Raw genomic sequence first — 126,375 nt, 5'->3', positions numbered from 1 at the left:
ACTTTCTTTTTAGCTCTTGTTTAAATATATTTTAAATAAATATGTGGCTCCTCAGCTACCAGGTAGTCGCTAACTTTGTCTATCTGCTGTTTGGTGCTGGGCAGGTAACATAACGTGGGTTTATCAGAGATCTTTTGCAGCTGGCTGTGGCTGAAAGTGACACTATGAGAGTGTAGAGAGTGAACTGAAACATTACATTTGCAGACTAGAAAAACCAAAGCAAAGAAAGCCTGAGAGGCATTATTACGATCTGTGAAGCTAAGTAATTGTTTGTTGATACAAAAATATTGATTAAAGCCACCAATATTAATCAGCACATGAGCCAATAGAAGAATACTGAATGACTAAGACGAAACGTATGAGATTAACAGGTATGTAAACAAGAAAATAAATTACATCTGGCTCAGGCTCTTCCTACTGTCTTAAGATTTAGAAAATTAAAATAAATGTCACTGGAAGAATTCATAAGATATGAGTCAGAATATTTTTGGGCCATTACCCCACTCTGATTTTTTAATGCTTAGCTGCCAGCTCCATCATCGGAGGAATGTTTACATTTTGGGTTTTTAGGCATCAAATTGCTCAGTAACTCACAGCAGGTACAGTGATAGAGAGATAATTTAGACTATCTTCTTGTAGACACTTGTATATCTTGGATGTGCTATGAAGCCGAGTCCAATAAAGAGGTGAAATACGAGTGAGATGCATGTTTATATCAGCCTTTATATGTGCCAGGATGATGGTTTATGGCCTCTCTGTTCCCTGGATGTTTTCCACGCTGCTTGTTTCTGAGGCTCATGTGAGGCTGCCACCTCCGAGAGCACAACCTCTGCCAGCTTCAATAAACAGTCACTACCCATATCAAAATCTCTAAGCCAGACCAACAGCATGATCAAGAGGCACACCTGAGGTGAACCCAGAGGTAATCTACCCTTCAGCCTCCCTCTCTGTGCTGCTCTCTTTCTTTATTTCTGTCTGTCTTTTGTGTTTTACGGGCTTATATTTTCTCCTGGTTTGGAATGGGAAGAATATTTTGCATTGTTACCCTCCTGATTTGACTCCACTGAATCCACAACCATTTCATATCATGATAATCTAACACTCTCACATACCATGGTTTTCCATTTCTCACCTTGGACCCGGTGACCTTCATCCATTTCGTATACTGTCAGCTGTGCACTTTGTCACACTTGTTTTTTCTCCCTCAATTTCACTCTTATTCTGAACTTAGATCCCTGCTTCCCACCACAGTCATTGCTGCGAAGAAAAATATCCGTTTGCTCGGGTCAGTGTTCATATTTATTTCCCCTCATGGGGTGAGTTCACCTGTACTCTACAAGATGAATGACTTGAGGTCTTTCACTGGGAAATGGCTGTAGTTAAACAATACGACCCCCCACCCCCCATTCCATCTCACCCCCTTACTCCAAATGGCTGAATGGACAGGCTCAAAAAAAAAAATGTGAATGGGAGGTGTGAAAAGGCCAACCACCGAAAGTAATTGCTGTTGTGTTCACCAGAGAGAAAGAACACAACTTACAAAGAAGTTGTTTGCAGCACACCATGAGGGCAACATATCAAATTGCCCAGGCAGAAGTGGCACAGGTTCAATCACCCGAAATGAACTAATTCATTTTAAAGCATGAATCCTCTGTTATTTTGACAACAAAACTCTCAACACAAAGACCAGCATTAATCCTGCTGGACCAGGCACCTTCACACATTGGTGGCTTTAAAAGGCAGCAAGAGACACTTGTTTGAAAATTTTATACTCTGATACCCAGACGTTATTTAACGTGGTGTCGATAAACTACATGCAGGTCTACAAACCTGGCTCACCTGTGATGGTGTATACTAAAGGATACCAGAGGGACAAGAAGGGGAAAAGATCCAACAGTTAAGTCCAGCTTTTCCTGGCTAAAGCTCTTGTTGAGGGCCTGTGTTTCACCTTCAAGTGTTTTTCTTTTTCTTTTTTTAATTTGACTTACCATGCTCATTTATGCATATACAATTTTATTATACAATGAACAATTATATGTGACACTCTGGGTGCGGGCCAGACAAAAATAAATAATGGTGATAAATTGAGGATTTGTTTAAACTCTGGTTGTTTGACTGCTTGTGGTGATTATCCTGCAGGCGGAAGGCAAAAGTATGAAAGAAAGATTCAGGTTAAAAAAAAAAAAAGACTCACTGTTCATCCTGAGGGGAAAATGATTGTCTGTATCAATGTCAGTACGATTAATTGTCAGACAACCATGAAGCATGGACATGAAGTCCATGATAACATGATGATGGTGCTAGATGAAAAGTCAAGTCAGTGACATTTATCCTATCCATGGCTATCTGTAAAGAAATTTCTAGCAATCCATCAAATATTTTATCAGATAGTTCAATCTGGACCAAGTGGTGCTAAACAGACCAACACCGCCATCCTTAGAGCTACACCACTAACATGGCTAAAAATAGAATATTCTTCTCATGGAAAAATCCTTTGTTATTTCTGAAGCATCCAGTTACAGTTTAAAACCATTGGCCTCATAACCTGTTCCAACAACTGGATCCACAATCTCCCACATGATGTTTGTACATGTGGCTAAGAAAGATATTATTGCATTGTCGGGTAAGAAATGTGGTGTCCAAGAATGGAGTTGTAGGGTTCAACAACTTGCTGGTGGACGGATGATTTAGAGTCAATACTCCATCCTGTGAAGAAGTGAAGTGCATGCTATCAGCATGACTGCATGGATTCTGGGCCAGTATGAGGTTAAAGGCCCAGAAATTACAGAGCTGGTAATCAACAAGGAAAAATGAACCTTTATTAAGAGGTTTTTGTGGCTTGGTCATTGTGAAGTCACCCCTTTGACTCCAATTAATAAAGTGCCTCCTCAAAGACAGGAACATCTCCAGCACAGAGGCAAGTTCAAGGCCCGGAAATAACATCCTCCACATGTCACGATTTATGTTGTCATGAAAGTGCACCTTTTGACGTTAGTGCTATAGAGTCTTCTCTGACAGGGACCGGATCAACGTGCAGCTCTGCATCTGGCTGGTTTTCTCTCCAACCCTCAACAATATCAGGTTATACTTATGAGCTGGGCCTGTTATAACTACCTTTGACTGTTGTGGCAAAGCACAGGGCCACCTAACACTGTTTGGGGCTGTCTCATCCTTCTCATCTACTGCATGGGAAACATTCACAGATGGTTCCCACAGAAAAGCTTAGGGAAGCTTACTCTACCTGATATTGAACCTGAATTTAAACAACTACCACTCCACACTCTATAAGGCTACTTCTACACAGTGTTCTTGACTGGTGGAAACAAGTACTCTATTACATCTGAGCTTGCAAAGGCAGTGGTTATTTATAGATGACTGTGTCTTTCACAGGATGTATTACCAGCTAAATTAACAATCCAATAAGTAAACCTTTGTTTTAGATTTATTACAGGTGCCATGATACATGAATCCCCCAGGTTCTCGATGATTTAGTTTTCAAACTATCGAGATTTAATGCTGCCAGGCCCTGAAAGCCTGTTAGTGAACCACAATGACCATAATTCATTGCACCTATATGAAACAGAGCATCTGTGCGTCAGGGCATCAGTGCTCCTCTGATTTGCAGTGCGTCTGTGGCAAAACAGGCTGAAGGGAGAGTATATTTGAAATGTAGCCCTGATGCTGAGGTGGAAGCACAAGAGTCAGACTACGTTGCTGTATCATTGGCTCATACAAGTGGACTTTGACTGGACTGCAATTCTTTTTATCATATGCTCTTTTTTAATGTTAGGGTCTAATATGTTCTCATTAGATAGAGAAGGTAAAGGAAATCTGAACTAGTTAAATTTTCAACCAGTGCCTATTAGAAACTGTGAGATGAGTATTTTCACCGGAAAAATGTGGGCTACACTTTCATTGTCAAGTCATTATATTTATCCTTTCAAATGTAGAAAAGTGTTTAAAAGAGTTCAAGTTTTTGCTCGGAATATCTCAGTTTGACCTTGAAAAGTGCCTCAAAACTCCGACTGTCACTTTGTGTTAAGACTTTTCTAATGATGATCTCAGCTCCTTCACACTCTCCATCTCCTTCCCTCCATCTCATTATCTCTCCAAATATCATAACTTATTCAGAGGCCCTTAAAAGGCAGACTATACCCTGACACAGCAATATCCACCAGGAGTCCGCCAGTTCATTAAAAAACCTCATCAAACATGCACAACACAAACACGCACTGACTCACACGCACTGACATACACACGCAAGCTAATTCAGCTTTCTGGGAAGCATCGCCCTGTGGTGCTAACAAGTTTCCCCAAGCTCTCTTATATAGTGTCTTATCAGGGTGCAAGATCTGGATGTTGCCTCCTCTGAAAGGCCTTTGCCAGAACACACACACACACACACACACATACACGCACGCACGCAGACACACTGCATGAAGTGTAGCTTGGCTTTAGGCTGCAGCAAAGTGAAATTTAATGTACATTTGGAAAGGAGCATGCTGTCCACAACCTGTGAGCAACCTGTGCAGCTTTGGTGTGTCACAAGCAGAGCTGCTGACCTGAAAGCGTTTACATTATGTCGTCAACTGTCACATACCCTGATAATTTTCCCTTCTGGCATCCAGCGTTTAAATTACCCGCACCTGGTTGCCATGTTGGTTGCATGTTTTTGATGAAAGTCACTTGCCAAGAAGGAATGCTTTTCAATAGTCTCTCGGTAGAATAGCTTTGGGCTTTATTAGGGACCATACGCCTGTCTGACAACACACTCCTGATGTTGTGTTAAATCCCATATGCAGCTGTGTGTTACTCAGAGCGTCAAGGTATGTGTGTGTGTGTGTGTGTGTGTGTGTGATCTGTGTGTGTGCGTGCTGTTGGGTAAACGGCCCTCTTCAGCTTTATTACCTGGCCATGAATCATGAGCCTTCATTACAGCCTGCTCATTGTGCTCTGAAGGTTAAGCAAACCAATTAGAGTTCCCTACACGCCGTTGGGGTTCTCAGCAACAACTGCATCCCCACGTCTTGCATTTTAAATAGGCAAACGAGGGCTGGGATTAAAGAAAGAAAGGAAGTGAGAGGTAGGAATGAGGATGTTTAGGAGGCTGGGAAGAGTTCACGGTCAGCAGTACAAGAAAGGAGAAAAGCAACTATGGTTGAAGAAGAAGAGAGAGGAGGGAGGAAGCAGACTATGAGAAAAAGAAAAGAGAGAAAGGGAGAGAAAGAAGCCCTATTAAAAGAAATGACACCGTCATGGTTCACTGAGCGCCTGCACTGGGCGGCAGTACCCCTGTGCTTAATGCTCTCTGGCTGTCAGCGCCACAGTCAGCAGCACTGCCTGGCTGCTCCCAGAGGGAAACTGTGTTGGTCTATGCTCTCGATTAACTCTGCCGCTTATTAGAATAGATACCGGGAAAAGGAGTCAGCCAACCAAAGAGCAGATCCGATAGAGTGCAGACGTGGCACTCTGTAATCATAATGTGAAGTGTAATTTTGAGAGTTCCTCAACAAGTCAGATCTGAGGTTTAGATACAGCGGCGGCACCATCAGATTCTTTTATTACACCCACATTTGAGCTCCTGGTGCACTGGTTTTGACCGATACACAGAGGCCTTTCTTAATTGTCATCGCATTCATTTTCCTTGAATGAATGAGTAGTTAGATGTGTCTGTCAGGAGGATAAAAACGCCTGTGTCCTTCCGCATCGAGAAGAAATTGACGCCATTTGTTGCGACGGTGAAAGTAATAGCCTCTCTCATATTCTGGAGTGCAAGCCCTGAGATTCAGGTAGACTGAAAGAACTGTCAAGGGAAGTTTTGAGAAATAGCTGAAATTATAGCTTTCATCTACATGCAAAGCGGATAAAGGTGCCTGAAATTGGTTCCTTTCAGAGCAGTACAAAGAAAGGTCACTGTGTGGGCGAATTGTGACGAGGAGTACAGTGTTTAATAGTATGTGGTTGATGTGTTTTTCCTGTCTCGGAAGATGCAGAATTTACATGACTGCTGACCTTCTCATGAGTTTGTAGATATTTTAAATAAGCCGGAACTAGACTCCACTTTTTTTTGCACATCTAGCAGAGGAGACAGAGGGACAGGACGAGGAGGAGAGAGAGTGATCTCATGCAGGAGATATAAAGATGTGAGGCTGGGAAAGGCTGACGCTGGCGCACTAAGTTGCCATATTAGCATTTCAGAGGGAATAGTAGAGGAATCAGCTAAGAAACAAAAAGGCTGGATCAGCACTGACTGACAGAACCAAGGACTAATGTTCAGTGGAAAAAAAAAAAAAAAAAACCTCCTCCTACTCCTCTTCTTCCTTCTGCTTTTCCTTCCAGATCCAGTCAGCCAGAACACCAGCTAAAGATGAATGACTGTCAGGATTTCATGTGTCTGGTCCTTTCTAGCTGGAATCATTGTTGGTGCAAAGACTTTTCATATTTCCACACATTCATGGCCCTGACTGTTTTGTTTAAGAAAATAACGTGTGCTACGGTTTTGGCAATTTTTGTGAACGCAATATCTCAGTAATGCCTTGAAGGAATTTTTTATTTTTATGCGGTAGAAATGTTCACCTAGACTCAAGGACAAAGTGATTAGAATTTGGTGGATAAAGGTCAAAGTTCAAAGGTCAAGGTCACAGTGGCCTCACAAAACATGATTTTGGCCTTGTGAACGCAATATCTCCAGAACTCCTCGAGGGAATCCTTTCTAATTTGGCACAAACGTCCACTTGGGCTCAAGGGAAAACTGATTAGAATTTGGTGATCAAAGGTCAAAGGTCAAGGACATGGTGACCTCAGAAAACAGGATTTTGGCCTTGTGAACGCAATATCTCCAGAACTCTTAAAGGGAATCCCTTAAAATTTTGCACAAATGTCCACTTGGACTCAAGGATAAACTGATTAGACTTTGGTGTTCAAAGGTCAAAGTCCCGCTGACCTCAGAAAACACTTTTTAGCCCATTACTCAAGACTTCACACAGCAATTATGACAAAATTTCACACAAATGGTTCATATTTTATATGACTCTGGATAAACAGGGATGTAACCTGAATTTAGTCTGAGTGGTGGAGGGATACAAGGCAAGGCAGTAATTCTCGTTTTTCTTTTAATATGTTGCAGTTTTAGGGAATAACATAATGACAACAACATTAAAATGCTTCTTCCATGTTCATGCATCAATGATAGTAATCCATTATTATAATGTATAATAATATAAAACTGAACGGAGTCATTCTGCATAATGAGTACTTTTACTTTTAATACTTTAAAGTAGATTTTGCCACGAGGACTTCCGCAAGATCTGAATACTTCTTCCACCGCTGCCAGTTATAAAATCAAGTTATAGATTTTCAGTTTTTCTTAGATCCTGAAAAGTTTGTAGTTTGTGTTTGAAAATGTTATTTTCATTTTCTGCTGTAACAATATTTTGTGTTGCCATATCAACTGTTTTTGATTTTCTCTTTCTTTTTTGCAAGCACACAAAAAAAGTCATCTCACACCAAAAAGACATACCAGAGAGAGAATGTCACTGTTTATGTTTGTATGTTCAGCTATTTTCTGCAGGTGTTTACATCTCTGTACGGTTAAAACTTGATGTGCATGTTTGCAGATGTATCATTGGCTGAACGTGCTGTTCTGTTTCCTGGTGCGTGTAATGTGGCTCCAGGAGCTGCCCTGGCAGTTTGACAGTCCAGTCGTCCCATCCTTCAGTCAGATTTTCCTCCAAGTGGAGCGGGGCACAGGGGGTCCCGGCTGCTGCCCTATCAGCTTGACCTGCTTTAAAACGCCACCATCATCAGAAGAAAAGCCTTGAAATGCCTGTTAGTGCTGAGCTCCGGCTTCTCATTCACAACCCTCTGAAAGCCCCACTCACCGCAACCTGATAACAGCTCCAGGTGTCTGGGTGGCATCCAAATAGCTGCCTATAGTCTTCACTCAGTCCTAGCGGCCAAGCTTTCACTGTCTCCCTCCTTCACCACTCCACCCCCCACCCCCCTCTCCTCTTTCATTCTCACTCCTACCGCCCCCTACCTTCCACACATCTACTCATTTTCCCTTTGCCTGTCCTCCTGCCTGGGAAATCTTTGTTAATGTCTCCTCTAAAGGACGATTCTGTATTGATAAACACGGGTTCCTTTAGAAAGTCACTTCAGCCTGTGTAGTCTTCAGTTCAGTGCCTTTCAGCACCAGTTAAACCGCATGCTGAGATGGGAGTCATATTTACTGCAGTCAGCAAGTTTATTATGGCTTATATTGCTTTGGTAGCTGCCGTTTCCGTATGATTTCTTTTTTTGTAATGTCACATCTCTTGGGATAGTTTGTATAAGGCGAGGTAAAACCATTAAAGTTCTTTCTTTTTTCTATTTTATGGCCTTGGTACATTATTCATATGCTCGGTCATTCTAGGTAAATTACTTTGGGGCATCCCTGTTCTCATAATGAACCCAAAGGATTTGTATTTCTCCTTTTTTTCTTCCTACGTGAGCACAGCACAAAGTTTTGTTGGAATTGTCAGATTTTGTATTTGATAACCTGCCTTTGAGACACAGGCTTTTGATGCAGGAGTAATTCTTACAACGAGTTCCCCCTTCTTCTGTTCCCGTACCGCGGTTGTATAAGTGGTCAGACACTAACTCCTTCCATATCCTGCTGGAAAACTGCAGTCACCAAAGTTCACTCACTGAATTAAAACTTGCTCTCTTCTTTCGAGCACTCCTGAGTACAATGCAAATGCTCAAAAGTTCTCCCTCCATTCAAATTATGTGACTGGAATGTGAGAGTGCTAGTTTGACCCAGTTTCTCTATTATCACAAAATGTTGAACATGCAAAAAAGGGAAGATGAACCTTAAAATGAGAAGACCCAGTATATCCTTGAGGCATATGGCTGGAATGAAATCTACCCAACCCAGGCAATCTGTTTGCCAGGGAAGGAGACATTCAAGCCTTTTTGATATATTCATGTTCCACTCGTCCACCGAGCACCTGCCTTCATCACGTCCCTGCCTTCACTTGCTTCTTGGCTTGCTCTGTGGATGGCTCCGGTCCCATGGGCCTTCTGGCACTCCAGGTAATGGAATCATGAGGCAGGTATCAGTTAGACATAGAGGGTGTGAGCGTCTCCTCTCAGTGTGACTTAAGAGACCGCTGATATGTGTCCTCGGCTCCCTGTCATATTATAACCCTCACGGTGCCATCACGGAGGACACCTTCATCTGGCGAATAAGCTGATCAGGTAGTGTCATCACTTATCTGATAATGTTCGGACAAAAATAACACATTTTATAAATTTAGCCTAAAGCAGCTGCCAGCTTTTTAATTTAGGACTGTCAGTTCTCACTGCCTGTAGTACAATTAGGAAATGATTTAATAGTGCAATTAAAATACTGTCAAGGGTTTTCAGTTGTGTTTGCATTTTAATTCTATTATTGGCAGCCTAAAGGGCAGTCAGTGCTTATTTTTATGACATTTTGTTGTCACACAACTTGGTGTCAAATCAAAATGTTGGCAAACTGATCATTCACTAAAACCCTCCCCCAATCGCTGATTGTCCAGTCAGAGCTCAGCCGCTGTCTAGGCACTGCAGATCTGTTCAGGTTGGGATTTCTCTACGTTTACCTGGGGTGTGTCGAGCTGTAATGAGAGCAATGCTCGGCATCTTGACTTTGGAGGGAGATGTCTTATTTCTAATCTTTCCAGAACCAAAAACACAAGATCAAAAGTGCAAGGAATGGATTAAACAGTGAGATTATCCACTCAAACATATGAGGAACAAATGTTAGCATATCCGCTAGCTATCTTACCGCAGTAGCCTCAAGATTCAATTTAATTATCATTCAATTATCATTGTGCAGCACAAGATTGTATAACGAAATAACAGATGTTGTCCCCTTATGCTACTCACAAAAAACAAAAGGTAGATAAATTAATTAATACATAATCGAGTCATAAAAATTAAGAGTATTTATTCATTGATAACCCAACACCACTTATGGCTGAGGAGCATTTCGGTAGCTAACTACATGAGGATGCACATTATAAAAAAAAAAAGGGGGGGGGGGCACGGGACTGTTCATAATAGCACATCCACTGTGTAATATTTCCCTCCTGCAAGCTGGTCCTGAATGCTACTCTATCATCATCTAACAATAGAGGCCCTTTAAACAGGGTTATATTAGAATAAAATACCAGTCTGATTATATGATTTTTTTTCTACAATAGTTATAATGCAAGGACAGGTCATAGCTAGTGTATAGCTCTATACTGCAATACAGGAACACATGGTAAGATAGTGATAAAATCTGTGAGCAACAGTTGTAATTTCAGCTGACAAAATGAAATGGGAAACCAGCTTTTTTCGTAATCTTTCTGAAACCAGTTGTTTACAAAATTACTGAGAATTTTGGATCTGCCACTGTTATCATTGGAACGAGAATGGGAAGCATGACAGGCAACGGTAACTAAGGGGGGCAGTCAGTTTATTCAAACAATATTCAAACAAATATTCAAAGTGACAAACTTAAACAGATGTCAAGTTCTACCTGACAAGTGAGATTTTCTCTGGGGGAATTTCCGGTTATTACCTGAAAATCCAACATTTATGCTGAAGTAATGGATGGAGCTTAAGTTGTCAGAAGCAGATGGAAAGTCAATGCAGGCTAATAAAGATGCGCAAAAAAATCTAAAAATAACAAATCTCTGCCTGCACATTTCAGTGCAGACACACACACACACACACACACACACACACACACACACACAAACACGCGTTTTGCTTCCTGTTATGCCAGCTGTAGGTTTCAGTGTGTATTTCCACTGCTGTTTATTCCTTCATCCCTCTCACTTATCTAACGCCTTTCACTGCAGATGGTGCAACAAACAAACTGCAACCGTTTGAGTCATGTTTCATAAAGGCAAGCTAATTATTGAAAACATATTCTTTCACCCATTTGCTGTGAATGACTTAAATTAACGTGTTTTGGAGCCTAATTCACTTTGCGTCATAGAAATTTCTGTCTCAGGGTCCAATTTGCAACTGGGAGTGCCGATGCAAGACTTTTAGGCTTCCTTGCCGCAGTAGGAGGGTGGTATCATGATTAATTTAGGCTTGTTTTGTCAGCGCAGGAAGCCACAAAGAAGCTCATTACAATCAGCTGGGTTTTGTCACAGTCCGGGCTGCCTCTAATCTCCCATAGAGAAGCAGAGCGATGCAGCCACTCTGAATATGCATTGATGATGATTGCATGATTTATGCATGAGTCATGGCACCTTAAGACAATCCCGCCCAATAGAAGCCCTTGACGTTCTGAAATTAGAGCTTTTGTCACTGTTCTCAAAATGTTTGTTTTAGGCACTCGACCACATCACTCACAGGACCATTCTTGAATGTGTCAGAAACACAACTGTATGAGTGTTTAATGTGGAAGCATAAGATAACAGTGGCTTGTTTGTTTGAATATTTACCGAATGCTTGTACAAAGCCATTACGAAAAACATGTTGTCAGCTGTCATGTTTCCTTTCGGACTACACTCACTTTTCAGTTTGTTGCATGTGTCTGTTTGACTTTGGGCTTTCACTGACATTACCTGCAATTAGGCTGTCAGTAATTGCTCGACTTGTCAGTGACAGACTTGAATTAAGACGGTGATTGATGGTTATATGAGAGTCACAGGAGTGATGTGTGCATTGACCTTCCAGTGAGCTCATCTCTTGTGGGTGTTGACCCTGCGATAAACACAGACGAGGCCTCCCAGACAGCCCCGGTGTGTGCGGCTGTTGCAATGTGCATCACAGTTTCCCTGTTAGCTCTGATAGATGATGATGCACTGGTCTGTTTTATCCACATGTTGCTTTTTACAAGGAGAAGGATTCAGACCTTGTATGTAAAGTAGTAATACCACAGTGTCAAAGTTATTACAAAACCAATCTAATATTCAAAATTCTACCTCAATTAAAGCAATGTCACAATAAGCAAAAGCAAAAGTAATAATTTTGTCCACCATAGTAATAAGTAGTCAAGGTGCTATTGTAACAATTTTCTATACATTTGTGAAGTGTAACATATCTTTATTTCCAAAGTAACTATAATAGTGATAATATCTGCCAAATCTGAAGTATAGAAGAGTAGGTACAGTATAGAGGAGCACAAAATGGAAATACTTCAAGTAAAAGTGAAGGATGTGAAAGGCTGTGACATCTCACCAGTCTTCCTATTAGTCTTGTTGCACCTGTTTGGATACAGATAAGTTACACTGCCATCATTCTTGTTGATTCGTTGATTAATCCCAGCTCCACAGCTACTACACCAGGGCAGGGGTGAAGAGGAATCACCTGTGTGAGTGTACAGGTCCTGTAAGTACAGTAGATAAGTAAATGCACTGTTCGTTTGTTAGTTAGTAAGTTACGTTTTTGTCACTATGTGTGTGTGTGTGTGTGTGTGTGTGTGTGTGTGTGTGTGTGTGTGTGTGTGTGTGTGTGTGTGTGCGTGCGCGAGAGAGTGAGAGAGAGAGAGAGAGAAGGAGAGAGAGAGCAACAGAGAGAGAGAGAGAGAGAGAGAGACAGAGCTCTTGGTCTTTGGTCTAAATTGATATGTCTTAAATACTATTGGATTGACTGTCATGACATTTATGTCCCCCCTCAGGATGAATTGAATGACTTTGGTAATGCCTCGACTTTTCATCTAAACTCCTAAAATTTTAATTAGTCCGCAATTTAATTTATCTGCAAAACTAATTAAACTAACATTCACTAACTAAACTTTCACATCAGTCTCAGCTGTTTGTTGTGTTTAGCACTAATTAGCAAATGTTAGCATGCTTAGAATCTAAAGTAAGAGGGTGAACATGGTAAGCATTACACCTGCTAAACATCAGTATGTTAGAATTGCCAGCTTTTAACTCAAAGCCCTGTGCCTACATAGTCATTCAAAAAAAAAGAGGCCTTATAACTAGATGTAGTACAAGCTATGTGGCTTGCAAGGCCTGTGTGTTGCTGTCTTTTTTACCAGAACAAGTCTTTTGCTCTCAAGTCTCAAGTAAGTCAGGTTTCAAGCCTAATTCTCATTCTTATAACTAAAGTCTGACCAAGTTCAAGTCTCACGTGTCAGCTCTACAGCTCTGGTGAGAGTGTACACTTATTGGCTTCTGTCCGCTCTCTGTGGATGATTAAACCAGCAGACTCAGGTGGACAGACATATAAGTCACTGACAAATTACTGAATGTTGACTACGGCAATTGACATCTCACTCACATGTCAGGATGAAAGATGAAGAGAGGCTTTCCTAACATCTTTAAGAAAGTTCTCTGGTAGTTTTCCCTCCATCATGAAGGAGGAGGCTGGTGTGTGCGCCGTTAGCCGATTAGCAGCAACACTATAAAAGTACAAACCAATCTTGAGCCTTTGATGTTCGTTTGCATATAGTTACTCTCACTCGCCTCTCACCGCAGACTTGTATTTTCCCTCTTGCCCGTTTATCCCCTCCCACTCTCACTTTGCTCTCCAACTTTCTTCTCTCCTCACTCTCTCATCTCCCTCTGTTGAGCCAGATCTCTTCCATATTCCTTTTGCTCAGGTCCGCAGACTGATACAGACTTATTTTAACAAGCGCCTGGCAGGCTGGGCGGTGGATGTGGCAGCTGTTGAGAAGAGGCTGATGTGGCCCTCTCTACCACAGGAGAGTGAATCCCAGGCAGGGAGTCTCCAGATGGGCTCGGTTTGAAGCAGTTCACCCTTGGTTCCCCTAGGTGAGCTCCATACGGGATAAAACTGCATATCTGAATACTAAATGCAGATTGACTGTAATTAATTACCTGACTGCATTTAGGTCTTTATTTACATACTGCATCTGATACTTAAAAAAAAAATTTCTTCTTCAGAAAGTGCAGTATTTAAACTACATTTCTCATACTCTATGCAACACCATTGCATAAAGTATGAGTGTGTTTTTTTATATTAATGCACACAAGAAACTGACCTTTGTCACCGTGCATTCACAATGTGTGACAGATGCTTTGATCTATTCCTGCTTCAATGCTTCTCTCTCCTCTGACTTGTACAGGCTGCTGGTATTCTCCCTGCGTGCCTCTGTGCTGACACTGCTTTCCTCTGCATCCCATTGATTCAGGAGCCCTGAGTGATAGATGGGTTTAATAAAGCAAGGTGCAGTCCCCCCAAATAAATGAGCAAACGCAGGATTTATTACCAACATCTGCATTTTAAGGGGAGTAAACAGGGCCTAAGCTGGGAAACACAGTTTCATGATACTCCCACAACCCAAAGTCTGGGCCAGAAACACTCATGCACGTGCACAGCTGTGCACATAGACACAGATATGCTGACATGTCTATTACACACACACACACACACACACACACACATTGATCGCACACTTCCAATCACTGCCTTTTCTCATTCCAACTTTCATGCTCTCTGTCACTTAATTCTCATATCTTTTGCCATTCATCTTTCTCCTTCAACAAAAGGAGACCTTGGTTTGCTGAAGCTCCCTTTGGCATCGCTCTTCTCCTCAGTTACTCATGTTCTTCAGCATTTTCCTTTTTTTTTTTAATTTTGTCTTCTCCACTTGCATTCTGACAGACATTCCTTCTTTTTGGAGCAGCAGAGAGGTTTCTCTTTGACCCAAAGTGCTCGCTAGTTTGTCATCATATACAGTATAATACCCTTTTTGTCATAAACAGCAGCGCATTTTATTTGCCCTCTCTTTTTTCTGCCGTGGCTGTGCTACAGGCTGCTTATTGGTGGTGATTTATCCATGTGCAGTGCCAGTGGAGCTAAATCTCTACTCCCCTTGGCACTGAAACAGTAGTATGCATGGTTTAATTTCAGCTCTGAAAGAATGTCGTGCTGCACTGATAACGCAGGCCTGTTTGCCAGTGATTGGACTAATTAATAGGCTCACAGATGATCCGCGGCTGTCTTACCCAGTCACAGTAGAGGAGTGGAAAAAAAGGAGAGGGTAAAATAAAAAGTAGCTTGACCTGTGAACTTTGGAGCCCCTTTAGAAACATCAAGTTCACTCATTTCATTTGCACAGAAAAAGAGACATAGGCTATAAAAAGCCACAGGACCGCAATGTTTCCAAACAGAGTTTTTTCTTATTAATGACAACATTTTGACAACTCAGTTGATAATTGCAGACACATTTAACGTCTCTTCCACAGGGCTCAAACACTTTTTCATTTTCCCCTGTGTACTCCCCGCTGCTACCTGCAAATCTGACACACTGATAGGTTTGTCTAGGACTTTATCCCCCCTGCTCTCCCTTCTCCATCTCATTGCAGATGACCCACTAAAGCTTTATTCAGTGAGTGCTGTGTAATTACTGACTGAGCTGGGACTAAATGAAAGAAATGGTGTGTTTATCACACATGCATTATTGTTTCACAAGGGAGGAGTGCTATTTGTGCACAGATTGACTACTGACAATGATGAATAACTATATGTTTTGGCAGTTTGTCCCCAAACCTTAAGTCAAGAATTTAAGTGCCAGCATAAATTTAACAGACACACACACACACACACACACACACACACACACACACACACACACACACACTTGAAACCTTTAACAAACACAACACACTTGTCCTTGTTTGTCACACACATGCTCCCTGTCTGTTCTCATATGTGAAGCTCTGTACATCAAGTGCATAATAAAAACACAAATGCATTTACTTCAAAGAATTACTATTTAAACAAAGCCAGCAGTGGGGTGATAGTGTTTTAACAGAGGGCGCCATACTGCAGCGAGAGAGATCCTCAAATTTGTGCTGCAAAGTGCTTCACACTCATTTGATTAACCCGGTTTATCTAGTGTAAAGGCTCAGCATGGTGCCAATGTGCAACAATGCAAGTACAGATGTATTCAATTTAAGCTTGGCTCGTGAGACACGTGTATCTCTGCCGTGCCTGGTGATGGTAGCAGATTTGTGAGGAGCATTTGCAGACTGGCTTTGGTAGTTGTTTTTTTTTTTTTAGCAAGGCAGTGCTCACCTGTCATACTGCACAAATTTAAGGAGGTCCTGGCCTGTATCTCCACAGGTAGAGCCACTGGACTATTAATGAAGCTGTTTGCATAAATCATTACTGACCCCGTTGCCTCTTACTCGCGTTTTACTACTATCTGTATTAGACGGGGCCATCTGTGTTTTAAATGAAATCCTCTCTATCCTGTTAGATCAAAAAAAGCTTCTCTATGTTCACAACTTCCATTGAGGTCAGTCTAAAATCGAAACATTTTATTTTTTGTGAGGGTGAGGTGGGCCATTTTCATGCAATAATAATTTAACATATCTTTCTCATGCCTGAATAAACCCTAAAATCACTTATAGGAAGTCCTGACGGTTAAGTCACCTTAACATCATCAAACTGTTGAACACACTGTGACCAGAATACTTGGCCATGTTGCCTCTTTAACTTCAAAATTTTTCTTCAGCTGCGCTCCACAATAAGTAGCATTTTGTAGCCTTTAGCTGCATATAGCGTTTCTATGTCTGAGCACAGTCACATTATGTTCTCCTTTATTTCTCTGCAGTTTTTCATCTAGTCAGCTGCTAATGTCTTTCAGAAGTCTTTGCAACTAGCGTAGCTCACTAAAAACGGTCATTGAGAGAAATGTCTTGAATAGCAATAACATTTAGAGAAATTTCCCTCTAACCACAGACCACGCTCTGTCTTTTCCAGCATGATGCAGTACATAAACCGCAGCTCTTTACATACCAGTCTTGTCATGTCTGATAAAAGCCATAACAATTACATAAATGTCACTCATGTGTGAATTACAAAAAGCAGTCTCTTTAACAGACAGATGATGATGTTACATATTTCATATATGAAAGGTGTTAATGATAAATTTGAGCTTTCCGTCACGATACACCTTAATTTGGTAAATGTTTAACAAAAGGTAAACTTACAAGCTGGTGATGCTGTGTCATGCAAGTACACATGGGAAATGCAGTTCACAACTGTAAGGTAACTCAAGCTTACTCAAATAAAACATATTAAAAACACTGAAAAATATATCAAACGTAGTGAAAGAGAAGGAAATATTGAACAGGCAAAGCAGATCACTATGAAATTAGTTTCCAGATTTTCCAGTTTTGATACCAATATTAAATTTGTTGAATTAGGATTGTATTTGAATTTTGTCTTCCACAGTATTAGTATGTTCATTTTCTGTCTAACAAAGAAAAACATGGACATTTTTTGGGAGTATTTTTTCAAACAGGATTTTCTCATCTTTGTTTTTACCTCTAACTCTCAAAAGGTCTCAGTCCATTTCCTGGGTTCACAAAGCACATCTGTAACAAGACCACCAAAGAACTTGCCGTGCATCTGTCCCAACCAACCGAGCCTAAGCACCATCAGGAGATGAAGAGTGCAGTCAGCCCCAGCCCAACACTAAGCCCTCCCTATGGGGTGAACAGTGTGTAATGCTGCCTTAACTACATAACATTGCTTCTCTGCATGGACCTCAGGGGTCAAAATCATTGTGTATTCCTGAGCTGCTGGTTCAGGGTTGCTTGGGGGACTCTGAGAGCACAGCGGCGTGTTAGCAAGCTGTTGGAGCAAGGCTGTAAATGATTCATATTGTACAGACAGACACGTTCATGCAAGGGCTGATTTTAAAGCAGCAGCTGAATGATGTCCTCTAACTCAAGGTCTGGGGTCCCTGAGTGGATATTACGCCTCAGGTTAGTCCTAGTAATGAGGAGGAAGTGATTTCCCCCCCTCTCTTTAATGTTGTTCACATATGTTTCGGGAGACTTTTGATGAAATGTGGCATTGGAGGGTCTTTAGCCCAGGCATGCTCAAGTCACTGCAAAGCTGATGGTTATCTGCTCTGGGACAATCTGTGCAGGCACCATTCCCCCAGTGGAAATGTGTCAGTCTACAAGCAGTGAAATTAACACCTCTCATACTTAACACTCCTCTCTTTCTGTCTTCTCTGGGGGCTCATTCTCTTGTCTGCCACTAATCTCAATCTCCCTTTCTTTCTTTCTTTCTTTCTTCTTTCTTTCTTTCTTTCTTTCTTCCGCCTCCTTTCCCTCCATGAGCTTGTATTTTACCTCTGTCAATCCCCAAGAAGATGAAGAGGCACGATAAGGTCGCGGCATCTGTAAAGGCTCTCATTGGGGCATAATGAATACCATTAATTCAATCGGGGGAACTTGTTGGGATGGCCATGGCCTTTGTCCAGTCATGATTAAGCGATGCTATCAGTTATCAATCGTAATGAGCTTTTGTGGCCGTGGGAGACGGGCGCCGGCTGGTGAAATAATAACATCTTGGTTCTGATGATATAGCAAGTAAGGCCAGACACCTATCTCATCCAGACCTAATGATATGATATGATGGCGTGTATGCGGGAAGTGGTATGGCTGTACAGTATCTTATGGCTTGATGGAAACATCAGCTCACTGATGCCTTTTGTAATGAGATAATGATTATGATATTTGATTTGACAGTCTTTCTTGTTGAAATCATCTGTGAATTAATTTCCTTAAGGGGGCCATAATCAGTATTTATATGAAAAGTGGATCAAATGACAATGTGTATGTGAAAGGGAAAGAGAATTAACACCCAGCCTTGCACTTCTCCTCATCTACCGAGCATTAGCGTGTCTTATAGCTCACTGGTTTGGTTTTAGGGCCTGCAGCTGTTTCGGTTTGCTCTCATGGCTCTCATCAGTGTCGCTTAGATACGCAGCAGGTAACAATCTTAAAAGCTCTAAAAACCCACTGAACACTAGTTAGCAGCTAGCTGGTTGCTAACTTTGTTGCTAATGTTGTCTGTCTGAATGTAGTGGAGCATTTGGTAGCTAAAGATCCAGATATTTCCCTCAGGAGTTGGTAGAGATCAAAAACTGAACTAAAAGAGAATGAATATTAGACTTTAGACACAAATGAAAGTCTGTGTCATTTAATATAAGCCAATATAAGGGCAACAAGCTAACTGTTCCTGCTGACTTAGTTGCAACGATCGATACCACTCATGTCTGTATAACTAAATATGAAGTTCCTGCCATAAGCTGGTTAGCTTACCTTAGCACAAAGACTGGAAACGGGGGAAACAGCTAGTATCTTATTTGGTTAATTTATAAAATGAAATGTAAGTGTGCTGATTTTACGGGGGTTTGCATTTAGATAATACATGTAAGTAAGCTTTAGAGGTTCTGGTAGGTGGATTTTGTTACCTTGCTGGATATAAGGCAAACTAAATAGCTTCATATTTACCTTACAGACATGAGAGTGGTATCAGTCTGTCCAAAGGTGTAAAAACTCTACCAGCACACTAATTATAAAAAGCTTACTAATTAACACATTAAATCTCATTTAATAAACTGTACAAGAGACACAGTGTAAAATAGGCCTAATGGAAAATTGTGGCTGGACTCCATCCTTTGTCTTCAAGCTGATTGTCTAATGGCTGGTAAATAGAGGGGTGGTATTGATCTTCTCATCTAACTCTTGGCAAGAAAGCGAATAAGCTTATTTCCCAAAATGTCAAGTAAGTACACAGTGGCATGAAGCATGTCCTAACTATATGTTTGAATTCTGTCTTAACAGTATCCTAGACTTATCCTAGAAAAACAGATTTAGCTCAATTTTAATCCAGATATCCTAAACATCTTTTCACCTTTAAATCACAAAATCTTAACTAGGTTTTGACTGATCATTTCTGTAATTACTGCTTGCTTGTCATGTCAGCAATGATGTTCATGTCCACATATACTCATTGAGAATGCAGCATCTGTATGGTCTTTGGCCTCCAAATTTAAATAATTCACACAAAGCACAATCTCCATTCAGTTTTTATGAGCCCCCAGTGGCAGTTCAAGGCAGTTCCAGCCTGTTTATATCACAGTCTCCCTTATGTGCCCTCAAACCAGCCTTTTTTAATTTTGCATTTGGTTGCAGCCTGTGAAGCCTATAACCTTTATGTTCTCTTCTGGTTTTTAATAACAAACCCCACAACTATTATAAGGATTCTGTTGCCTCTACAAAGAACTACTGTGTTTCTAAACACTCAACACCACAATGATTCATGGCATTGGTTATTTAAGTGCACATATGACTTTAAAGCTAAACCCAAGGGCAAATTCCTGGATGGCTTATGGAAGCCTACCGACAAACAAAAACAAACAACCCATCATGCACAGGCACCAACAGCAATGGGAAGAGCCTATTGTACAGGACGGCAGAGTGTAGCCGCACCAGGCCTAGAGTGATGCACTATTCTCATCTCTCTCATAACGTTATTAAAAGTTTGAGCCTGGAGGCCATGAAGGTTTAGCAGAGGATTATTATTTCAAGCTCCCTGCAAAATAAATCAATCCTTTATCAAAGTCTGCAGTACCCATGAACTGCGTAATCAAATTGAACAGTGTTCTAGGCAAGTATCCCGTTACTGTTCTATTAAATTGAGCTATTGCTGAGGGAGATGGCTCAAATATAGCCTTCCACAAAAGACATGGGTGTTATGCGCAGACAATTGAAAAATCCCCTAAATTTGGCACTGTAAAACATTTTTTCCTAAAGGATTCTTTCTTTGAAGTTTTTCTTCATTACCTCTAGAGTGCAGAAAATGTTTTGTGTTAAGGAAGAGTCCACAAGGATAGCTGTAGTGGCTGTATGCGTTTATAATATGAGAGAGAATATGAATATATTTTACTCCATGTACTAGTGAAATCCTCATCTCTTCAAAACTCTTAACTTTGCATGAGCTAACCAAGAATGCCTTTCTGACATTTACAGAGTTGGAGAGAATATATTGGCCAGACCTGTTCCCATTGTTACATCACATATTCCTGTGATGCAATTTCTGAACAACAATGTCCCTCCCGCTGCTGTAGCTCTCTCTGTCTCTCTCTGTCTCTCTCTCTCTCTCAGCTCTCAGGCTGGTACACCTGTCTGCTCCCTGTGATTGGACGAGGCCTGTCTTGCAGGCTTCTTTCTATTCAGCTGGTCCCTGTTGAATAGCGCCCGTGAAGCGGCGGAGCAGATTAAGTGTTTTTGCTGTTACGTTCAATGAAGGAAATGACAGTGAATTTGAAAATATGCTGATGACTCCACTTGAAATAGCGATTCCTGTGAATTTTGAAGAGGCAGTGTTTCTATCACAGCCCTCACTGTTTCCCTCACATGGTTTCCCATAATTTTGGCAGGGATTTCACCTTGGACATGCGACAATGGATACAATGTCTGTCTGAGACCACACTACAGTAGTGTTTTTCAAACAAGACTGAATTTCAGTTTTTTTTTGTTTGTTCCAGTCAGTCCTCGACACAACAAGAGAATACATAAACATTTGGATATAAATATTTTATGGAACAACAACATAATGTTCTTGTGTCAGCAACTGAACTGTACAGACTGAACCAGTTCTGAGGCTGAAAGAAAACCAAGTCATGCACATTTCCTGGCGAACACTGTCATCCTGACCTTACGGCTCCTTTGAGATATAAAACTATTATGCTTGTTTTTAGAGTTAAGAGCCACTTAACACCTTTTACCTGTTAAAATTTTAGAATAAAACAGCACCTCATTACTTTTCTATTTAAAACGAAACATATTTCAACATTACGCAACATCAGCGTTCACGCACGGCTAAAATATCTCATTATAAAACTACTAGTGTTCTTACAGTGCTGGAATAGTTTTTTAATGGTAGCAAAATAGATTCTTGAAACATATATATGTAGAAATTCTTTGTAAAAGATCTTTTCTTCCATGTGTGTGCTTGCAATGAGATTCATTAGTCACTGCTTTTTATGCAAAACATGCAGCACAGATGGCATTTGCACTTTACATCTCATCCAACCGCAACCTAGTGTGTGTCGTTCAAAGGGAGTGTAGAAAAGCAATTTAAAGTGAAGCTTTGATTGAACTTTTGAAGATTGCTCAAAGGTGTTTTGAGGTACATCCTCACTACATACCTGGACGACAAGAAAGAGCAGCTCTGCCTTTGGAGCTCTAATTAGGTTCTAGAGGAGCGACTGTGACAGGAACATCACTTCCTGTTCAAAGACCTGGACTATGTCGCTCATCCACTGTACATACGCGTTGTCTTTCCAGCAGTAATGAGCCGGGCACATCCTTTCTGTTTGCTTCATGCGGGTTTTGTTTTTACCACTCTCACATTCAGAGGGTACATCTTATTTATTTGCTGAAGGGCTTGTCAAATTTAAAAAGCACTTCTATTATCTTGTAACTGCTGTCAATTATGAAGAGAAACATCAAACAACCAGAATATTACCACATCTTTTCATCTACCTCTTACTCTCACTCGCAGTCACACAAACGCACTCTGTTTTTGTCTTCTGATGCTTCAGTGAATGAATGAAATGACTTCTCTGGCTCTGCTCGTCCTTGTTATTCAAGTAATGTCTCTGGCTGTACCTCATTCGACTTTGTTGCCGGAGTTGTAGTGGAAGTCTGGTATTTTAAAACAATGATGGGACTTCATGCACTGTCAGCTACTGACAAAACCTTTTGCTTTTGATACACTGAGCTCCTAATGGACTGGCCCAACTCTAATACTGAGGAGAGGAGTCTGTATTAATGACGTCTAAGAGTGTGAAAATGTGCTTTGATCTCCTGTTATGGTAATGTTTAGAGTGCTTACTCACTAATTAAAATTCTGTATCAATACTTTCTCCTGCAGGAACCATAATGAAATATTTAAAAAGGGATGTTATGAATAACAAGGATCTCCAGAATTATTATGCTAGCTCAAATCATTCATAAGAAATATAATGGAATTTAATGTAATCTCATTTAAACATAAGACAGAGCAACAGTAAGACTGTTGTCCCTATCTTGGTCAGTCAGACACAGATAAGTCATCAGGAAGTGTAAGAGTATTTCTGCCTGAATGTCTCTCTGAACTTTGAATATGGTCATGCAGAATTTTTCCCTCAATTTACCACAATCTAATCAAATCAGTTATCGATTGAGTATCTTAAAGGAAATGTTTGGCATTTTTGGATATACGCTTATTTGCTTTATTGCATTATGCAATTCTTTTTAACTTTGGAGAAAGCCAAACGACTAGGCTTTATGCTAGGCAAGATTAACAATCTCATCTCTTGGCTCCAGCTTCATACTGAACCCACAAAGAGTGGTGTCAACCTTCTCATTTAAAGGATTTCTATGCAAAGTACTTACATCTACTACCACAATGTCAGTTTAAGTTTAAGTTATCTCAACAGCATTTTGCTCCATGAAACTAAAGTTAAGATTGATGCCACAGAATTTGAATAAGTCTTAGAGCTGTGCCTGTTATTGAAAATATATGCGCCACTGGACAAAGGAGAGCCTAGCCTAGACCTGTTAGGAGGGTTTATAGCCTCTGGTTTGGTGAAGAAGATGAATCTAGTCTACAGTCATAAAATCCACAGAGGCAGTGGCAAACCAACAGCTGTTCGAGTTTTAAATAATATGAATAGTCACAGGGTAGGGTAGGCTACATATGGTAGATACGTACACTTTATGTCAGTGGCATACGGTGACTTTTACAGACAAGCAGAGCCTAACTCCCCACTCCCCCTCCTCACACACTTTGATTAACAGAAAGGAAAAGACGCCGCACGTTTACCAAGGGTGATTAGTAAGACCAGAGCCAGTCCCGACCTCCCAGGGGCCTAAAGCAAAATTCTGCTTAGGGGCCCTCCTACCTGACCTGTGGGCCATGTAAACCATTTGCCATTGCCACAGTCAAACCTGACGCCCCAGTGCTCCCACTACAACCCTCCCTCCTTTAAATTGGTTCCATCTGTTGATCTAGACCTACACAGAATGATATAAACAAACAATATTTACTGAAGAGAATATTTTTTATAGAATGTTAAGATAAGTGAAAATTGTAGAAAACATAATATAGGCTAGAAAAATAATCAAATATAACACTGAGCTTTGGCTCTGCTGCCTGGTCATCAGTCCAGTCCTCACAATATTCTACAATTAGCATTGGCTTTACCATGATACAAACATAGGCCTAAAGGCTATGGCTGCAGCTTTTAAAGTAAAAGCTATACAGATGTGTGATTAGCTTTGACTATACAATGTAAACAAAAATTTCATTTTGTGCATGTGCATATCAATGCATCTTCATGCACGTTGGCATTTATCAAACATAATGACTAGCTGTATTTTACTCCCACTTTTGTCAGGCACGAAGTCATAGAACATCCCTGGTAAGCAAGACACAAACACACCAAGAGATGCTCTGCCCAGCTTGGATAGCGAGACCGACAGACTCAGCCAGAGATGCACATCACATTATTTGCTGACATCAAACTTGGAGGAGAGCTGCCTGGCTCTGGGTAAGAGAAATTATTAATTATTATTATTATTTATTATTTATTTAACTCCCCCCTCCCCTCCTTTCATGCTCTCAGTCAGCAAGTTGTTTTGGAGCACAGTGCAAAAACTAAACACTAAACAAACAATAAGAAGCACAACTGAATGAAGTTACCGTGTACACGAGAACCAAAAAAAACAACCAGTAGCCCACGCTTGCATTGCCATGATATGCTCCACAGCAATGGTGACAGTTAGCCAGCTAGCGATAGCAACATTTGCCGAACAAATTCAAAATTAGGGTAACAGCAAATTAGCTAACATTATCATGCATGCTATAGCTGCACAAATGAAAAAAAAGACATGTAACATTATGTAGCCATCAAGTAACTTACACATGGAGGAGAAGAACAGCTAGTTCTGAGTCAAGCTGGAGCCGTTTAGCAGCTCATTGTCTCCATCTTGGTAAAGCAAGACTAGTATTGGCTCCACAGTTGTACTGGGGAAGAAATTCAGCCTTGGACTTATCTGCTGGGACTGCAGTCATATGAATGACGGAACTGGTAAAGACACTGATGGAGCCAGTAAAGACATTGACAGAGCCGGTAAAAACTTTTTGGTTGTTTTGACAGTCCTCCGGCCAACCGGTGCTCTGGTCATATCTCTTTATTTGTCGGAGGGCTTGTTAGCCAAAAAAGTGGTTTCTTCGGTGGAGGAAATTCTGGAAAGTTGCCTTTGAACGCTGTGTACTCTGTGACATCTCACGTGTGGGTGGTGCCTGGTGGTTTATAAATGTGGGGAGGACCAACGTTTGACAGACTCACATGCATGAACATGCACATGTAGGTGCACTGACATGCACACTGTACCAGACCGGCTACAAAAACAAAGAAGCTCAGATTTTGTTCTCTGGTCGTTACTCCATTATATCTAACATAGAAAATAGTAGTTTGCTGCTATATTATTGTTTTGAATCTTATTTACAGAGCCTTTAACCCTCAGCGTGAAAGCACATAAATGTATCTTCCAAAACACTGAACTGTTCCTTCAAGGCCGAGATAATCTTGGTATAATTGTAAGTCTATGTGCTACCATCATCTAAGCTTCAAGATGCTTTTGGGAAACTCAGATCAGTCTCAAGTATTATTGGATATGACTCACGGATGAGTCAACAAATTATGTATTGACCTTTCTATGGGCTGATCTGTTTATTTATGAAAATGTGAGACGTTATCATTCCCCACAGTTAAGTAAATTCCATTACATAGTGTCCCAACAGGACAAACAGTGTGATTTAGAAAATGCTGCTGTTGAGCAACAATATACAATTGAACTTTCATCAAAAGCCAATCAGTGGTTTCTAAAGGGATGGACCACAGCTGACTCATATTCCCTTTTGCTTTTGTGGGGAGCAATTATAACATCATAGAACTGTTATGATGTTTGGATCACACATTACACTGTAAAATCCAAAGCTGAAGACCAGTGACTGGCACAACCCTTAACAGTTAACAAAGCAATTTCCTTTTGTGAGAAATAAAACAGCTTGCTGCGTGTGACAGCTGATGACTGATGACCATATCTCTTCATAAATGTAGACCGAACTATGCAATATATTTAGGTCAACATGCAGTCAGCATTCAGCTGCATGCCAAATCTTTTTACTGAATAAAAACCTACACATAGCAGAAGAGTAGTGAAGAAGTGCTATGTCCAGATGTGAAATCACACTGAGCTACTTGTCAGTTCTAATGGGCCGTATTAATGAAGCTCTGCAGGAGATTAGCTCCTGCTACTTTTTGTTCATTCCTTTCTGATACAGTATTTCCAACCCTTTCAGCACCATCCTCTGCTCTCCACAGATTAAGTGAAACTACAAAACTGCATAAATGAACAAATCAATGCAATATTCTTGATAGCTCTGGTAAACTTTTACGGTACGTGGTTTTACCATTAGAGCCTCTGAATTCATCAAGATATGTATTCAGCAAGCTGCTAGAAATGCTCCACAGGGATTTTGGTCCATGCTGATTTGCAGCTGTCATGCAGTACCTGCAGATATTTTTCTTTCCCTTGTAAAACCATAACGTTTTCATGCTTTGGTTTTGTGTGTAGCTTATTATAATAGAATTTATTTAAGACCCCCTTCCAATGAAAATCAAATTTTTAACCTTGTTAAAATGTCCATATGACGTATTTTATATAACAGAAGACATATCATGAGCAAAATAAGCAGTCAGCGCCATGACTGTGCATTTCCACCTTGGAACTGCAGTGAACCACTGAGTCTCAAAAAAACTGATTCAGACAGCCAGGGATTCATGAGTCACATATCTAAGGAACCAATTCCATCAACCAGTGGAGAGGGGGCGGGCCAAATCAACCTGAAACTTGTCAGTACAGAGAGCAAGAGTTTGCATTAGCACAACCACAACCATGTTTTCTCAAGACTGGTTAGTAGGAACAGCTGTTAATGCTAACACTGGCTATGTAGCAATAGCAAAACTTACAAATAGCCCCAAATAGCTTAAGGATAAGTGGCAAATTTAGATGATAGGACCTGAAAATACAGCTACAATAGTGTTTAACATAAGCATCATGTTTTAGTGTCTGTCCCTCAGAATCAAAGAATGAAGGCTTCTTATACTCAATATTTTGCACCAGTACCTAGAAATATCATCAGTGTAGAGGAAGAGACACCGATTTCTCCACAAAGCGTCAACAATCAATAATGTAATGCTGCCGCAAGGTATTTTGTGTTTTGAGCAAGGGGTTTAACATCTCCTAGGCCTATAAAGCTTCCCTGAGCATGTTTCCCTTTTCTGGATGGAAATGAGAGAAAAGTAGGAAATCATGACCTGGGGTATCATTTAGGCTTTTTAAAGGACAGTGAAGAGTATTGAATGTGGGCTTTTTGTTTAGTCCACTGATACATTTACGAACATAGAGATACTGTGTGCTTTGTGACAAGGCACTGATTCTGTGTTGTTGTTTTTTTTTTTTTAATACAGTTTTAGAAACACGTCTACACAATGTTCAAGTGTACACAACTGTATGGCAAATTTGAATGCTTTATCCAGCCATTGGCATGTTGCAGCAGGACGCTGTATTTGTTGTACATTCTGAACTGTTACTTGTATACACATGGCCTGCTCTGCCACTCTCACCTTTGAGGTTTTCCTGCTTTCTGAACTGCAGTTGACTGTATGTGTTTTTTATATCACAGCATTCATTCTCTATTAACTCTTAGACCCAGAGTCTGAAGTGCAAAAAAATTCCCATGAGGGCAGCTGTCTCTGCAAATGCTGGAACTGGCGCATCTATTGCCAGCAATCACACTGTGTTCAAAGTCATCATCCTCTTGCTATCTGCATGGTTTCTATGAGTCACACCTGTATCATTCACTGTCTGGAGAAGTGAGATCTTGCATAAACAAAACATGGCAAACGTAAATCTTTTATGTCTCTGTTATCACGATGAACTGTGTAAATCATGATCTCTTACTCAGTGCAGGATGCTAATGGTGTTTCTGTGCTAATATTTGTTTTTTTCATATCTCATTGTTTCAGTCAAGACCCTGCAGGCTTCGCATATGAATTCCATGTGTCATATCTCTGCATCTCTGTTGTCTTTGTATCATTAAAATGCGCTTCAAACAGCACGATCAACAGCTAAACGAGTTTTGAAATGTTCTAAAAAGCAGATGAGGGAAGTATGACAAACAGATTAAATAGCTATAAATGTGAAAAACTGCTTATGACAAAAGTCAGGCCAAAAAAATTGCTTTATTTGTAATAATGCCTTTGAACTATTTTTTTTTCTAATAATAGGATATATGTTTGGGAAGCTGATCAATGTCAACTGAGCTTTAATTCAAGTGCAGGTCTCTTCAAGTGCATTTAAGATAGCTGAAGAGCTAAAGTGGAGAAAAGAGGGAAATGGAACAACTGAGTTGGAATGTGATTTATTCATTGTGTCCTTGGAGAGAGAGAGACAGGGAGAAAGACTGCAGTACACTGCAAAGTGAGGGAGCTAGTGAACCAGAAAGTTTTTTTTTTTTCTCTGTGGCGGTAATCAAAGTATCTTCCCCATGACACGTCCTCCTTCAGCCGTCTGAGTATCCTCTTCTCTCTCTCTTTCTCACACGCACACTCTTTCTCTTCTTCTCTCACGCACACACACATATAACCTCCTTCCCCTCAGTGACAGAGCCCATGTTAGATCAGATTAACTTTCACAGCCACAGGCCCAAAGAGGCAGCAAGCACGAGAAGACAGCCCTATAGTCACACAGCTCAACACATGCAAGAAGTGTGCTGCGACACAGAGGGGGGTGATTAGCTGTCCTCTGCTGGAAAGGAAAATGTGCTCCCCTGCTCCTGTGATTAGACAGTTCTGTTCCCCGTGTCACTGTCTGAATGAAAGGCCTCATCCTAATTGCTTGTTGCCTCTTGTTTTTCTCCCATTCTTTGCAGGACAAACGCTGCCACTGTGACGCCCTCTTTGATAGGTGAGTAAACTAATTCCAGACAATGGTCTCATGAGCATCATGTACTGCAGTGCAGTACAATCCTCGCGCACCACTCCCCCATATTGTCTTGTTCCCGTTTGAAAGTCCAGGCATAACAAAGAATAAAAAAAAAAACAAAGGAGAGGCAGTGAAGCAAAGGAAGAACAAAAAAGCAATATCCTTTCATGCTTTGTCAGAAATGGGTTGTTTGGATCGTACAGTAGCATTTCATACAGACTGAGTCTGTTCCACAGGACTGGCGCAGTGAATAAATCCTGAATCATAGTGTCTGCATCCAAAAATGAAAGAAAAAAAAAAAAAAAAAACCACACTGGTCTTTTGCCATGTTTGTTGGATTTGTTATTTGAGCTGTGGCAGGCTGGATCTCTGGAAGGAGGAATTCATTTAACCACACAATGCAGACCCAGAGACCAGTGAAATGACACAGGCTGTCTGGGCAATCTATTGAGCATTGTGCTGATTTACTGTATATGTGAGAATTTACACTGTGGGAATAGGGTTTAAATGATTAATTGTCTCTTTTATTTGTGCAGATCCTGATGAAAATGTCCTCCCTAAAAAACAGTTTTTTTTAGCTTAAAACCACCGCAAAACAACATCCGTGTGCAGTTTGCTTTGTAAGCAGTTGCTGGTTATAATAATACATTATTGATTGTGTCACAAAGCATCTTATAAAGAGAGAGCGGGAGAAAGATCACATGCCAGATAAAGCTGTCAATGGAGCCCTCAATCAGTGGATGCACAGCAGGAGAGCGAGAGTGAAGCAGATGGTGCTTACTATTGATCCAAAACATGCACACATACTTCCACAGACTAACGGCTCAATATTGGACTATTACAAGGAAAAATTTTCTCTTTGTGCATTTGTCTGCAGGGGGGCTGCTCAGGCTACAGATACTCCATTGGCACCATACTGGAGTTAAAGTATGCAGTGTGTTTAACCTGAGCTGAGATGAGCTCCTGAAATTCCTGCAGGCCACAAAAAAAAAAAACAAAAAAAAAAATCAAATATAGTGGTTTGTTCAACACACAGGTTTAAGTGGTAGAAATGACATTAACACAGACACAGGACCCTTTCTGTACATTTTATTTACAAAATGTATTAAAATTCTCTGTACAGCGCCTCACTAATGAGGTTCAGCAAATTATGCATGCATCTCTTGCTCTTTTGTACCCACTACTATGCCCAGCGATTTTTGTCTTTGCAGAAGGTGAGGTGTACAAAAAAGAAGGAGGTGAAACGGAGTTACAAAAGAAGAACCAGGGCTGGATTTCTAACATTAAACCTAAGGTCAGTTTGTGAGTAGCAGAGCTCGTCAAGCATCACTGATTTCACATGCAATTTCTTAGAAAAAAAACCCAAAACCAAAACCAAAACAAAAACAAACAAAAAAAAAAGAAGAAAAAGGGAAACCAATCTTTCATCATGTAATATAAATAGTTCTCATTTATCTAAATGTACACATTTCTCAAGTTATTCTTTCTTTTTCTTCACATATCAGTTTCTTTTTTCATATAAAACTATCTGCCCATAGTTTCAGGTGATTAGATAAGTATCTTCCTAAATCCTATGGAATCACAGTCTTTTTGAAAGAAAAGAAATTATTACAGCAATATGGAAATGTGCTAAGCTTCAGGTCTTTCCCTGGTATAACCTTGTATAAATCTATTTTCTGTTGTATTCATATATTTTTCATTTTCATTTACTAAGTGAAGTCACCAAACACGGTAATGCTCATTAAAGGAAATCAAATTAAAAGCAAACCACAGCTCATCGTAAAATGTGCAATTGTGAAAGAAAACAGTAAGGTAATCCAAAATACTACAGTTTAAAAGCCATTACTGTTATCCTTTAATTGGATTGCAGTTAATCTACAATTGAATTACCCTTTTTGTTTGGTTTTACTTTCATGTACAGAAGACTTGAATGACTCTAAACTCCAGGGAAAGACTGTTTGGAGCAGCAAACCTTCGCGAGTCAGTGCTCCTTTGATATTTTACAAACTGTAAATCACAAACAGTGTTTTTTTTTCTTTTTTTTCTTTTTTTCTTATTTTTTTTTTAAATCAAGCATGAATTCTTTGCTTTACACACTTTTTGTCATACAAAACACACTCTTGGCAGTATTGGAGGTGCGAATTATGACCTGGTTCTGTAGTGCGTAGGAGCCAAACCAGATCATCTTCTCATCTTCGTGAGTCCCATCAAACGTTCAGAAGACAGTGGCAGCAGCACCAGAGTTTAGAGTACAAACATCACACTCATCATTGTTTTGGGCTGAATGGCATTTTACTCCAATAAGATCAATCTGTCTTTTAAAACAAGTCCAAGGTCACCATAAGTGACTTACAGCAGTATAAAAGCTATTCTCTAATAACCAGTGTCTTACACTGCACAGCGTAGATCTAATAAACTTATTTGAACACATATAACCAGTGAAAACCTGGCAGAAGAAGGATGAAGAGTAATCTGATCATACTGATTACAAGAAAACCAATTAGACACTTGTCATATAAGATTTGTCGTCTGTCTGGCACTTCAAAATGTGCTTAGGGTTGCAAATGATGGCTTTAGTTCTCTCATTCATTGTAACATGTCAAATGTATTATATGTAGAGATATATATATTTTTTTTTTAATCACTGCACCATTCTTCTGTTTTGTATGAGTTTCAAGCAAAAAGCAATATCATTGTGAATGAGTTGCATTGATTGGACTCAGAGTTCCATAAGGCACTGAGAGGAGGGAACCGCATCGGTTCTTCCCATGACCAGTCCAGTTCAGTCGTGTCGTCTTTGCAGATTATCGTGCCGTGTCCGCGCCAGAGGATTTGGCTTGGAGCTCAATCCCCGTGATCCTGTCTTTTCATAGTCACAGTTGTAAGGGACAATGCAAATGTTTCCTAAACCTGTGTCAACATACAGAGCAAAAGCAAACACGGGAAGAATTGAGGTTTATGCGACTGCCAGGAAGAACTCACATCTTCATACTGTGTGATTCATGTCGTGTGAAAATATGCGACTGTGAATTAAAAAAGTCAATGTAAAAACGAATAAAGAACAGTGAATGTGGTGATTCTGTTCGGCTTAAGTTGAGGGACAACATATTTTTACTGTTTTATCTTTTAAAAGCGCCTGAAAGCATGGTTTCAAATCTTGACTTTTTCTAAGTAACACAATTATTCAAGATTAAATTCGCAACAATCAATTTAACGTTCAGTACTGTATTTAATAAGAGTTTAACACGCAAAAACTCAGCTAATCTGCTTCATCAGAACTGTGTGGGTGTGATTTGATTAGATTTGATTTATAGCAACATAAGCAAACAACCAACCCACTGTCATCAGATTCTGACTATTTATGTGACATTACTTTTTTCCAACCGCGCCCCGCCCACTTCAAACCCGTGAGAAGAGCACAAATAACACAAACACAGAAGTCTCTCATGTCAATAATAAAAACTTTTCTACTTTGGCACAAAATCGCGTGTCAGAAGTTAATTGAGAAAATATGTTTTCAGGGCCTTTAAATTCTGTTGCTGTTGTACAGCTGTACTTCTGTAAACAGACTTGTCGCACTTTGAGTTTAACGGGAAGCAGCAGCACAAACATGCAATCAATCCAATCAAACACAAGACTTGCAGTTTATTTATTGATGGTATGCGCCCCTTTGTCTAGTGCAAAGTTGTAGTAAAATTGCTATATAAAGCTATTTTGTGAATTCCCAGTTAACTAGTGGTATTAAGTGGTAAATGAGCTTCCTGTGGAACTACTACAGAATAAATAGTCCCTGGGCTCTGTAGCAATGCTGCGTTTACAGCTTGTTCCGCTGCCACCAAGCGGCCACAAAAAAAAAACAAAAAACAAAATTAATGCTGCTTAAAATGTCACTTTAAATGATGTGAGCACCACTGAATTATTTCTTTTATAATTTGGGAGAGCAGACCCTTTAAAAAGTCATATTTTACACAACATGCTAAATGCTAAATTCTTCCGCTATATAAAATAGCCCTGCACAGCAGTTTGTTGACACTGCACAAAACAAGAGGTTCAAGATCACACGTTCTTGCCCTCATGTAGCCTCAGGCACTATCCATGAAGCCATACCTTGCAAGGCACAAACAACATCTCCTAGTTTTGTGTTTGAGTGGGCATGTGTGTTCTGTTGAGTCCAACATGACAACCATAAACAATTTCACAAGCAACAGCCGCTACACAGCAACACATACAAATGAATAATTTACTCTTTAACTGATATGACAGGAAGCTAAATGATTAATCTCTCGCGGTGCTCGGCGGAATCGTGTGGACAGAAGAAGAGAATCGCCGTACCTCTAGATCTTAACACTCTCGGTTCCGTATACGTTGTAGCCTTCTCTGTATGTGGCAAAGTTCTGGGTGTTGGTCGGGGGAGCCGGCTTAAAATTCTGGGCATTCTTGGCCAATTTCAGCCGTTTGGTTTCTTGTCGTGATTTATAACAGAACTCTATCAGAGCCACCATCATGGCCAGCCCCAGCCCTCCAACCAGAATATAGAAGACACCAGCCACATTGCTTAGGCTGAGAGCACTTGTCTTGTCCTGGGGGAAAGTGAATAACATAGTTAAGAGTTTTGCAGTGGAGGAAGGACAACAGAACAATATGCAGCCTGTATCCTTCAAACTGAGCCTTACATAGCCTTGACGTTCAACAGTATAACTGCTTTAGTAAATCATCATACTCTATCTTACTGATGCTACAGGTTATGGATACTAACAGCTACAAGCAACGAAAACATTTACGATGTCATGAGTTGCTAAGGCTATAATTTTGACTGAACTGATTTTCCTATGGTTGTCACAAAGTTACGAGGAACTTCAGACTGCCATAGTCAAACCATTCTCCACTAAGGAGAAAGAAGCCAACTCTTAATGCTCTATCTGCTGGTGAATGTAGAGGTTAACGCTTCCCTACGCTACATCTATGTCAAATGGCTTCTGCTCTTGACCATGTTAGGAAGCTGGTCAGTATCGCATAGGTCGACAGCTCTGAAAGTCCCTATCTTTTTTCATCCTCTTAGAGACATGTACGTATAACTCTCATGGCAACATTGTCATACAGTACAGTCAAATTCATAGTAGATGAATGATAGCTCCATTAAAGTTAAAAAAAGCACTAAAGATCAAACCATTTTGCTGCTGCTTACCTACCAAACATATTCATTAAAAATTTGTTCATTAGAGTTTTACTATTTGCAGTTTAACCCTATGAGCATGGCGATATCATAAAGCTATCTACGACCCTAACCTGTGATCTGAGGCTTTGACTATATCTCAGAGGGTTAAATAGTGGGTTTATTACATTCCTCAACTTCTTGTAATGTGCAAACAGAGCCTCTAACCTCAACTCCGAGCAGCCACAAGATTTGGAGGACACCCTACGGCGCTCTCGCCGCTTAGAGAAGTTGAATTTGAGTAACTCATCACAATAAGAGGCTTTGCTTGTTCGTCACACCACAGGAGGCCAAAGAATCTAATAGACACATCTCGATGCAAACTAGTAACAACACAAATAAATCAAATTTTCATTAACAGTTTGGTAAATAGAAACAGCAGCATAATGGTCAGAGTATCATGAATGTCAAGAGTGAAAATGAGCAAAAATAGCATTTATCAACAACTGTTAACTGCTGTGATTCAGCTGAAATTGTGTAACTGAAAGGCACTTTGGCAATTTCCCCTCAGCATTATCATTACAGTTGTCACAAAAAAGAGTTTCTACATTTTATATTGCATTAAAAAGTGACTCATTTCTATGGCATAAAAAAAAAAAAAAGAATTTGGGGAAGCAGTGCCATGTGTTAACGCCACATAGAAACTGTGTTACAGTCGGTGGCAGAAAAACTCAAATACTAAAAAAAGAAAAAATATGTGTAGCAAATAAACAAAATGTACACTATAGATGTTAGAGAAGTTTTGTCTTGCATATGAACAGTACGTCAAAATGCAATTTGGAATCAGTACAAAAGACCTGCAGCGACTGACCTTACTTCCAGAGTCCTTGGTTCCACATTCACCCTTATCGTACCACCATTTGTTTTTCAGCTTGTCTAAGATGCCTTGTTCACTGAGTTTCAATACTGCAAGGTTTACAGGAGTTCTTCACGTGGGAAATAACATAAATAACATTATATTATGTTATTTTATGTTATTCAACTTTTAAACTACTACATACTTTACAAAGCGATAAAGCAGGGCTCCTGGCTATGTCAACATCACAGAGAGCAGGCATTCTACCTATTACCTTTATAACCCCTAGTCTAAAGCCAGGGCCTACCCATATCGCTTTGAGTAATCGGCAGACGCTGTTAGCAGGGCGACGAGCAGGTACTCAAAAGTACAATCTGCAAGTCTATCAACACCAAAAGGTACAAGTTACATTGGTTTGGGGGCAGGTACTGGATCACAGGGGCTTTTCCGAACAGCATTTAACAAGTTCAGTCCAACAGGAGCTTCGTCTTAACAAACAGAAAACACTACCTATAAGTTTCCACAATATCAGCTTAATCCTGCGATTGCTAATACTTCTGGCACTACAATGACAACAATGAATTTTGGAGGCATTAGAACCAATTTCATATTTGCCCAAAAGAGAGAGTGTAATTAATTCCTAAGTGTTCTATCCCGACATATTGCTAAGAAAACCTTATCTCCCAATTACGCCAGATTAGTGTCAGATGAGTGTGTCCAAACCAAACTGCACAGAGCTGCAGGACTGAGCTCAAAAGTATCAGCGGAATAATTCCTCTCATATTTGCCCCTAGTTGCACAACCGAGTCTGACACAGCTGTTTCCTTCTGTTTGATATGTGTAAGAGTTATATCACGACCTCCAAATACTGCATGTCAACATAAATTATCATAATATTTTATTGCACTAAATTACTTCAAAAAAGAAAAAAGAAAAAAAAAAGAAACACAATTGTAAAGCTGGACAAAGATGATTCGTAGTCATAATGTAATAGTGGATCATTTGCGGTTCAGGTCAATCTCTCTGTGAAAGTGAAAAGCAAATTGGAAGCAAAGAAAAATAGAGCATCAATAAATGAGTGACCTGACTACTCCCTAGGAACAATGCCCCCCAAGGGGATCCATGCAATGCATAATGCACTGAGAGAAGATTACACCACTGTATATCCCTCATAGCCAATCTGGAGAAACGGACTGTGAAGACCAGACCATTGTCTTGGCTCGGAGAGACATTGATTAACAATGCAATTACCCTGTAACATGCTCTGTGTCTGAAACTCAATCTGGGCTGCACTGTGTTGTGCCTGGGGGCAAGAAAGAGCTGTGTTAACTGTGTGTGAGTGGGTGTGTATGCAGCCATGTGCATGATAATGTGCATCTCCTGTTGTCTGTTGGAGCATGGAGCTGTGAGCCGGACGGGGCCAAGTGATGCACTGTTTGGAACAAGAGCGCTCCAGGCCGCTTTAGTCCACCAAATCGGGCCTTTCCACTGAGTCCTGGAGAGCCAAGACAAGCCAGGAAACAGACAGACAGTACATACCTGTGCGTGATGGCAGCACAAGAGACAGATACTTTCAAATGGCTCCTGAGCATGCTCTGAGTAGCACAGGGAGGCCTCCTGAACTCAGTGTCTACAGAACATGGACAATGTTAGCAATGCAAACAGAAAAAAAATCCTTTTAAGAAATGAACCCCAGGCATTTAGTGGGACATTATTTGGTCTGTGCCTCGTGTAGCCTCTCATGGTGATGCTATTTTAACAAAGTCACTGCAGCTTAACTGTTCACTGTGATCCAGGCCAATCTATGACAAATGACACTAAGGGTGTAATTATATAATCTGCGGTCCACGGGACCTTGCAGCTTGTGTGTAATCTAGCCAGTTATCTGACCTATATCATCACATGTGTGCTGACAGCGTCATTTGTCATTAAACTGACCTGCAATGTAAAGAATATAATGCTATTGCCTTATACGTTCTTTAGTGAAAATAGCACAATGCTTCATGTCACATAATCTAAGTAACATTACACTAAGTTGTCACGGGTGAGTGGGGTTTCACACTCGGAACCATTAGCTCCCATAATGGAAAAATCATTCATCATCTAACCAGAGAAGAAGAGGGAGAGATCTGGTCAAAAGGGTCACAGCAGGGTTATTAATGGGGTAGGAAGTGCATGTAGTGGAATCAAACCACAGGTGGTTTATCAGATGACCCATTATAAATGAATCATGAGTCTTTTGTTTAATTAGAATTCTCACGTTTGCCTGCAATGCTTAGTCCCCTCAAGACGCCGCTGTTCCCCTTGCTTTCCTGTCGGCCTCGGCTGAGCAGCCATTTTGAGGTTATTGCCGTTAAGGAGAATTTATCGTGTTGGCTTTAGAGCTCATGGGTTCTGGGCCAGTGTCATGGATGTGAAGCAGCTGTGCGGCGAAGTACTGCAAAGCCATCTCTTACAGGATTAGCAAACTTCACCTTCATGAGGGACGGCTGGAGGTTTTCGGTCTTTTCCATGCATGAAACATTCTCTGCCAAACTACCGTTGAATCACATGTGTGTGACTTTATTAAGTAATATCTCACACTACAAAAGGTGCCTTACAACTGAGACTAGGTGATCTGCCCTACAGGTGTGTAAGGATGGATAAACAAAGCTCAACCTTTCACAACTGCAGGGCAGCCACATTCCCTTTACCATCAAACACTAAAAAAAACTCCCTTATTAATTCTTATTTGCACTAAATCTACGTCTATGAACATTACAATCTCTATAACCACAAATAATAGTTTTCTGTTGGCTAAGCGAGGGCTCCTTAGTTCGATCTGAGCTGTTAAACCGTCTGGTCGGACTATCAGTTAATTTGGTAATCTGCCTTGAGGCAGCAGCAGGTTGGCTGGGACGGACAGTTGGTTTGGTTATGGTTGGGTTGTTGTAACAGCCTTGCCGATTACTCTGCACTATGGTACCCGATTGTGGTGACATCGAGGCTGACCTTGGAGTCACCTCCCCCGCTGCCGCACTCTCCCTTGTCGTACCACCATTTGTTTTTCAATTTGTCCAAGAGGCCTTGCTCATTCAGTTTTAAAACTGCCAGGTTAACAGCATTTCTTGAAACGATAAAACATAACTTGTAAGAAAATGCACAGGTCCGTGAGAAATCTAATGCAAAGTAATAATTGTACTAAGCATCATAATGATAGGTAATGGTAGTGAGACTACCACTGTCAAAGCAGGGGCTTATGCACAGAATACTATCTGTTAATCAGAATGGTCTAGGAAAGGACAAATTGTTTAAGAATTTAAGGAATATGGAGAGATAAGAAAGGCTCATATAAGGTAAAGACAGTGTTAAATCTTGGAAAAGGTGGCATGAAGGGTTACGTAGTTTAGAACTGAAGTGTGCGGGATGGGGACACTTGTCATTGAGAAGAAAAGTAACAACAACAAACATCATGCAATTAACATTCGTCACAAGTGACAGCGCAGCTTTTAAAGGCTAAATTGAAAAACCATTGAACTGTTAAATTAAAAGTGACAACACAACAGTCAGGTAGGACAGCACACGGGACAGAAGGAGAGATCGAAGGAGAGAGAAAAGCAACAGTAAGAGAGACATAAATATGAAATGATTGTTAGCTTTAGCCTTATTATCTGGATTTGTTTCCTCTACTGTAAAAATAGCAACTCTTAACACATATATAAAAATATTTTTAAAAACATGAACTATCATTATATAACCTTGGTATCCAAGTGCACTGAAAGGCATACTACCGTTACCTCTGTGTCCATTAAAAAAAAACAAGAAGAGGAAGAGAAGAGAATGACAACAGGGGGACATCAGGGTAGGTGGAATACTATAACAACATGGAGGATATTGTTATATTATTCCACCCACCTTAATGCTGAGCCTTTGGGCGTCGCCACACCGTAGCCTTTCGAGTCGAGGTTCCCGCCCACTTTCATGGTGTCGCACGGCTTCCGTTGCTCGATGTACTCGTTCATGGTGGACTCGAGGAGAAAGGCGAACTTGCCCTTTGACTTTCGTACCCGGGCTACGCCATCGGGTGTGGTCTTAACAAACACTGAGGGTTCAGCGGATTTCATGTATGACCACATCTTCTCATATACTGCTATTTTGGATCGCTGTGCAGAGAAGAAAAAGAGAGAAGTAGTTTAGTAACCCAAATGTTATAATTGTTCAATGGAGTCTGTAGGATTTTTGTGCTTAATGATCACTTCATTTAAATTGGCATCATGAAGTATTTATAGACATCTTCGGAAGCAGTACTGCGATATCTTTAAATACTTCCACAAAATATAGCTGGTGGACTTTTATAAGATCATGAAGTACAAGAATTTACAAAATCCATTTCTCTTCATCAGTATAAATGTACACTTTGAATATTATGTTGCAGCTTGAAGCTCAAATTCAGTGTAAATGAGGATCACACATCACCTATACAGCAAGTAATGCCATGCAAACTGGATTTTAGCAGAAATACTGGCATTTGTGGACTTGATTATGCAAAAATATGTTCAATAATTTAACTTCAATGACAGTGAATTGCAGGTAATGGCGTTTACAGGGAAAAAGTTTTGGATCGGTTTGTTGAAAATTCAGTCTCAGTGAATTTGAGCCTTGGTTTATAGTCCTAATTTAACTTGTAGAACTTATTACAGACATTCATTTCAACAACACTGTCCTTAATGTAACATCTCAACTGAGACTCAGAGGCAATGTGCAGAAGAAGCAATAGAAGTGAACAAGAAAGCGGGTTACACATCCACAAGGCGACGCATCACAAAGTGACACAGATGAGCATTTTCCCAGCGCCTGGGGTCAGGCTTAGTCAGCCTGTGAAATCAGGGGGAGTTGAGCCCTATCTATAATAAGCATCAATTAAATTATTCAATGCCGCTGGATTTATTTTGGCATAGGCATTTCATACTCTGAACAGATCCTGGTCCAAGCAGTGATGAGCCAGTTCCTGAGTGGCACTGTGCGGACTACTGAAGACTGGATCCCACATAAAAAAAAAAAAATGCTTCCTTTTAGTAAAGGCCAGAGAAAGACGAAGGGGTTGGATGGTTTTCAAGAACCGGCTGAATCAAAAGATCTACTGTCAGGCAAAGGGTTTGTGAATGGAATATGGACAAGCTGTTGATGTACCAACATCTGTCTGAGATACTTCCCTATGGCTTCTTTTTTTTAATCTCACATGGTCACAAGTCATGTAGCAATAGTGCTGAAATGATTGTTTGATACAACTTTGATGTTCAAATAATTGTTTGAGCCATTTATCAGGCAACAAGACTGTCTACAGCCCTGCTAGTGGCTCTGTAAGGCTTTACTTAGTGGTGCTTTGAGTTAAATGCTGATGGCAGCACGCTAACATAATAATGTTTAGAAGGTATAATGTAATATTTTTTACCATCTTAGAATGTCACTCATTTGGCAGGTATTTGTTCATAACTCAAGTATTGGGAAAAAAATTAAAATTTAATCTGCTTTTTAGTCACACCACTGGTATTTTTAGCTAGCGAGTGTGGCTAAAATTTGGTGCCTTCAGCTTCTCACATGTTTGCTCTGTGATTCTCCATATCATAACAGAGTGCATGTTATGTCTCTGGATTTTGTGGATGTTTGTTGGTTTGTTGGTAGCTTGGCCTCTGGAAAATTGGAATGGTTATTTTTCACCGTGTTCTGACATTTTATAAATTGTGTTCAAGTATAAATATAAATGCCGAGCTCTGTGGCTTTGAATGTCCAAACATACTGATTAGTAAACAGACTCATCACTCCCTTGAATGGGTGAAAGCCCCCCTCAATAAGAACATATCCATCTCTAATGCTTTTCTATTAATATACAAAAGAATTAACCTTGACCTAGTGGAAGTGCTTCACTGGCTTTATGTAATCATATACAATTTGTTGGTAGGCATCTGTCACAGAGCATCAGGCCAAGGGTGAGGATGAGATAAGACAGCTGCATAAAAAAATTAAAAAGTCTGCATGATGAATGTTCCCGGCTCAGATGAAAAATCCTTGAAGTTGGGGCGATGGTTGTTCCATTTTAATGCTAATACAACGGACAGGATGAAGGAAGGGGACAGTTAGAGATAGATGTGATGTTTTTGTTTACAATCTTGTTAAATGTGTTCATCATGGAAAGGACACTAGTTTGGAGGACAATTCCCCTAAAGGCCTGTGGCTCATCTGCGCGGCTGTGGGAAAGCTCTAGACGCCTCCTCAAATGAAGAGAAAAGAATGGATCTGGGCATTGATTACTGACGACAGAGTGTGCTGCCTCAGTGTTTTATGAAGTCAATTGATCAATATCAGAGCGGGGACGAAGTGCGACCAAAACCTAAATAGGCCGATTCTAGTGCAACTAAAGTCACCAGCGAGATGCTTAAAGCAGATTCTGACAAAGAGAGAGAAAAAAAACAAGATACAGTGAGAAAGCCCAGCAGGGGAAAAGAGATATTTGATTATTGACTGCCAGCACATAAATGTGCATACTCACAGAAATACAGACACACACACACGCCTACAGTACACACACACGAACACAGTATATAATGTATTGAAAGTCTACTCTCATCTCTTTTAAAAAGTAATCATTCACATTGTGGTCTGTGGTGGTCATTTATAATTCAATTAGGGAATAATGACTGGGAAAGTCCATCATCAATGAAAAGACAATTTGTTGAGTGATTATATACTGCCATAAACACGACTTCATACATGTGGCTCTCCTTCACACCATATAACGGCCCTGTTAGCACAGGCTGCTGTATTCTAAATGAGCTTCCAGACAATTATCAAGGAGCAGTTTCATTTATAAAAAGGCAAACACGACTTTATGCTGGGGAACTTGAAAACGGCATAGCCCTCCTCCTCTAAGTGTCTTCACATTATACTAAAGCAGTCATAATGTTGCTCTATTCATAATGAAGTACCCAAATAGCTGATCTCAGCCAAGCCTCCTACCTAGGCGACACAGTTACATCATCTGTGTAGGTGTTCCTCCTGCAAATCTGTCTGAAGCAGAGAGCTTCCTGCTGTCTCGTAATAGTCATAAAGACAAACACAGGTCTCTTGTTCCAGCCTGGTGACCTAAGATGAGGAATGAAGAGAACAGGACTTGCCTTCAGCAAGAGGACGACACGCCAGAGGAAAACTGGTGGGGGTTTATTATTCTTCCAGGGAGTTCCAAGTCTTTGAATCACCACATCCAAATCACACGCAGATATGAATAGACGTGCACTCAGGCACACTAATGCGCGAAGATACAGATGAAGGTTCCCTTAGAGCAGGGGTCAGTTGGAGGAACCTGCAACAACTGATTTTCTATTGGCTACTTGGGGCAGCATACCGTAAACTCGCTGTGAACTCAACTCTGACATATTATTTATCACCTTTAAAATTGATGTGGCTAACGTGTTAGCTAACAGTGGGCTATTTAAACATCCACCAGACATGGAGCAGCATTATAGAGTGTATTTTATTATCAATATGAGCTTAATATTGACTCTCTTTTAGCTCTGCTTAAGTCTCCACCAACTCCTCCGCGAAACATTGCGCTCTTTAGCTGTGAAATGAAATGTGTTACCACCCCACCAGCTAGAAGCTAATCTTTTGTTAGAGCTTTTGCCATGAAAACAGCTGGCTGCAGCTGTTGAAAACGACACTATGAGAGTAAAATTTATTTATACAAGTATTAGGATTCTGTGTGCGGGCAGATGTCATCCTTCACAGTAGAATTTAAGCGCCAACGCTCGCGATTTACTTGCTAGCTTACCAAAGACACAATTAGTCGTGGTCTGCTTTAGTTATGATTTTTTTTTTTTGTTAAGCCTTGGAACAAAAAAAACGATCAGCATGTCATTTCTTTTAGACTGACACCTACAGTATTTGTGTTGTGAGGCACAAATCTGTTATCGTCAAATATGCTAAAGAAATGAAATTTAAAGAGTTTGAATTCAGCTACTGCTGCCTTAGCATTTCTCTCTTACAGGCAACCTCTGGCATGCAGGTGATCTATCGGCAATCTAAAGATGAAATGCTCATATTAAAATTATTAATCTTGTGAGACACTAATGGGGATAGAAAGAGATGGACATGAGGGATTTGCTTGTGTATTTTCAAAGATCATTAGTAAATGTATTGTTTGGAGATTTTGTTGTTCCAGTAATCAACAATGCCATTAAAATGTCTGAGAAGGGACAAGTGATTAAAGTCCAAAGTCAAAGAAATTGCCCTCTCCATTCTAAATAACCACTTAATCTGTATTGATTCAGAGTTGCGCAGCATTTCTAGGCCTCTGTCCACTGCCCTTCGAACTGCAGTCTGTTTTTTTTTTTTTTTTTATTCTTCCTTTGGCATCGCGGGCTGCTTTCATTATGGCCGCTCCACTGCTTGTACATCTAAATGCCATCTCCAAACACCCACCACTACATTTCCTTCCTTCCTTTACTTCCCTTGCATTTTGTTTGTGGACATCACCACTCCCCCCCCCCAATATCCTGTATGCCAGGGCTACCTGTATCTCAAGTATGCAGAAATGAAAGTTGAGGCTCTGTGGGTGTACTTTGTCATTGAAGTGTCACATGCTACGCCCTGCATACCAATTGCTCCTCTTTGATGCTTTTGCTGGACTCCAATAGCTCCTCTCGCACCTGCTGTTGCTACTCATCTAAAGTTCGACAAGGCCCTCTGAGGACAGTGCTTTCCCTCAGAGGTTACGCCTATCTCGCACAATTCTATCATCACTTTTGTCAGCTTTCCCTTTTATGCAAACAGGCTCTAATCTTTATAGGAGCCTCCCCTTCGCACAGCACTGTACCGAAACACAAAGTGACAAGAGCTCGGGGAGTTGTGCCACAATGTGTTGCATATGATTGCAGGGCGACCTAAGGATTTCTTGTATAAATTTCCCTGCTGCCCCCTCTTCGTGCTACCCTGGCTAAATGCAGGTCTTCTCCGCATAAAAAAAAAGCTACTTAATAAACCTTGTGCTGGACCATGCCGAAGCTATAGAGTGTCAGAGCCGCAATAGCTGAGACATGAAATTGATTTTCATGCATAGTAAAATGCATTGGTGACTGCACTCAAGCTGTTGTTCCGAGTCTCCACCACACCTGCAGATCACTAAGATGCATGATGTTTGCTGCTGAGGCTCTGGGTAATGTATAATCTTCTGAGGGGAAGAGAAAACAATGCTGTGGTCTCATTTCTCTGCGCAATTATCATTCCTTCATTGTTACGCTGTTAAATGAGGTGCATGAAGGGACAGCAGTGTGGTTGTCTTTGATGGTCTCACCCCAGTCTTTACACGTAATTAAACAGCCACATCAGCCCATTTTATCATCTCAGCCATTATTATGATCCGACTTCTCCTTCGATGTATATTCTAAAATGTAACTGAGCCAAGCCTTTTGATGGAATAAAACCTCATCAAGAGGATAAACATGGCCTCTCTGGTTCAACTCATCATTTTCTAATCATACAAAACACAAATATTCAACTGACTGCATGAAAAGATCCATGACAGGTATTAAAATGATGAAACAAACCACAGTGGTGCAGTGGTGCATGACAGCTGCTATGCCGAGGAAGAGCAACACTAAGCTTGAAGCTATCCCACATTGTCTCAAGGCAAAGCAACAGACAGGCTGGAGACAGAGGAGAGAAGAGGGTGCCCAAACAAGCAGGGTAGTCTGGGGAAGAGGAGCCAAGAGCGGGCAGAGCCGCACTGCCAAGCGCCTAGAGCCATTCAGGCTTCCGCTGGGCACGTCAACGGGCTCCCAGGCCAGCTGTCCTAGTTGGTTGTGAACAGCAGATTCGGGGCTTTCTGAGGGATTTGAACTAACACCACTGTCTTTGAAAATTCCTCTACAGCTTCTCTTTATTCCCACCCCCAAATGAAGACACACATGGTGATGTGAATACTGTCACTGTCAGGTAATAAGCCATATGTCCAAACTGTCAGTTTTTTCAGCAGAGAAGAAAAACAGCCTCGGAAGAATGTCTTCAATCGCAGGAGACAATCAGATAATTTACCCGATTTCAAAACATGAAAACCAAGGTGAGGGTTTTGTAGCTCATTATTACAAGCCTTAGACTTTATCTTATTTTTTCCCCGTCTGTGCAGAAAGGGAGCAAAACATTTTCTTTTTCCAAATGCACATCCTTACTGAGCTTGTTCTTCTTGTCAGGTAGCTTTGTAAAATAAACCAGGTGAAATCATGAAAAATTAAAGACCAAGGGTGTCAGAGATGATGGCATATGTCTTGTCTGAAACATTGGACTTGATTTAAAATTTCCAGCTGGCTGATGCCGTATGGGTCTAATTAAGCCTGAATGTATTTCCTGAAAAACAGATCTGAAATAGAACTTGAACTCCTATTAATCAGTGTGTTTTTTTCCTTGTCAGCCCTCTACAGCTTTAATTAAAAGTCCCTTGGAATAGCGGTTCACACATGTCATTTCCTATTTGAAGACTTGGGGATGTAAGTAGGACACTCATTACACAGAATACAGGAAAACTGAGACTCCCTGACCACCTCTTAGATTGTTCTACTAGCAGACCTTAGGTGGCTCCTTTGTCAGACTTGAAACCTGGAAATCTGTAATTGGCATCCATCATGTCTGTGACACAAAGATGTACACTGTATATACACCTGTGCAGCAACTCTGATGAAAAGGAAAGTGATGACAGGCTTTGTGAGGTGTTCTATGGAGAAGAGAAGTGTTGCTGTCATGTGTCATGTGCCATGTTTCCCGGGATGTATGATCCTCTCAGTATACAGCCTTTTACAACCAGCTCCAAACAGTTTACAGACTTCGAAACAAAAGGATTTTTAATATCAAGCTTTGAAGACACTATCTTGTCCTTCTTTGTCTAAAAAAACATGGATTTGATTTTGCATTTTGTTGTTCTGAGCGACACAACCCAGGGGTAATACAAATGAATTGCTCTTTCTGCCAACAGGCTGCAGCTGTGAAACATATGAATTGTTTCTCTCCTGCTGATGAGTAATGAGGGAGCGTAAGATAAAAAGACTGTCATATTGCCTTTTCGTCATCACAGGCAGAGTGCAGTTTCATTAATTTCTTTTTCAACTTCTTGCTCTGCAAATGCAAAGGATTGGACCGTCGATGTATCCATGCCACAAGCCGCATTTCACAGTGGAAGGTTGATCTGCATTAAAGATATGCAGCGCTGTTTAACTCCTGCATGTGGTCGCCTTTCAGAGACTAATATACTTTCGCTTCAGATTTTAGTTAATTTATGACTTAATTGCCAAGCTAGTCCCTCATGCCGACGGACATATTGCATATTCCATCTGAACCATCTTTCAGACTGCTCTGTTTGACCTACAGGGCTCTTCCTCATCAGGTCCAATTTGCCAGCTATGGCCGGCTAGCTAATTATATTTCATGAGCTGACCCTTCTGAGTTTGAGCCTGATGTGGGCGCTTTGATTAGCCTCCTGTTTTTATCACCTCTGAGTCTTCCACGTTGTTATCGCACTTTCTGCTGACAGCCCCGGTGCCTCAAGGTTGCACACTGCAGTACTGCAGCATAAATTTCACGTTCATGTCATAAGAGTTCAAGATCTGCTTCTCTGTCAACATGCCTCATTTGGAGCAATCTTGTGCAGGTCAGGAGTGCTGCACTAAAGGTACACAATGGAAAAGCTGCAAGGCAGAGTTTATCAAGGACACAGAGCGGTTCTTATGATTCAACATGCCTGAGTGCAAAAATGTTTAGGCTTTTGCATTGTTTGCCATTTGAACTGAAAGCACAGGAGCCACTGGCTGATTAGTCAGGTTGCTGAGTGTGTGAAACAGTATGTTGGCACCACTCACCCTAAAAAACTCTTTTGTGGAGCCTGAGTCCAGAGTGCCATATGCTATCTCTGTCTGCTTGGCCAGGTCTTCGGCGCTTTCTATAGGAGAGACCATCCTCTCCACTGTCAAGAAGGCAGCCAGGTTGGCTGTGTAGGAGGAGATGATGATGAGGGTGAAGAACCACCACACACCGCCGACGATACGGCCCGACAGAGACCTGCCAGAGAGACGTTGATGACAGGGAAAACGCAGAATGTAATTACACCGTGATATGTGGCGCCTATCAAACCGCTAAGATCTACCAGTTTCGTTTACCTAATTGCATCAGTCATCAGAATTTCCTTGTAAATCGTTAAAACAACCTGATACTGTGTCAGCACTCTCAAACAGCTCATTTCCGAGGAAAATAGCAGCAGTTGTTTAAAATGTACTCTAACCCAAGTCTGTAATTGGCTGTGAAACAATCAGGGTCAAAGATCATTTCATAGCCTGGAGATAGTATTGATGAAACCATTTTGTTGATGATAATTTCAGCATTGAAACTGACAAACTCAATTACACATACAATATAATAGCTGCACTAAATGTGAAATGATTATAGCTTCAAATAACGAACACCTAAAGGAAGAGGATAATTAATGTTGCTTGAGTGATTGAGTGAATCTGTGTACTTTTAACTTCATCTCATCAAATCTCTTTCTATTCATTCAGTATTAACTTCTTTCTCTGTTCTGCTCTGCTGTCCAATCCTGGTTTCTATTGGAGCTGACCCACCTGGGGGAGATGTCACAGCCCTGCTGCATGAAGGCGCCCAGTGAGAACCAGAGGGAATTGAAGATGCCAAAGTCATTGGGAGGATCGGGGGGAGTCTGGGGGTCTTTGGTCTCGTCCTGTTCCTCGAGGTTCCACTCGTAAGGACTGAACCGACTGACCAGGAACAGGACCACGCTCACCCCAATATAGGCAAACACTATACACATCCAGATCTCATAGGCCAGCGGGTCCAGGAAGGAGAAAACGCCGGGCTTGGACTTTTGGGGCTTCTTTATCATAATGGAGATGCCCAAGCTCATAAATGGCTTGGAAAAGTCTATCACCTCCTCTCGAACCAGAGTAATGGTGAGAGGTGCAACAGCTATATCTGCTCTCTGGAAACAGGGACATGCACAGTGAGCATTAGTTACGACCTGCATTAAGAAAAAGTCATTTTAAATGTATGTGTGAATAACTGGAGCTGGAGAGGGAGCTTAAAACAATGTTATCATCACACATTTTACATATGATCATAAGAAATAAGCCTCTGACTATGACGCTTGAGGGCAGCCTGAAAAGAAAAACACACACGCAGGAAAAAAGCAGAGTAGCATTTGCACAGTGTTATGACCTGGGATGGCAGCTAATACATCTGAGATTCACACAGTAAAATTAATCGGATTTTCCAGTGGAACGTGGCCACATTGGGAGGTAAGGAGGAGGAGAAAGCTCACGAGGGCACTGTGAGACTTTGAGAGAGACAGCTTGGAAAAAATCCACAGAGGCAGATGGGAGTTTGAGTCATGTTTGACCAAATGCTTCCTTAATCAGGACCAAAGGAGACACAGTGGAGGAAAAAAAAAAACTTTTCAGTTGTCCAAGTTTACATTAAAAAGTGCAAAGTAAGGAGTTGTCTGACTCAGCCATTCAATAAATGCCTTGTAACTTAAAGCTGGGGTAGGAACCAATTTTTTGGCATCAATGGGCAAAAGTTTCATAATCACCTTTCAGCATATTGTAACTGAAGCGGTCTGAGAGCAAACAAGACAAGACGTTTGCACCTCCCCTTGGCTCCGTTTTCAGATTTCAGAAAACCTAGGCCTTGACAGGAGACTTTGGCCAATCACAGGTCTTTTCAGTGTCAATGTGTCAGTATGTGTGAAGCGTTTCAGAGACGGAGAGAACTTGTTGTTCTTCACCTGGACAGGTAACAGGCTTCTAACTTCACTTTCCTGTAATATCTAAATGTGTTGCAGTAGTTGTTGGTTGTGTCGGTAGATTTTTTTTTTTAGATTTTTAAAGCAGGTGATAAGTGGCCATGTTGAATGTTGCTAATAGCTTAGCCCTCTGTTAACAGCTGTGGCTCGGTTGCTTGTGTTTCATGCACGTATGAAGTGTGTGCATATGCTCGTCAGGGGAGAGCTGCAAGAGGGCGGTTGTATTTCAAAACTTTTTTTTCCTTTCTTTTCTAGATTTCTGCCTACCCCAGCTTTAAACTTCAGAAGAAAAAAAAACAAACAAGCAAGCCCTGGCTGTGTGAACTTCATCACATGCCATTCAGTAGGCTGGATTTCCCAAACACAGCTTATTCTGGCATTAGCGTTCGTTTTAATTTTTTTTTCTCAAGCTGTTTCTCTTTATCTCCCTCCTTTGCTCTGCTGCTTCAATCACATTATGTTATCAAAACACATCCATGGAGGTGGTGCTGCCTTTTAAGAAATCACAATGGGTTTCTTTGTAAAAGCAGAAGAAAATAATTAATCACATTAGACAGTGTTACTGCAGCCAGTGTGTTGATGTGATTAATTAAATAACTGCTCCTCTTCAAAGGAGCCACTCTGTAAAGGACAGTTCTTTGGATTGTGCTGCATTGTCGTTTTTTATGTCGAAAATCCAGAAAACACCGGATTGAAGCAGCACGAGGCAGAAAATGCTTCTTACAAGGTCAAACTAGGAGCAACACAAATAGACCCAATAAACACGACTGTTTTCTTTGCGCTGTCAACAAAACATTGTGAAGGGCTATAACCATTTAATCCTCGTGCAGGCGTAAGCAGCGCTCAATCAATGGTGAGGGAAACAAAGCAATAAAGAGCGGCCTCGGGCCTAACCTTTAAAAGACAACTAAAATCAAATTAATTTACTGATCAAAAGGTCAAAATGTACAAAACTATTAGTCCCGGCCCACCTGCTGTAAAATTACAGGCCTGGAAAGACTTGACAGCGACATGATTGGGGTATTTTTTTCATCTTCCATCTGCAGGGAGTGGACTTTTCCCATTTGAAAGATAATTTGGTGGCGATAGCACATCAAACCAGGCAATCTCTCAGGCTGATAGTTGGGAAATTGAACAGATGAGGAAGCCTTACCCTCATGCATTTTGTATTTGGCCCCTGTTCAACTATTGTGGCCTCAGAGAAAGGCGAGAAAGGAGTTGAGGGGAGGGCGGCGTGGGGGGTGGGGGCGGGGTTAATTTTGGAATGCTTGAGGTGTTGCGAGAGCCCGAGAGCTCTGTCAGATGTAAAACATGGCATGACCCTCCACTAATGTGAGAGGTTCAACCTTTATGGAGCACAACACATATGGATCTTGTTGTTGCAAACCGCAAACCACCATTTAGCTGTTGATTCTAAAGCAGATTTTCTCAGCTGTGAATTTACAATGTGGCATATTCATCATACACATCAAACATTGAACATAATTACACAATCACTTCAAAGGCATACAATCTTTCATTCATCAAAGTGATTACAGTGTGTTTGCCATATGGACTCATTGTTTTCATGTACCTACCTCTGTTTCGACTGTAAGAGAGAGAGAGAGAGAGAGAGAGAGAGAGAGAGAGAGAGAGAGAGAGACAGCTTTCTAGGCTAAGCAAGGAGGATTAATTGCAATGAACAGCACTGAGAAATGATTTCATTTTCTCCGTCTCAAGATGATCATCAACTCCCCAATGCTTGAGGCTGCATTTGACAAATTCACTCACAGCTGTGCTTCCTGAGACAGCATTAGACTTTGAACTGTGGGCAAGAGCTGATGAGTTCACAATGGGTTGGTGATAACCTTAAGACAGAAAAATGAGATCTCCTCTCATGTTGAAGTTCCTTGCAAACTGTCATGTAATCAGCGAAATCAAGGCTCCCAGTACTCACCCCATAGACCAGTTCACCCACCATCCCGTTCCACGTCTTGGTCTCGGGGTCTCGGGCTCCGTACTTCCCATCCATTACTATAGACAGTTTGTACTTAATTCCAACATGTTTGGCAATCTCAGATGCTAAATCGACGCAGTAGCCTTCATATCTGTCATTCCCCTCCAGATGCATATAATTTTTCTTGTACATCACATAAGGAGCTTCCTGTTGATTCAAACACACGCTGGTTTATTCACTCCCATGCCCTAGCACACATTCAGTTATACAGAAATATGCATACATGCACTCATATGTGCCCGTGCACGCGCACACGCACGCACGCACACACACACACACGCGCTCATCCACACCCACACACACACAAAAAGATTCAACATATTATAAGCTGCTATAACCACACCCATGCAGTCATGCGTACAAAGATGATGCCCTGCGAATGCACAAATATGCACTGATAACAGCAGCATGATCACATGGTCACCCTGCTTTCATCAAGCCGTGGCAGCCAGCAGACACCAAGCCCAATGCACCCAACCCATTTTTAGCCCAAGGGTGCAACTCTGTGGCATAATAAAGGAAGGTTAGAGGAGGGGAGAACAAAGTTTTTCATTTGTGTAGGAGAAAACAGAAGGCCAGAATGAGTTTTAGTAGGGCTGGGAGTCATTGACAGGCAAGGTGTGGGTCAGCTCAGAGGTGGGTGGGGATGGGAATGGGAATGGGTTTCATAAGTAAATGCCAGTGACAGGAGAGGGATCAGAGAGTGCCCATAGTATCTCAACATATTCAAGCACATTGCACCAATGCGCAGTTAAAGGCTGTTTCATTCCAAAAAAATAAAAAATAAATAAAATAAAATGATATAAAATAAATAAATAAATTAAAAACGAGCCGTTATTTGCTATCCAGAAAAATGCAAAAAAATACTCCATAAATAAAATAATTACATCAGGAGATCAGGAGCGTGCTAGTTTTCCTCTCCTTTTCAAAACGCTGGTGCAGCTCGTCTTTTCTCTTACTGAGCACATCATCATTATCAAACAATAGAACTGCTCAGGAGAGCAGGCATCGTCATTACAGCCACACACAATTAGAGTGCAAGTAGGAGAGCAATGGTTTGTTTGTTCTGTGCTGAACGTATCCCCTCACCTCGGATTCCACTGAGTGTTTCCCCTCCAGTTAACACGTGTTTACCTCCTGACTGTATTTCTCATCCAGAGATGTTAAATGTTTCCGCTTGCTATTGAGTGACACTCCCTTACGCCTTGGAATACAAATGAAATCTAACAGTGGATAAACACCAAAGATCCTTATCGTTTTCCAAACATTTTTCTTTATCATTTTAGCATGTTTGCTTCCGGAGAATCTGGATCTGCATCAGTTAATTATACAGTCAGTAAATACATTTTCAAAAAAAAACGTTTAGTTGAGTACATACAGTTAAAAGTAAATAAATCTATAAGATTTGTATGTTTAGCATATTTTGGTCTGGTCTTGTCTATAGCGCTGAATGGAAGTTATACTTCAACACAGAACACATGGAGGGGCAATACAAAATAGATTGAAGAGGTGATAACAAGGGAAAATACCGCACCTTCTTATTCCTACTCCAATACTGTTTATTTTGCTTTGCCCAGCTTGAAAAACCATTGCAGTATCGTCCTCTAGTCATTCTTCGGCCAGTCTATCCCAAGTGTCATTGAACATTTACTTGATGAGGACAGACAGGTCTACTTACGTATGCGTTTGTATGCGTTTTATAATTGATGGAGTCAACCATTATCATATATACCATTATTGTGATGTCACTGCTACGACAGGCCACTGAAGTATGGAAAATCAAAATGCTTTGACACCCACACGGATACAGTTGAAACACTCCCCCGTTTCGGATCGACTGTTTCAACATGTAGTGAGTGGATGGAAAGCAACGCAAAAAAGATGTGGTTCTACCCGCCCAGGACAGAATGTATCACTCATTGGAATCAACACCATGACCTTGAGTGGCAGAATACGTGAAACATTTAAAACTGCATGGAAAGTGTACCATAATAGTAGTGACCACAATCGTTCGGTTTTCCACTGAGGAGTCGTTGGAGACCTGCGGGTCCATAATATTTACAAATCGCGTGTACTCGTTCCAGTACCCAATCTGCAAAGAGAAAACAGTGGTTAGTGGTGCATTCCAACCTGCTGACAACACTGATGTCAGTGAACATACAGCAGGCACACTTCAATGCATTGCAGGGAACTGCCATGATGCAGGGGCTCATTAAAGCAACACTGCATTTCCCAGAGGCCTGCTGCTTCTGCGCTAAAGTTCGAGCAGCCAGTGAGCAGAATACTAAAACAGCAATCCGCTCATGGAATAAAGAAAGAGTTTATACTATATTATTCTGCATTCAACAGGCAGTAAGGGCCATGATCAAAGATACTATGAGAATATGCTACGGGGTTTTTATGATCGCCAGTTCAAGTAGCCAAACATGCAGGAACAGAGCTGCGTGAGCATTAGGAAGACAACTTCAATCCCTCCTACCTTCAGCTTCTCAGGTTTTATGGTAAATAATTGATATTCAGGCCTATGAACTGCATACATGTTTAATAATTTAGCATAATATTCCAGTGGCTCTTACAGTTTCTTCTACACAGTCTTGCCATTGCAGTTACTCTGTATTCTGCTGTACAGATGCTTAAGTCAAACCAATGTCAAGTGTTTGTTTGCCCATCTGAAATAATGGCTGCTCTGGCTCACGATGAAACGTGTTGCATATGTTGCTGCCAATAGTCTAACTGTTGCTGGCTAGGATTTTCCCCTTCACATCTGGTCCACATTTCTTTTTTCTTTTTTTTTTTTTTTTGCCTCAGATCTTTAAAATGTTTGGGCCAGACAGGTGTACAACAGTGCAGAGTTTTTAAACACCAAATGGAGGCGCTAGAAAGCAGCAAACTTTTCAAACTTGACTTCCAAACTGTGGTTACAGTTGCGGTTGTAGTTTGCTGCACTTGCCAGACAGGAGAAAGCCCCAAATGTTTATTCCCAGCTCTTGTTCGACAGTGATATTTGAGAAACGGTTCTCGGGGGATGAGACTGTGGGGAGCTGTGTCATGGAGTGCCGATCCAGAGGCAAAGTCCTGATCTCACCCTGAGCAGCTGGGACAGATATCTGCCCATACATCACTGGTGACAGTCACAGCTAAGACCCTTCATCCTTTAACTGTCACCGGGGTGACTGGGGGCTCCAGGTCCTGACAAACTGCTGCCCGGCTTGTCTCATCTTCCCTCTCTCCCTCACTCTCTCCCCCTGACCTCCTTTCTCCCACTCGCTCCATCCCTCGCACCGCTCTCTCCTCCTCTGTCTGACTGTGCGGGGATGGCTGTAAGGGCTGTGTGATGCTAATTGAAGTGTGGGAGGCATGCGGCATAATCACATGTCATATCAGACTGAGCCCACACTTATCCAGCTAACGAGAAATTCACAGCTGTCTCTTGGAACCCGGTGAGGTTATGAAATAAAACCAGAGGTCATCATATGGTACCGCTTATAATGTGAATGTACCGCTGGGAATTACCGTTTTGAAGAGGAGCCAGAGGAATTCTTGGATCCCCTTTGCAGTAATTGGTTATTTGAATGGTAATTACTGTCAGGAGAGGACCAAAAATCATTTCTGCACTATCCCACGGCACAGAAATAGTCTTATATCATTCTTTTGATAGGACAGTTTTAGCTATCAGATCGGAGGCTGTGTGTGATTTGTGGGGCTTGTAATGCTTGGCATAGCTCATCAGTGCTGCTACCTAACAGAGGCAGGGAAAGGCAATCAGCATTACTCTGCACTGTCCTCTCAGCCCTGCTGGTCCCACATGACTGAAGAAGCCCTCAGTGCTTTAATAAATGGAGGAAGAGGCTTGTCTGAAAATCTTTCCTACTGTCACACAGTCACACATTTTCCTCAAAATGGTTGAAACTGATCGCACGGCATGGTTTTTTGGCACGCCTAAACATGTGGCTTACATTCAAGGAGTTTTGTTCTCGAGCGCAGATGATCAATAAATCATTTAATATTACAAGTTGGCCAAATTCCATGGTTTTGACAAGTAATGAACCAAACTTTGATCTGTGCCAGCTGTTAGCTGTGTTTTGATAAAGACCGGAATTTTTGGTTTGTTTTTTTTTGTTTTTTGTTTTTTTAATCCTGTCTTGATTTGACAGTTGATGGATGAGAGCTGATAGAGGTCACCGCTCCGTCTTACCTTCCTCGGCCCACCTGTTTTCATCTCATAAACATCTATAGTGTAGTTGGTCCTGCGGCCGTAGTTGTCAAACTGGATGTTCCCGGTCATACCCTGCACTTGGACCTGCCATGAGGGACAGACAGACACAGGGGGATGTGTAATAGCCATCACTTTGCATATATAGCTGGTATTAAGGTGCTCGTGTCCATGGAGCAACTGGAGTGTGCACAGCCTGTTAATCAAATGATGAACTGGATACGCTTTAATAAAAGATGTAGTTTTATGGTAATGAGGGCCAGGATTTGAGTGAGCTCTGTGCAGAGATATCTGGAGGCAGAGGGAGGAGAACAGCTCTGCGCTCTCTTCCCTTCTCTCTGTCACTTTCCATCTTTATCACAGTCTCAGTCCCTATCTCTGCCTTACTTCTTCTAGCCTTTTCTTTAGTTATCTGCTTGCCACTCTCTCTCTCTCCCTCTCTTTTTTCCCCTTCTCCCTCCCTACCGTTTTGAGAGCTCTCTCGATGTCGATGCCTTGGCTCCAAGGAACAGCAGGATTGGCTAGACAGTCTCCAGCGCTGCCCCGGCGAGACACATCCACACGTTGGCGCCGCAGGTACCTGAAGGCCTCTGCTATCACCAGGATGGCATCGTGGGTCAGAGCTGAAGTGTACTGTACAAAACCAAAAAAAAAAAACCAAACAAACAAAAAAACAGCAGAACACAGGAAAACATGGTGGGAGGCAGAAGATAAGATTACTATTTCTGTGGTGAAGCCTTTACAGGTAAATATATAACTTTATACTGTCCAGTGACTACGTAATGCTCTGTAAGACTAAACATAAGTAGTTTAAACCACTATGGATGGAGCGTTTATATGAATACAACATCTTTTCAAATGAATCTGTTCACAGCAGTGTTTGTTTGCAGTAAAGACAACCGCAGAGAAAATTGGGGCAGCCTATTATGTCGCTTTTAGCCCGTGCATCTCAGTGCCACCAGGTCAGATCAGTGTGGGTGGGTTGGGTGCAAACTCTCATTCCCGGCTTATGATAAAAATAGTTTGATCAGACAGATCTGATAAGAAAAGCCAGGATGAGTCTGATGGATCATGGACCGCTTTCAAAACTTTTAGTGCGGAGTTGGAGAGAGACAAGAGCATTAATGTGTGATTTTATCTCCCACGCACTTCCCCTCCAACTTCACATGACCTTTTCACCACTGTGGGTTGAGCCACTTGTTTGTTGACCACTGCACCATGACAAAATCTAATTAAATGCCATTCAAAATCAATTTCTTTCTTGATCATTGTTTAATTAGATGTAAATTGAAGCCGCGATATAACCTTGCCTTGCACCGCCTATCAATATATCGATCGCTGGGAGGGATGCAAAGCAAAGAGGAGGAAGCGAGGGGCGGGAGGAAGACAGAATGACAAAGGCAAACAGAGGATGAGAGGTGGAGAGGAACCGATAGAGAGCACTTCAGATGGGATGATCGTTGTATTCTGCATGCGCAATGAAAGGCCTTGTAAGGGAAGTACCTTCAGAGGAGTGTTTCGGGCTTCTGGGAATTCTCTTTCATCTAGCCGCTCCCAGCGCTGCATAAACTGCTGCACAATCGGGTTCTCAGGGTTGACTATCTGAAACCCTGAAATGTTGGCTCCACCGGCGAAGACTTTGTCCAGGCTCACATTAGAGAATCCCTGAGAGGAGAGCAAGAGAAGGGAGGAAGGAAAAGAGTCATGCACCTTGTTTTTCTTTGAGGGTTTTTTTTCCTTTTTTCTTTTTTTTCTTTTTTTAATATAGCCTATGGCAGAGGCACCACAAAATATTAGCAGCTATTCTGGCAGTGTGCTAGGTGCATTTTATTATGAACTCTGTGCTGTATGAGAAAGCGACATGTGTTTGCCATTAGACTGAGGCAAATGTTTCCCTTCACGCTTTGTGGTGCAACCTGAATTCATTTACAGATAAACAACCTGCAAGTAGATACGTTACAGTTTGTTTCAGATCATGTAGAAGACAAAATATTTCACTTGAACCAGCTAACCTACTTTCATTCAGAAAGCTTTGCCATGGCGAAAAAAACAAAAAAACAAACAAACAAAAAAAAACATTTTCAAATGCATTTCAAAACCTCTGCTACTCCAGCTGCTTTTAAATTTCCTTCTTCACCTCAGAGCCATGACATGAAGTTTCTTTTTATGGTCAAATTGCTTTTTTTTAAGTTTAGGATTGTGTCATGGCGTGCTAGGACATGTGTCTGGCTGCTGCATAATCACATCTTCTAACGTCAGGGAAACACCAGCAGGGGATCTGCGAGTGGGAGCAGGGCAGGCCTCCACTTTAAAACTTTCATCCTAGTATCAAGGCAAAATGAACATTTCCTACCCCAGAGTGGGGGTGGAAAGATGGCTGCCCTCCAAAGATAGTTTAAAAGGTTAAATGCTGGGAGATGATCTTATACTTAAGTATATTCATTTAAGCAAATGTTGTCCGACTGCCAGATTGTAATTGATAAGGGCATGAGCAACAAATATAATAAGCCATGTATATATATATATATACAGAGAAAAAACAAAACATACTGTATATTGTCTTTTTTTATTTTCATACAAAAGCCTATAATTCACTTATTGTGCATGCACATTTGTGCCCATGGCTGAGACTAAGCCCTATCACATGCAGCAAAAAGCAGGTTCCACTCCCTCCCCGGGGAGCGGCTCGGTTATTACTCACAAGATTGGCCAGAATGTAGTGGTAACCACGGCTGTTCTTCCCCAGGGTCACAACCTATGGGAGAAAAACATCAATACAGTAAACCACCCATGAGATGAGAGCCAAGAGCCATGGCTCGTATAAGTGGCTACAACAATCTCAGTAAACGCGAGCACGCAGGATGCCACTGAAGTTGAAACAAAGCAACGTCACCCATGGAGTGACGAGAGAAAGAGAGAGAGAGAGAGAGAGAGAGAGAGAGTAGTTAGCGGAGGCGTTTGTTAAGGAGGAGCTGATAATAAGAGAGAAACAGGAAGAATGAGGAACATCCTTGGATATTCTCATCACTTTGAAGTCACTCACGGTGCAGGGATGCGAGTCCTTAGCAACTGCTGGACAGAAGGTAGAATAGGGAAAAATATTTCAAAGGAATTTACAGTGAGACAGTACGATGTAGATCTTGCTCTACTTTGAAAATATCACACCTTTGGAGCATAACAGCATGTTTCAACCCACGCAGCCTGTCTGAAAATAGTAAGTGGTGTTCTAAGCCATTCCATCACTGTGGTACTAACCATATGTTGCCTTTTATTCTCAAGTTTATTCTTCCTTTTGTTCAGGGCCTACAGATAAATTTAATCATGAAACTCTAAATTGTCCTGCCTTTTTTTTTTTCTTTTTCTTTTTTTTCTTTTGGGCATTACATGCTGGACATGGTTTTGGACTGGGCCTCATGAGGTCTGTTATTTATGAGTTTTTGGAGTCTGTTGCGGATGGACTTCTGAGTGGCTGCCATGCAGAAACCTGTCAACCATGTCTCAGTTTTCATCAGTGTACTACAAACACAGCGACACAAGTTTACAGCAAAATCAGCATGTTTGCACATGTTCTGGCTCCGTCACAAAAACAAACTGTCAGTTCATCATCTGTTTGTGTGTGCATGTTAGGCCGGGGACGTTGGATATTTGTTACTGTGGATCGTTTACAACATTCCCGCTGAGTAGGAGAGAGTGATGAAAAGCAAACTTGTATCTTCACATCTCAGGCAGCAAAAAGAAAAAAAAAAAAAAAAAGGAAAAAAAAAGTTTTCAGTTTCACCCATTTCGTCTAAAATGACAGCATTTCACTTAGCTATTCTGAACTTTAACTGACCCGAGTAGACTCCTATACAGTAGCAGAAAACAATAAAACAATCATCCTTGCTTGGACTGACTACCCGTCCAAATTAAATAAACCGCTTGTATCCTTGTTTTGTGGACACCTGAAGGTTGTCCACGAAGGGGAGAGAAGTTGGTGGTGTTTTTCAAAAAGAGCACTCAAGGGAGCACAAAGCCTTTCACTCATGCTATCAAGCTGCTTGGGTGGGTCAGCCTCCTCCTACAGCTTCCCCATCATTAAAGGTTTAAACTTCCAGCACTGCATGATGTCAGACAGAGGGGAACAAACCAAGAAAGTGAAATAGAAACAAAAGGAAAATGAGCTGATTATAATGCAGAAATAGCAGGAGTTGGCTTTTTAGAATCCATCAATCTGCGTGTAATGAGCAAGTGACAGAAAGCCCCATGAAAAGAAATCTCTGCAACATTTCTACTGCATTGATAAGAGAGCTGGACTGATCACGGCTGCTTCCTCTGTAATTGTTCACAGGTCTGACTTTCAGACGTTTAGCCCTGCTGCGTTTTCTTGGACAAACCCCACAGCTACACACTCCCTCACCGTGCGCTAACCTTGACTCTGGCTGTAAGCCCTCCTCCTCACACCTGCGCTGGAACTAGGCAGAGAAAGGTCTTACCCCCCACCTGCAGCCCGCAGCTCACAGCCAGCCTGGCAACCGCTACAAGCAGCAACCTTGGGATGGAGCACAGCAAGACACTGATGACACATCACATACACAGAACCTCCGGCCAGACCACACCAACCTCTCCCCTCAACCCCTTTAATTAGGCAGACGGCAAGATCCGACTCCAGTTGAGACTGACAGATTTTATTATTACTAGTTGTGATGCACCGCTGACTGGCCTGTCCTTAAAACCCTCAGACACAGCAGATGGTGATAACTATCCCTTAATAGCGTTGATAAGACATGATTGTCTTGTATTTCCTTTTAAATCCAATATTATTTGTGCACTACAACAGATTAGACACAGGAAAATAAATTCAAGCTTAATTGTGGATAAGCAGCTGGTAAAAGCGCTGTTAAGTTACAGACCTTTAGTTCTGGGAAATACACTAATTTGCTTTCTTTACAAGATTAAAATACTGTAAGAACATCGATGCTAAACACAGCTGTAGTTGGGACGTGATTAGCTTAGCATTGCATAATGACTGGAAATGGGGAAACAGCTAGTTTGGTTCTGTTCATAGTCCAAAAATACACCGACCTACAAACACATGAAGCTCACTGATTAACACATGGTGTCTTCTTTATTTACACACAAAGAGAAATATCAACATTAAGGCTCGATGTTTCCCTCCAGTAAGATGAAAAGATAGCTGCCCTGAAATATTATTCATTTGTGTAGGACATTCATTTATACTTAAATATGAATATATTAATTTAAGCAACTACGCAATGTAGTCTCACTGCCAGATACTACACTACTGATACAGACACTACTGCACTTGTACACTTGCACATACATTATATATACACATGTGGTCAGCTGCATCCTGTTTGCTTTCATTATCCTTGAGATGTGTGCAGAACTTGACTGGAGTCGTTCTGTGGTAAATAAAATTAATTGGACCTATTTCAAAGAGGCACACACGTGTGTATATAACGCCGCTCAATTCACACCGTGACGCAGGAGAAAAACCAAGTCATGAATTGCAAGGAGCTCTGTGAACCTTCACAATAAAACTGTGGTGAGACACAGATCAGAGCAAGGGTATAAAACGATTTCTAAAGCTTTGACTGTCCCAGCAGCACAGTGGCCTCAATAATTGTGAAATGGAAAAAGTTTGGAAACATCAGGACTCTTCACTCTAACAGAGCTTCAGAAGTCCTCTGCAGAGATGGGAGAACCTGCCAGAAGGACAAACATCTCAGCAGCACTCCATCTATCAGGCCCTTGTTGTAGAGTGGCTGGACAGAATCCGCTTCTAGTAAAAAGGCATAAGACAGCCAGTTCGGTGTTTGCCAAATGGTATTTAGAGGACTCAGAGCACAAGGAAAGAGATTATCTGATCTGATGAGACACAAATCACAACAGATGCAAAACTCCAAACATGATGTCTGACGAACATCAGGCACTGTTCATCACCTGGCAAATACCGTCTCTATGGTGAAGCCTGGTGGTGGCAGCATCACGCTGTGGGGCTGTTTCTCGGCAGCAGGGACAGGGAGAGCGGTCAGAGCTGAGGGAACGGTGAATTCAGCCAAATACAGAGAGGTCCTTGAAGAAAACCTGCTCCATTGTGCATGCAACCTGAGACAGGGGTGGTTAACCTTCCAGCATGACAATGACCCAAAGTATACAGCCAAGACAACACTGGAGTGGTTTTGGGACAAGTCTCTGATTCTCCTTCAGTAGCCCAACCAAAGCCCAGACTTATACCCCATAAAGCATTTGTGGAGAGACATGAGAGGGTAATTCACAGACGCTTCCCATCCAATCTGAAGGAGCTTGAGAGGATCTGCCTGGAAGAATGGGATAAACTGCTAAAATCCAGGTGTGTAGAGCTTGTAGAGACTTACCCAAGAAGACTCGAGTCTGTAATTGCTGGCAAAGGGGCTTCTACAAAGCACTGAGTAAAGGGTCTGAATACTTTTGTTAATGATAGATATCGGTGTCTGACTTTTAATAAATTTGTAACATTTTTTTGTCATTATGGATTATTGGTTGTAGATTTATAGGCTAAAATGGCAATTTTATCCATTTATAATTATCTACAACACAATAAAGTGTGCAAAAAGTGAGCCACTGTACATACAAACACCAGCCCATCAACCAATTCTTACTTTTCCACAGTGACACCCAAAAGAAGAAATGTGTTAAGTGTGTCTACACCTTCAATAATGTGATTCCTCTTTTTCATACAGTGTGCCCTCCTGCAAATCGATCCACTAGCTGGCTCCACCGCCTTTTGTTCTGCTGCTGAAGGAGAGCCTGTGTTTTGCAGACTGGGGTTTTCTTTAACGCCTGATGGGGACAGACAACCGGGATGACCTTGACTTCACCCTCATCCAGACTCGCCTCGCTTCGCCCTCACCAGACAGAGAGCCTTAAATGTAAAACTACAGCTACACATTTCCAATAAACGCCAGACCATTTTCCTCCGAGTCTGACCTTTTTACTGTGGAGTTTGCCACAGCACAGGAAGAGGCAGACTGAAAATGATAGATTCCCCAGGGTTTGTAAATATAATTCACTGAGGCATATAAAAGAGCAAAAAATGATGCAATTATTTTTAGCATCTCCCTGAACTATGAAAACTTAAAAACACACAAACTTTTAACTAAACTGGTAAGGTGCAGTGTTGACATTAGGGCTGCATGTAACAGCTATTCTCATTACTGAATAATGAGTTGACTGTATTTGTGATTAACTGATTAATAGTTAAATTTATAAAATATCAAAAAATGCATTTCATAATTTTCCAGTGTCTGACTGTTTTGCTTCTATTTCTATCACATCTCTTCTTCTACTGAAGTTAGCATGCTAACCTGCTAGCCCCAGACGGTCTCATCACTTTGTAGTGAATCACTGTAACGACCTGTCCGTCCTGAGGAAGCAGCGCTGCTCAGAGGGCGTACTATAACCTCTTGTCTTGTAAATACAACAATGGCTGAAGCTGTGGGCAACACTGGTTGCTGTTAATGCTAACGTTAGCTATGTAGCAGTAGCAAAACTTACAAATAGCTCCTTTAAAAATGGGCTGTATGAAGCAATGGGGCACTCTGGCTTAAAACGTTTGAGCCAAACATATAAATCATTACTAATCAGAATATGAATAACAAGCTATATGAACCGCTACATATAATTTCATGATAACAAGTGTTATCACCAGTAGATCAGTAGCAGTGAAGTGCTGCACTTCACTCAGGATTGGACACAAGGGTGAATTTGACCTCTACAAGCTTTGATACAGGAGGACTTTCCTCTTCTGCGGTCTCCATTTCTGCTTCAAGGCTCTTGGTAGAAGTGCTCTTGGTGGAGCATGCTCTAATTAACAGCCAGCAGTGACTGTGGCTGAGATGATTTTCTTGGCAGCAGCCATATATGCCCCTGAAGATAGCACAAGTGTTGGCCTCCCCCCAACTGCAGAACATTTTAGACACACCTGACTCATATTCAGATGATTACATCTATCACTGCTCTGAGACACGAGAACAATTTGCGACTTGATACCTCGGGAGGAAGGTCTCTCTGACGCCGCAGCTGAGACGTTCCCATGTTTGTGCCAAAACTTTGAAATGCTAAGATGTCCTCCTCTGCTTTCAGTGAAAACAATCAGGGTCATTTTACGTTATTGATAATAGAAAAAAAAAAAAAAAGTTCCTCTGGTTTAAAGACCGACGTGCAAATCGTCACAGTCGCAGTACACAGGTCTCAACCTCTCATTCAGCCGTGAAGTCAGCAGGTCACATTCTCCTTAATGATAACACTTTAATCCCATTTAATTCTATAATCGCAGTTAGTAAATGGCCCTCAACAGCCCAGGTTGGTGCCAGGGATTTGAAAGCATTGGGCCCCCCCCCCCAGCTTTACATCGGGCAGGAACGGATCGGCTATATTTCTGTCAGCCTCTCCTCTCAGCAGACCAGGGACAATAAGCTGATGTTGAGATCAGGAGCACCTTTCATATCAGTAGAGACATAAGCTCACTATCTTTCCACGTTTTTTCGTCCGTCTTTTAGAACAAACTGAGAGACGTGCCAGGTAGTGTTCCCGGAAGACAGAGTGAGAGTAATCCAGAAGCTTTGAATGAGTGTTTTATGTGGAAAAAATTGGGTCGTGAATTTGGGAAATTTGGATCATTTAGATTTTATTTTACATCTGTGTCTGTGTTACAACAATATGTTACAATGTGTCTTCCTCTGGTTTACAGAATGCTATAAAGGCTGCTATCGCTCCCTTCTTTTCACCGTGTCATCCACAACATTCATTGAGGTCCTTCTTTTTTATTGCTGACATTTTTCTATCAGCTGCTCGCAATCTATCGTCCATTCTCTCCCTCTCCCAAGACTTCTTATCTTCCCCTTTCTTGAATTCGATATAACCCAAAGATTCAGATTCTCTTATACATCCAACTGCGGATTTTCTCAGAGTTCCCCATTCAGGAGCAGAAAGAGGGATATGGAGGATCTTCAATTCTCCATGGTGAGGCAATATGGCCACCCTTCATGCCTCTACAGACGGCAGAATGTTGTCCTAACAAATCCCCAGATGCATCTCTTATTTTTTTCCTCTCTTTCTGTGAATCCTTTTCACTTCTTATTGTCTTTTTTTTTTTTCTCCTGCATGAAAATGCAGCTTTGCGACTGGCAGAGCGCTCGCTGCCTGCCTTTCTTTGAACAGCTTGCGTGCCCTGGGCCTGTCCCAGACGTTGTTCTTTTTTCTTTTTCTTCTTCTTCTTTTTTATTTATTTATTTATTTTTTTTGCCTGCCTCTCTTTAACTAGTGATGAGCAGGTTGTTGCCTCTGAGCAGTCTCCAGCACAGGAATCCCGGGAGGGAAGACGGCCAGGAAGGCAGGAGCATAAAGGCAGATACGAGGCTATATGTGCAATCTCATGGATGGATCAGATTAGGCAGGAGCATATGCTATACGCAGTCTAACTAATGCACATATACTCTGAAAAAAAATCATCATTACGGCAAGTGGTATCAATACAAACATGATTAACTTATACTCAATCATAGTTCTTATTTAAACAGCCCTTCTTTAATGGCACAAACATTCCTCTCAGCATATACTATCATAAACCCAGATGGTTCAATGAAACACATTTGTTGGATATGATTCAGAGAGCAGAGCTGGCAGAGGCTCTCCCATTTTTGTCGTAAGGGAAGGATTGCCATTGGGTTAATTTATCTGCAGTGCAGTGTATTGATGGAAAAGTCCTATGGGCGATAAATCCTGAGTGGTTGTTACAGCATAAAATGATAATGGCCCGGGTGTAGCATTCTCCTCAGCATCCCAAAACAAATTTGTAGGGAGACTCACTCTTCTCTTATACGAGTAAACAAAACTGCGCCTGATGCAGCAGTATGCAAATACTTGCCTTCCCGTGTTTCTACATCATGTCAAGTGATAAATGAAGCTAATAAATGTGACATTCAGCTGAGTGTGCTTATGATTGAAAGAAGAGGCATATTCACTATTTTGTGTATGTGTTAAGAACCCTTCGTCTGTAAGGACTGAGACTGGGGCGAAAACAGTGAGTCCATTCCACTAACCATCGGTTAGTTGATCAACTGAAAATGAATCAGCAACCATTTTATTAATCATTTCATTTTCCAAGTGCTTGAAAAAAAAAAAAAAATAGTTTTTTCATAAACTAAATGATAAGTCAGTTAATTGAAAATATAATCACAGATTAATCAATCATTTAAAAGGTTAGGATAACTCCAGATCATTCAGTAAAAGTACTACATTTCACATTAAAATACTATATAGTAGTCATTAAGGAATACTTCAGATGTACAGTGGATAACTTGACTATTATTATTATGATTATTATTATTATTGATGCATAAACATTTAAGCAGCTTAATGCTGTAGCTGGTGGAAGTGGAACTAATTGTATTACCTGTTTAATATAGTTAGGGTTGTTTCACAGTTTATTTGTTTTGAAAGAAAAATGTTGATAAACAGAAAAGAGGTAAATATTTCTGAAAATGTTGGTGATAAAATAGTAAAACCTTCCCCTGTGAAATCCAGTGATATAAAAGTATAAAGTAGAATACAATGGAAATATTACAAATATCTAAATTGTACTTGAGCAAATAAACCACCACTGGATGTCCTTTCTGCCATTTAGGAGGTCATTGAAACATTCAAAAATTCTGTTCAGTGAACTTGTAGAGCAACAAAAGCCCAAATGACCAAAGCATTAGCAATGACCGGATCAAGAGTGGTGCTGTGCTTTTATTATTTTTTTTTGTGCAAAAATTGTACCAAATTGTGGAAGCTCAGCTTGCCTGTTCCAAGATAACTCTACACTCCATGAACTTCATTGCCTGGTATAAAGACATTCATTCTGCGGTGGGATTGTGCCGACTGAAATAATAAAACTAAGCTACTGATCTGATTCCCATTTCCCCCAGCAATCAGCTAGCTGGATCTGTCCTGCCTCATGATCCTCTCTCAACAGGCAGTGACCTTGACGGATTGAAGCGACATGTCGACATTGCGACACACAGACACACCGGCCCTGTTCAAACTCTCCCTCCTGTCCTCCAGAGATGAAACTCTATCTGTCTACAATCATTGGTTAATAGAACTACAACAGCAGGTAGAAGCAGCGGGTTTCCACATAGCTGCCACCGGGTGCCATTTTTAGCGTGATTGCCCTCGTGGGAGACAGTCCATCCCTGTTTCAATGTATAATGGTATAACCCAGTAGGGGGCAGCTGCAGAGTGAAGTCCAACAGCTTTCCTGAATGCCTCTGACTCATCCATATTGGCAGAGCTGACCCGATTATTTCAATTAACTCAAAAAAAAAAAAAAATCCCCATACTGAGGTTGTCATTAAAACAAGGGGAAAAACTGAGCACACTGCTGCTTTCAAGGTTGGCGTAAAAGCCCCCCCCCCCATCTGCAACTAAAACAAAGTTTAGACGGAAAAATGTATGATGGAGATGGGTAGAGGTGGAGGGGGGGAAAGAGCTCCCTCTGAAAGAAAACGAAATAATTCATTGATGGGAACAAAGACAGAAACAGGAGTACATCAAACAGATTAGTGCCCTGCATCCTTATTATTGTTTGCAAGGGGGGGGGGAGAGACACGCAATTAAAGCCACAACAGTGAATACGCCTCACATGTGATTTGTGATGAATATTCTAAGCTTTTCCTAAAAGCTGATGCATATTCTTAACACAAAAAGGAAATAGATTTCAGTGTAGCCTCCGAATTGTAAAAGGAAAGAAATTTGCAGCACAAGAATTAAATTAGACACAGCAAATTAATACTAAAAGCAATTCTGCTTTAAACTATGACTCTGGGATCAAATTAGATTCATAAAAAACAAGTGAAACTAACAGTCATTGAGGGGATATTGTGAGGCAGAGAGAAGCCAATATCTAAATGAATGTTAACGAGCAGAATCCAATTCGGGAGCTGATTGCCTTATAAGCAGGCAGCAGCAAACAGAGGGATGTAGTAGGGTGGTGCGGGGCAGGCGAACAGAGGAGACGCATGGCATAATAGCCACTCATCTATTCATGGTAATTGTGTTTCCCCTACTACAAGGACTGGTGGACCTTTCATTTCCTCCTCAGGCAGTGGACGTGATAGAGGAACGGAGGGGTTTGGGGTTGTTAAAAGAGGATTAAAAAGGCTGCATCATCAGTGGTCTCTCCAAATGGCTGCTCACGCTCAGACCTCTCAATCTCAGGCTCTTGGGCAGCTTCAACACACACGCTGATTTTCAAACAAGCCGGCCTCAAACTTAGCAACCAAACAACGGCAAACTGAGCTCCTCCAACAGGTGGGATTACCGCTATGCCTCACATTCGATTTAGCACACTGTTATGACCTGAGGACGTTACACAAAGTCAACTTGTTTTCAGGAAAAAAATATTTAGGTCTGAAATTACTTGTAAAACCCGTCATACACAACGAGCACTAGTGCAAAGGATACTAACATCTTTATTGACAATATCAACTATATTCTAACATACTGAGTCACTGAATGATTAAAGGGCCACTCCAGCAGTTAGTTTAGTATTGCACTTCCATACATGAGACAAATGCATGAACTGATTTCTTTTGGCCACTTGGGGGAAGAAATCTGACATTTTATCATTTTCAAAAGTGATATGCAAACAGAGGGATTTACTCACCGAGTAGCCATAGCATGGTGTAACGTTATCATTAATTTGCAGACGCGTTTCAGTGGACGCATATTGAGACGTCTTTAAAACGGGAATGGTCAGAATTGACGCAGCAGAAGCTGAGATATCTAGAGCTTTGGTTTCTTATTATGGATTAAGCTCTAGAGATGTGGATCCTTCCATTTCCATATTGCATTGCATATTCCATTCTTCACGTGCCCAGTTTTTGTCTCCCAGCCCAACTCAGGGTAAGTTGGTGATGTCATTAGATTCATTTTTCTTACATTTGTCAAAGCTCCTTCAGAGCCAAGGTGTACAAAATGTAAAAAAGAAAAGTATTCACCATGACTACTAGATGTCAAATCGGTGGAGAGCCCCTTTAATATTTGTTATTTTGTAAATTACATTTTCTTTGCAGTTATGTAAGTGAAGCAGAAAGTATCAAAAGGGCTAGACAGACCGTGTAGATGTTTGGTTATATAATCTACATTTCGTCTGGGTCTGTGGCTCACCTGTTCTAATATGGTGTTGATCCTGTCCACCTCGCAGTCAATCACATAGCGCTTCTCCTGCCTCCTGTCCATCTCCTCAATGATGCGCTTGAACTCTGCCGCGTCGGTTGTGCTGCTAACAGAGCGAGCGGTCACCTGCCAGTTGTTAGCTACCGCTGCCTCCATGATGGCCTGCAGTATAGAGAAACCTAAAGAGAGGGAGAGAGACACAGAGAGAGAGAGAGAGAGAGAGACCCCGAGGATTAGACACAAAAGAGACTGGCACACAGTAGTGCAAGAACTGAGTGGCTGCTAATTTATTCTAGGGAGGTTTTTGCTTGAATCCAAAGGTTAAAGGCCATCTCATTACAATCTAAAATAGCATTGTGAAGTCTGCAGGCCCACTAAAATATTGTCTAGAGTCTAGACTTTGTGTGCTAGTGTGTAACTGTGTGTGCATTTACATTTGCATATTGAAAAGGCAATATCATAATGAAGTTAAAGGACAGGAATTGTATCTCCATATTATTAAAAGATCAGTGGGTGATGTTATTGTGCTTGGCATCAATTAAATTATGGCATTTAGCTCAGCCACATGTTAACTTTGACGGTGCGGTGAAACACATTGCGCGCCGTGTCTCCTTGGAGGACGGTGCCAACTCATTTAAAGATAAAGACAATGAAACATTCATCCAGGCCAGTGGTAGAAAGAGATCATTATGCTACCAAGAATGGAGAATGAGCCCTTCTAATGATTAATTCACACGTGAAATATTTTCATTTAACAGAGCGCTCAGAAACACTATGGTCAAATCACATACCACAGAATGAATAATGTAGTCCTATTTCTGGAGGGATAGATTGCACGTAGCACAAGCTGATATAAAAATGGCTTAACTCTTCTCAAATGTACAATGGGCGAAAGAGAACATGAAGGTTATTAATGAAAATCAAGCACACTGCTGGTATCTCATTAAGCCATGGACAATACAATTGCAAACTGTATGTACAATAAGCTCCTTTTCCATATCTCTATTCATTTTTCATCATCCGTCGTGTGGTTAACCGATACAGAAAAGGGAAAAAAAAAAAAAAAAAAAAAATTCCAGCTGCAACAAATCCTGGCTGGCTGACATACTGATTTTATATGACGATTAAAATAGTTGCATGTGATTGAGTATTATGTAAATTGACTGACAGTCTGAACAGATGTGGGCAAATTAAACATATATATATATATATATATATATATATATATATATATATATATATATATATATATATATATTTGAATTTTTTTTTTTTTTTTTTTTTTTTTTTAACCATGAGCCATTTCTCTGTAGAGCCTTATCTCCATGAACCGGCTGCAAACAACCAACAAAGCCAGCACAGACAGCAAAGAAACAACAACAGCTGTAACAAGAAAACCACTTTGTGACTCTCTTCATTTCTCTGTTCTGGCATTTCCCTTCTTTTCCATTCCATCTGAATGGTCAAACAGTTTTTCCTTTTTTTTCTTTCTTTTTTTCTCTTGACTTGTAAATGCTCTGAGGCTGCTGCACCGTGTGTGTGCCTGCCCTCCCGGTGTGACGCCGCCACTGCAGCACGCAGCCACATTTCCAGTGGATGACCTTTGGGCGAGTTGCACAGCGAGCAGCAGAGACCGGCGCACAGCGTGTCATCTGTCCAGAGGAGCAATGGCTTACTGCCTAGAGACATCAACATGCCAGACCTCAAGGTTATCTGGCGACCTGGTTATCAGGTCACATCTCCAAGGAGTTCGGCTTATAGTTTATGAATGTAACTTGTAGCACAACACGGAGCTCAGATGATTTGTTGAGGGCATGTACAGGTAACACATGCAGTTCCTTTGTGGCTTCTGGTGTCGCGGAGCTGTTCAAAAGTAGCTGCACTTGTACTTCTGATGTAAAACACCATGGGGCAATAAGAATATGAAGGTAGTGTGGTCTAAAGGCATAAAACTGCCTATTGTAGTTGGACTTTTTACTTCAACAAAAGCCACAGTCTCCTCTGGAAAAAAAAAAATCTAAAAGTGAGGTGAAAACATTTGAAGCTTTTCTCAAGTGTCATTTTTTTTTTTTTTTTTAAATGAGCACCCTCTCCTGTGCACTATACCTTCTCACGTCTCCCCTACCTAAAGCAAGAGTTACAGGATGAAGGTCTGAATAACATGGATGCATTATTCATTTTCCTGAGGCATATGCTCAGAACCTCACAAACCACAAACCAGCTGGATAGCTGGCATGGCAGTCTTCCCGGCAATAAAAGCTTCTTACTTTGAGAGATGCCATGCAGATTAAGTGGGTCAAAATGGTCTCTGTTGGTTTGCAAAGGGTTGAGAGTACGGCTGATAAAGCTAGAAATGCCGATGAACCATTTAACACACGGTCATCACAGTAGGTGTACGACATGCCATGCATATGGGATAAAATTATAGGGTGGATATTTGTTTAAGGCCTGCAAGTATCTTTTTGTTTACTGCGGTGAAATAACTGATTCCTGTGCTGCTTGACAGACACAATAACATGTCTCAGAAGATTTTAAATAGCAAAACAAACGCTGACGGGGGAATGCTCCAGGGATTTGAGCTTCATACATGTAAGTATCTGTAGTGTTCTGTCAAAAAAAAAAAGAAAAAAAAGTGCATTTCTTATTTCCATTTCTGAGGTGCAAGAAAAACACGAATTAATCTAACTCTTATGTGAGAGAAGGAAACAATGTCCTATCAATCAGATTAGAATCACAGAAGGGCTTTTATTTTGAAATTGCTGATTTGTGCGGTGTTCCTCTCACCGTGCCTCCGGCAAACCCTGAACTGTGTGGGAACAATTGGATTCATTTAAGATTCACAGAAGATTCCATGCCTGCCTAGTTTTACATTTGTATGGAAATTAAGAGATGGAATCTGGTGGTGGTAAATAGTCTGTCCAGAAATGGATTACTTCTGCTCCTGTTTTTTTATTTATTTATTTATTTATTTTTTATGAACATCAGCAGAAAAGTTTATGTTCCGTGATTTAGACTTCAGAATAGAAATGAACAAAATCCTTTGAGCGCAACTTAATCTGACAGCAGCAGCAACACTGATAGTTCCTTCTTCATCTCCACCAGCAAGTAAAAACACAGAAAAAACATAATTTTGTTATTCCTTTCTTCTCTGCATACATTTACATCTGCCAGTTACCTTTCTCAGACCAGAATCCAATTCAGCTTCACCCAATTGATGGATTCAACCACCACAACAGCACTGGAGACCCTCATAAATGCTTTTGCTCGTGATCTTTATTTCCAAGATGGCGAGAAGCTATAAATCCCATTCACCTCTTCGCCTTCAGGAGCCCCTCAGCTGTGTTGTGTCTAAAAATGTACAGTCAACTACATAAATTATGGAAGACAACAACAACATTTCCTTATCATCGCCTATAAATCCCCTTGATATGAATCCAGCCGCACCATGCAGCGGCTTCTGCTGATCATGCTCCTCAGTGCTAATCATGCCATCGAGACAGGGAGTGGTTTAACATGCTGTAATGCTGGCAGCCGCCACTCACGTTGTGTAATGTATAAACATATGAACATATAAACAGTGCAGCTTGGTAATTTGCAATTTGTAAATATTTAGTGTATATACAGTTTGTTCACATAGGATAAACAGGACCTGATAGTCATGGTAAATATTCACCTTGTTCCTATTACATAGTACAGTCACTTCATCATAATGTCAATTGATTTGAGTCGCCATTGCTGTAGTGGCTGTTTGACACTTCAGTGATGAACCTATGATGCAGCCTTGTACTCCACACTCCCGAAGCACAAGGCAACATCACGGTCACCACCGACCTCACAGGCTGTGAACGCTGCATCAGAGTAATGTTGCAGTTTTTATTCTGGTGGTGGAATATTGCGCATGTAAATAAAGATGCAGCAGCGTTGCTGTTAAAGTTGCAGGTCAAAGTTGAACAAAGCGTTAACTTTTATGTGTGTTGTGTTTTTTCGTTTCATTTGGAGCCTGTGCGACCTCTGGTTACCCATAACTTCCTTCTCTGCGTTCAGCCCGAGGAGATGTTTTTGTCTTTTGTCTTCACAGAAACGTTCTTCCCGCCTGTACTCTGGACAAACTCTGCTTGTGGGGTAACTGTGAGGGCAGGGGGGGGGGGGGGGGGGGGGGGATGGGGGGGGTGGCACTGTGTGTCCAGGTCTGGATCCAGTGTTTGAACATGCGGAAAGGGTTCCAGCTAAAACAGGGGCATTAAGTCGCTCTTTAGTCTCAAAACACACACACTTGAAACAACTGTGCCGTTTCTAGAGCAGTGTATGAACGGCTGCGATGGCTGAAAACTCAATTATTTCTGCATTTTCCTTTAAATCTATATCAGAACATGGCAGAGTCTGCTATCAAATCCCGACGGAGCCTGATGACGCCCCGTGTGCTTATAAATCAGAGCTGTTGCGAATGAGATGTTGTGGCAGTGTAGCGTACCAGCGGCTGAGTGAGAGCTGCAGTCCTCTTCTTCGTCTGGGAACCGGATCTTAACAGGATGAGTTTTGAAGCGTCACCCGTGGCGGCTCAGCAGTAATTGAATTGAGTTGCATCTAATCTCATTGCCCAGCTCCTTTGGTTCCCTGCCTCTCATTAGGGTTCGGTGCAGAGTGTCACAGGGCTCTCTCTCTCTCTCTCTCTGTCTCTCTCTCTCACTCACAACCCTCTCTCATATCTCGCAGCTGATCCAGGCTAACCAGACAAATCAGAAAAACCATATTGCAAATTTCTCTCGACATACAACTCGGCATTAGCCCCAACTGACTGAGACCCAGCTCTAATACTTGCTCGTATTACACTACTGTATCATTACACTGTGTCATCACTGGCATTACACTAATCCACATCAATCCAAAATCTAATCTACCGATCTGATCAAATAATGACATGGTAATAAATAAGTCACCCTTAACCACACTACAGTACACAAAATAAATAAAGGGAACCACAAGCAACTGAGGTTACCAGCAAACAGCGAGGAGCGAGAAATGAATGGCACCAAGAACATGATCTGAACTCATCTCAGAGGGATCAAAATCTAAAGTGCACACATGAAAAAGAGGCGGTTTTGCTGAGCCAACAGTAAAAATGCGGCTGCTCTCCCCCCTAACTTGCCAATCCTCTGGTAAATGAGGGTCTTTGGCAGGCCGAAACGCCCTGCTGGGTACTGTCCAGGGTCTCAGAGGGCATCAGAAACAACTGAGCTGAAACCACAAAGATAATGGCTTCGACTCATAATTGTGAGGTTTGGCTTGATACCAAGTTTGAACATCTGAAGACAAAGACAGAAAGTGAACTCTACAGATATTAACGTGAAGGGTCAGTTCGACCGAATTACAGAGAGGAATTAACACGCTGTATGTTCAATAAATGCACAGTATATTCTTTACCTCTCTTGGTTATGAAGCCATGCAAAAGATTTTGGCTTTATTCGTCCAGTGTTTTTTTTTTTTTTTTTTTTTTTTTTAAAAACCCGTCTCCCAGATTTCAAAGAAGCCATTCCATTCACCTCCACTGTGCATCGTGGTGGAGGCAGGGATCTCATAGAAGGACATCACAAACAAAAGGCAAGGCAAAAAAAAAAATATTAAACATGTTTTCTTTTGTAATTTGGGAAATTCATCCTAGCAACACTGCAATAAGGAATTTATGATCATGACAGTTCCTGAGGTTTGTTTGTACTTTTATGACAGTGAATCATATCCAGTTTAGATGAAGGGTGTAAGAGCAAACTTGAGCACATATTTGTATTTGGTGAATTGTTTATGTTTATCACATGTTAAGTATGTTCTGATATCACTGGAGTTCATACAATGTATTCTAGGCTGACTATGCTCAAGTTCTGTTTAGATATGTTACTTTTTCCCTCCGTGCTAGAATACAAGTACACACATTTTTATTATTTATGCAAAAAAAAAAAAAAAAAAAAACATGAAGAAAAGCCTTCAAACTTCAATCAAAACAAGATTTTGACTGTGATCTATTGTGTTAACGATGTGGTGATTTTCCGTCCATCCTGGACTTGTAAGTGCACTGGATTGATTCACAAAAAAAGTTGGAATTACTAAAGTTGGATTAACTTACTTTTTAACTAAATACAAGTCACAACCAATAAATCCTGGCAGACTAAGTGGCCTTGGACAAAGTGGGGCTGTCGGTGAAACAAAACTCGAGGGCGGCCTTCATCGTGAGGACGCTACACACTGCATGTCTATTTAAAATTCTCAAGCTGTCAAAAATCTCACTCTTCATTAACGACATCTCTATGTATGTACAAAGTCATACATATTCCCAGAGATGATTTGTCTTTTGAGGAAGCCAAAATAAATACTTACAGTATTTAGGGCCTGGTGAGTGTTTGCCTCTGGGCTAAGTATGCTCACAGGGCTCTGAGGATCCCTCCAGTGTTTGTGCAGTGGAGATCAAAATCTTGGGCTGGGAGAGAGAGAAGGCTTTATATTTCCTCTCATTAGTCATCTGGCATAGGCCCACAATTAGTATAAAATAGGCTGTGGTTTGCTTGTGTTATATGACCTGTACTCTTGATTCCTCCAGCAAATGATATAAAGTAACATCAAAGCAGGAAAAGTCAAATCAATGTCTGATGCTAGTCTGTGGAGGGAATCTGTTAGCAGCTGCAGACACAATGTAATTGAGGTGCCTTTGAAAGAGGTTTTAAACACCTGACAATTAATCGAGGAAAAAATACACTAGAAACAGACACTTGTGCAATTTAGAGGAAGAAAACTGTTAAAACTGATGTGAAATCGGCTAGAGCTACAGAATGAGCTCCTCCACTTCTCCCTGCCCACGAGGAAAGTGGCAGCTTTAGACGTTTACCCCGATGGTGGAAACGTAGCATTCACCGTGAAGCCAGTGCCAAAGCAGCCCAAAAGTGTGTAGCCAAGGCTTTGATGTGGGGTTTACAGTAGGCCTTTAACCAAAACAGTCTCACTGCCAAGTGTTGTCCTAATCAAAAAGGCAGCGCATGTCAAATCAAACAGAAGCAGCATGCTGTCTATATCTTTAGAAGTGCATACATGCAGGAGGGAGGAGAGCGACGCTTTTCCACTGTGAAAATCCACCCACAGACTTTTCAGAGCTTCTGCATCTCTTCCTGCCTGTCTTTGTTCTCTTGTCGCTCACACTCACTACATACTGTGACATACCAGCACATATACATGGATTGGCATGTATAGATGTAGTGTGTGTGTGTGTGTGTGTGTGTAGGGACTGATGAAGTCTCTGGGCAGCTTCGGCTAATCAGCTGAAAGAAAACAAAATGAAAAAAAGTCCAAATATTATTCCACTCTTGTGTTTACTCTTGAGGATGACATATACACATTTTATGTGTTGTTTCGAGCAAACAAATCAAATTGGCCTTGTGACATAGTGTAACATCGAAGCAATCAGGCTCTACTAAGGCTGCTTGAAGCAAAGGCCAGGGCATTTTGTTGTAATGAAAAAAAAAAAGAAGAAGCTCTCAGCAGTAATTTCATGGCTGCTGAAGCTAGCATTGGGTAGGTGGTAAAATGGCTTTATTCCAGGTTCAGTTAAAATAGGACACTGAGAGAGCATAGAGGTTTATTGTGTGCTTATTGTGACAGACGATGGCTCTCATATCGCTTTTTTTTTTTTTTTTTTTTTTTTTTTTTTTTTTTTTTAAAAGGCACAGGTGCTTGACATGTTAGTTTCTCAAGGGGTTACTGAATTACAGAGGCTGCCACTGCAGGCTGGACTATCTGTTTATTGGGATGTCACTGTGGCAGTGATACCTGTTTATATGCGCAAGGTAAAAAGAGAGAGAGAAAATCCCAGTGATGCATAGCTTCATCCAAATTTCTTTAATATTATTTTTCTTGTGCGTTTTATGGCTTCTCTGATGTGCCCTTTCTTGTCAGCGTGTCCAAGCTGATTTATTCTCCTGATGCATGCATAATTTAGTTGTTATGAAGCCGGCATGAAGGAGAGGACCACTAAAGCACAAGAGGCATATGTGTGTGTTTGTGTGTGTGTGTGTATAAAGTCTCAGCTGGGTGCAGCTGATGTGCCATTATAGTAGCTGTGATGAGACCACAAAGCCCGGCAAACAAGATGCGGTCTATGATATAGACATGGTTGCAGTGGGGAGATGGCATTCACACTTATTATCTCACATTGCGAGCAGAGACTATAAATCAACAATTGTGGGTGACAATATTGCACTTGACTAGACATTATTTGTGTGAAATGTGTCAGAATGACATAAAAATTACTTATATAACAAATTGAAACAGGAAAAAAAAAAAAAAAAAAAAAATAGCAGCTGATGATTTGTAGTAGCACTTGGGAAAGACAGTGCTTTGGTTTACCGTGGTGGTTAAAATGCAAACTACACAGCCACTGCACATGAAAACATGTCACCACACGTCCTTAATGACTGGTGATGCTGAAGCAAAAAGCAATAGCCATCTCAAGTCTGTGTGCAATAACTGGAGTATGGACTATCCGTAATGCATTTGGCAGTGTATCACTCCATGTGATTTGTTTTGTTGTTTATAACAGTTAGAGCGAGGCCAAACCACCACAATCAAATTAAAGGACGGACCTGATTTTGGTTTGCCATCAAAGGCATCCACAAGCAGCAGCAGGAGGCATTTATTGTTTGACTCTTTTAGGGAACAAAGGCAACTGTCTCTGGGTAGCCAATTAGAGGGATTGCTGAAGAATGGGGAGCAAGGTTCGCTTTAGTTGCAGTGTATCTGACGCTGCCTGATTGCCCCCCCCCCACCCCACTCCAAACCACACCACCCCCACCTCCTCATAAATGTCTCTCTATCTACAGTAGCTTGGCAGAATTAAATGAGATGAGGCTAACTATGCAGGGTCATCCAATTCTCCCATTCACAAGCCTCTTGGCCATGTTGGCACATCACTCTGCCAATTGTGCCAGACTGCAGTTATCTTGTCTGCCTGTTTAACAGCTGATCAACAGTGTCTGTGGTGAGTTATGAGGGTTTAATACAAAGCCAAGTAGTCTTTGATTAATGCAGCCTTCAATCTGATGCTTGCAAATCATTTCATTACCCAACCACTGGCATTAGCAGCCCCGCCAGATGCATTCACGAGTTCAGAGTTCTCCTCCACTCACCTCCACATAATTACTAACTAACTAACTAACTAACTACTTACACAGGGCTGTAAACTAACTTTTTGGCTCACCTGCCAAGGGGACCGGTAGATGAAAAAATCTACCGGCCAAGTAAATTTTTTACCGGCCAAGTAATAAATTGCCTCTTTTTGTTACATATACATCTGTTTCAGTACTTTTCATTGAGATAACAGTATTATATAGCGATATATATATTAGGAAAGAGACCAAAATATTATTCAAAATACATTTTTAATATTTTGAATATTCAAAACATTGCAAACATGGGCAGTGCCAGTACCAGTTAACCTCCTGTTCTGATAACAAATGATAATAACAAAATTCAAGGAAAAAAAAAAAAAAAAATAGAACAGAACAAAGTGGATCAGTGCATGATCTTTGGTCTCTTCTGATAAAGACGTCAGAGCAGTCACGGCAGGTTGAGTGAAGAGATGCTCGGACTGAGCCCGAGACACTGATTTGCAAACAGCGTGACATTTTTCTTCCTTCTTGCTCTCGGATGGTCTCGAGTTTCATCGTTTTATTGCCAACCACAAATTAATTGGTGCGCTGCTTTCTCCTCTATACTCTTTCTTTTTGGGTCACTCACACCGGGTATGTGCCTCCACATTGCTGCGCCGGAACAACACTGCGCGGGCTGGTGGTGACGCGTGGAGGCTGATTTATACTACTGCGTCAAGTCGACGCCGTCACGACGCAGAGCCTCTGCGTCGACGTGAACCCCCGACACAGAGCCTCTGCGTCCGTCAACGTGCACCTCCAAAAATGTCTAGGCATTTTATCGCAGCAATGTTTTGCTATATTGTGACAAACACTTACCTGCCCCATGGCATGTAGCCCTCCAAAATTAAGTCGCCAGGGGAATATTTTAGTCGCATTTGGCGAGTGGCGACCGTTAGTTTACAGCCCTGTACTTACATATCAAGTACATGTCCAAAAATACACATGATGCATATCTTTCACAATTTCCTGTATGCTTATATTTAAAGGAAGCTTTAATCTGGTCTGCACTCTGCTCATTAAATAAAAAGACTGTGTCTACATGTAACATACTATTTAGCATAAAAATTACAACCGTCTTGACTCAGACCAGAAGCATATAATCAGTGGCTGAACTGAAATAGTTTAGCCAATAGATTGAAACTGAAATAAGAAGCTTGGGATGCCAGTTTGACCCCTTCAACCACTTGTAAAATGAAGATTAACTAAAATGAAAGACTGACTGTAAAGACCCCTTCTGTCTAACACCTGATAAATAAAAAGAGAAATTGAACACACTTGAATGAGTCAGTTAGGACAGTGTTGAGTGATTCACAGTAGCTGCACATTAGCCTGTCAAAACAGTAATGAACTCTATATATGTCTATTGTTCCGAACGTGCCGAGAAGCTCCAATCAGTTCTACTGTGTGAGACGCAGCTTACACTGATATTACATGTGACTGGAGTTCTGTACATCGCACAAGCAGCATGTCAGCAATGTGCGCATGTCGTCCGTCAGTGTCAGGGTGGTTCCACTCAGTCATTTTTGTCACATGCAGTTAAGATCTTCTGACTGAGCCAACAGCACCTAAATACACGATATAGGATCTTAATTTCTTTTTGGTTTTGTTGTTGTTGCAAACTATAGATTACAACACAGTGGCTGACCACAAGCTGGCAAAGTCATTTGTCTGCCTAAAGAATGTAATGTGTCTGGTTATAATAAGCCTATTAAAATGGCTAAAGAGTGTACTTTAGTTATTTAAATGGAAGGTTAATTTAAGATAATTTTATGCACTTCATGGTTTCAGTTGTTTTGGAGCACATTTCAAACAGAACAACTGCAAATAATGAAGATATTGTATATATTCATTTGTTCTATCATTGCTTTCATTATGGGAAATCAAAATTGGCCTGTTTGATTTAGGTTTAGGTTCAGACTGTTGTCTGGGAGATAGCTGCCTGAGTGATAATGAATATGCAAGTAGTAAGTTTTTTTTCTTTAGAAAGTAAATATATTTCTCTGGGGGACAGCTTTGGTGTAGTTCAACTTATTCACAGCAGGAGTGCAAGGGCTTGAGTGTAAGATTTTCTATTTTTTTTCTGTTGTAAATATATATTTCTACTATAATATACATTTCGTTTTAATTCAATATTGACATTTTAAGACCTTTAACAATAACTGTGCTTGCAAACACTGTGGAGACCATATAGTAGGTCACAATTTGCACATATTTGCATGTTTTATAATAAGCCATTCCCACTGTGGTCAAAAATACTCCAACAACCTCGACTGATCAATGCTGTACCTTATTGTTCGAGATAAGTTTGCTGAGTAGATTCAGCTGCCGCTGAGGTCACTGAAAATATTGACAGAGTGAATAAAAGAAGTGCCCTGGAGGTATTTTTGGACTGAATGTCGGACTACAGCTTCTACCTGGCAGTTTTTTGTTCAAAGCACATTTGACTTCCTGGTGCAATAATGACGGTTTTAATATCGAACTCTACTTCAACTGTAGTTTCAACTGTCAGCAGTTAAATGATAAAAGCAAATAGCTGTGTGCTCTCTGTGCAGCAGCTACGTGTTGGATCGTTTTCCTCCTAACTGTATCACATTCAGGATATTGATCGGCGGAGGAAATGATGGAAGGAGACGACAGGAGGCCCAGCATTGTTCTTAATATGTCATCAACGCCTCGGTGTGGCGATGGATATTGTGTGACAGGCTAAAATCCTGTGTCTCACAGAACCATCATAGATTTAAAGAGGAGCAGCTCCAGGCCTTACCACAAAATATCGCTTGTTACTGCTCTCTGCAGATTGGTATTCACGAAATGTCACTGGAAAATAGTTCTTTTACGGCATCAGAAGAGTCAATCAGTTATATTTACGTCTTCATTCAGGTTTTATTTTTTCGTGATGTTGCTCAGTTCAAGGTGAAATGTTTGTTTTGTTTCCTCAAAACTAACAAAATCAAAGTAATGCAGAGAGGCAAGGGAGCGACGTAAACACTGAAGGCGCATAGCAAGACAGCCATGATGAGGGAAGGATAGACATACAATTCACCCTTTGCTAAACCCCTCCCCCAAACAGTGATTGTGACAAGGCACAGTGGACCTGTCAAGCTTTGAATTTAAAGCCATACTTTGCATTTAAAGTGTTTGGATAGAGGTGTCCTTTATAACCTTTCCAAAGCCAGAAACACAAGAGCAAACATGGAACAAATGGATTACCTGCTCTATCATGAACTGCAATTATTAGCCTGTCTGGCTAAGTAGCTTGCTAGCTGCAGTAGTAACCAAGCATTAGGACTTATGTTGGTCTATATACACACAGACTAGTTATAACTAGTTAAAAATAACCCATCAACAACTAGTGTTCACCCTCGTACAACTGGATGTTATCATGTTTTATCAATCAGTGGTGGCCAGCGTACTTTTTCATGCTGCAGTCTGCTGGGGCAGCAGTATGTCCGACATGAACACAAGGAGACTGGACAAGCTGGGAAAAAAGGCTGGCTCTGTGCTTGGCAGGAGTCTGGACTCACTCAGGACTGTTGTGGAGAGATGGATGCAATGTAACATGCAGGCCATCTTGGACAATACCAGCCCTCCTCTCCACAACATTCTGACAGAGAAGCATCTACAGCTGTAGCAAACATCTCATCTCACTGCGCTGCAGAACAGAGAGGTTCAGGAGATCCTTTGTTCCCACTGCCATTAGGCTATACAAAAAGCTCAGCCAAAGGAAGTGGACTAATGTAATTATTATTGTTTATTTATTATTAACTGTTTTTATTATTATCAACAATGAGTTAATGGACAAATTAATTTCCCCTAGGGGATTAATAAAGTATCTATCTATCTATCTATCTATCTATCTATCTATCTATCTATCTATCTATCTATCTATCTATCTATCTATCAGAGTTTAGGCTAATATTAGCAGGTCTATCAGGGGGCGGGGCCAAAATACATAAGGTATGCACTGTTTGCAGTGTACTACTACAGGACAGCTCTTCTAACACAGCACTGACTCAAATTGGTTTTCAGTTTCAAACAGACCTGTTTTTGGAGCACTTGGGGTTTTGTTTTGCAATTCATTTTTTTCGTGACCACCTCAGATTCAGATTCATTTGCTGCATTTAAGAAAAGAATGGTTGTGACTGCTGCAATACTTCAGTCACAGTGAGCTGAAAAGTGGACTCTCAGGGAGAACGGCCATGAGAGAAACCTAAAAGCATATAGAAAAAGGTATAGAGGGTGTGAGAAAGAGAGAGAGTGACTCATAAATCAAGTAGAGGTGAGATTGCTGAATCAGGGTTGATTGTGCCTGGGAGAGACAATAAAGCCTGTAATCATCTGTCTCTGCTGCACAGACCTGGCAATTATCTGCCCATACCTGACCGCCAGAACAGAAAGGGCAAGATCCATCTACCTTCAGCCTATACACACCCTATTTTTTTAAGCGGCGAAATTCGGCTGCTGATGCAAACTGAAAAAAAGAATATTCACTTAGAGAGGTGCGAATTGGAGGAAACGGAGGATATGGTTGAAGGAGTGTTGCAGGGCTTGTCAGTTTTTCCTGGTTATCCATACTGTATGCAAGGTTTGGGGTGACTCAAAAGAAAGAGTGGTGATATCTGTTTGGATCTTTCATCTCTCACTACCCACACATGTATTAACGCGCGCACAGACACACACACACACACACCTCAAGTAGCCTGCCAATATATTACCTCAGATAAAAGAAGAGTAGCCACTCATTTTTCTGGTATAACACTGCCTACGGAGGCTCCATTTGCGGTTCCTTCATCATAACGTCTGCTTTCAAACAGCTGTCTGAAATTGGCATTTAGGGCACAAATTTACCTCCATTTCCATCCAATACATTGGAGCCTGAAGCATATGGACCATCACTCTCCGACTGAAAGCACTGCACTATGGCCTAAAAGCATTTTTTGCCAGTCCAATAACAGAGCCAAATGAATAGTGTGGTTGTAATTAATCTTTTCTATTGACTGGATAAAACCTCGTGGTGGGACTCAGCTAGTGAATGCTTTTTTTCCCCCGTAGCGCTGTTTTCCCTCCCTAATAGGAGAGTTTGGAGTATAATTGCGAAGTAACCTCGGGTATTGTGGATGATCAATGCTTTTATCAAACAACAAATTAAAAGGCAAAAAGGCACACAAGAAAATAATATGTTGCAACAGGTGCTTTGCATTGCCTGAGCAGTGAGTCATTTCTCATTGGGTATATTTGTTTATTCACTGCGCATGTACTGCAAAATCGGAAATCCGTCACAGCCACCTGTGTGCATGCAGGGTTGTATGTTAAATATTTTAGATTTTTCTGACTTGCTTTTGAGGTGAGCGTTTATATTAAAAGGTCAGAGATCCCTTTTCTCAGCTGATCAGTTCTGCTTTTTAGACAATGCTAACACCTGAAAATCACAGCAGAGCAGTGAAACAGTGTATTGCCGAGACAATGCTCTTTCATTGATCTTCAGTTAGGTGATCCAGAGCATCACCAAGACTGAACAAAGAGATCAGTGAATCCCAGCCAGAGGCACTTGCACCCCAGGGGATACTTCTGCAACCGCAAAGAGGTAAGTGACTGTGAAGCAGGCTAGCTCAGCTAATTTGAAAAAAAAAAACAAAAAAAAAAAAAACAGAAATTATGATATATAGATAATATATATTTATAATATTTGCTAACAGGAGGAAAATAAGAATCCGAAAGGAATTGTAAATCGATGTGATGTTAATCTTCAGCTTAAGTTTCTGTCCCAAAAACCGGTCAGTTGCGAAACATTGAGAAAGTTAGCAAGCAAACAGAGAAGTCCAAGTAGTGATAGTAATGGATAAAATGTAGTTAGTTAAAAGCAGTGGATAGTGACTTCAAATCATACGTACTATTATAAGTTAGTAATAAATAGGTACTTAGTAACTGAAGTAATTTGGACCAGTTGAAATAATGAGCTAATGATTAAACAGTTGAAATAGTTGTTTGAATGTAAACAGTTATAACATTTAGATAAAAGTAATCGATTGAAATAGCTAAAAGTAATGTATATACAGTTGAAATGGTTAGACTGACAATTATATTGTTCATTTTGGAAAGGACCATATGCGACAGGTGCTATTAATGACGGGCTACTGGAGCTCATCAGACGAGGGCTGTGGCAGTATGACAGGCAGGTTTAGAACCACTAAATAAATAAATAACTCAAAATAATACAGACAAGCAAGTTGTCTGTCAATTTTTCATTTGCTTCAGAGCCAGAGGATGGAAAAAAAAAAAAAAAAAAAAAACACCCTTAAAGACTATTTTCCCTTGTCACTCCTCTTGGTTTAGCCAGCAGTCAGTGTCCATATTGCCAGGGGAGCTGCACTACCTGATAAGCGGAGGTAGAGGCTCTCTGACACATCTGTCTGCTTGATGAGCCAAGTGTCAAAGCCCCCCAAAGTGCTGGATGGAGTGCATCAATAAACGACTTTAATCCCCTCCTGGGGCCAATGTCCTCCCACTAATAAGGGATCGTCTTATACCACTGGCAGTAAGCAGAGAGGTAAAAGTGGCTTGGCATGGGCCTCAGCACGAGGATGTACAGTACAGAGGGAATTGTCTGTACACAGGTAACAGGCTGTAAATCACACGCACCTGCTGTTGCCTTAATTGCTCTGGACTGAATTGGTGTTTTGCTTCCTCCTCCCTCTCACTTTCCCTCCCACTTTTGCCCTCTGTCACTGTTTTTACTCTTTAAAGTTTGTCTGTTTGTCATCACTCTCTCTCTCTCTCTGCAACACCTCCTCTCTTTTTGTATTGCAGGCTCTTTTCCCCACCTCCACAATGTATCCAACTTTGCCCCAGACCGTCTCACTTGCCAGACAGAAGAGGAAAAGCAGAGGCATGGGGACCGGTAGCTGGGCAGTATTGGTTGTTCTGAAGGACGTGTGGGTTGCTAGCATCCCCAGGGAAGATCTGATGAGTGTTCTAGTCAGAGTGACCCTAATTAACCACATATTATCTGCAGGCTGTGTGGAGGATTAAGGCCCTCAGCTCTGGACCCTTCAGGCCTGGAGACCCAAAGACAGAGGACTCTGCACTGAAGCACACTTCATATTCTGCCTCAAAGCATAACAGAGAGAGGAGGGGGAGTGAGGCTGGATCATAAAAAGAACCAAACACAGAGCAGAGAGCACACTGCAGAGAAGACAGGTTGCTTGAAGCATATCTGCAGGTCAGGACCTTTCTATAATGAGCAAATAAACATAGCAAAACCCAAGCTGCTGTGTACAGTGTGGGAGGAATATGTAGCCATCCTTTTTGGCACCCTCACAAACAAGAAGACATATCGTCTCTTTGTCTGTCACATGTTCCAACACATCCTTCCCCCTCTGCCCAGGTGTTGTTTGAGCAAATTGAGCTTTCAGTAGGAGGAGGGGACCGTTATTCTATTGAGAGATAATGAGCTCATTTTCTCGTTTGACATTAGAAATCCCAGAAATGAACGCTCCGCCATGTTGACAGGTCGTCATACGCACGGCGCGCTGCTACATTAAACCAGCGTTTATTGTCAACTAGGCAATACAATCTGCAAACCACAAACACACACACACACAAAAAACAACCCTTATAGATGCAACACAATGATCAGCCCCCACAGGCAGGCAGAGACTGTGGCTTCTGTAGAAAACATTTTAGTAGCAGCTGTGACATACCTCATTTCAGATGAAAGATGTGCAAATATCAACAACATGATTAAACACAAGATTAACTGATACCAACCGGCCAACTGTTAGAAGAACCCAAAGGTTATAGCTCATAAGATGTGCTGTTTCTTTAAGTGTCATGTGTTATCACAAGCATTACGAGCTACTAGTGAATATATTTCACATTTACATATCACCATACCACTGTATAAAATAGTGCAGTGTAAACAGTTTTACAGGGCTTTCATAAAGTATTACAGGGTAAATCTATCCGTTGCTAACCCCGGTGCACAGCTGCTATTCTGAGTCACTGAAACATTTCCTGCGGTTCCAGGCTGTAATTCAGGCTTCAAGACCTGCGCCGTCACCTACCTCGGTCAGTGTCGTAGAGGTAGACGAACTTCTGCCACTTGTAGTGAGAGAGCAGGCTGAGGACAGCACCCCGGAGGGCGGGGCGCATCTGGATGACAAACTGCACCTCATTATCGGTGGGGTAACTGGGTGTGACGAAGGAGGTGTGCAGAGCGCCGCAGAACGAGGTCAAGGTGTTCATGGACTTCTTGTCGTAGAATCCGAAGATGGCGTACACCCCGCGGGAGAACTGGGAGCAAACTGCAGGGACAGCAGAGGGCAAGAGGACACGAGCGTTAAGATATTAGTCAGCAAAAAAAAAAGTCTATGCACATTCACAAATGTGAGCGTCATCCCTTTAGGCAGCAACAGATCGATTGAGTCGTTTGACCCAAAACTAACAGCAAATTAAGGGTCGACTCTAAATGACCCCCAATGCAACTGATTGAAGCATTACGCATATCATGGGAAATCAAATAATAAAAATACACTAACTATACACAAAATACACAAATACAATAACTATATGTAAAAATCCTGATGTGTTCTGTATAATCAGATTTTGTTTTCTTACTCTTTGATCAGAACTGACAATTTAGGCGATGTACAGCTACTAGTCTGAGACCTTTTACATTTGAGAGCTTGTTATATATATATACACAGACAAAAAGTAACATTTTTATAGATCAGACCAGAACTTCAAACTTGGATTTAAGCAAAAATGCAAAAGAAATTACAAAAATGCTTCTTTATAGAAGGGAAGTGCTGCTTTTCTTTGTCTTTTGGGACAATAGACTGTCAGGCTGAGGACAGCGCAAGGACAAAATGAGCATAATGATAATGTCACCTTGGGCTTTAGGAGATTGCGACGGGCGTTTTTCACTGTTTTCTGACATTTTACAGACCAAATTAGTCAGTTCAGGGGCATTCCACAGATTTTACACTTCAACTTCAGTCATTAGGGCTACTACTCAGACTGTGTGATGGCCTCTAGGGCTCGAGAGAGAGATTTCCATCGTCTGAAAAAATAAACCTAATGATGTCATCAGGGTTATCTCAGCTACAACCCCCTTCGAATGAGTAATCAATCATGGAAATAATTGCTAGTTGCAGCCCTAAAGCCCGATACCCATCCCGAGTGGTCACAACATAGAAATTTATACTTGATATTAATGTTCAGTCTCAGATACGTTATTTGGATAACATATCTGAAGAAAGATGCATGTTACATAAAATACACAATGGTGAAAAAGCAGCATGCACTGCATCAGAATGTGAACTGGCAATAGTCTGGCTCACATTGTGACAGGATGTCAGCAGGAATCCCGTAGGTGTAAATGCAAGCGGTGCAGTGTGTTTATGTGTGTTTGCGATGGAAGGAAAGTGGCAGCCAAAGGACAAAAACATCAAGCCGTTCACCAAAGGTCTCCAGCTCCTACCAGGAGCTCCCACCAGTTATCGCTCAGTTCCCTCATACACAGTGAAGGAGTCACTGCAGCATTCACAGCAGCTGCGAGAGCCACTGCTGCCTGCCGCCGCTTCTGTTACCTCCCACGATAGAGCTGAAAAAGACAGCTCTCTCTGCCTCAAGTGAAAAGGGAACACAGCTTCACTGTCAATGACCTCAGGTATACCCACAATGTCTTTGTTGGCGAAACAATGTCAGCTACCGCTACACACAGCTATACAGCTATACACAGGCTTAGTGTTGCATTTAGAACTGGTTTTAAGGTTCTTCTCCTTATATACAAAAAGTTTTATGAGTGAGCACCGAGCTACCTTGCTAACTCCCCAATTAATTACAAAAACTATTGAATGTTCCCAGCAACACCCATAGGAAAACTGGGGATGTAGCTTTTGTCAATTATGGCCCAAAGGTATGTAACTCTCTACCTATAGATATCAGAGAAGCCAGCTCACTAAGTATTTTTCAGAGAAAGATAAAAAACTTATCTCTTCACTTTAGACTTTAACTATAGCTCTGAAATTCTGCACTTTGCTCTGCACTTATACACTGCAGCACTTCGTTTAAATACTGTTATAAATATTGATGTGGGTGGTTGGTTAGGAAATTTGCAAGAAAAAGACTGTGGTCGTGTGTGTGTATGTTACCCCCCACAGCACCACCAAAGAGGGTGCTCTTCTGGTATTCTGGGGCAGCTGAAAGAGGCTGACTCCGGTGTAATCAAAACCTGTGGTGCATTTATGTCCGTCAGGAAAAGAGATTCTTTAGCACTGTTTGCCTCACAGCCGAGGTGCCATCTAATAGAAGAGTGTACAGAGAAAAGTTTTTTGTTTAAAGAAAAAGTTTCCAATTTTATTATTATTACATGTCATTTCATGTGAAGCTCTTAGTGCATGTAATTTTTTTGTTGTAGAGCACTTCAGCATTTCTGTATGAGAAGTTCAATACAAATACAAAAATGATTACTATCATTATTATCATTATTACTGTTATTATATACATATATACTATATACATTATATCTTAATATATCAAATTATGAAATTTGATCTGTTCAGAAACAGGGCAGAATGTAAATGAAAAGGCAAAAACATGCCTTAAGGTATACACACACACACACACACACACACACACACACAGACATAGTGTGTACATATGACAGTGTCAAAAACAAACATCTTATACGACAAGCTGTAGAAAAACCAGACACTGTTCAGTGAAACTGCTACCTGAGATGAGCAAAGGTAAAAGAAAATAAACAGTCACATAATCATTTGAATGTCTTCACTGTAACAAATCTATAACAACTACTTCGGGGGAGTGAACTTGTCAGTGATACAAACAGTTTTGTTTTCTTTAATCAGCATGCGCATCAGATGACATTTCTTGAGAGGATCAAAAAAAACAAAAGAATGTTTCCGTTTGCTTGTGTATTCATCACACACTCTAGTGGGACATCATAAATTGTGAGACAGGAGCGACTTCCATTCAGTCAGGAGCCATTAATGTGTAAACTAATATTCAGAGCTACAGGTGTGTTTTGCTTTTATTACCATATCATGAATGGCTGTTCACTTATTCCAACTGACTCTCGAGTGTTCCCGCTGAGTAATCAAGCATTCTCAACATCCGTAAACACTGTGAATATTCCTGTACAATGGGTTTGGACATTGACAAAGGCTCTATCCGGTCTTACGCAATGTCAATGTTAAATATCTGCTTCTGATTGGCTGATGGATATCCATTCAAGCTGTATGCTGGGATATATCAGACATAGCGTGAGCTCAATTCATCACCAACATGACAGTTTGTACTTTGTGCCTCCATCCTAATCAAGCACAAGATGCAATCACACACAGATGCGCACACACACACACACACACACGCAATAAACATTTTCTCTCTCTCTCTCTCCCTTTCTGCCAGTGATGGTGTTACAGTATGTGCAAACCTTTCTGATGCTCAGAGGATGACATGACATAGGCTATTAAGCACAATTGCCGTGTGAATGAGAGATCTAGTCACTGCTGGGATTTTCCTCCTCCTTTTTAATTCTATTTCCTCCCTATCTGTCCTGGTACAGACACCTCTCCCAAGGTATAAGCATCCATTGTCAGCAACACACATACACACACACGCACAGATGCAGGCATACAAGCACGTACATACACACACACACACACAACACAGCTTCTTGATAAGTGAATCAACAGATGGACAGCAGTATTGTGGGTAAGTGCTGCAGGGTGAATGGTGCAATCTCCCTCACTGAATGGGAGCCAGTAGGAGTTCCAGACCTCGTCGAGGCCCAGTTTTCTCTGCACTCTCTCTTAATTTGGGCCAGTACTGACACAGAACCTATCCTAGGGGACCAGATCTGGCAGCCTCTTTCTCTCTGCTCAGCTGTCCTCTGCTTATTAGGTTGAGCTTTGAGCAAGCCCGTGCTTCAATAACAGATATGTCCACAATACACACACACGCACGCACGCACACACACCCTCTCTCCCTATACCCTTTTCTTTTAGGCCCTCATCTTGCCCCCGTTAGTGATACAATGTCTTTGTGTTTCCTCCTCCTCAGGGTCGCCACCTTATAGTGGCGGAAAGGTTTGCGTGCTGCAGGGATCCCATGAGCGACGCCGTCGAGAACGACCTGAGCTGCATACACAAAGGTTCTCCCGTGGCGGTGAGGATGTTCTAGACAAAGAATGACCTGTTCTGTTTTTTTTTTTTTTTTTTTTTTTTTTTTGGGGGGGGGGGGCATGCGCCAGCCAGTCTCACTGCACCAGATCTGCCAGCCTCCCTGCAGCTCTGCGCCTCAGACACAACTCGTGCTCAACTCTGTTCGCCTCAAGAGCTGCAAACTCCTTTCTTTTGCGATTCAACACCTTTCGCCAGAGTCTGCCCTCATGAGCGTCACTTGTGACAGGTTATATATGGCTTTATTGCGCTGCCCTCCACAGTCAAATGCAGGCATTGCCATAAACAGAGGCGACTACAGGTAGTGTAACACAACATACAATTAACGGTAGCAGTGTTATTGATTTTCAAATGGAGTGCCGTAAGCTGTGCTGTGCAGAAACCTCTCACCCATTTCCATGGTCAGAGGCTAACAAGCCGCACCACATGTGGAGACGTCATACGTTCTGAAGGAGTTTATACACTGTGTGCTGGGGTTGATAGTAGATCAGGTGGAGCTACATTAGCTGTGTGGTTAATCGTACTTGATTAAGCGAACGTGTCGCCGCATCAGTACAAATTACCCTTCCTCTGGCTGCCAGCTTCAACCGTCTATAACCAACTACAACTAAACTGCTGTTAAGGAAATAACAGAAATCAATTTGCTGTTTCACACAGTGAGGGGAGAAAAACAAAGAAGCGTGCACGGCTCTTATCACCAACAGCCGGGATCATCTGTGAGGAATGAGCACGTGTTTTTTTTTTTTTTTCCTCTCCAAATTTCATCTTTAATTTGCATATTTTTGTATAACATTATAGCTTTCTAATTAATCTACATTTCTGTTAGAAACTGCACCAGTTTGCTACCTCGCTAATTTGCCGTGCATGTAAATTTCTTAACCTTTCAAATTTTTAATAAATTCTAATTCTTTCAGTCAAAGGTGAATAACAAGGCAGCGGAGCAAATGAGCAAGAGCATAAACACTGACAAGTTTATTAATAGGAAATAGCAAACAAACAACAAAAAAAGCAATCAGCACAAACATATTGACAAAGCCCAACTGAGGAATTTCAAGTTTTAAAGTCGATCGGACCGATATCTTCCACTCAAAGCCGACAGTGCGTCTGAAAAGTTCCACATAGGAAAAGTTCTGGATTAAGAGTCACACTCCTTATATGTATGTATTCCCTCACTCACTTTCTCCCAGAGATGTCTCTCCATGCAGTACTGATCCCTTCCTACTTCAACGCCTCACCGTCTCTCTCCACTCTCCTTTCCTCCCTCCTCACCACTCTATTTGACCTCTCCTTTTGTTGCCTGTCTTTTGCCTCAGCCATCTGGTCATCCCCCAAAGCATACATCCTCTTCAAGCGTGGCAGTATCTCTCTCCACCTGAGTGCTCCTCTCTCTTTCGCCTCTCACATTGTTTCCCCCATAATATCGCCCCGCTCCATCAGTGGAGCAGAGACTGGTGTTGGACTTCAGTTAAAAAAAAAAATAAATAAAAAGTATACAGTGCTGTAGGGTCAGGGGAGGAGCTGCTGTGGAGAAAAGCCCCGGCCGCAGCTTCATCCCTCTCAGTAATTAAATAAAAATCAAATAAATGTTGTGCTGTAGGTGGAAATGAGGCGACCGAACCTGTCTCCAACTCTGAGGAAAGAACACATCAGTTAATATAATTCAATGAGTCTGTGAGTGTCACCTTGAATTTTTGTAATGCTAATTTACTCACAAGTCCTCAAACAACCATGTGCATGTACACAGAGTCATTAGAGGAGCTTGCATGACGCCTGAGTGGTAAACAACACAAAGATAATTCTTTCTCATCAGCTCTTTCTCTTTTCCTTCTTTTTTTTCTTCCTCTGCAGCTAACCGTGCCTGTGCCTCCTCCTCCTCCTTCTCCCTCTTCTCCTCTTTTTCCCCCTCCCCCTCCCTGCTGCAGGGAACCATGCATCCCATCTCCAGTTCACTGGTCAAACACACACAGTGTGCCGCCCTCATTCCCTTCTATAATCAGGACACTCGGCAGTGCTACAGGGATGTTACATTTCTGATGCATCACTTGAGATGGCTGGCCTGGAATGCTAGTTCAGTGGGATATGTGTTATCCTGCAGGCAAGCTAGGCTAATTCATTAAAAAAAAAAAAAGGAAAGAAACCTTTTCATGCACTCAAAGTATGTGGATTTCCATGCTCTTTCGCGGCCCGTGAGCCAGAGCCTTGCACAGCCTTGGGAAGGGGGCCGGGAACAGTAAATGTCAACGATGATTGTATCTCTTTAGCTGTTTTCCTCGTCGTCTTTCAACAAAACCCACACTCGCATTCTCTCTTTGGCTCCGTTGTTTCTCCTCACATGTCCTCCTTTTCCCGCCTGTGTCTCGGTCTCGGTCTCCCTCTGGTCCCCGTAGCTCCTCTTGCTGGTACCCACCCACCCCCACCCTCACCCCCACCCCCCCTTCACCAGCCGACATCAGGACCAGCCTCTCCTGCTCTGAAGAAGGGATGCTGTCACGGGGAGATAGCTCGTAAGTGCCCTGGGGGATTGCATCAGCTCTTGTCATATAGAGATGTGAAGTGCTTCAAACTGTTAACTCAAATGGCAGACCTAGATTCAAGATCAACTCAACTGCAGTGGTGCCGTGAAACGTTGAAAGGAAGCCGTTACTCGTCCTGCTGCATCAACATCTACTATCGAGTTGCACTTCAAATTATCTGTGGGGTTAAATGACATCGGAGCACACGCTGTGGAAGGAGAGCAAACAAAAAAAAAAAACCAAAAAAAAAAAAAACAAAAAAAAAAAACCACACATTTACTGCATTCAGTAAATTTATCTCCGAGTTGTCACTGAGTCACTGATCCGGTCATCGTTTTATGAAACGTCTAATTTAAAGTTCCCAGGAAAATTAAAAACAAACAGGATGTTCAGTAGCGAGTCTCTCTGGTGTTATATCTAACAGTGCAAAGCAGTTCAGTCCACAGTCTGTAATTAATTTCTTATGCAAGTTTTGCCTGCATTCGTCATATATATTATGATGCATATTAACACTGGTAAAATATTTGTTATTGTGATATTAAATTCAGCCGTATCGCGTCACAGGCTATAACACTACATATCATTTAGAATTTAATAAATAGAATTGAATCTAGAACAAAGCCGTTGTTTTACATGTGATAAGAGGAATGACTTTTTTTTTTTTTTTTTTTTTAATAGCCAGATTGGGAATCCTCACCATGAACTACCTCATCTACAGTACAAGCAATCCACTGGCGAGTTCAGGGGTGTATCTGCGTGTGCGTCTTTATGCATGTACATGTGTGTTTGACTGCTGGAGTGTATGATGGATGATAGGGGGCCCAGGGACGCTCTGTCACCGAGGCCTGTTAGCCTGGAGCTCAGCATCCCTACATGACGGAGACAGGTTTATAACTTCCTCAGTCAATTTTGATTTGAAAACTTTGTTGATGGCTGAATAAACCCTGTACTCGCATCAAGACATGTCTTGTTTGTGTGTATGTGTGTGTGTTTGTGTGTGTGTACTATTCTACAACCCTCATATAAAGATTCATACATTTCGCTGTAGCCAGGTAAAGCTGCAACAGAGCATGAATGTGTAAGTTTTATTGTGTCTATATAGTGTATACAGCTGCAGATTGTAAGCACCCAGTACGTTTCCTTCTCTGCTTTTACATTAGCAAAAGTCACATCAAAAAAGGTTACTGCCCAGTAACTTTAATGGTCAGATTAGTGTGTCTCTATCAGACAGGATGCTGAATGGCTGCCTGTGATGCTACTGGCTCGACACAAAGACGAAGCATATCGGCCTGTGTTTCCATGGTGCTTAGGCAGAAAACATGTCAAATATTAGAGGAAACACAATTTTATTCCAACATGGCAATCGCACGTGTGTGATTTTTGTCAAGTTTCTTATTCACAGTTACATTTTTGATCCAAATGTTATGTGAGAAATAACACACAGTTTACTTTTCTAAAAATGTATGGAAATGTTTGATTAAAGAAACTGGTGTAAAGTACATTTCTGACACCCCTGCTGCTCATATTTTTAGTATAACACATGAAGCCTACCACATACAGTAGCAGAGAACTTTAAAATATGACAGGAGTCGTTTGTGAGAACGAACAAACTGAAATGTTATGCTGTATAAATACTGACTAAGACTGCATTGGATAAGCGTTATTAGGATGGCACAGGGATTAAGTTTTAATTAAACACAAGTTAGAAAATTAACTTTGGTTTGCGTTTGTGGGTCTCACACACTGGCTCACCGAATACATGAAAAATGTTCACAGAGCTGGACAGTTATCAGTTATCCTGATCAAACTGACATATAGTTATTTCTAATGGAATTAATTTTTGTCAAAGTATACATATTCAAATTTCAGTTTAGGGTGTCGTCCCCCCCGAGCTCTATGCAAAGCAGTGTATCCAATTGAAAAGGACATTATGGAAATCTGTGTGAAAGCATAAAATTCAAACTCTGCTTAGCATGATTTACATTCTCTTTGAAGCTTCAAGAATTGCACCTAAAAGTCATCCATAAGAAAACCACTTCTTCTATACCATACAGCATTCTATACCACTCTATAGCTCCCGAGCATTCAGATGGAAGGCTCACGCACTACTTGAAACGGCCAGCCAGTCTTTATAAGATGTCACTGGACTTCTGCTCTGTTAGCAAGAAACACAGAATTAAAAGATGAGAAATCACATCTGAATTAAGTGATACGATTTTTGGTTTGTCAAATCACTGCAGGTTTGCCAAAGTGAGCCAAGGGAAGATTACTTCTATGCAAACTAGAAATTGTCTGCTTTTTTAATCAACCCAATATTCATTGAAATTAAGGTTTTAGAACAATTCTGAGATGTGAGTGAATTATAATTGCTGGCTAAAATCCATAGTTTACATAATTATTTGGAGACTTTTTTTAAATAAGAGGGCTAAAATTGAAAAACTAATAAAACTGGGGCACAGGTGAAAGACTGTAGTGAAAATACTCCTTGAATTAAAGGGTTGGTGAAGATATCCACTATCTGCTAGGATCTGTACTATGTGCTAGGATTTTGAACACTTAAATGCTAAAATATTCAGTGTTAATGACAAATAAAATGTTATTTAATAAGACTAATCCTTAAAATAAAGATCATATAAGGCTTGAATCAGTGATTCCCTTTTATGAATTGCAACTAAAGAGATAAAAAATTCACAGGATTAAGTCTCATCCATTGTCTGCATTGAACTTAGCATTCAAAACCTTTGTAACATTAATAATGCCCGACACATCGAAGCTTTGACTGCTGCAAATTACCATGTATATGGTGCAGTGAAGATGAGAAAGTGACCCGAGGAGCAGAGTTACTGAGGTCAGATGTGCCCCACAAGCACGTACTTCCCCATCACCGGACTGCATTAACTATTCTCTTTCCTCTGTTGTTACTCTCTACAGCCCTTCAACCACCAGCTCCTTCTCATCTCCACCTGCCATCTTGATGATATAGTCCTGCTCTTGTGTGAGTGGCTGGTGAGCGATCCCCAAGGGAGTCGATGACTCTCAACTCCATCTCCTTCTGACTGATATTTTCACCTTCAAGGTCTCACCATCATGCTTTTGTTTGAACACAGTGACAACAGACTGGGCTGCAAGCACTTCGCAGGTCAAACAGACCTCCAGTGCCACAGAGGAGCTGCACATGTGGCGATGTCTGCATTGTCATGGAAATGCCTTCTGTTTGACCAGCAAAAATCATTATGCAGAGCAAAAGAGCAGGAGGTTTGAACAAGAGTGCTCTTCAAATGTTCAACACGTTGGCCGTTTGAAAAGTTCAGATAACGGCGTTGTGAGGGTGAAGTTGTGAGACTGGACGGCTTGCTGAATAATTCTGGGGGGAAATCAGTTTGCTAGGACTCGACCAACGCATGCAGAAATCTCACTTCGCATGCCCACCACCATCCCCCACCCCCGTCCGCTGCATGCCATTTCCTTGACATGTGCAATTAAGGACTATCTATGCAAGCAGATAACAGACCTAAACCCTTGGCCCTTGCGTCACCTCGAGAGCCGTGCTCCGAGATCATCACGTTGAACAAATAACAATCCTTTCTTCGGCAGGCTCGTGCAGTCCAGCATTTGCTGCAATGCAGAGGTGAGAAGAGCGCTACAGGACGTGTCTTATCCTTTCAGAGATCCTCTCACCTTCGGGGAGACGTCAGCACGGTAACACAGCAAGGACAGCTGCTAAACACTGACCCTTTGAGTACGGCTGTATGCATTTTTTAAGGAGGATTCAGCAGAGTATGAAACATGTAAGGCTTATGATATTCTGTAATTGGATTTCCCAGAAAGCTGGTGACAAAGTCCCTCACACACCACTAATCCTCCCAATCAGCACTGCAGGCCTAAAGCGTGCTCATCTTCGCAGATGAATGCGGAGCAAAGGCAGGAGAATGGAGCATGAATCGAGGAAGAACGCAGGGATGGCAAGATGAAGAAGGGCGTGAGCCGCGGCACGACCGCATGAGGACAAACTGCCGCGGAAGGCGCGCCAACGTGTCCCAACAAGCACGCGCACGAGGCCTGATCGCCATCTCCGTGCTGGGAGTGAGGCGAGTTAGAGGAGGCAGGTCGCCCGGGACAGCTGCGAAAAGCAATGAGGGAGACAGAGTTCAACGTGTCACACCACAACAGCAAACATTCAGACTGTTGCTGTCAGAAGTGGTCTGCGGCTCTGCCTTCACAACAAGCTAAGCAGATTAGCTTTGCTGAATCACAGGAAACAGTTCACTTTAGGACTCCATGACAGATGCCTTTAAGAAAAGAAGACAGAAGGAGAAAAACTCTCAGCTCCATCAGAGAGATTACAGTTAGTTTGAGAGGACGCCTCTAAAATATTCGACTTGACTATAGGAGAGCTGGGCTCGCCTGGGTAAAGACTTGTGGTGATATTTCAGGTGCAGAGCACTGCACCTGACTGAATTGTTTTGAATCCAATTCTACACAGCAGGGGGAAATACCTGGCAGCTGAAAACATCTCTTGTTCTTGCTCTTATTTGGATGATTGGAGAAAAAAAAAAAAGAACAAAAAAAAACAAGCAGAATAAAAGTGGTGGATGTCTGGCAGGCGCATATATTTTTCCATCAATGTCAAAACACTGGATTGTTTTTTCCTGCCCCCCTGAATACTGTACATCAATTGTATCTGTTCTTCAGTCATGCTTGATAAACTAGTTTGTGTTTGTCATTTTTTCTTTTGCAAGACAGGACAGCGAGACACCTTGAAATTTCCATATTCCAGTTAGTTGAGTGTAATGCTTTCTGACTGGTTGTTTCTGTCCTTTAGGGGGGATTTCAGATCTGTGTCTCGTGTAAGGGTTATACACACACACATAAACACACACACACAAACGCAAACACACAGGCACGCAAAGCCAGGAGTGTGTCACACAGAGGAGATGACTATCTGCCACTCTCACGAGGTCCACTTCCTGCGTGTGCCCCCGGTGTCACTAATCAAATTACGCGTCACAATTCATATTCTATGGTGATGAAACAAACCGGGACAAGCCGTTGAGGGATTTGCATTGTGAAGCCTGATTACAGGGATGCATTTTAACAACGGCACCTCTCCAGGACCAGTCTCTCCCAGCTCTTTGCCTTTCTGTGAAGAATAATAGAATAAGTCAACGAGGACAGGAGATGGGAGTAGTTGTTTAACCTTGAAGACATCACTTAAAGAATTCCCTCTCCTTCTCAGCCTCAATCCGGGCCTGGTTAAGTATGTAGAGTCCTGCACCACTTTTCATCTTATTAGTGCCCTTGCTGAGACAGTGCTCCATCCCTGAATGATAATGCTGGAGGTGGCACAGAAAGAGAGAGTGAGAGAGCGAGAGAGAGAGAGAGAGAGAGAGATGGAGAGATGGAAAACAGAGGGCTCTGATAGTGAGCTATAATCCTATATATTTCAGGGCTCTGTCATACAGACCTTTAAAATATGCCTCTCTAACCTCACTTTTCTAAAACATATTTCCCCCCCAAAAAAACCAATGATGGTTCTCAGCAAGGCGCTCCACTTTAGAGCCACTTCATGTAGCCACTTTGGAGAGAGGAGAGCAAGAAGTTTTCTCGCATTAGATGAAAAGATGTGCTTCATTTGACTCTCAGCGCACCTTTCATCGTCTGGACATATGCCGGGGCGCTGACCCCAATGAGAGGAATTCTGTGTAATTTGGTGGGAGTCCGATACCTTGTCTGATGTGGTCACTCTTCAGTCAGAGGCTTTAAAATACGTGTCACGACAAAGACGCACTGTAACAGATTCGACATATGTGGTCAACTCATCAGCAAAAACTAAATACGAGAAAATTCATTTTAAAGCGAAATTGATAAAGTTGCAATTAATATATAGTATTTTTGTTTAAAGCGTCAGTTCACCCAAATTACAAGAATATTGTTACACTGATTTCTAATGGTATCTAGGTAGGGCTGGGCAATATTGGATTAATGAACGGTCACTATGGCGCTTATCGGTCTCTCTCTCTTTTTTTTTTTGAGCCATGCACTCTTTATATTCAAGGCAGTGTGACTGTGCTCCAAGTGACTAAACAAATTGATGGTGTTACCTTTGGTTGCTATTCATGTCGCACTGCACCACTGTCTGCTAGTTATGACTGATAAGACCCCCTCAGGAGGCGAGGCGAGTGTCTGCGTCATCGTTTCCAAAACACTCAGTTTCTGCCCGTCCAGACCATCCAAAACAGTGGCTCCAAAACTCCGGAGTAGTGGACGCCAGACGTGAAATGTAGCAAAAGTGATTCGTTTTAAAACTAGAACAAATTAGTGTGGACGTAGCCTGAGGCTCTGTGTTTGCACTTGTGTCATCCAAATCACCAGCTTTGCTTAGTTGGACTGGGGAGGCAGCACAAGGTCGTTTTTTTTTTTTTTTTTTTTTTTTTTTTTTTAAGGGGACAGTTCATGAACGCAGGCATTGTGGGAAGTTTTAACCAAATTAACCCACATGAGTAAGATTAAGTCAGTGAGAGGTTGGAAATGTTGGCCATAATGCTTTTTCGGATAATTACTCTGCCCTGTATCTGGGCCCTGAAGATGGTTTTGGTTTTTATTTGCCAATGTTTTCAGATGTCGTCCACCATTCACCCAATACAATGGAGGTGAATGAAATTTAGTTTGTGGTGCTCACAACACTAAAAACGTCCAATGGCATATTTCCAGAAACAATGTCTTAGTCACTCAGGATAATCCACAGACCTCGCTGTAAGCATTCATCATTGGAACTTATTTCCATCAAGGAAATATTTCCTGTAAAAATAGGGAAATACAGTTTATTACAACATAGATTTTATTTTTGTGGCTCTGGTCTTGTTGAGACCGCAAGCATAGCATCACTGCTGAAAATGGATCCAGCTGCAACTTTATTATCAAAACCAAAAGTTGAGTGCACTTGCCCTGTTGGGAATAATAAATAATGATAATAAAAATCATAATGGTTATTTCAATACTTGCTCAAATTAAAGCAATCTGCATGACTACCTGAGATACTACTTCTAATAAAGTGAGGTGGGCAAACTGACGCTTTACGATTCAGATTGTGATACATAAATTAATCCCGCTTTTTGAACTAATCACAGACTTTGGTGTACTGTGAAAAAAATAAAAATAAAAAAATAAATTAAATTAAAAACAACCTGGCTGCTACACAAATTCTACAACAGGAAACTCCTCATGCAACAAGTCTTCATTACTGCTAAATATTTCATTCAGTTAAAGGACATCCAAGAGCTAAAAAGCTTTACTCTGAGACAAACCCCTGAAATTGGGAGTGAAATGTTTACCGACTTTTCACAAACTTCGGCCACTTGAGAGCAATTTCCAAACTTAAGCTTCTTTATGCATAAAAAGACTCAAAGTCTATCCCCTTACAGCTTAGGGATGGGACGTGTTGTAGCAGCAGCAGCAGCAGCAGCAGCAATGGACAGGAGGAAAATACATTGCGCAAAGTCTTGAGAACATAAAGCCAGTCTGATGAGACTTTTCTGTGCCACTGACAAATTTAAGAAAGGTACATTATTCAGACTAACTGTCCATTTACTGTAACCTACACTATAAGAGTAAGGTCCCATTTCCCCTCAACCACACGTATTTTAAGTTTCTTTATGGTAAGTTAATGTCAAAGTGGACACCATGCTATTTTTGGCTACTGTCCACTTCGCAGCCATTGTGGGTCTGCTCCTGAATGTGTGCAGCTCATCCCCGGAAGCGTATCAAACCTCACACATCGACTGACAGCAGGTTCTGGACATTTAACTTGCTTCAGTTCAGTGTAGGAGACAGGGGAGATTGAGGAGGGCGCAACTGTATCTACTTACAATCCAGTTCACATCACACACACATGCACACACGGGCATACACAAACACAGTGGTTAGTCACTTCATCTCTCCATCCTCATACTGTGCCTCTCTACTGCACTATTCCCTTCTCTCATAAACATAGCTAAGCCACTGAACTCTCCCAAGTCCTTTTTCATCATATTCTAGCAGTGTCAGGGCTGCAAAGGGCACCGGCATCTGAGAGAAGCTTTCTATTGAGGCCTTTGGAATGGATTCACTCCAAACGGCCTTTTCATTCTGCAGCTGCGATGGATTAGCTCTGTCATGGGTCCAGATGAAGTTTGCCTTCCTGATCTGCACGCCACGCCGTGGAAAATAAAGCCATGCCACCGAGATAAAGAAGGGAGGAAAAAATAAAATTAAGGGACAGGAATCACGCCGGCGGCTACCCAACGGTCGATGATAGAACACTTCAATATTTCATCACACAGTCATGCATGGACACACAAACATTAACAGCGGCCTGGGAGCAACCGCCCACAGGTTTTACGTAGCCATGTGTGAAATGGCAAGGGCCACACAACAGCACTCTCCGAATTAACCATTGGAGGAAGAAACAGAGGAGGGTCATGGTTGAGCGAGCACATCATGTTCACTTAATTCTCACTCATGGGGATAGTGAGCTCTAAGAACAGGAGAACCGCAGAAAGAGTAAAGTAAGACGACACCGCTGTGTCAATGTTTTCTCCCTTTTTGCGCCCATAAATACGTCTTCTTAAAACAAGTTTGACAAACTGATGGGCAGCGATGGCAACCCCCCCCCCCCTCTGACGACCGAGCAGCGGATGAGTCAAAGCACCTTGGAGCTTTTTAGTCGCCTACAACCAAGCAAATAATTCATATTATTCATGGCCATTTGATTAACATTCTACTCTTTGACGGCGTTCGTGCAGATTTGATTAAATTTGTGAGTTCAATGTGAATCAGTGAATGTTCAGAGACACATTGGCGCTTGTTATGGTGACAACACAGCTAAAGTGGTTTGAGTGGCGTGGGTTTGCTCCTCAGGCCTGCCAGCAGATATCTGTGATTCAGTGTCATCAGTAGTTCCTTCCAACACATTAACAGACCCGGCTCTGACATCGCTGGACTCTTCAATCTTCAACTGCAATCATAGTTGCAGTGATTGTCTATAAATTCATCCTGCCTCCAGAGGTGTTGGTCTGCATTATGTCTTTCATTACATAAGATGTGTTTAATATTAACCACAGAACCTATTCATGGCACGGCATGGCTTATTTGCATCTCTGTATCACTGCAAGGAATATGCTAATATCTTTTTTTCCCCCCTCTTCTTCCTCCTCTCCTTCAGCCTCTATGCTAGAGTGCCCATACACTAGTTTCACAAGGTTATGATGCTTCAGTGGCCCGGCGACTGTGAACTGTCACAAGCAATCAGTTATGATGGAGCCCTTGTTTCTGCACAGACATGCAGCTTTGGCAGGGCTCTGCTAGCGACTGCCTCTTTTGAAACAAGCCAAAAACGTGCGGATCAATCTGCTCATTCGGCAGACGGAGAGTTGGAAGCTGGAAGCAACCTTCGCACTGTGATCCAATATTTACTAGTTGGGAGAGTACATCATGACACTCCCTAGTGGTGTTTTGTATTCATCACAACACCGCCCTGATGTCCCCTTCATTTTTTGACTGTCTTTAACAGAGAAATTGTACTCCACCACACACACACACACACACACACAGACACACACACACACACACACACACACACACACACACACACACACACACACACACACACACACACACACACACACACATAAACAGCTGATAATGCAGTCCAAGTGGACTGACAATTAGGCAGCACATAGGTGCCAATTAATGCTTTTCTCTGGGTTCTTGAGGAATAATAAAAGGCTCAGAAGTATTTTCTTTCACAAACTGTGTGACCTTGGTTAGGACAATGCAGTCAGCAGCTCCTATTGAGGAAGACTACAGATTTTCTTTTTCTCTTGGACCCAGTGAAGTCAGACCAATGCAGCAACTTCCGATGAGGCACGATGTGCTATTCCAGCTCAAGTAGAGGATTACTGATTCAGTGATTACGGGTATTGTAGGGGAGTGTAGTGAATGGCCAATAGCCAGCTGAGTGTGACTGCAACGGCTGCAGGAACATAGCTGTAATGGGCTTTGTGGGAGAGATTAAATATATATAAAGAGAGAGAGAGAGAAATGAGAAAGACACAGAGGGGGAGTAGAGGTAAAAAATGCTGACTGCAATGTCAGAGATCTTTAATAGTGACAAGTTTTGAAAATGTGCCTCCTCTCTTGTTCTTTACTCCATCCCTGCCTTTTCACAACTGGTGAATGAGGATAAATTACATTTTGAAATGAAAAATAATCTCTGCCACAAATAACGTGCCCCACTCTCCTTGAGAGGTTTTGCTCATTGAGAAAACAAAATGGAAAGCAGCCATTACATGGAGCTGGGCTGCTGGCAGACATATCCCTGATGCACCTGAGATGAATAGTTCACAATAGCAGCTTGCCCCCTGTTCATTTTACTTAACATGCACCACATGTACGGGGGGTTTCTCATCATGAACAGTTTTTCCTTGCACACAGCACAGCAGCAAATGGGTTTAAAGCACCACTAACATTTTTGTGTGCCTCCTTGTGTGTGGTCCCTCATAGTGTTTATCACTGTTTTTTATATGGTCAGCCTGCTCCTCCTGTTCATCACAACGCACGGCTGATATCATCTTCAATAAGGGAACACAGACTTAGCCTGTCATTGTTGAATTATAGTTCAAAATCCACCCTATCATTTGAACAGTGGTGAACAGATGTGCGGCGCATAGATGGGCTGTCATGTTGCATCATGTCTGCTGATGAAAAAAAGGGCTTGATCTACGCTTTGCATTCAAGACTTTGCCATAAAGCTCACATACGAGTCAGTGTTTCACAAATTATTCTCAAAACCTACTCTAGTTAATGGCAACATCAGGGTTTTCATTGCTCAACAGTGGCGTAAATTGTTTTTACAGATGTGGAAATGTTATTGACAACAACATCCATCAAAATGTTCAGGCTTTATGAACAACCCCATATGTCCTCCCATATGTTTAAAGCACAGAGTTACTACGGCATGCATGATAAAAAATCCAATATGGTTTTTTCAGGGCCGATACGGATTATCGGTGATCAAGGAGACCGATAACTGATATTTGGAACCGATATGCCAACACAATACTACTGCTGTATAAGGACACTCACCATGGCGGCATTTCTATTATTTTGTCCACTCCATTTATATCAGTGAAAGTTGTCTAAATAACAGAAACACCTCTATATAATCTAATACAGCTTCAAACACTAAAGCCTCCATAATGATAATCAACAACTGTCTAATATTATTTTAATAACAACTGAACATTATAACCTTCATGCGGGAGGATTTAGTGCAGGACTGTTGTATTAGACTACATTAGTGTTAGCTAGATGTTCTTAATAAACTGACAATTGAGAGTATATTAGTAATTATCAGTTGTATGCACAGGCTGCATAGTGCCCGACTGGAATTAATTGGTTGGTTTCGGTGCTGTTCTCAGCTGTGAACTGATTCACTTGGCAGCTCACTTTAATACTTTTATCTAATATTATTATTATCACCAATTAAGATTTTTTACCCCTCCCCTTTTAAAATATAATCCAGTAACACATTTACTCAGAGATATTTAATGGGTTGAAAAAACATAACGATACCGATAATCAGAAAATGCTGAATATTACCACCGATTGTCGGCCAGGCCGATCACTAATAAAAAAGCATCAGTTACCATGTAAATGCAGAACGATGTATATTGGTTCTGTGTTGACTGTGACTATGAGGCCTATTTGAAATAACTGTGGATTGTGGGGTGAGAATATCGTCAGGTTGCCATGACAGTCCATCTATACTCATTTCACCTCCAATCCCTCTTCTCACTTGCAATTCATCACATTTGCCCCAGAAAATTGAGTAGATAGATGAAGGAAATCAATGGGAAATTCAAAGACCCTAACATCCCCACAGTGTGTCTGAGCACAGCACACTGACTGGATAGAGAAATGTTTAAAAGTAGCAATGTAAAGTCCACGATGTCAGTTACTGATCTTCCCGACACTATGTGCCTTTTTGTTTTTTTATATTCCATAGCTGCGGAAATGGCCAAATGCCCAGTGTTTGTAAAAGATATATGGAGATTTGAAGGAACCACAGCAGCCAGGGAGGAAAGCTGTTGTTTTATCAAACAACATCTGCCAGCGTCATTGATTCCAAGACAAATAACACTCCGACAGCAACACTTCTCCTCAGGTTGGGTTTAAGAGGATCTTTTGATATTCTGATTAAAAATTCATTGTGTTGAATCTGCCTTGGAGTGTGTTCTCTGTTTTCTATTCTGAATCTCATTACAGCTTCAGATATGTGCCTGAATTAAAAATAAAAATAAAAATAAAAAAATACAGTGGACGGCATCTCATGGCCAGAAAATTAGGTCAAAACAATGTTCCCTTTGGAGGTTTGGCCTTTGGAGTGTTTCCAGCATTTTATGTGTTTGAAGTATGAGAATGCTTTAACCTCATGTGACCACAACAAACAGTACCAGTCACTGCAATCATTCCAGCAAGACTTCAAGAAAATTGTATAAAATGTAGTATGTCATCAGCATTAAATTTCAGCAAGTGTGTTTCTGTAATGTTGTAGCAATTACTATAACACTTGTAGTAACAATTAATAAGAGTTTTATGGAAATGTTTTACTATGTAGTTGTAGTGTTCCCAAAAAAGTTATGATAATAATTCTGCCAGACATTTTCAAACCTCAGTCAGATCATAAAATGTGACAAATGCTCCACCCGTTCTCTGCCTCATCCTCTGCTATCTGAACTGTGCTGTCAGTCACCCTGCTTCTGCTGTTGTCCTGCTCCCTTCTCAGAGACCTTGCAGCTCCCACAGCATGTAACCTCATCCAGAGCCGTTACTGTACCACTCATCTGACTGAGACCCATATCCAGCCACCTCAGCAGGCCTCTGAGACCGCCTGTCCTGCTGGCCTACAAATCACACCATTACGTTACTGTACTGCGGCTCATGTTTCTCGGAGAGACTTGTGCGCAGTCATGATGCTTATCGAATAAACTTGACACATGTTTATTTTTTTCACATAAATCCCAGCCTGCGTATCTTTCCAAAATTGTATTTTCTAAAATTGCATTAGTTTTTTTTTTTTTTTTGCACAAACAGACGCAGGATGTACAAGTAATATTTTTACTGTGACCTTTACTTTGGTTGAACGATGGAGTGGATCAAGAAAGAACAAAACAGTGAGATTTACTCAGTAACAAATTCAAAAGGGGGAGACAAGATGTGCCCATCTATGCATATGTGCCTGCACACGCCCACTGTGTCTGTGGCTCTGTGCATATGTGCGCACACATGCGTACATATGAACATGCCTGAGCATCCATAAACAAACCTCCATCTGTGCCTCAAACACAGCTGGACTGCGATGGCATGTCCCGGTACGACCCCCGCAGCCTGAAGATGTCTCTCTCTCCAACACGCACAGAAACACAAACACACTCATACACACGCATACTCTCTAAGATAAGCAACATCTAAAGCATTCTTTAATCAAATTCCTTTTCCTTGTGCTTTCTCTTACTGCAGCCTCCATCTCTGTCCTCCCACCCCTCACTTTCCCAGCTTCCCCCTGCCACGTTTCCCCGGTCACACCTTTCAAGCTGAGTTACAGCCTGCAAGGAGAAGAAGTGTGGCACCACTACAATCACCTGAGGAGCTTCTCTCGACCATAGCCTGTCTCTGTCAGGCCATGTGCTGCAAAAACATGTCTCCCTGTCTCTTTGTTTACCATCCATTCACACACCACCAACGCCAACAACAGCCCCAAAAGCTATACACGACAATACATGCAAGGATGGGGTAAGGGCTTTTACATCTGGGCCCCACAACATATGCCATTTGCCACATGTGCTCAGTCATAGTGTGGGCCGCCAGTGTAAAGAGACTGTTGGTGTTTCTGGGCAACATGTGCAGAGCTAGCACCGCCTGGGTGGGCGTAAAGGTCAGTGAAGAAGATGCTTTTAAGGATGTGCTGTGTCTAGACAAAAAATTGACTGTGCTAGTGAGTCTTTATGATAACCTTGAGCAATGATGTTGATGTTCCACGTCCATGTAAAAAAACAAGCATCAGCTGGATTTTCTGCTACATTAATGCTACCGTCTGAATTCCCTCCCCACATGTTTTGGTCATGATACTGAAGTCACAACAACATTGCTCACATATTATCACCAAAGATCATCCTGCATTATGTGCAAAACCACATCCAGCCAAAGTGCAGCACATAAATAATGTGCCATAATCCATTTTTCTGACGATGCTAATACTGTAGCAAGAACTGCTAGCATCACATAAATGAACTGCTATTCACTTGGAGCCAGGTTAAAAGAATAGTTCACCATTTTTTGGAGATACATTTATTCTCTTTCTTTTAGTATGTAGCTAGAGCTAGCAGCAGAGCTAGCTTAGCTAGCTCAGCTTAGTCTTACTGTCAAAATACACCTACCAGCACCTTAAAGGCTCAATAATTAACACACTATACTTTCTTTGTTTAATCTGTAAAAACAACAATATGCTATTCCAAGTTGTTAGACTATAGGACAGATATGAGAGTGCTATCAATCTTCTGAACTAAGCCTTGGCAGGAAAATGAATAAGCATGTTTCCCCAGATGTCAGACTATTTCTTTAACCTCATCTTCCCTCCATTAAAAAAAAAAAAAAAGTCATAATGCACCTCTCAATCACTGCTTTTCTCTCTTGTCCCTCTGATCTTTCTTGCCTTTCCAGCAAACAAATGCAATCACAGTGACTCTTGTTTTATCCTGCATTCTTTTTCCATGCTCTTGGGGCGAGGCAGTGTTGGTATGCAGTTTTGGTATACAGTAGCTAACAGCGATGGGAAGGTGAACGGCACAGCCAAAGAAGCATCTGCTACTGCCAGGCTTTAAGGACCTGGAGGATTCAATAAAAGGGGGGTAGGCACATGTAAAAAGGCTGGCAGAGGGGACACAGACCATTAGCTTAATGACAGAATGAGGAATGAGGATCAGGGAGATGAGATTCAAAAGCCAAGCATTGCAAAATTTGCCTTTAACAGGAATCAAGGCAAGTAATCTAATAAATAGTGTGGCACAGAGAAGGCAGAGGGGGGCTTGATGGTTTTTTTTTTCTTTTCGCCTGAGGTAAAGGAAGAAGAAGAGGAAGGGTAAACAGGAGAGAAAAGGATGGCGGTATCATTAAGTTGCCTGGCCGTGACCATCAGGAACATTAATGCTGTCTGCTCTGCTTTCTTCAGACTGGTACCCTTTGCTTTGAACTACTCCTCTGTGAGCATACCTGACTCCTAGCTTCCATAGCTATTATGGACCCTGCACTGGTAATTACACATTTCACAATTTCTGATGTCACTTCAAAGCAACAACAGTCTTGCCACGAAAGCACATACCATGCCTCTGCAGTACAAAGCCAAGCCTTAAGGATTACTGAAGCCACACATTGTTTTGCTGCCGGTCACTAATTCAATTAATATCATAAGGCTTTAAACTGACTTGAAAGAAATTGTTCTGACACAAGACTGTGGCTTCATTATACCTAAGGATTTCCATATTTTGTTTCTCAAAAGCGAAAAATAAACTCCAGCAAGTTTAATTTGAATTACTGTATGCACATCCTATTGTTCCTCTCCCTCTGTTATGTTACTTTTAAAGGATGTACAGCAAATGAGGGGGAGTGATCTACATGATGAGTCAGAGTAGACGGCTTTGGCACTCTCTCTCCCTCTCTCTCTCTCTCTCTCTCTCCCCCCCCCTCTGAGTAAAGAGAGAAAACACACTAAAGCAAAATAACATCAGCTGCAAGAAAAGAGTTGTCCGAACAAAACAAAATAAAATAAATAAATACATTTTAAAAAGTCGTCATTTCAACCACTCTGCAAGGCCTAAAGCAGCCAGATCTCATCTTTGTCAAAGCAATGAAGCTTAACTCAAAATAGATTTACCCCCCCAAACCCACATAAACGCCACTTTTATAAAACCTTGTTTCGGATTGTTCGATCATAAAGAAGATGTGAGCTATGTGTGCGAAGGTCTGAGTCATCCACATGGGGCCGTTGATGACAAAGGGAATTTGAATGTCCACTAAATAACTGTGACAGCCCGCAGTACAAACAACAGCGCTGACAAATGTAAAACTCAGAACACAGGAGGTCTTCACTCACTACAGGCAAAGCCTCAAAGGCCTGGAAGTCAGCAGATAAGTGATATTTAATAACCGTCATCTCTATTTCGTTCACTACATTTGTCGAGACAATCTGAGGTGCTTGTGGACTGTTGTGAGCTCAGCATGAGCTGTCTGAGGTTTGCGAGCTCAGCTTGACAAGACTCTCAGGGCACTATCTTGAAAAAACACACTTCGTACATTTCACAAATCAGATTCTAAAGAGTACTGCAACTGAGACTGTTTTAAGAACAGAGCACTCTGAGTGTGTTAAGTATAAAACTTTGCTCTGTATAATGGAGCTGGCTTAACACTCAGCGAGGAGTAGAAATTTCAAGCTGAGCACATTATTAATAGGCACATCAAAGCGAAAGAGATGCTCTCACCATTTCTCAACATTTTAATGACATTTGACAATCACCCTCTTAATTTTGCATCACTAACAATACATGTCTTTTAAGCATTGGTTTATTTGCGTCATTAAAGGTTCATAGCTTTTTCTGTATCTGAAGTTCAAGGCAGTCCTGAGACGGTGCTCTGATGGAGATGCTAAGACGTGGCAGCGAGAAACGGGGCCATGGCTCCCACAGGAACCCCTTCCTCTCACTAAAGCTCTGTCTGCCCCTGAATTTAATTAGATTTTGATATCAAGCCTTTTTCTCCTATGCTTCCCTTCCTCTTCAACATGCGTGAAATTGCACAGCACTATCTATTATTTATTCTCTCTCATTTGCTTATTGTTTCTTATGGATGCCTTCGTTAGGGCACTTGCAGCTCTGCTTCTTGTGATATGACGCTCTGCTTCATCTCCCTCCCTGTTCAGACCCACCTCCTCTGCAGGTCTGAGCCCAACTCATTTGCTGGCATTGGTCGGGGAGCTATGGATTTTTTTTTCCCCCCTTTCACCCAATGACAGCACGGTGAGGTGCTATGAGGGCTGGGTGCTAATGAGCTGACTCTGCAATGCTGGGGGAGACGCTCTGTAACACAGGGGGAGTCAGAGGACGGAGCAGGCGGGGATGCTCTGGCACATGGAGAGTCAGAGGGGCCATTATGACCGTGCCACACAGGGGTTAGACGGACTGAACCGCACGGAGCTGTGTGTCTCCAAAGTCAGCCATTCAGCCAAACTGAAGCCATCATTTAAAATGACACCACAAAATGGCATTCTCGACTCCATTTCTTCCCTTTTCGCCCACTCTGTTTCTGCTGATTTCAACAAACTGCTGCCAAAGGGGTGCTTACAGAGAGGAAGTTATCTGTTGGACCAGCTACAAATCAAAATGGCTCTGTGCACCAGTTGCACCATGGGATGTCCATACCTAGGTGAAACCCCCCCCCCCCCCCAAAAAAAAAAAAAACAAGGTACCATTTTATATTCATTGATATTTCTTCTTGAATCATTCATGTGATGAAAATTAAAGATGGTGATAAAACACTTAACGCCTCCATCCAATTTCTTTCCATACTAAGAAATACAAACTCCTCCAGCACTGAGTCCTTGACACAGGGTTTGTGTAATTGGCTGCATTCTCTACTCAAGGCCGGCACGTATGTTGCCAAGGGAACTTTTTTTTTTTCATTGTGGAATTCATGTATTTGTAAAATATCACCTGTCAAGCTCAACACAGGCAAAATATACAACACATTCTGTGGTTAAAAAAAAAAAAAAAAAAAAAACCCAAGAATACTATGTAAAATGAACTGCAACACTGTGTACATTAGAGACACTCTGTGTTTGTAAATGTTTGGTAATCCCCACTGAGACTTCATGAACCAAAGGGAAGAGAGATGAACTTGACTGCTTCCCCTGGATTGAGCCATAGCCTCCATAAGCTCCATATGAGTTCGACATAAATAATTCTGCTCTTTCTGCGTGGACAATAAGTGGTGAGAATCTGGACATGGCTGAAATGGAAGCACACTTACACGCATGGGTGACTGAAAAGCTGTTGGACGACTCGAGGTTGTCGACATTGTAGTTGAGGTGGAAAGGCTTTTCAGTGGTGTTTTGGTTGGTGTTGTAGAGTTGGACAGCGAACCTGAACGCGCTGTGCTCCTGCACCGTGGAACGCATGAACAGTCCCCCTTAAAGACAAAATAAAAAAAAACAAGATCAGACAACGCTTTCAGTCACATCTGTGTGTTTTAGTCCAGTGTCAGCTCTGGACACTATTTTATTCAGCGAGGGGGAACTCCATACATCCCATAGTGATACAAAGCAGGTTCATTTTCATGTGAAAGAATAACTCCCATGCATTTCTGACCAGTGCGCCTAACTCTTCAGACCGAGCTGACCGTCTCCCCGCTTCCTTATTACACACTCCACTTATTTTCAGACAGTGATCACAATGACACCGTGTACGCCAGATGTAGCTTTAGTCTAGTTTTCAACAATCAGCGGCTTTAAGCTCGCAGCACACGTAAAATCAAGTTAGTCTCTATCATTGCGCAGAGCTCCGCGCTCCGTACACATCTTTCCGGTCTAAAAATTGCAGTGTTGCAGTTGATCTATCCACATGCGAACCACAATCCGCAGCCCTTTCTAAACACAGCGGAAACACTTACCGATATTAATCTGATTGGGAAATCCAGCGAATGATCTGTCAAAGAGCCACAGTAGAAACAAAACCACGCGTTGTGCCATTTTCTCCGACCTATCTGTTCAACTCCTTAAAAGGCTCTGTGTAAGCAAATTCATATGTTCTGGATGGAAGCCGGGCGCGATGGAAATCCAGAGGAGAGATGATGGTCGCTCACAGTGCACCAATTAGGTTCATTGAGGTGCAGCCCAGCTGCAGAGCATTTTTTGCAACTAAGGGAGAGAGACAGGGAGAGAGAGAGTGAGAGGGAGAGAAACAGGGAGAGAGAGAGTGAGGGGGGGAGAGGAGAGAGAGAGAGAGAGAGAGAGAGAGAGAGAGAGAGAGAGAGAGAGAGAGAGAGAGAGAGAGAGAGAGAGAGAGAAAGGAGGGGTGGGCTGGTGGAGGGAAGAAGGAGCTGATCTGAACTCCGATTGGAGGCGTCGCTGCGCGGGCCAGTGTTGGTCAAACTTGATCTGACGTTAAATTAAAAAGCGTAAAAAGCGTCAGCCCGCTAGATTACGGCAGCTCGGAATATGCGCGGGACTTGTCAATATTAGCCCACTGCTGGCCGAATCAATCGAAACACTGCAGTCTCAGGTGGCCGGTGATTCTGAATAGCCTGGCCACTTCCAGCTGCGGCAGCTGCTGCAAATCCCGAGGATCAGCGGAGCCGCTGCGTTTGCACCATTTGAGGTGAACACAGTGAACTGCAGTTATTTCCCACAGTGGGGACACGAGTGAAAAGTTTGTGTCCACGTTGGGTCCCTTTCACTCATTTCGCGCGGCTGAGAAAACAATAGTGACATTTTAAGGTTAGCAAGAGGCACAGCAGTAAGAGATGGAAAGCTGAAAAGACATCATGCCTGGATACCCACACCCCCTCATACACGTATGATATGCTGGCAGAGGGAAACAGGGACTCAGAGTCAACAGAACTGTCTATGGTCCTGAAAATGATCATGGAAACAACTTAACATTGGCGCAGTGTATTTTCTATCTAGGCTACATCTCTGGAAATTTTAACATATAAAACACATAAGAAACACATTTAGGCTTTTTATTTTTGGGGAGGTTTATTGATTAAAACAATAAACTGACTGATGTCAATAAAATCAGCATCTCATTTTATTTACTTAAAGTTTGACTCAGTCTCTAATGAAACATCTATCATTCCAGTGATTCTGCCTAAGAGAGAACAATTAAGGGATTACTGGCCCATTTATCACCCTCAGCAAAGCCTTTGAAAATTGAGTTTTTAATTGCATTGCAAATGGCTGAGGCTTCGGCTATTGATACTGCAATGCACTGAGTTGCCTTTAACATAGCAAAGACTGTTTTTTTTTTTAGCATGTGCAGTGACACTTTGAAACCCAATTTAGGAAAAAAATTGGAATAACTGGTAACCACTGTGAATTAGCCAGTGGTAAGAATCATTAGCAAATACACAACACATAAATTAATATGGAGCAGTGTTTGCCTGTGCATACGTCTAAGTGAATAGATTAGGACGTCACACTCAAAATCTGTGAAGTGACCTACTGTGTTAAAGATTTACGATGATGAGCTGGATCATTTTTCATATTTATATTCCAATATCAATATAACTGGGATCATGTGTTTGAAGGTGTGCTGTTAATCATTCACGTCAATCAAGTAATAATGTGTTATGACCTAGTCATCAGAGAGGGAGATTTCCTCTCCAAACCGGGTCAAAGTTGATATCTGTTCCCACAGCTCACTGGGCCTCTGGGGATGAATCTGGAGTGACATCATATTGATCCCCTGCTCTCCGCCGCCTCTGTGTCAAAGTCGTAGTACGCTGGTTGCGTGACCTTAATGGCTGAAGTCATAATGACCAATGCCAAACTGCTGACCTGCTGACTCCTCTGGTCTGCCCATTGCCGCAAACTCGCATCACATCATACCTGAATGTGAGACGTTGATGGTTATTTTAGTGGAAACAAGAGGCTATACCTGCTATGTTGGTTTGCTAAAAGGTTGTATAAAATAATTAACTGTAAGAATAACAAAGGAGCCATTTAATTGCTCATTTACACTGCATGTTGGTTCTCAGTGTGAACTGAGCTAATCATGCATCATTTCAAACAATCTCCATAAAGAAAAAACATTATTCGCTACAAGGGGAGCCCAAATAGTTGAGATAAGACATTGATATAATTGATATTAAATGGTGATGTTTGTGCTGCATTATTTGCAATTAGGACATTTGTGGCCATGCTGCATTATCCTCTAGGCTCAACCTCTGCTGGAATTCAATTATGTCAGGAGTGTAAAAATTCACAGATATGATCTATGTGAAAACAAATAATTATATGATATGCCTTTTTGGATTTGAAAACACTCACAGGAGTGTTACTCGAGCAGGCGAAATGAAAGGCCTGAAAAATAGATGAAAAGATGTTGCCTTTTATCTCATGATGATGATGATGATTCACAGGCTATAGCTCAGAGCAGTGCGAGCCTCACCAGCAAGAATTATTCATTTGCTCCCTGCCTTCCCCTCCTAACACAACAGGATGAGATCTTCATCTTTGCCTCTTTGAGGATATGTGAGCAAATAAGTTAGAGACTGTAACATTTATTAAAAAAAATGACATTCTCTGTCTCTATGGGAATCCAGGGACAACGGGTGTACTTACTTCTACATCCGATTTGCTGATGATGACTAAATAATCCTTCTGTTGTCCTGAAAAAAACTTTTCTCATGATCAAACTCAAGAACAGTCTTGTTGTGATCATGTGATGAAAACATGTGACGTTTCTATTGTCAGCCGTGTTTCCCAACCTTTACCTGTGAATATATCCAGACTGACACTGACTTTTTGAGGCTCATACAATATTCATATTATATTTTAAATAAGGATCCATTCGGTTATTGAAGAATTTTGACCATGGTATGTTCTAAGCAAGACATGTTGCACTTGAAAAATAATCTTGTTGCTGAAATGGCACCACAGTTTCTAATTTTTGGCATTTATATGGCCGCCGATACCAATATATGAGCAATAAGCTAATGCTGGCCTACTCATCGGCTCTAAATGTGACCCTTTAAAGTGAAAGAACGAATGACCTAGTATCAAATATTTTGGGTGTTAACATGAACCTGAGGGCAACACTGTGGTAACAACATAACCACAGCGTTCATGGCTCGAAGCCTGTGTTGAATGTCATACCCCACTCCCCATGTTTCCCTTCTCTCCCTCTCTCTTTCTACACTGCGACTGTCAAAGAAAAGCAAAACTCCAAAAGATAAATATATGAAAAATAACAACCACGCATCATCTTTTTTTTCTCAGACTGTTTGATTTGAAGGATTTTCAGTGGTTGAAAGAAGTAAAAAAAAATACAGTGTTTCAGAAGAAAAAAAACAGAAAAAAAAAACAAAAAACTGGTGAACTATTGTGTAAAATAGAAATGACTGTGTAACAACCATATTTGCTTTTGACCCATCGTTTTACTCAAGCGATCAGTGTGTAAAACACATGCACATCTTTCCAAAAGTACAAAAACTTTACAGTGACTGTTCAACTTCTTGATACCTCTGGACCTGACGAAGAGCCAATATTGAGCTCAAAATGTTCCATTTTATCTACATGTAATGAAGTTAAAAATAAATAAATAAATAAGGGAAGTGTTGTGAGTCCTTAGGGAGCATGTTATTGGCTAAACTTAGCACTGGCAAGTGGTGCAGAGTTAAAATGCTCACCAAGCACTGCTGTGCTCAGGTTCAATTAATCGTTTCAATGTTTCCAGCTCTATAAAACCCATTTGGCAGTGTTTCTTGTAGCTGCACTGGTGACTCCTACTGGCTGGTCAGGGAGTCTGTGAGGAGTTGGGTTAAGATCTGCAGGAGGTTCTTTGAACCTCTGCGTGTGCTACACCCTCCTAGTGGACTTCCTCGCTATCAGGTGAAAAGAAGCAGCTGGTGACTCCATGTGTATCGGAGGAAGCATACGGCTATCTACACCCTCCCCAGGTGAACAGTGGGAGTTAGCACAGCCGGTTCTGTGGTACATAGGGATTTGGCCTTTATCAATGGGATAAAAAGGGATGGAACATGCCAAAAAGAAAACCAATAAGAAAAAGGAACATAACAGATAACACTGTTAGAGCTGGCTGCGGCTGCAAAAAAAAGTTTCTGTCATGTAAGTAGGCAGTTTTGGTTTTATGTTGTGAATTAATTATTTTCATGTTTGCAAGAAAACAAAATGTATTATGTAGAAATAAGACAATAATTCTTCTGTGCTAAAGAGAAAACAACATGAATATAACCGGCTGGTCCCTCCTGCCCATGTCATACTGTTGCGACAAGACCAAAACTTGCTCGGTGTGACACATCTGCTCAAACTCAGGCTCAGCATCCAGTGACTTGCTGATACAGAACCAGGTGTTTGGATAAATTCTTATATCGGCCGCAGATTACCTTAGAGCTTTAATCTAATGAGTTGCAATGCACCAAGGCTGTGCGCTTTAAATCGACGATGATGACTCCAATTTAGCAAGACTCATTCTCTACTAAACTTTTGTGCATATCAGAGAAAATTGCTTTTCATGATTTAAACACTTACCAGCCTGAAATTTCAATATATTTTCTGGCTTGTAATGTATGATCGCGACTGGTCACATATGACTTTTTCCATTTTACCATTTGGTGCACTGCCTCACATCGGTCCCACCTTGCCGAGGAACTAAATTCAGTAATCATAGAAATGTCTTCCCCTGGTGAAAGACACATAATGAGAGGGGGTGAATTAGTATTGTAGGGAAGATGCAGTTAAATAAGCATTATGCAGCTCAAACTCAATGATATTTGAAGAGCCATTCCAAGAGCCCATCAGTCTTGGCCAGATGTTGGAGGCTGATAAGAGACTCTGCTCTCAAGGAGCTCTTCTTTATTCTGTCAGTGCCTCTTCCCATGAAAGAGACTGTGGAAAGGCAATGGCCTAAGGAGATAGAGAAGCACTTGCCATTGTGGCAGAATCACACAGATGTAAAGAAACAACAAATCTAGTTGACTAAAACATTTTGTGCAAACACCGAACAATGTGAAATCACATTTGGTTAACAAAGTGTAAAAAAAATTTAAGAAAATTTCCAATGGAATAAAATTCGGCATATGTCAAGTGGTAGAACATTCTGATGTAAAAGATGCTCAGGAGGAGTTGTCATGAACTCCCCATGAGTAAAATGAAAACGCATCATGTGGCATAAGATAAATGACGTGACACAGTTCAAGGGATGAGGAAAAAGTGCCTACCCCAGTTCCTCTATTTGAATGCCACTGTGTGCTGCGTCACAAACCCATCACGCGCTTTGGCTCCACAAACACTCTTTGGCCTGAGTGTGACAGAGGCGGTGTTATCAGCTGCACAGGCTGACACACTTCACTCTCCTGCCTCGGGCTTTGCACAGTCACAACCGTGCGACCGCAGCAGTCAGCACAGCGTGGCAGGAAGACATCTTCACCACATGAGGTTTGAGCTAAATGGGCAGAAGGGTACCCCCTCGTTAACAAACAAATATGTACTGGACAAACATGTTTATGCACGCAGGCATGTGTGCACGAGGTAAATCACAGGGCTTTTCTGGGTAATCGTGCTACGAATGCACACGTGTGGGTGGTCAGAAGGTTATATGTGCTCTTGTGCTTACATGATTAACTGATTACACAGTTAATGGGTCAACAGAAATAAATATGGACAGCAATGTGATAATTGATAAACCCTGAAATCATTCAAGAAACCACAAATGCCAAAAATAAATGCAAGTTGTGGCTTAAAATTAAGGTTTTAGCTTCTAAAATTGCTGATTTTATGCTAATGCTAATTGAAGATAATGAAAATGCTAATATTGGTGACTAATATTTTAGTTTTAGCGTCTCATATTTGAGGGCTTGCTGATTTCCTCTTTTCCCCATCATTATAAATGAAACATTTTTGGGGTTTGGCTTATTAGTTGGGCAAAAAGTTAATATGTGTGTGAGAGGATATCCAAGGACAGTTTTCCACTGGACAGTTTGACTGTTTCTGATATCCTATCCTATTATTCATTAACTGATAAATTGTGTACTTAAAAAAAATTATCAACTGATTAAACAATAACAAAAGAAAATGTTGTCTTTGCAGCCCTAAGGTGTTCACTACAGAGGACCATGGAATGTTTGAACATATCATCAGGAGGTAACAGGATAAAAACTGAGTCTCAGATCCCGTCTGTGGCTATTAAAGACCTGTCTGATAATGTAAATGTCCAGGACCATTATCCAAACAGAGCTTCCTAGCTATGGCTAAAGGACCATGGCAGATCCCACTTGTCTATTAGGGGGTGACAGAGGTATAATGGTGGAGGCAAGTTATAGCGGAGAGAATAAAGAAATGAAATGCAGCCAAGAAAATGCTCAAAACAATCCCTCAGCAGCAGCGGTGGTAGCAACAACAGCAGCCTGCTATTTTCCCTTCCCCCATGGCCTCTGTTGCCATATCCCAGTAACAGGAGATGGGTGTTGCTCACTGCCTTCGTGCCTAATTGAGAGGAAAACAAACTGTTTGCCACAGATAATGGGAAAGGTGAGGCAAAATGCCATTAATAGTCACTGATCCTTTTAAATAATTACCAGTGTCCACTGTGTGACGTTTCCAGCACTGTTCCTGTGATTGATGTTCCAGCTATTACGGGCATTAAGACAAACCTGCTCATGTAAAGAGGAATCAATCATTCTTATTATATATAGTGTATGATAAATATTTTCTGAGTAAATACTACAATTTGAGGTGATTTAACAACAGTGTTACATAAGGTTTTATGTAGGCTGAACAGCAAACATGATGAGCAGCAGTAAATGTACATGTTCATAATTTGTGGCAAATAACGATAACCACGGGCATATTAGAAAAGCAAGGAAAATATTTATCTTTGTACAGCAGACATACAGGATTTCAGACACATTAAGTGCACAATACAAACCTAATGGCACTCCCCTATGCTTTGATTTCCAACACATTGGAGTGCATGAAAGCAGCATTCAAGGTCATAGAAAGCATTTTACAGGAAGCGCACACTAAGCCAACAGCACATGATAAATGATAAACATACTGTAGATAGTTTGTGCCATACTTCTTAATAATGCACTCCACATCTCTGCAGTTATAATGAAACATTCAGGAGCTGGGAATATGAATATTTCATGTCATTAATGGATCAAAGCAGCAAGAGGTCAGGAGCCGATGTATGCTTTTTTTTTTTTTTTTTTTTTTAAAGTGTGCTTGTGTGTAGGTGAGTGTCCGTGCTGGTATGATGTTTGTGTCTGCTTGTGTGCGTGTGTGTTCGAATGCTGTTTGTCAAGAGGGAGGCTCCTGCTGTTTGTTGGTCCCCTCACAGACTGTAATGCTTCAGTTATCCCATTGTTAGCCAGTTCTACTGTACCTGCAATTAAATTTCCAAAGTCAGAGGAGCTTAACTAATTACTCCCAGCAAATGCGCGTCTTTCCAATGCAAATAACACCGCAACAGGCTCTAATAGTGCAGGAAGCCATAACATGGCCTTGGTGAATCTCGCGCTGTCAATCAATACCAAATTGGATTTGCAACATAATGTTATGTCAGCTATTTCTGCGCATTCATTTGACAGATAAAACTGTAATCAAGCTAATGCAATGCTCTCAATAGAATAGTTTAGCAGTGCAAGTTGAAATGAAGCCACTTTTTCCTTTTTGCCTGACTGAACAGAACCCAACAAGTCTCAACTGCAACATTTCCCATGTATGATACTGACGAGTGCTTGACAAGGCCAAGACCAGGCAGCTTGTCTGCACACGAATGAGAATGAAGCATTTTTCAAACACAAATCACCCTAGAAATATCACCTTGGAATATTAAGTCTAATGTAAATTTTCTCCTTTTTGACGCACATTTGCATATTCTCATGTAGTGTGCTGTCAGTGGCGGCAGCGGGTGGCGGTGGAGCGCAGAGAAGCCTCAGTGTTTGTTCAGTTTGGCAGACAACTATTGCTATAATTATATTAGGACATCTGCAAGGCCACTGTCGGCCTATAAACAACACCTGCGGAATACAAGGTCTTCAAAACCACCTCTGCCCGCTTACGAGACTGTAAAATACTGTGGAGCAGAACCTGAGCTGGAGTCTTCTCAGAGAGGTTCCCAACAATGGTGAGTCATACGAGATAAAATAATGTGAACGAAAAAAAGAAGCTAGAGTGTAGCAACCAAAACAAAAACAGTAACTACTAGAAATACTACCTTAAAAATTCTTAATGTGTACTTCACAATTTATTCTGTATTTTAAGATTTTATGAAAAAATGAGACATGGTTAAAAGAGGTGAGTGGTAATAATGGTTTTATTGACAAAACACACAAAAAAAAACTTAGCAGAAAGCATCTTAAAGAGCAAATAAAGTCAGTACCAACATATTGTGGTAGGTTTTTATGCAGTGCTCCCATCTCCACTGTGAATGGCACAAGGGCTGCCTCACTGCATACGTTGTGTGAATTATATATTAAGTCGGGCTGCAGATGCACAGGAGTGCATTATTTACTGATGCCAGCAGAGGAAACGCAGATGCTCCACTGTATGTCTAGAACATACAGTATACACCTGACAGCTGGAGGGGCTATTCTATAAGCACTTTAGTCACTTTATGAAGATTAAGAGTATACTGCTTTGCTGATTAAATGAGTTCCACAGAGATTAGATGAGAATATGGATGGTTGTTTTTTTTTGTTTTTTTTATAAAAATAAGATCTGATTGCAATTTTGAGCTATGATATTAACCTGAAATCAAAATATGTACACTGGTCATGCTAAAATTAGATATTTAAACACAATTTCTGTTTTATTTTTAACATCGTGTACTTGTGACATTTCTTTGACATGCTGCAGTTTATCACATCTCTCACATCACCTTTCCTGAACACCACATTCCTCTTAGAGTCATTAAATTTTCACATATTTTTCTCTTTTTCATCTGGAGGTAAAGTGCACTAAATGTATCATCCGTGTGATCTAATTCACCGTGACAGAAGCCTTTATTGCTCGGCCACGTTTGCTCCACATGTATGTATGTCCTTGCAAAATAACCCTTATTCATTTCCATTTATTTGACCAGTGGAGGAGCTGCGGCAACAGTGGCAATAAAACAGCTCATTTATTTGACATGAAAGCTGATGATTACTAAAGACAGCTCGAGTGGTGACAACAAAGGCAGAGGAAATCCAGAGAAGATAGAGTTGGATTGATCTGCCTTAGAGCAAACAAATAGCCCTGTCACTGAGGGAAATAGTTATACTTTATCCTCTATTGCCCATCAAGTAAAGTCAGAGTTTTGTTTAATGTTATGTTGAAATAAAGCCCACTATTGTGCACAACCCAAATATGACAAATTTTCTAAGTTCTTATAAAGTATGGACAGGTGGCTGTTAGGCAACCCCAGAGACTGCCAATCCAGGTCAGTGGGAGTTCTGCTTTAAAAAGGGGTTTCCAGGAACATATCTGAACTATAACAAATTGCTCTAAGCTGTAAGATTCATCACTGTCAGACCTTCTTTTTGCCACACTTCTATAGGTCATGATGAGCCCCCTGAAACAGGAATTTTCAGGGAAATATGGAACACTTACTTTAAAACCTCTTCACCTGACATTTGAAAAGGTTAAGCTCCCTGGAAAGGCCAAGCTAATTAAATAATTTCTTCTCAAAGGGAAAAGATATCAGCTAATCACAGTGGAGAAACATATCTCACAAATATTAGATCATCATTTCGAAGCACTTTGGAGGAAGCAGTGGCAGCACCAGACTGATGATGCAGTAGTAAAAGGGGGAAATACTGTTGGTCTGCCAAATGTGTGTTTATTTTTACAGTTTAACCATCATTAGTGAAATGATCCAATCCAATTTCCATTCCAAGCTTTGGTTTTCTACACATGGAGCAGTAGAGACGAGCAATACTATAGTTGGAAAGTGGTTTTCTTTCTTTACCCCTCTCCAAAACCAAGAATGCAACAGCAAAACTATAAGGCATGTGTTTCTCTGCTCTTACATAAGCTGCAAACAGAAGTAATCCAACGTTAGTTCCACGGCTACGGCCATTTCATACTTTATTATGTTGCGGGGTTTCTCCAGCAACCCTAGCAAAAGTCCTTATCCGAGCTAGCCAAACGTGCTAAAATAATTTTTCCTCTAAGGTTGTTTCTATAGGTACTTGTTTGAGAATTTAAATAATAACACAGAAATCTAACCATAACTCTAACTTACAACAGTAGGACACTGCAATACAAGAAAAATGCTGTGTCTTGTCTTTTCCGCCGATCATCAGCTGGTGAGGATGCTAACTTCTTGCGTGGGACATGTAGCTTTAGCCTCAGTCTTTAAGCATTGTATTAATTATGTCGTTTCAGAGATTAACATAAGAGTTTTGGGAAGTTAAATATGCCCCTGTTGTCATCGTAAACTGCATATGTACTGTGCAACAATAAAAAGTTTGACAAGGTGCAACAATAATTTGAACATGACTGAACCCGGATGGTGTTTAGAAAAAAGGTCTGTATCAACACAGAGCTCCTGGCTTCAAGATACCATATATCATCCCTACAGCTGCAGAGGATCTAATTGAAGCAGTGAGATCTTACATAATAATCACCTCACTGACAAAACACCCCCACAATGCAGTGAAGTGACAGGTTCAAGAGGTGTGCTAGGCTGATTGCTCGGATATTAGATGTTAGTTCTTGACAAAATGAAAAACTCATCACATGTAACAATGTGTCCTCGCGTCCTCTACCCAGACACCACCACAAACAAAACCCACTAATCACGGCCCCCGAGCCTCTGGCTGTCACACATGCGGCATCATTATAGTAAATTGGTATATTTTCATGTTCTTTTTCTCCTGGTCAATCAGGAGGAGAGCCAGACTCCACTCAATTTAAGGTAAATAGTGATTTTGAGAACTAAGGTTCATGTTGCTGCTGTCTGGACAAGAGGAACACTGACCAGCTGCAGATGCAGTCATTTATCAGGATCCTCATCTATGACCGTCATCTTGATATTTTCACAGAGACATTATGTCCTCGCCTTTGCATAAAAGACTGCATTAGTGTGATTAGGATCAGTGCAGAGGCGATAATGCTTGGTGCAGTCTATGTGATTTCAGATTTGACACAGCGGGTTATGATATAAGAATGTATCCTATCAGACGGGCTGAAATGGACGGACGAGACCGGTGGACTAATGCAGAGTGACACTCGCTCTCTCAGCGACTCCGCGAATAGCCTTCAGATAGACACACGAAACTGTGTGGCGTGAAGGGCACTGGGTTACAGGTTTATTCAACCACTTTTCTATCTAGTCAAATGTATTTTATTACTGTAGTGTTCACATTTAGATACCAAGGGCAGGGGAGATCCTATGGGGACATCCTACCATCATTTAAAATAAAACCATTCAAAAGATGAGTTTTCATTTTTTTCTTTTTCTTTTTTTTGTGTGAGGATTCTGAGTAAGGTTCGGGTTTTCATGAGAAAGAAACATCTGATCCTTGCAGGTTTGAAAAAGACCTTAATTCCAGTCAAAAGTTTTGAAATGGCTGTAATCTCCCTGGTCTCAGCCAAGAAGACTGATTTAAAATTCAGATTTAAAGCTTTTTAGAAGAACTTTAGAAGAAGTACAGATTGAAGAACAGCAAATGCCTCTGGGCCTGACAGCTGTGTTTACCTATGCACTGGAGAATGAAGAACTCCCACAAACAATGTACGAGGCAATCATAACTGAGGCAAAGACCCTCAAGACGTGGGTTCTTTGCTTAACTTAGATGCACACATATTTGCCAAGGTCCTGGTCCTGGTGTCAAGTTATTAGTAAAATCACTCACCCTGATTCATCACAGGATTCATTCTAAATTGGCACTCTTTTTTTTTTTTTTTTACTTGAGGGGTCTCTTTAATGAATTATAAATCCACACGAGCGCCTGATGAAGACCTGATCATTGGTGCACAGAAAAAGCATTTGACCATGTCGAGTGAAATTATCTTTTTGGTGTGCTCCATAAATTCAAATTAGGTGAATATTTTATCAAACGGAGCAAACTACTTTAGAAAAGCCAGGATTTGACAAATCATTTGCATTGCATGGGACATGACTCGGTTGCCCACTCTTGCCTCTTCTATTTGCAATAAAAATAGAATCTCTTATGACACAGACACGACACAATACCCCTTTATGCGGATGATTATATATAATAATATAAGTAATCCAGAGACGAGTATCACACAGATATTAGACTTATTTAAGGGCTATTTGTTTCATAAGTTTTCTTTGCTGCCTATCAAGGTTTCTTGTCAGGAGTGGATGGTGGTGATTGTTGCTTGACAATAGCTTTGGCCATCGTTGTCTTGATAATACAGAGGTTATAATACACACTCTGAGCAGCGCTCAAAGATTGGAGGCTACGGGGTGTTGTGTAGCGTAGTGGTTTAAGCAGGCGCCCCATGTGTAGAGGCTACAGTCCTCGCTGCAGTTGGCCCCGGTTCGAATCCCACATCGGACGGCCTTTCGCTGTCATTCCCCCTCTCTCTGCCTCCCTGTTTCCTGTCACTCTCCACTGTGCTGTCCATTAAAGGCATAAAAGCCCCAAAAAAAATATACTTAAAAAAAAAATATATATATATATTTAAAAAAAAAAAAGATTGGAGGCTACAATAAGTCAATATCAGTGACCAGACGGGCCTGGGCTAGCTGGTTAGCATGCTAACTTTAGGAGAAGAAGAAATGATAGAAATGAGAGTTGTTGGTGTTAGTTTCCACCTCTGGAGGCAGCTCTTGGCGAGTATGTATGAAGTTGTACTAGAATGATGTTGAATTTGCAATATTTCTTCTAAACTGGTAAGTATACAGCTGTTAATGCTAACATTGGCTATGTAGTGATGGCAAAACCTAGAAATAAATCCTTTAAAGAAAATCTTACAATCGCATTGACAGAGATTTTGCTTCATTTTAACAACTGGCTGACAAATTCAAACTATCTAGATATAACCTTTTCAGACACTGTCAGATAAGAGATTATGTTCCATGGTTCATAGCAGCTTATAAGAACTGACTTCACACATAGATCCATTGTCAAACTTTCACCATATATCCCTTGCCTTCTCCCACCAGAGAGAAATGGGGAAAGAAAATGAAATATCCAGATTGCAGAGGAACAATGGAATCATAGTTTAAAACAGATGAATGCATGCTCTATTAATGTCAGACACTGTCTAATGCAATTTAAAATATTATATAAGTTACACATCCCAAAATCCAAATAAATAAATGGTTCAGAAATTCTTGATTCAGAACTGAGCCTGAGCTGCAAACTATTAGTTTTTATACCTCAGAATCATTGAACGACCTCATACTGCCTCACAGACGATTTATCAACTATCGCCTTATGTCAGCTAAGAAATGCCTGCTGATGTTGTGGAAGCTACCTGGCAACCTCTCTTTCAGTATAAGGAGAAGATGATAAACAGAGTTTAATGCTCTACACAGATTTTTTTTTTGTTACCACCATAATGTATGATCCTTCAGTTTTGTTTGGGGTGTCTAGGTTGGGTGATGTGGTTGTTTTTCTTTTTTCCTGTCCTTTTTTTCTACCACATTATTTTTTTTATAAGTCTTAAAAAGAGATTGGTGTCTATATTAGTTCTGTATATTCACCAATTATCTTTATATTGCATTTGTATATTCACTAATGATTTGTGCATACTAGACCCCACACTCAAAATGTTTTAAAAGAGAATCACACACACATGCACACACACGCACACACACACACACACACACACAAACACAAACAACGACAAAACACTGAACAGTACATAACTGTAATAAAAGTGCAGGCTGGTTTTTAGCAAAGTGACAGTATTCATTTGTCACCCTGCTGACTGCTGGTGGTTGACTATTTGGAGCTTAGGAGTAGAGGGTATGTGTGGTTGTTTATCTGTTTTTTTTTGTGTGTGTCTTTCCAGGGAAAAGTGCTGGAGGTAGGGACACTAGAAACACAAACCCTACTCTGCAGGAAGACTCAGTGGACTCAGTGGTTGGAAATACAGAATCAGATGGTTTCACCGATGGCCCTGACCTGCAGCCATCTATAGTAAATATGAGAAAATACATTGTTCAGCACAATTCATTAAATTCAAAAGCAACATAACGTTACTGCAAGCAGTGTAGGCATCTTGGTTCTTTTGAATTTTTTTGGCTGTCCTTTGTTTGTCTAGCTTTATTAGTTATCATGTTGTACCTACGTAAAGAAGTAAACAGGCACCGTCACTGAGAGACTTCATCCGCCTCGCTCTACAGTGTTATGACGTTATATAATCTGCCCATGCAGTGGCCCTCAGCACCATCGAGGCTGCTGTTGCAACTTCAGAGTGGGCACCTGCCTGCAGAAAATGTCCAGAAATTGAAAGCAGACAGTTTTTGCTCAGCTTAGCCTTCTGATGTTGTCGAGAGACCGTGGGAAGGCTGCGGGCTGCTTCGAGCCACGAGTGAACGGTAGCTGTACCCAGTGAAGACATTATATTTATATGTTTTAGCAACTTTTTCGAAGATATAAACAAGGATTCTTTAAAAAAAATATATACTTCTTCTCAGCATTTGAGATGATTTTAGATAAATGTGAGGCTGCTTTCCACTTCATCAGTAGATGGGTGTACTCGCTCTCTGCACTGAAACACGCCAGCGGATCACTGCTGTAATAAGAAAATAGACTCTACTGAGACATGATGGCACATCTTCTTCATAAAAGCCCTCTCAGACAAAGTTACATAACATGCAATGTGATTACATAGCAAATATCAAAGTAAATCTGCGTTTGAGCAGCACATTTTTACCTAAATTTCTTTACGTAAAATGGTGCAAGAATCTACCACTCTTAATCTGTGTAACTTCAATATGCAGTATCAAGATACAGCAAATATCAACAGGTGTTGCTATGCTGGGGAAAAATGGCACAGCAATATTACATTACTTTTGGCTGTTAACTGGATCACACAGTTTTATATATATTCTTGTTGACAGTTCTGTGAAGTTGTAATGAATGCCAAATCCTTTCATTCTGGGCCTTCTGGGCACATTTAACAGATTTTAATTTTACAACTGGTGAAAAAGTTGGTAACTACAACTTGAATCTTTAAATTGTGTTTGAAGTAAAAAAGTTGATGTCCCCTGCAGATCTGTGAAGACTTTTTTTTCTTCCCTGTATGGGCTCCTTGAATCAAGGACTCCCCTTAACATGCGATTAACTCAAGGGAGTACGCGTTTCATACAGTTCATGATCTAGCCTTGTGTTTCATTCGGGCTTGTAAAAAACGGTTAAATGTGAGGATATTTTGGTCTGTGCTGTTGCTTTTCAGGCCTGACTAAGGTTTTTTGCTCTCTCTCTCTCACTGCTATAAATACACAGCTTGTCACAGAAAATCTGTCTATCTGGATGAAATCTGAAGCAGGTAGAGCAGAATATACCACGCTGGCAATTACCTCTCAGTGACAGGCTTTCTCAAAGATGGACCACAGTATGTGTACAGTATT

At 41.3% G+C, this 126,375-nt stretch overlaps 1 protein-coding gene across 2 annotated transcripts; it reads right to left on the bottom strand.

The window, feature by feature from the left end:
• Positions 1-29,927: 29,927 nt before the first annotated feature.
• On the bottom strand, positions 29,928-111,071 carry gria3b (glutamate receptor, ionotropic, AMPA 3b). Of its 2 annotated transcripts, none has more exons than XM_056382712.1 (16): positions 110,759-111,071; positions 110,120-110,278; positions 85,350-85,589; positions 68,093-68,280; positions 57,600-57,653; positions 56,402-56,563; positions 55,364-55,531; positions 54,881-54,985; positions 52,673-52,777; positions 50,626-50,832; positions 47,494-47,867; positions 46,738-46,936; positions 38,756-39,003; positions 37,853-37,967; positions 33,186-33,433; positions 29,928-31,763 (listed from the first exon to the last, which is right to left on the bottom strand). In XM_056382712.1, exons 1-15 carry the CDS (start codon positions 110,835-110,837, stop codon positions 33,188-33,190), a joined length of 2,649 nt encoding a protein of 882 aa, XP_056238687.1. In that variant the 5' UTR covers positions 110,838-111,071; the 3' UTR covers positions 29,928-31,763; positions 33,186-33,187. The 2 variants fall into 2 exon arrangements, with proteins under 2 accessions (XP_056238687.1, XP_056238688.1); XM_056382713.1 differs by lacking the exon at positions 37,853-37,967 and adding an exon at positions 34,877-34,991.
• Between the last annotated feature and the right edge of the window lie 15,304 nt (positions 111,072-126,375).

This window comes from Seriola aureovittata, chromosome 8 (assembly GCF_021018895.1).
Source record: "Seriola aureovittata isolate HTS-2021-v1 ecotype China chromosome 8, ASM2101889v1, whole genome shotgun sequence".
Taxonomy (NCBI): Eukaryota; Metazoa; Chordata; class Actinopteri; order Carangiformes; family Carangidae; genus Seriola; species Seriola aureovittata.
The sequence above is the reverse complement of the archived record's forward strand: the minus strand, read 5'-3'. Positions and strand labels throughout refer to the sequence as shown.

Excerpts from the sequence above, each read along its gene's own strand:
- gria3b (XM_056382712.1), bottom strand. The coding sequence starts at position 110,837 with ATGGCACAACGCGTGGTTTTGTTTCTACTGTGGCTCTTTGACAGATCA. Across the intron at positions 50,833-52,672 it reads TTGTGGTCACTACTATTATG|GAAGCTCCTTATGTGATGTA; the intron begins GTACACTTTCCA and ends TTGAATCAACAG. Across the intron at positions 39,004-46,737 it reads CCACAAAAGAGTTTTTTAGG|CGATCCAAAATAGCAGTATA; the intron begins GTGAGTGGTGCC and ends TTCTCTGCACAG.